General features: G+C 40.3%; 1 protein-coding gene across 6 annotated transcripts; it reads right to left on the reverse strand.

Annotated features, from left to right (window-relative positions):
* Positions 1-56,812: 56,812 nt before the first annotated feature.
* On the reverse strand, positions 56,813-112,129 carry LOC124787637. 6 transcript variants are annotated; one of them, XM_047254425.1, is made up of 3 exons: positions 112,013-112,129; positions 71,742-72,079; positions 56,813-59,417 (listed from the first exon to the last, which is right to left on the reverse strand). In XM_047254425.1, the coding sequence occupies exon 3, from the start codon at positions 59,366-59,368 to the stop codon at positions 57,386-57,388; it is 1,983 nt and encodes a 660-aa protein (XP_047110381.1). In that variant the 5' UTR covers positions 59,369-59,417; positions 71,742-72,079; positions 112,013-112,129; the 3' UTR covers positions 56,813-57,385. The 6 variants fall into 6 exon arrangements, with proteins under 6 accessions (XP_047110381.1, XP_047110391.1, XP_047110401.1 ...); XM_047254435.1 differs by lacking the exon at positions 112,013-112,129 and adding an exon at positions 111,769-111,883; XM_047254445.1 differs by lacking the exon at positions 71,742-72,079 and having other exon boundaries at positions 112,013-112,127.
* Between the last annotated feature and the right edge of the window lie 9,767 nt (positions 112,130-121,896).

Raw genomic sequence — 121,896 nt, forward strand, 5'->3', positions numbered from 1 at the left:
GGATCAAGTAGGTAAAAAGACGAGGGCTGGTAGAAACCGTTGGGTAACAGAAGAAATATTGAATTTAATTGATGAAAGGACAAAATATAAAAATGCAGTAAATGAAGCAGGCAAAAAGTAATACAAACGTCTCAAAAATGAGATCGACAGGAAGTGCAAAATAGCTAAGCAGGGATGGCTAGAGGACAAATGTAAGGATGTAGAAGCATATATCACTAGGGGTAAGATAGATACTGCCTACAGGAAAATTAAAGAGACCTTTGGAGAAAAGAGAACCACTTGTATGAGTGTCAAGAGCTCAGATGGAAACCCAGTTCTAAGCAAAGAAGGGAAAGCAGAAAGATGGAAGGAGTATATAGAGGGTCTAAACAAGGGCGATGTACTTGAGGACAATATTATAGAAATGGAAGAGAATGTAGATGAAGATGAAATGGGAGATGCGATACTGCATGAAGAGTTTGACAGAGCACTGAAAGACCTGAGCCGAAACAAGGCCCCGGTAGTAGACAACATTCCATTAGAACTACTGACGGCCTTGGGAGAGCCAGTCCTGACAAAACTCTACCATCTGGTGAGGAAGATGTATGAGACAGGCGAAGTACCCTCAGACTTCAAGAAGAATATAATAATTCCAATCCCAAAGAAAGCAGGTGAAAATTACCGAACTATCAGTTTAATAAGTCATAGCTGCAAAATACTAATGCGAATTCTGTACAGACGAATGGAAAAACTGGTAGAAGCGGACCTCGGGGAAGATCAGTTTGGATTCCGTAGAAATATTGGAACACGCGAGGCAATACTGACCTAATGACTTATCTTAGAAGAAAGATTAAGGAAAGGCAAACCTACGTTTCTAGCATTTGTAGACTTACAGAAAGCTTTTGACAATGTTGACTGGAATACTCTCTTTCAAATTCTGAAGGTGGCAGGGGTAAAATACAGGGAGTGAAAGGCTATTTACAATTTGTACAGAAACCAGATGGCAGTTATAAGAGTCGAGGGGCATGAAAGGGAAGCAGTGGTTGGGAAGGGAGTAAGACAGGGTTGTAGCCTCTTCCCAATGTTATTCAATCTGTATATTGAGCAAGCAGTAAAGAAAGCAAAAGAAAAATTCGGAGTAGGTATTAAAATCCATGGAGAAGAAATAAAAACTTCGAGGTTCGCCGATGACATTGTAATTCTGACAGAGACAGCAAAGGACTTGGAAGAGCAGTTGAACGGAATGGACAGTGTCTTGAAAGGAGGATGTAAGATGAACATCAACAAAAGCAAAACGAGGATAATGGAATGTAGTCGAATTAAGTAGGGCGATGCTGAGGGAATTAGATTAGGAAATGAGCCACTTAAAGGAGTTTTGCTATTTGGGGAGCAAAATAACTGATGATGGTCGAAGTAGAGAGGATATAAAATGTAGACTGGCAATGGCAAGGAAAGCTCGTCTGAAGAAGAGAAATTTGTTAACATCGAGTATAGATTTAAATGTGAGGAAGTCGTTTCTGGAAGTATTTGTATGGAGTGTAGCCATGTATGGAAGTGAAACATGGACGATAAATAGTTTGGACAGGAAGAGAATAGAAGCTTTCGAAATGTGGTGCTACAGAAGAATGCTGAAGATTAGATGGATAGATCACATAACTAATGAGGAGGTATTGAATAGAATTGGGGAGAAGAGGACTTTGTGGCACAACTTGACAAGAAGAAGGGACTGGTTGGTAGGACATGTTCTGAGGCATCAAGGGATCACCAATTTAGTATTGGAGGGCAGAGTGGAGGGTAAAAATCGTAGAGGGAGACCAAGAGATGAATACACTAAACAGATTCAGAAGGATGTAGGTTGCAGTAGGTACTGGGAGATGAAGAAACTTGCACAGGATGGGGTGGCATGGAGAGCTGCATCAAACCAGTCTCAGGACTAAAGACCACACCAACAACAACATGACAACTTGAAGCTCCTGCTGTCGGTCAAATTGCTACTGACTGTATTCTGCAGTTCTATGAGACAGACATGTGCAGGGACATGTCTCTAGTTGTGTGCAGAACGACGAGAGAATTAGTGGCCAACCTTTCAGATATTAGAAACATTTTAAGTAGAGAAAACTGTGGTCCCATCCGTGAAATGCTCATAGAATTTTGTGAAGTTTCAGCTATACCTGTTGCTTTTTTAACTCTGAACAGTCGTTTTCAGCAGTTAGACGACTGAAAATGTTTTTCCGGCAACAATGCTTGGAAAGTAAATGTCCAAGAAATGAGGAAGGCCCAAAAAGGATGAAAAGTCTCCTTTTCCAACTTCAAAGAGAATAACAACAGCATTTTTTGTAGCAAACAACGTATGTTTTCAGAATACAAGGCCCATTGGCCAATATTTGACAATTAGAGAGGCAGATGTAAAATCTGCTCATCTACAAAGGTGGAATCTAGGCCCCATTCAAAGTGTGATGAATTTAACATTTTTTGTGTGGTAATCAAAGAATGAACTGTTTTTGTATCACCAGAAGCAATAATTGTAGCTGAACGATTCTTTTCAAACTTCTCATTCACTTAATGAACTTCGCCTCTATAATCCTGCTGGAACATACGAGTCATCTGAATATTTTGCACACTTTTTTTGAAATGAAGTACTGTACTGTTAATTCAATAACAGTTCATCAAGTGTTAAGGTAAGAGTTTTGAACCTTGATTTAATATTTTTTAGAATACAATAAATAAAGGATTAAATCCCAAAATTTTATCATAAACATTACATTTGCAAAATTTTCCGTGCAGTCATCAGCTATAAACGTGCTAGTGCGTATTCAGGTAGTTTTGTTATATTCTATGAGGTTTTGGGGTTGGAGGCAGATCATATTGACTTCTAGCCTCAATATTTCGGCTGGCAACCATTCAGTCATCTTCAGGTGAGCGTCCGCCATTGGAGACACCCACCTGAAGATGGCTGAAGGGCTGCCAGCTGAAATATTGCGGCCAAAAGTCAACATGATCTGGCTGCAATCCCAAAACCACATAGAATATTCAGTACACCAGTAAAACTTCAAGAATCACACCAGTTTTATTATAGTTCTAATAACAATGAAATTTGACAAGCGTAGTCTTGCAAGATGTTATTTGTACATGGGTGATATCCTACATATCTTCAAATACTTGTTTTGTATTTTATTATGTGTCCGAGGTATGCCTTGGGTGGTAAAACACTGTGCCCATTGGTGGTGAAATACATACTGGTGTTTAATTTCAGCCTAGTCACTGCTCAACCAACGTGATTGTACTTGTATGTAACAAAAATAGTTTGTGAAACTGAAGAAGTGTTATAATCAGTGTACAGTAGAAGAATACGCCGTACTTAAATAACTGCCGATATGCATTCTAGTATAAAAACTGCTGTAATCAGACAAGAGATATGATGATCTAGGCTGTAAACAATAGTAATGAGCACACAATGAGAGACAGAATTATTGCATCTAAAACATTGTACAGAATGTGCTCTACTCATACTAGTTGACAGTTCTGTGGTAAATGGAGAAATGGCTGTCCACCTCTAATTTCAGATTCCCACTAATGACAACTTTGTCAGGATGTATGCACATAAACAGTGGTAAATGCCAAATACATGACTGTTAGTAGTAGTAATGTGTGTAGTTTTTGTGATAGAAGAGAAATACGTGAACTACAAGTTATTAGCCGTCACCACTTTATTTCTATGAAGACATTTCTAATAACGTGCTCGCTACGCCGACCCATCATAACTGTGTCTGACGTCCTACCGTGAACGAATATGGATATGTCAACACTCCATTGTGAATCGAAAAACGACATAATTCCGCGTTGGAACCACGCGTTGCGGCAACTGTTCTGCCTCTGCAGACAGCCAGCGACGCGACACGACTGCTGTGTGCGTGAAGAGCTCTGACACCACAGTTCCATCTCGTACTCGTATCTGCACATGACGTCTGCATCCAAACTGTTGCCCTTACACCATATCCCATCCAAAGAAGATGAGCTACCAATTGTGGCTGGGTGTCATGAATCTGTTTTGTCAGTTCTTGCATCAGAAGGCATTGCAACATTTATCTCATTTTCAGACACATTAACGACTGGTACCGATGAGTGGGCTTTCAAAGTCACAACTTAGTACTCGTACATGACATACGCTGTAGCCACAAGACACATTAATAAAAATAAGAAGAACACAATACTGACAATAGAGTGAGGATTAATAGTACTTGAAGATTCAAAAATACTTAATCCTATTTGCTGCTTGAATTAAATTCAACTCATCGTTAGTAGTCATTATATCTTCTTGGATATCCATAATTAAATCACTATCCTTGAGAAAACTAGGCAGGGAATGATTTGCATATGCTAGTATGGATGATACATTATAATAAACTGGTAACATTCCCGTTAATGGGAGCTTTTCAGCTGTATGAAAAGTATCTGGCAATACAGAAGGCATATCAAACAGATCACATGACAAATCACAATCGGTGTCATTTAAAATTAATCCACTACCGTTTAATTTGAGTGTGGAAGGTTGATCTGATGTATCGGAAATTGTACATCTAAATGTGACATCGAGAGTCGAATTGGAAGAGTAAATTATACCTTCAGAACATCATTCAAGAAATGGCTGATGCAAATGCATTAACTTCCTTGGTCTACCATCTCTCAGAGGATTAATCATAAACAATTCTTTCTCATCGCTAAACATTATAGTGTCTAAAAATACTGCCGAATCTGGGTAAATTAACTTACGACTACATTTACATATATATACAGATCATGATCGTTCAGAGATAAAAAATACCTTCGGTCCTTATGATCAGTAAATAGTCCTCTATCTGATACACGGCCTGAAAGTTCTTTGCATATTCCTTAATGCAATTATCTTATTATACATGTTAATTGAATTCATGCTAGACTGTTGCTCAAGGGCTACAATTTTGTCTTTAACATCCGGTTGATCTCAAGTTATTAAAGTGCCACATATAGTACGAAAGACATTTCCTCCAAAATCTACCCAGCCACATTTGCCCCTAATCAAGGTTTTGTGTGGCAAAAGGTTTAAGAAACAGTTAAGCTCATTTTCATAATTAGCAAATGTATACTCTACCTGCATTTTGGCGGTAATCCAATTGTTATACCAAGACATTCCCATTTCCAAAACTGTATCATTATCTTTGACTGCACAAATCAAATCAATTTGTTCTTAACAGAACTTAATTGTTGTTAAATCTCATTCAAGCTGTATTTAAGTACAAGCTTCGAATTATTTGTTGAAACTATCATGGCTGATTGTGGTTCTAACAAAACACCTGTTGTCTGTGATACTATTACAATAACATTAATGGAACGCATTGTCATAGAAAAAACATAATTACAATACATATGATAAATTATTTCTAAACACTAGAGTTAAACAATTAATACAATATAAATGTGTCTTTTATGGTAACTTGTGGAATAAGATTTAGTTACAGTTGAGCACTTCAGGTAATAGCTGGAATCTGTATTTGCACAACACATTCATGTATGCACATGACACATAAATAAACACACATTTTATGGTCACTCACACTACACACTACACACTAGGGGTTGTAACGTATTAATATCTTTATGACGTTTCTCATCGAGCCATATACGTTATCTCGCATTTCTAGCTGCTTCTCACACAAATAATGATATAAATTCAGAAATTCAGGGTCGCCACCAGCCCAAGCCATTTGTAACCATATAGAAAAAGACGCAGCTGGAAAATTATCAGTTTAATTACTTTAATAATTTAATTACCAGTATGCAAATTTCTTTAAGTAGCCAGATAAATAGCACTCCATGTCATGCATGAAGCAACTTGATTAATTCAGGACTGGAAATCTGAGTAAGTGGGTAAGATCAAATTGATCTTTCACGTAGATTATTTATTGTATCTAAGTGTTTGGTTGCACATCCTAACTACACATAACTGGTGCCTCACTAGAAATATTTAACTAAGAATTACTTGAGAATGTAACAGAGCACAGTTTTAACTACAGCAAGAAGAAACACAGAAAACGGGGGTGGGAGACAATGATACTATCATCTCCTTTGCATTCATACCATAAAAATATCTCAGTGAGATTCGCATTACGATTCTACGCCTGCACTATTCTGGACAGAGGTTTAACCAAAGCGCGAGGTTGTATGATAATTATTTAACATACTAACTGCGTCTGCTGCTTGCAAATGGCTGAACTAGAGCACGTGGTGCATTCTGAATCAAATTGTTGTGCTGTTTTGTAGAAAGAACATATATTCTTGCAGAAATTATAGCTCACTAAACAAGCAAACTGTTAAAATAAAGTCTATTGCAGTGCTGTGGTGGACCAGAAGGGTCATTGATTACCAAACACGTGGCACAAAATCGACACACAAAGACAAAAGCAACTTCCACAAAAATCAGAGTAAAGATAATTGAAAATCATACTCGCTTCGACACAGTATTACACCCATGCACGGTTAAAGTGAACCTAACCAGCGTTTCCAAATCAGATGTACCGTTTTAAATTCTACTTCAAAATGAACAAAGCAACTTTTAACTCAAACACCCAAAAATCGTCTATTTAAAGAAATATAATTATGTTACATTCGGAAAAATAACTCGCTTCACACACTTCAGTTAACCTCAAGTTCTTAAGTATTTCAACAATTAAATATAACGAAGTCCTAAGTCAACCTGCTTCCTATCACTTGAAACCCCCCTTAAGAGCTACGATCTGTAATCACCAAGCGTTCACCGAAGAGTGCCACTTTCTCTTTCGAGATTACCTAGCTTCCCGTGCAGCGGAAGCTACCATAGGGGTAGCCCTCAGTCACCAACCTCACACACAAAAACAACCTTCGACTAAGATGGGTAAACCAAGCTGTTCAGGTATTGGAAACCTAAGTTGGGCATCCTGTGCTTTTCTTCGAACGAGAAGCAACATCGTCTGCTCCTAGCAGATGATGACCAACTCAGCGTTTCCCACAAAACAAAACCGAAACCCCACATCAAAACACACATATAATAATCAATAGGCCTTATTTGAGGCTCAGTCTTTCTAGAAGAGTTCATGAATTGAGCTAAAATCAGGTAGTAAAGTGAATAAGTTGTACCGAATTCGACAAGCGTCTTATGAAACGGCTTCACAGAGACGTTTCAGAGCGCTTGGGACTGAATCGCCTCGAAGTCTGGACTATGACCTCGTGCTGCTCGTGTCCTGGGTTTAGGAACAGATCACCAGCCCCTAGGTCAGTCCTCGTCGTCGTCTAAGGAAGTGTACCCAGAAATGGCTTTACACGATTGAGATGAACGACAATCGAACGAAAAGGCAGTTTGAGCTTAAGAGTGACTGGCGACAGTACCTCCAAGATCCTTTCCAAAATTTCTTAAATTTTTTGATCTGATTCTTCTTTAACACCACGCTGCTCAGGTACACAAGATTTCCTACTCGGTACTATTGTGCAACTGCTTGGCGACTGTGTTGTTTCTCTTGCTGAAGAAAAGGTTGTTGATTCCACCATTTCACTCCCTTCCATGCCTCCTTTAGTTTGCGCGCTAGTTCCTTTATGTGTTCATTGCTGATTCCGGCTGTTGATCATGCAAAGTCCAAGGGTGAATGCATCCTTCTTTCATATACAATTTGGTATGTACTAAAACCAGGTGATGTGTGAATTTTTGTATTGCTCACAATTCCGGCTGTTGATCATGCAAAGTCCAAGGGTGAATGCATCCTTCTTTCATATACAATTTGGTATGTACTTGAACCAGGTGATGTGTGAATTTTTGTATTGCTCACAACGTACGGAAGACACACATCGCAATGCTTGCTACTTACATAGCGGCTAATCATCTTAATGATTGTTCTGTGAATTCGTTCAATGTGCCCATTTCCTTCTGGGTATGCAGGTGTAGTTCTAAGTTGCGTCCTTTGCATTAGCTTACAAGTCTGTTTAAGCAATTCACTCATGAAATTTGATCGTTGGTCACTGATTATGCTTAATGATGATCCAAACTTTAGGATCCACTCTTTTACAAAACCCAGAGCTACTGTCTCGGCACTCTGATCAGGTATTGGTATCATGAGAGGATATCTGCGAAAATGATCTAACGTGGTCAATATGTATTTACTCCCATCTTTAGTCTAAAGCAAAGGTCCAGTGACATTAAGTCAAACTCTTTCGAATGGTTCACTAGTCTGTTGCAATTCTTGTAATGGCGCCTTAGTTTTTTTCTGAATTATTCCGTCTCTTGCAGGAATCACATTGTGAAACAAACTCAAAAACGTCAGCTTTACGTCTTGGCCACGAATATACCTGAGCTGTTTTCATGCTTTCTTACGGCAGTGTCCAGATAATAAAGAATATGTTGTTCCATCATAATTTGGTCTCTCGTGCTTTCCAGAATAACTAGGTGGTTTCCTTTACTGGTGATCTTATACAGCAATCCATCTATTTCGACAAAACGTTGATCATTTTTCCATATTTTGCGTTGTGGATCCTCCTCCTAAGCTCCTTTTAACTCTTCTTGCGACTTACTTTAACACAAATACTTACCTTTGGCTCATTGCGTCAGCAAGTTTGGCAGGTCGATGTATAATTTTAAACTGAAACTCACTCAGTCTCAAATCCCACTTTATTAGTCTGGAACTTGGGTTCTTTAAGCTCAATAACCATGTAAGTGTGGCATGGTCTGTAATCACTGTGAATTCTCTTCCTGTCAAGAAAACATCTGTTATGTGTTATACCAAAACCCAAAACACAGAGCTCCTTTTCTGTTGTAGTATAATTACGTTCTGCTTTGCTTAACTGTCTGGGAGCAAATGATATTGGGTGTTCATCGTCATCAGTTTCTTGAGACAAAATAGCACTGACAGCGAAATTTGAAGTACCTATTGAAAGAATGAAGGGCTTGCTGGAATCTGGATGGACTAACATGGAGCTGTGGTTAAGGCACTGCAAAGTTCTTCCATTGCCTTTGTGCATTCTGTTAACCAATTGAATGTAGTTCCCTTTATCAGTCGCTGTGTCATTGGACGTGCTATAATTGTATAACTGGCTATGAAACGCCTATGGAAATTTGCTAATCCCAGGAAAGATTGTAATTCCTTTAAATTCTGTGGTTCCAGGAAATTATTGACAGCTTCAATTAATTTTGGAAAAGGACAGACGGCTTCACTACCTACAACATGACCAAGGTAGTTCACTTGATTTTGTGCAAAGTGACATTTATCAATTGACAAGGACAAATTTGCGTTTCTTGTACGCTCGAAAACTGCTTGAAGTCTCTCAGTATGTTGCTTCGGGTTTTCACTGAAAATTATTATGTCGTCGAGGTATACAAGAGCTTGTGAAGGAGTGAGCCCTCGTAAAACACAATCCATCAGGCTCTCAAAGGGGGCTGGCGCACTACAAAGTGTAAATGGCATACGCAAATATTTACGCTTTTGTAGCTGTAACAAACGAAGTCAGCTGATGGTATCTGCTTGTTAGATCACAAACCGAAAAAATTCGACATCTGCTCAAGTAATCCGGGGTTTCTACCAGATTTGGTAAGGGGTAAATGTCTGATGTGGTTACTGCATTCAGAGCACGATAATCCACGCGAAAATGGAAATGTGGTTCTCTGATGGTGTTCGGTTTGAGGGGCGCTCAACTGTATGGTCATCAGCGCCCATACAAAGTCCAAATTTTTACACTGTCCATTTTTTTCTCAATCCAATATAGCCACTGTCACGAATGATGATGATAATGAAATTATGTGAACAACACAAACACCCAGTCCCCAGGTTGAGAAAATCCCCAATCCAGCCAGGAATCGAACCTGAGACCCCACGATCCAGAGGCGGCAAAGCTAACCACATTAATTTTTTTTTTAAATATGGAAAATGGATCAGGTCGTGGGGTGGCGGAGGCAAGGTGGGCAGGGGTTACAACCCGAGGCCTGGCCGCAATGTCTCCTCCTTCCCATTCCCGGGGATGTGATACAAGGGATGCAATCGTTTTATTGTTTTGAATGTTTATTTTTTGGTTTGTTATTTCCTGTTATTTTTATTTGTTTGCTTGTTTCTTTATGAAATGAATTAATTTTTTTAAGCAGTATGTAACTGAAACTAGTAAAACACGTTGCGTCGAATTGGGGATGCACATAACTGTAAACATACTAATAGTTGTAGCAAAGGGCAAAAAGAAAGAGAGCAAAGTGTGAGGCTAAGGAAGCCATTAAATAAAACCTAAGGGAGGAATTCGTATCACCATTAACCGGTACTACATCTTGCACCAAATGGGAAACAAAAACTGCGAAGTACCTTTCCCACGGAGGACAAAAAGAGGAAAGGGGGCAAATACTGCTTCACAGTACGAGGGGTCACGACGAAACTCTCCTCCCGCTTTATCATCCAGGTATGGCTCTGAGCGCTAAGCGACTTTAACTTCTGAGGTCATCAGTCGCCTAGAACTTAGAACTAATTAAACCTAACTAACCTAAGGACATCACACACATCCATGCCCGAGGCAGGATTCGAACCTGCGACCGTAGCGGTCGCTCGGTTCCAGACTGTAGCGCCTAGAACCGCACGGCCACTCTGGCCGGCCATCCAGGTATGACTTCTCACAATGACCAAGGTAGATCCCACGTTGTACCGTGTAGTGTTCTATCATCTTCTTGTAATTTTAGCTTCTCTTACCCGTGATGATCCAGCTGTGTGGAGGGTCGTGGAATGCCCTCCATAAATAATTGGAAAAGTATTGTCGATACTTTGGGTGATGCAGGATCTTCCAGTGTCGTTCCTGCAAATAGTTCCAAAAGTGTTAAGTATCCTTAGTGCCATCTTGAAAGAAATAATGCAGTGCACGTCCATGAAGCCATGTCACAGGATTAGTTTTCGTGCATGGGTAATATGTCCCATCCGGGAATAATATAGCCTTGGGTTCGGTATAATTCGGCGTCATTCGAAGGAAATACGCTGACATTTGCTTCACTAAGTGCCACAGTGCCATAGACTCGCCACAGCTAAAACGATGTTCATCGTTGTCTTGAACGTCACAGCTCGCGCACATGGGTGAGTCCACCATATGGAGCGCATGTAGCCTTGCACTGGTCACTTGCTTACCGTTGCCAATGATATACTAAATCACTGTGACGGCAGTGTCCAGTGTTACGTGGTGAATCGTCCCCCGCACCACTCGTCAGTTGATGTTCGGGTGCTTCCTGTCCACGATGTTATCAGTTCATGCAAGCTGCAGGACACGACAAACCGTCTGTGCTGTCGCCAATCGAGTCGCTGCTAAGGCAAGCTGAACGCAACTGAGTTTGAGGTAAAAGACAGCGATGTAGAAGAGTGATGAGGGGGCGTGGTATATCGGCACAGGTGGAGCGAGGGAGGGCGGAGCTAGTTGTTCTAATACTAATCTCGTCAGACTGTCCAGACAGCGGTTCCATAGTTGGACTAACGTGCTCACAAATAAAGCGACAGCTCTGTCATGAACGTGATAAAGGCCTAGCCCTCCAAGATCTAGGAGAAAGGCCAGCCGTAGTGGCCGAGCGGTTCTAGGCTTGCTGTCTGGAACCGCGCGACCGCTACGGTCGCAGGTTCGAATCCTGATCGGGCATGGACGTGTGTGATGTCCTTAGGTTAGGTAGGTTTAAGTAGTTCTAAGTTCTAGGGGACTGATGACCTCAGAAGTTAAGTCCCATAGTGCTCAGAGCCATTTGAACCAATCTAGGAGAAGGGTGAGAAACTCATATTTGATCTTAAAAAGCATACCTGAACTCACGAAGGACCCAAAAGCCGCCAGTATACGGCGAGCTAACATCACCGTTATAGGTAATATCTGGGTGATGTGTGGAATTCGTGACGCTAAATGTGTGTTGACATACTGGGTCTGTTAGACGATATCCAGTGCTCGTAGGCGGTTGTTGGCTATCACAGTCCGAACATTTCGTGAAATTCGTCGAAAGTTGTGAGCAGTGGTTCGTCGTATATCATCTGTGAAATCAATGCCGAGGCGTTTCAAAGTATCTCTGAGCGGTAACTGGGTGGCGCTGTCCTCAGGCAGTCTGACCCCAATGTTCATTGCCACTGATTTTACGACGTTGATACGACTACCTGTGGCCATGTTATACGTAGCTATCCAATTCAGTGCGCTGGTGGCGTCAGCGTATGCTTTACACCAGAAAGTGTGGCCTCGTAACATCGTACCCATTAGTCGTTAGTGCAGGCTGCATAGGAGTGGTTCCATGGCCACTGCATACAGTAAAGTGGACAGAGGGCAGCCTTGGTGTATTGATCGAGAAATGGTGAGGGGCTGCATAGGCCGTTGACGATCACATTGGATGTCATGCCACAGAGTAGTCGCATGACGACAGTGACAAATGGCTGTGGGTATTGCTTATGTTGGAGGACCACTTCCAAATAGTTGTGGTCCATGCGATCAAAAGCTTGACTGAAACCGATACCGCCAGCGTAACCGTCAAACGATATGCCCTCGCCATTGAGATCAAGTCACGATATTCATGGAGTGCTGTTTGAATAATATTGTTTCCTCCTAATGACGATTGATCGGGTGAGATAACATGTTGTAAGGTCTGGTGTATCCACGTTGTCAACAGTCGAGAAAACTTCTTAAAGTCTCAATTCAATAGCGTCAGCGGGTGGTAGACCTGCATCCGTGATCCACCTGACACTTTGTGAATAGGAATAATCATCCCTTCTACAAGGGCCACAGGGAGCGGCTCTTCTGGGGATAATAGTTCACGACAGATGTCCACCCATCACGTGGCTAATAAATATTGAAAAGTCTGATAAAATTCGAAGGACCCAGATACCTGTTTACAGCTCCTTTTCTAATGGTGTCGATCACTTCTTATTCCGCAATTTCTTCCATCAAGGCCACTTCCATTGCCGTAAATCGTCTGAGAGACGTTATCCAGTATTGTCAGATCAGGAGTCTGAGCTGAATCGAGCTGGGAATAATGATCATAGAATGCTGTGCTTGTGTCTTGTTGTGTGGTGAGGCAACGATGTCTTCTGGGTCGACGAAGCTTATCAGCGTTCTTTGGCATCATTTACGTTCATGAAGTACGTGGAACATAGACGGGCGTTCGCTCAATATCCTATCCTGCATCCTCGAGTGGATGACCACCCCCTCCAGGTGGTGTCGCATATTAGCGATGATCTGAGCCTCAGCACAGTGGACCACTGTTTGTCGTTCTGGAGATGGCGCCATAGATCGCAGTCTCACTGTACGCTGAAGTACAAATTGAGTGTTTGTCTATGCCAAGCAGCGCAGTCGTGAGCATAGGTTATTAACATTCGCCTCAGTGCCAGTCTGGCGCAGTTCAACCACCAGCAGATTGTTGTGGGAAATGCTCAGAGGCGATTTCCACACAAACGCCAGGTATCATCAATGGCTTGGTGGCAATCCAGGTACGACAGGTGGGCGGCGTTTAATTTCCAGGGGCTACGGCTTCTCCACACATGTTGTCGCCGTAGGGTGATAGCGCGGATGTAAGCTGAGTGGTCTGAGAAAGCTGCAGGCCACAGTTCCCCATCCTGTATACCAGTGGCAAGAGAGCGTGAGACATAAATCTAATCGATTCGGTTGGAAGAGTGGTGAAGTGTGTGAATCCCAGTCAGTGGCAGTGAAGATGTTAGCAAGTGTCCATCATCTGCAGGTCTCGGATTAGTGTCTTGAGTTCTCGTCACAGATTAGGTCGTGAGAGTTGGTCTCTGGGTACGCAATTGTAGTCACACCTCCAAACACCAGATGATCGTGGCGGCCTTGGAAGAGTGGGGCGACGTCTTCTACAAAGAATCGTGAGCGTTCGCGACGCTTATCCTTCCCAGAAGGTGCGTAGATATTGATAAGATGGACACCCAGTATTGTGAGTGCCCTTCCTCTTGCTCCAGGTAGAAAGAGGATATCGTCCACCATTATCCCTTCCCAAAGAAGTACAGCGATGACGCTGACTGTGGGGGAAGCCAGAGAGACACCTGCATCATAATTGTATACCTCCTGGAGAAGGGTTATATCGATGGAAGCAGAATTCAACATTTCCTGAAGCAAGGATAACTTAGCACGTATCTGTATAGTGTTGATGTTTATTGTCGCAACATGATAAGTTTGAGGTCTATCCATAGCACCCATGTTGGCCATCAACACCCTTGTAAAGGGCGTGTGCATGTGACATCAGGCTGTCTCATCGTTGTCACTGATGGCGGAAAAGGATCAACACTGGTGGGGTGAATTCCCCTGTGTGTCATCTGACACGATGGACAACAAGTTTTCCTCACCGTCGTCCGCCCAGTAGCCATAAAATACCATTGGTTGTTGGTGGGTGTTGGTGACTGCTGCGGCACTCGGCACAGACCCCTACGGCGCTACTGGCTGATAATCGGCAGCAGTTGTCTGCATGTGATCCTGCTGTTCTGAGGGGTCAGAGAGACTGAAGCCATCCCCATGGTGATCTGTTGGATGGAATGTTACTGCAGCCTCTGTACCACTGGTACCATTGTCAGACATTCACTGCAAGCACCCATCTGATGGAGCATGCTGCCGTCTCTTGTGTTTCCGTGGGGAATGCTGTTTATGGACATGTGTTTCAGTATACAAATGTGGGTGGATTTCTTCAGCTGCTCCAATGTCTGGAAGAAAACTTGCTGTCAGCACAACTCGTGGGTCAATGTCCATCCTGTCATCTATGCTTTCTTGCAAGGTCGATAGGTGATTGTCTTCAGGAGGGGGCGCCATTGCAGTGGCTGGGTCCAGTACTGCAGATTCCATCGTGGCCTCACTATCGGAGGCGGCTATCGGGCGAATGTGGTCGGCATCGGAAAGGATGGCCACCCGTGCAACTCTGGCCTAATTGAGAGGAAGGGTCGTCACTATAAAAGGAGTCATAGATTCACATGTCGGGATTTGAGCAAGCCGTCGTCAGAGACAATCGGACCTGTCATGTCCTTCTTGGCCATAACTGGAGCAAGTGCATGGCTGTCCGTCATTCATAATAATCACCCTACGACGCCGATGACAAGATAGGATGGTAAAATGTTTTGTCAGTTCAATTTTGATCTGTCGTACCCTGTTAAGAACTGGGTATGTTGTAAAGAGACTGACCACTTTGCAGTAAGGCTGGAAAATCGCGGTGTTGTAAAGGTGGTCCATGTTTTGGCCATGTGGCTGACCACTCTGCAGTAAGGCTGGAAAGCCGTGGTGACTACATTCAGTGGCACTTCGAATGGGAGTTTGAAGACTCATATCGTACGAAGGTCAAGTCCCCCGCGATCGATAGAGTCTGCCCCAATGTGGAAATCAGAATGTTTGAATTTAATATCGTTCGCATGTGTGTGCACGATTCTGTTGCACGCCTCGTCACTTACTAACTTTATGTAGACAACACTGCTCATGATAGAGATGGATACTAATTATGTCCTGTGGATCAATTTTAACGTCACCACCTAGGAAACGTTCCACTTCAAAAGCTCGCGGCCATGCATGTTCGGGCTGAAACCTGATGTTGGTGGTGGTTTGTCTGTATGAATGTGCCATAGTCCGTCGGTAGTGGTGGACTCTAAACTAGCGGCGACGAAGTAGTAAACAACTACAGACACTCGCGACCGCGCGGATGGGACGTAAACGGGACGTCCCCGCCGCAGCGTTGCGCTAAGCAGACTGCCATTAGACCACGAGCTCTGGACTGTGGTTCTCTGGAAACAGATTTCTTCTTAACAATGACAACTGGTAAACACCATGGTGGATCCGCAGGTTCTCTTGGTTCTATAATCCCGGCTACCAGTTTTTCTGTAACCATTTCTTCTGCCAGCTCTGTCTGACTGATTGGTATTTTGTAAGGTCTCTGAGTGATCGGTGCTACGTTTCCAATACGTAGACGATGTTGAACCAGATGAATGACAGGTAAATTTGAATCTCCTCGGAAAAAATCTGCATACACTCCAATAAAACAGGAGCTAAAATCTTATGTTCTTCAACTGTCAAATGTTCTATCTTCTAACAAATCTTGCTCTTTATTTCATTATTAATTTCGACTCCTGGCTGCCATTTTTCGGTACCACTAGAAAAATCTGTCTTCTTAAATGCGACATTTCAAACTTCATATGGAATCTGTGTGACTTCACTTTTACCTATGCCCAACATTTCAGCAGCTTTTGTTCCTCATGGCAATAGAACGTCTTCGTTGCTCATGTTATTTTTTGTTATTGGGACTCCAGCTACATTCTGTCCAACCATTGTAGTTATGCCAACGCGTTTGGCAACACAACAATGTATTTTGTCCACTAACTCACATTTATCCGACCGCTCGCTCAATAACAAAGTTCCTTCCTTGCATCAAGTTGACTTGACTTCGACGTAGATGGTTTTTCTTGTTCTCTGGGGAATTTGCTGAGACTGTTCAATCTGTACATCGACTCAGAGGGTTTGAACAGATGCGTCGCTATGTTTAACCGATCCCACAACGTCAATGTTACCGCTCCTTTGAGTACAATCTGAAGAATGATTTCCTAGGTCTTAGTTTCTACGGCCTAGTCTGATCCTTCTATCTGCGACAAATATGTCTGACCCATTGGGGAACAATCCAAGTATACCGTCGTAGTGTGTTTCGTTATTTGTAACTACTTGCACTCTTGCTGCGTATTTTTATTGGCCTAAACATAACTCTACGTCAACCTCTCCTTACTTACGTAAATTCCCGCTGCTTAACACGCGCACCTTTAGCCTTGGCGGTCTTAACTCATCACTTTTGTAAATGTAACATCCCATTAGCGAGGTCTGCACTCCTATGTCAGTAAGTAGCTCGATCTGTCGTCCATGATATACAGCACCTATCACAAAGTCATTGTCGATCCGATTTTCGGTGGAGCTTACAGGAATCACTGTCTCGGGCAGGGGGCGGATGATGTTACGGCCCATGCATCACCGTACTCGTTTAACGATCTGCCAAGTTGCATGTTGCTCTCATTACTCTTTCTTCTATAGCGGGAATCTTACGATATGTGGCCCAGTATCCCACAGTTGTAACAAAGTCGTTTTTCCTTGCAGTCTTTACGTTTATGACCAGGCTTGTTATATCTGTAACATTCCACATTTGTGTTGAATACGCGACGCTGTTCTTTTCATATATCATTGAGCTGTCTTAATGCTTCCACGAAGCTAACAGCTGCTTCTAGTGCTTCCTGAAATGTCTTATATCGCGCCAGTATGACTGCTTTGCTTACTTCCTCACAATGAATGAATTTATCTAAAGCTCTCTGATCGCCTTTAAACAAATGAATGCGATTCTAATTCTAGTCTTCGAGCAGCTCGTATGTTTGGGCATTCATGTTTGAATTCTGTTAGCAAACTGCTCAACAGATCCGTCCATCGCATCTGCGGGCTATGGAGTTGCTCTCTGTAGAATCTGATAGCATTTTTGCGTTTGACTCTCTGAACAAATGTCGCCTTGAATTCATTATAATCTTCTGATTTCACACAAGTGGGCTCCGTGCTGATGAAATCTTGTGCGGCTCCCTGAATTCTTAATTTAGCAACTGCTAATTTATTTGAATCAGTCCACACAAACCCAACAAGGCAGCTCCTTCGAGTTTACAGAAGAATGCCTTTATGTCTTCCTCGGATTTACCGCTAAACACTGCTACTGATGGCAATAATGAGAAACTCTTTATCACACCAATGCTGCAAGAGCTATCATTTGACAAGTCAAGTGAAAGGCTGCACTCATTTTTGTCTGCTTTTAACCATTGAATCTCTTTCCGCATATCGTTTACAACAGATTGGAGATTGGCCATGTCACCTGCATAAGGTTTTGCCATATTGATTTCTGTACGCCAGAAAAATCACTTTATTACAGCAAACGTTTTATGGATCCATCACTGCCTTTCGTACTGTAGCCAAATTTGAGTAGACTAACTTGAATTCTAGCGATGGATGGCCCCGTGCTGGCGGATGACGTCCATGTTGCTGCTGCTGCTCATTCGCCATGGAGATATGCCAGGAACTTGGAAATTCACAGAAATTCACACAACTCTGCACCTCCTTAAGACTGTGGGATTTCCATAATCGACCTCCAGGCTGACACCACTTCTATAAGGCGTTTGTGAGATTTGTATCCTCCGCTGAGGCCTCTCTTCGTATTTGTCAGGATTATTGCGAACATTGGATCCATGAGGTATAACAACACGCAAACTGCGAGTTATTAGCTATCACCACTTTATTTCTATGAAGACATTTATAATAACATGCTTGCTATGCCGATCCCTCATAACTGTGTCTGACGTCCTACCCTGAACAAATATGGCTTTGACAATACTCCATTGTGAGTCGAAAAAGAAATAAGTCCGCATCGGAACCACATGAATTGGAAACTGTTCTCCCCATGCAGGCAGCCAATTAAGCGACACGACTACTGTTCGTGTGAGGCGCTCTGCAGCTGGCGTATACTGATACCGCATTCCAGAATAATGCCAGCTCACGTTGAAGGGGTGAGAATGATATAGTCCAAAGCCTCACTTTTCTCAAAATACTTTTTTATGTATTACTTCAACTTCTATTCAGCAGAGGAAGCTACTGCGAAAATATTTTAAGTTTCACTCACTAGATGCCAGAGCAGTTCACACTTGTTGTTCTCGGACAGAGAGGAAGTAGTCTTTTTCGTGTGTGACACAACCCACAGCCACAGTAAAATGGTGCTTGCAAAGAAGAGGTTACTTCCGTGCATAACCGAAAAAGATGATTCTGAGACAGAAATGGCCAGTTTTGAAGAAGATTATTTGTCCAGTGGAAACAGTTATTGTCACTCTGATGAATATTCATCCGAAAATGACATGGTAAGACGAAAATACTTACTTTTTTAAACATTTAAAACATTGAGGCTTAGGACTGTATCAGAGTAAAATATTATTGCATGATTATAACAATTATATATCCACTAATTAAAATACACTCCTGGAAAAGGAAAAAAGAACACATTGACACCGGTGTGTCAGACCCACCATACTTGCTCCGGACACTGCGAGAGGGCTGTACAAGCAATGATCACACGCACGGCACAGCGGACACACCAGGAACCACGGTGTTGGCCGTCAAATGGCGCTAGCTGCGCAGCATTTGTGCACCGCCGCCGTCAGTGTCAGCCAGTTTGCCGTGGCATACGGAGCTCCATCGCAGTCTTTAACACTGGTAGCATGCCGCGACAGCGTGGACGTGAACCGTATGTGCAGTTGACGGACTTTGAGCGAGGGCGTATAGTGGGCATGCGGGAGGCCGGGTGGACGTACCGCCGAATTGCTCAACACGTGGGGCGTGAGGTCTCCACAGTACATCAATGTTGTCGCCAGTGGTCGGCGGAAGGTGCACGTGCCCGTCGACCTGGGACCGGACCGCAGCGACGCACGGATGCACGCCAAGACCGTAGGATCCTACGCAGTGCCGTAGGGGACCGCACCGCCACTTCCCAGCAAATTAGGGACACTGTTGCTCCTGGGGTATCGGCGAGGACCATTCGCAACCGTCTCCATGAAGCTGGGCTACGGTCCCGCACACCGTTAGGCCGTCTTCCGCTCACGCCCCAACATGGTGCAGCCCGCCTCCAGTGGTGTCGCGACAGGCATGAATGGAGGGACGAATGGAGACGTGTCGTCTTCAGCGATGAGAGTCGCTTCTGCCTTGGTGCCAATGATGGTCGTATGCATGTTTGGCGCCGTGCAGGTGAGCGCCACAATCAGGACTGCATACGACCGAGGCACACAGGGCCAACACCCGGCATCATGGTGTGGGGAGCCATCTCCTACACTGGCCGTACACCACTGGTGATCGTCGAGGGGACACTGAATAGTGCACGGTACATCCAAACAGTCATCGAACCCATCGTTCTACCATTCTTAGACCGGCAAGGGAACTTGCTGTTCCAACAGGACAATGCACGTCTGCATGTATCCCGTGCCACCCAACGTGCTCTAGAAGGTGTAAGTCAACTACCCTGGCCAGCAAGATCTCCGGATCTGTCCCCCATTGAGCATGTTTGGGACTGGATGAAGCGTCGTCTCACGCGGTCTGCACGTCCAGCACGAACGCTGGTCCAACTGAGGCGCCAGGTGGAAATGGCATGGCAAGCCGTTCCACAGGACTACATCCAGCATCTCTACGATCGTCTCCATGGGAGAATAGCAGCCTGCATTGCTGCGAAAGGTGGATATACACTGTACTAGTGCCGACATTGTGCATGCTCTGTTGCCTGTGTCTATGTGCCTGTGGTTCTGTCAGTGTGATCATGTGATGTATCTGACCCCAGGAATGTGTCAATAAAGTTTCCCCTTCCTGGGACAATGAATTCACGGTGTTCTTATTTCAATTTCCAGGAGTGTATGTATGTGTGATTCATGAACAATTATACTTCTCCTTAGTAATCACCACATTATTGGTAATAATTTTAATATTATAAGGCTATTTGCATAATATGTTAGGGTATGTTGTATGTGTTAAAGTGGCTTTGGTCTTTCTCATTCTGAATACTTTGTCTGGCTTAGGATGCTGGAGAATGTAAAAGATCTCCTGAAGTATCCCCTGCTAATGAAACTGAAGGCAGAAAAAAAAGAAGAAATATGTGCAATTGGAAAGGGAAAAATGTAAACTTTATAGAAGTTCTGGTACAGAGTACATATCTGATAAAACAGGACAAACTGTTGGTGCTAAAATTCGTGGTCCTGGATATAAATGTAAAAACAAGTGTTGGAGCAAAATTCATGAATGTGTAGGGCAGATATTCCATTCTTTTTGGGGTATGGGTGATTTCAATTGCAAAAATAATTACCTTCTGAGCAATATTAAGATGAAACAAGTACAAAGGAGGCAATTATGATTAACGAAAATCTGAAATTAATTTTTATATCATGTACTTTTTATAAATAAAATATTATTGTTCTCAGTTTACTTTTTTAAGTACGCAAAGAAAAGGATAAGCACAGTTTTACCACGAATGGTTACTTTTTTGTAGCAGGTTAAGGTTAATGGCTGTAATATTTTGGTATGCAGAGAAGCATTGGTAAGTGTGAATGGGCTTCAGAACAATCAAGGACATCTTACGAATGTATAAAAACAACTGTGAGATGGACTCTCAACTTCTCCAAAAGACAGATGATGATGATGATGATGAGGTCCCATACCCTGAGGAGTGAAGGGGGACGATGTGGGAGACCAGCACCGCCGACTAGGCAAGGTCCAAGCAGAGATGATTTGAAAGTGCCTTCTTCCGACCATAATGGGGATGAATGATGATGATGATGAAGACGACACAACAACACCCAATCATCTCGAGGCAGGGAAAATCCCTGACCCTGGCGGGAATCAAACCAGGACCCCACATGCAGGGAGCAGGAACGGTACTGCAGGACCAAGAGCTGCAGAGCCAAAATACAGAAGAGGTATTTAAAGATTAAATTAATGTTTCTTCTCAGAAAAACTATAATTTTGTTCTGTTCTCCTTATTTATCCAGTGTTTATGTATCATATTCAGACATAAATTCACAAAACTTCTCTAACATGGGGGTTTACCTTTAAAATTAATTTCATTTTTTTTCTTTGTTTTCGGGACAAAAAGTGAATCCACCAAGGAAAGTAGTTCAGACAGTTCACAACTTCATAAACAATATATCTACCTAAATATGCTGGTCATTACAGTCGCTCACAGAACCCTAACACAGTGTACTTCGACAATGACATGTCGATTTCTTCATTATATCAAGAACATTATTTGAAATATTGGGAAGAAAATAATGCACCACAAGTAAAAGTTTCGAAATTTCGAGATATTTTTAAACACGATTTTAATATTGCTTTTAAATTGCCTCATTCAGACACGTCATGTATGTGACGAATTTAAAATTCAAATATAAAATGCAGAATGGACCAACTCTGAAGATATGATTAGAAGATTAAAAACTGAAAGGGACCTACATCATGCCAAAGCATCTGCCAGACAAAATATCATCACACAGCTTTCCAAGCTAGCTAGGGAAAATCCCGAGGAACACCTTTGATCTACAACAAACGATTAAACCACCAAGGCTGACTTCTTGGCGTGCATTCTATAAGAGGAAGTTGTTGATGTATAATTTTGGTAGTCATGATTGGGGTTCTGAATAGGGACATATGTTCCTGTGGAGTGAAGATGAGATAGGAAGCTGTCTGATGAAATAAAAAAGTCTCAAACAAACATTGTTTACATTATTAGTGATAACTGCAGAGACCAAGGCAAAAACTGGGGAATTGTTGCACTAGAGAGATCACTAGTGAGTTCAGGAAAATTAAAGGCTTTCACAAGTTGGACACACGTTTCCCTGTGACCGAGCTTTCGCTAGGATTGAGAAGCACGTTAAGAACAGAAACCCCACAGCGTACACCCCTGATGATTGGATTACAGTCATTAGAGAACCTTGCAAGAGGAAGCTGTTTTCAGTCGTTAAAATGAAGCAAGCAGACTTTATAGATCTGACATCTTTGCAGGTAAATATTGCAAAGAAGGACAAACATGATGATGGATCTCATTCCGATTTTCTGAAGGGACAGCTTTTCGTTTCGATGAAGGAATGCCATCACATTTAAAAGTGAAGTATCAGTACACTGATTTTGAAGAATTCAGAACTGTCAATATCACTAGAAAAGTACGAGCACATCAGGAGCTTAATCCATTCCAGCTATCAAGGATATACTTAAAACCCATTCCAATTTGCGACAAAAAACTCAAAGATGTTATGTCATTAAAGCCATATATACTAGATGTTTCGAAGGGATACATCAAGAGTCTGAATGAAACAAAGAAAGAAAGCGATGAAAATGACTCAGAAGTGATAGATTATGATCATATTGTGGTCACTACCATTGTAAGTCATGCTGTATGTTGATGTGTAAATGTTTGTAAACCTTGTATTCATTTAGTATGAGACAGGCCAAAGCCCAATGTTATGTCACCCAGGAAAAAATATTTTTTTATTAACAGTGTTTAACTTTGTTCATAATATAATTTTGCACACATTTATATTAACAAATTGGAGAAATAAATTACTTTTGTCAGATACCCAGAAACATTGAAATATGATTTATGGATTTATTCAAAGTTTTGAAATGCTCTCCTGTTAAAATTACATTTTGTGACTTTGGATTATATCATTCTCACCCCTTCAATTGCTTAAGCAAGCTGTGTCCCTTATCGTGAATTTACATGACAGTGCGATGGCAGAAATGTTACATCTACATCTACATACATACTCTGCAATCCACCATACGGTGCGTGGCGGAGGGTGGTGTTAAGACTAGACTAGCTAGCACCCAACATTGCCCATGATGTTTAATATCAGCCACACAGATTGTTGATATTCACAGTGAATACAAGCCACATGGGAAACTTCAATTGCTTAAATCGAAGGGCATATTTGAATTCCTGTGTGTCAATGGAATGCGACAAATGAATACATCTTCACCTGTGGCTTTCATAATAGTTCTAGGCTTCTGGTTCGGACTTCTGCAAATACATTAATTTTGGACCAAAAGTTTGGTAATAACAGTAACATAATAGATCATAATTTGATTCCTTTTAATTGCAGGTTAATGTAATGTATCTGTAATGCACAATGTACCTAAAATCTAATGGTAAAATACATACTTTTATCATTTTAATAGACTTAATTTTCTGTGAGAAATATTTTGGCTCTAAACATATGTGCATATACTTAATGCACAAATATTCCATACATTTATTAATATTTTACACAATTTTAATACTTATTTACAGTCAGCAGACATGAAAAACCGTTAGTTACTTAAAAAGACATACTGATTTAGAAATTTTTACATTGCAAGCTGCAAAACTTTCCTTTCACAAGAACATAATTAAAGTGTATTTGTAGGTAGAATAGGTATAATCTTACTAAGCTTGAATAAAACTGTAAAATAAAATCGTATCACAAAGCTTGATGATACACACTGTTCTTTGTTTATCTGTCTGAAGTGTAAACAAGCAGACTATCGGCATGGCAAAAAAATGGTTCAAATGGCTCTGAGCACTATGGGACCCAACTGCTGTGGTCATCAGTCCCCTAGAACTTAGAACTAGTTAAACGTAACTAACCTAAGGACATCATACACATCCATGCCCAAGGCAGGATTCGAACCTGCGACCGTAGCAGTCGCATCGTTCCGGACTGCGCGCCTAGAACCGCGAGACCACCACGGCCGGCTCGGCATGGCAACTCTTGAGTAAGTTAACTACAGTTGGCCATGTGTAAAACACTGCGTGTCCAATTTAATGCCTGCCACACAAAGTGATTGGCCCTGTGTCACATTGATAATCATAGCAAATGGAAGTCAAATGGGACACTGCAATTGCTTGGATTGACAGACATATTTAAATCACTGGGTATCAATGGAATGTGATAAATGAATATGTCCTCACCAGTGGCATACCCCTCTTTTATGTTCAGCAATAGGTTCTTCAGGGCCAGCCTTGTTCCGTTGCACAGGTGGATCAATGTTGCATAATAATATGATAGGGGATACTTTTTTTTAAAAATGAGCTTATGTGGCGGTAATTCTAGGGGCCCAAGAACATTTATAAATTCTGTTAGCTAAGCACAGCTTACTGTGTATCCATTACTGAAACAATGGACGTATTTGTGACAGAGTTACTGAGAAGAACTTCCTGGATAAGCTTACTATCAATTTAACACTATGCTTTTGTGGCACTAAAATGGACCTTTCACACATACATCGATGAGAGTTGTAATTTCCTCGTGTATCCACAAACAGATTAAGTATTTTGTCGCTGAGTGACTTGACCATATTGCAGAAATTTGGGGGAACCAAATTAATGTGGTAGAGGATTGACAGGAAATTATCCACCATCAACTGACAGAAATTACTGTGCACACTGCTCTGCATTCATTTCTCCTTGTAAGTGAACCCTTGTATTCGTCCTGAGATGCATTTTGAACACCTGTCTCCATAAGGCTGATAACTTGAGGTAGGCATTAAGTTCATGCTCTGGCGTAGAATGGGAATCAGAGGCATGGTCTGTCGATAATTTCCTGCCAGAAGAACAACAACAGTACTGCAAATGGGTTCAGATGGCTCTGAGCACTATGAGACTTAACTTCTGAGGTCATCAGTCCCCTAGAACTTAGAACTACTTTAACCTAACTAATCTAAGGACATCACACACATCCATGCCCAAGGCAGGATTGGAACCTGCGACAGCAGCGGCCGCGCGGTTCCAGACTGTAGTGCCTAGAACCGCTCGGCCACCCCGGCCGCCGTACCACAAATGAGCCAGCCATTTCGGTGTATGTCTTTCAAAGTGCAATCAAGCAGTCCTAGTGGCCTTTTTTCGGCCATAGCACATTCGTCCCAAACTACCAGCTTATATTGCTTGAGCACTTCAACTTGACTGGAACCTTTCCTTATGCTGCAAATAGCATGTCATGAAACCTGTAGATTCAAGTTTCAAAGCTGAATGTGCTATTCGACTGCCAACCAACAGTGTTGCTGCTGGCCCTGAAAACACCACAGCCAACGCAGTATCACTTTTTTGGCGAATCTCAGCCAGGAAAATATACAAACTCTTTCCAGCACCTCTGGGGTGCATCAATGAAATAAAAACCACCTGAATGAAACTTAAAATAACGTCATGGGCTTGCCTCAGGTCTGCGACGAATAAGGGCTTATTTGTTTTAATAAATATTTGGAGAGTATTAATGTCATAAATCTTTTAATTCAAAAGATCCCTATCTACCACCTTCTGACCATGTCAATATAGCGCTTCTAGTCCAAGCCGAAAGAGATCTTTGCTATTAATGGAGATACATTTGTCTTCATTAAGTATAAGCGACTGCTTAAGATTTACCACCATGTGACCAAATTTAAGGATTGATTTGACTCTTTGTGCATCCCTGAGAATGCCTTCACTTAAATGTCCTTTAAATTTACCCTTCGTCCGTTTGATGGAGCACAAGTCCTTATTGTAACAGCAAAAATATTCCCAAGTTGCTTTAGAAAATAGGTGCAAGATGCCTCAGATAATGCTGTGCCCCACTGTTGATCATTTTCAAGCAGTCCGTGTTTCTGAGATGCTTCTCGATAGCTTTCACACAGTAGTCCCTCGAAAGTTTTTAGAGCGTTGAATGATGTTAGTCCTTGCACAATGTGAAGGAATATTCTGAGATAGTAGCACTCAGCATTGATGGGATGAACAGTGTAGACATGATCAAGGGCTTCAGTAGTGCATACGTTGGTATGACCTGCAACTTGGGCTCTCTGCTTCCTCCTGCAGAATATTTTCATGGTGCTTTCCAAGTGTAGTACGTCGGAAATTCGATGTAGAGTAAGTACTTGGCAAATAGATCTTGCTGGCACAACTGGAAAAACGCTGCTAATGCTATGTTGGGAGGCATTTTTGCTCTTTCTTGATCATTCTCTTTAGTAAAGTATACACTCTAAGTGAACGCTTAAGTGGACGACCATTGGATATGTTGGTGGATAGGAAAATTTAAGAGGTGTCAAATAGCCTCATTACTGCTAATGCATCGTCCCAATTGATACTGAATCAGCTCAGCCACCACATTTTCATTAGCTAACCCAAAACCGTCATTTCACTGCCTTCGGTGTTGTATTTACAAACGTACGTAACAGACTTAATAGAATGGCGGTACTCAACATTGATGTGCGTGTGAAACAAGGCAATACGGCACAGCCCATCCGTTATCAGTTTCGATGCCTCTGTTTCGCTTGTTAACTTTAACTGGCGCTATGAAGCCCATATTTTCAGGTATCCGTTTTCTGTATAGCAGATAACCACTTTACCTTTTTGTGTTTCATTAATGAACTGAAATGGATAGTTCTTACCACGTTTGTCGTCTTTCGAACAAGGTGCCCTCCAGTTTAAAGGTACACGTGATCCATGAATTATATTCTTTGACCCAGCTTCGTATAGCAGTGAATCCTCTGCAGAAATTATGTTGTCTATTTCAGTCGGCCGGCACTAGTCATCCAACCAAGTAGATCCAACAACGGATCTCTCCAAATATATGGATTTTCGTAATAATGGCAATAAATTTGTAACTTCTTGCTTTTAAAAACAGGCGATCGATCTGTGTCTGGCCTTCCATAAGCTCAAAATAATCTCTGGCATTTAGGGTTACACGCAAAGGTGACAAAGAGATCCGGATCGCCATGATTGCAGGGACAGGACATTTCGTCTTGAGCTCATTTGTGCATGTGCCTCAGACTGCCAGTGAAGGTAGCTGATAATATAATCATCCTTCCTATATTGGCAACATTCTAGTCATTAGCCACAACACCCCGTAAGCTAATATAGCCATCAACATGCAGTTTTTGCTGAATTAGCGTTATAGAAAGAAGCTCTTCACTTTCGATCTCACATATCCACTGCATATTGATGAAAGAGCTGACGAAATCTTAAGGTATGATTTCACATTCCTCCCTCCCTCGCTCTCTGTGGTACGGTGAGCATAAAACTCCATAGAAGAAACTTTCTTTTGCACGCTGTTTTCTGTGCAGAGATCAATTTTCTTAATGTTAAAGTGATAACCGTCCTCACTACCCAAGAAGATTATAGGATACTGTAGAATGATGTATGAATGGCGTATTTCCGGAATGCTCATCAAATTATCGTTTTGTCTCTGAATAATTACGTCACAGGGAACGTATTATTCCATACTGTTGTTGTTGTGGTCATCAGTCCTGAGACTGGTTTGATGCAGCTCCCCATGCTACTCTATCCTGTGCAAGCTTCTTCATCTCCCAGTACCTACTGCAGCCTACATCCTTCTGAATCTGCTTAGTGTGCTCATCTCTTGGTCTCCCTCTACGATTTTTACCCTCCCCGTTGCCCTCCAATACTAAATTGGTGATCCCTCGATGTCTTCTTCTTCTAGTTAAGTTGTCCCACAAGCTCCTCTTCTCCCCAATTCTATTCAGTACCTCCTCATTAGTTATGTGATCTACCCATCTAATCTTCAGCAGTCTTCTGTAGCACCACATTTCGAAAGCTTCTATTCTCTTCTTGTCTAAACTATTTATTGTCCACGTTTCACTTCCATACATGGCTACACTCCATACAAATACTTTCAGAAACGACTTCCTGACATTTAAATCTATACTCGATGTTAACAAATTTCTCTTCTTCAGAAACGTTTTCCTTGCCATTGCCAGTCTACATTTTATACCCTCTCTACTTTGACCATCATCAGTTATTTTGCTCCCCAAATAGCAAAACTCCTTTACTACTTTTAAGTGTCTCATTTCCTAATCTAATTCCCTCAGCATCACCCGACTTAATTCGACTACATTCCATTATCCTCGTTTTGCTTTTGTTGATGTTCATCTTATACCCTCCTATCAAGACACTGTCCATTCTGTTCAACTGCTCTTCCAAGTCCTTTGCTGTCTCTGACAGAAATACAAAGTCATCGGCGAACCTCAAAGTTTTTATTTCTTCTCCATGGATTTTAATACCAACTCCGAACTTTTCTCAATGTCTATTGCTATATCATTAATGATTGGGGGTGTTAAAACCGTATTTTGTGATACGTATGTTACTGTCTTCTGTTGCTTCAGCACAGTTTTCGCTGTTTCCGGCAGGACTGTTTTTGAGCACGACTCGAACTATTCGAACAGCATACGTCACAGTTCAGCAAATCTTGGGTTCTGTTCGATATTCGTTGACGTTTCAAGCGGAAATTAAATCACTAGCTTTGACTTAACGTCACTAGCTTTGGCGTGCGCGTAGCGAACTGTCACTACAAGTTGGATGCTTAGGGCCACCAACTTGTTTCTATGAAACGGCGCCCCTAAACTGCAGAATACTGTAGCTGGAGAGTAAGGCTACAAAATTAGGTCTACTTAAGAAACTAAAGCGAAAAGAAATGTTGTGCATGAAATTTTCAGAGGGAGGAATCGCTATGTAGAATTTCATAAATATCATCAACTACGAAGATCACAAGACAAATTCTTCGAATACACGTGAATGAGCGGGAGAGCTTTCGACTATCTCATTAATAATTTGAAGACGAATGTTTTTTACATGATCAAGAACTTTTCACAGCCAATAAATGCGGAAGAATGACTATCCTAAATACACAAATAAACCCACAGATTGAATATCTTACCAGCCAAATCCGATTTTAGGATGAACTAGTATTGCCCAGGTCAAACTCGTTCATCCTGTTTCCGGTAGGATAAAGCAGTTTAGCCCAGGTCGAATCTGTTTATCCTAGTTATAATTTGTATGCTTTAGGATAAACTAGTATGTCCTAGTATGAACTAATTTCACCTAGTTTGTATCTTCTATAAGCTTTTCAAAGTAAAATGAATAAAGGAATAGAAGTAAAATAGTCAGTATGATTCATTAAAGTTATTTATTAACTAATCAGTAATTTCACATCCATCACTACATCTACTTATATATATCCATCCACAGACATCAACTTATATGCAATTTGCTTATTTTTGCAAGGTTTACTTTCGTTTTTCTTACAATTGCATTTGTTTGTTGTACAGGTTTTCATGCAACTGCATTTCAAAAAGCCTTGCCCTGATCCAACAGAATGTTTTGTGACTGCAGTCCTTAAAGATATTTCAATGTCCTGGTTGATTGTGGGTTCACATATAACATTGTTGACAAATTCTCTGCCATTATCAGATTGAAGAATGCACAGTGCCACTACAGTTAGGAATATGTCATTCAAAAGATAAGCCACTTCTTCAGCCCTCTTTGATGTTATCGCCGGAAGGAGAACAAATTTTGTGAAATGGTCTTGATAAACTAGAATGAATTTTGAATTCCTGTCTTGTTGTGTTTGGAAATCAATCAAATCGACTTGGCATCTGCTAGTCATTTCCAAATAGAGAATTGGCTTTGAACTAGCCCTCTTTTCCTTTTTGTCTTCTTTTGTTGACAATCATCACACATCGATAAATGGAGGCATATCATTTCCTTTGTGATATTGGCATATTTTTTTGATGTCTTGGCTAACATCCTATCATTATCACCATGACAGTATTGGGACAACACCGATTGTGGGACAAAGTACCGTTATCCAAGATGGCGGCTGTGACTTCACAGACACATCCCCAGTGATGTCAATCAAGATGGCGGATTTTGGTGGTAAGTTTGCAGTTTTGCGGGAAGGAGGTCAATTGAGCTACCTCCACTAACCCAACCCCCCTTCCCCCCAGAAAATGGCCGGAAGTTCAAATTACAACATGATAATGCGTCACACCTAGGAAAATGGTGGGAAAAATGGACTTTTCTTTACTATTTAACCAATTTCAATCATGTGTGTTCGCCACTGGGTCTGGGTTCCAACTGACATAGCTCATATCGCCACCACTGGAGAGCGCCACTGTGACGTCAGATCATGACGCAAGTACTGCTACTCAAGATGGCTGCACCCAGTGTATTCACCATGTGGCTTGGTACACAGAGGACTCTGTCATGACATCAGCTTATCATGCGAGTACAGTTATTCAAGATTGCTCTGACATACTGAACATGCCACGTCATCCGACATTACGTCAGCACGTTGGGGCTGTCGACAGCTGCCACGTCGTCTGACAATTAGCAAGCATGTGGGACTACCCAGTCGCCGCAGCCGGCGCATGGGCCCGCACTAATAGCGCGCCGCGGTTCTGCCTGCTGCAGCAACGTAACTGTACACCTTTATACTCGCGCCGTACATAGTCTTCTGTAAATATGCTAACTAAAGTAACACCCACATCGCGCATCTAACCTATCAATTACCTAAGTACTTAATTCCATTTCAATTTTAATCATATTCAATAAGTCACTTTACAATTTCAATATTCAATGATCAAATGAGAAGTTCCATGTTTTCCCACTATCAGCGCAGTGTTCATTCATGACCTAGCACCCCTCTACCCCTAGAATGCTGCACTCCTTTTGGCTACTGCATTAGTCACGTGATTCGACTTCATATAGGTAAGAATATGAGTTAACTATACTTTCAACTACTCCAGACTGCCGCCTCTTCCTAGGAACCGCCGCCAAATTTGAAATCTGGCAGTAAAGGAAGGTCACTTGCTCTTTTGCCACCAACCTAAGAAAATTGTTGCAAACGAAGCTCACCACCACTAACCTAAGCCTCCAGGGCGCAACCTCTTTGTACGGGTTGCTGGTAAAAGGACTCGGCCCACACTAGGCTGATGGAGAGACTAAGGAATGTACTTTATTTATTTGGGGGCAATCTATCTAGGGATGGAGTATATGTATCACCAAACACACACTCTGACATGCCCCACAGCATACAGACCTGCAAACTACTCCTACATAACTCATGTATAAGGCTCCACACACACGCTTGCTAATTGTAAACCGTCAAAAATAACGCATTGCACAGCCTACAGTCATGCGAACCACTCGTAAATAACGCAATACATTTACGTCCAGATAGCCAAACAACTCGTAAATTGTCAAAATAATAACCCATCTAAAACACTCCGCTTCCTAATTGTCAACTGTCTGAATCATACACCACTCTTTATTTGAACAATTAGAGACAGCACTACCACCACCAAGTGTATTCGCCACTGAGTCCATAGCTCAACTGACTTAGTTCATATCGATGCCACTAGAGGACGCTGTAGTGACACCAGCTGATGACGCAGGTACAGTTATCCATGATGGCGGCAAACTGTGTGTTCTCCATGAGGTCTAGTACTCAGTACCACCAGCAGAGGACGCTGTCGTCCTTTTCGTGACGTAAACCAAGATGGTGAGGGGAAAATGGTGGGAAAACGACTCAGCCTGCTCTGGGCTGCTGGGGAAAGTAAGGATGGAGTGCAATCTATTTATTTTCAAACAACTTATTTAACGATAGAGTATATCTATCACAGTGACGCAAAAGATCCACCCCGATGTGCCTGGGGTCATGATGCGCAACCCACAGACACGCAACCGACTTGTAATTTCAGTACACGATAGCAAACTGCTCCTAAATAATTCTTCACACTGATGTGCAGACACGCTCACTACTTGTAAACTGTCCAAATAGCGCAGAAAAGGGCTTAGAGAACTGCTCACCAAATAATGCAATCAGCGCGTGCAAGCACAGTCCTCCGCCCCCTGTCCAGTAGAGTACACAGGAGATAGCCATTAGTGATGCGTTCCTCAGATCTTAAACTGCCCACAGCCCCTGCTTGGCTTCCGCATGCATGAGGTGGTGGCATCCTCATTCATACCTAACACGAGAGATGCCAATCTGCTAGACACCGATCGCATGTATGGTCGACGCAGTCGTCAGCTATCAAAGCACTCACAGACCTCCATTTAGGGCCACGTGCGCCACAACTCCTGTGTTGTGAGGCAGCCACAGCTGGGGTCCCGCTCCCTCCGCCACAGTTCTCGAGCCAGCATTGTCGAACACTGGTGAAAGTTGCATGAGTCTATACAGTCACTGTTATACTGTCATTGCATTCCAAAGCACGTTCACGCCAGTCTCATATTCAAGGCATCTCCAGGCGCCACTTGTCTTTGCCATTGAAGGCAGACTAGCACAGAGCGTGTTGACACACGTGTTCAACTGCACGTACCCACCCCAGCGTGACTGACACATTGCCATCTAAAACATTCTCAATGTTATTCTTGCGTCACATGGCTTTGTGAAAAAAGAAAAAAAAATCAGCCAACTTCAGCTCTCCGTAATTTTATAGTGCCCCAGAAATAGTTAACGCTCGGATTCTTGTTGTCTCAGCTTGTATGCGCCAAAATTCCTACCCTAACAGAACCCGTTTACCAAAATATCGCCGAATCCAGTCTTCCTCCCAGACATAACGTGATAGTGTTCCTGCTCTCAACATACGCAAATGTTCTCGCCGCTCCTATATCCCACCACAATCAATCGAGCATTTTCTTTCTGGGCCTTTCTGTCGTTATTTTGCAAAGACTGCTAAATTGCACCGACAGTTCCCTCAAACTATACACCCCCACCCTGTTCTTTCCTTCTACAGACGCTACACTCAGTGGTAATAAACTATTTTACACTGATCACCATTTTGCACTGACAACTAAACATCGCAAAGTTGTCTACAGGTCATCAAATACATACGATACTCGCAAGAATATTGGAGCGTCAAACCAATCTCCAACCAGGGAATATATCACTGAGTACTGTCTCAACCTAGTAAACATGCAATTCATATCCTTCTCCATACCAAATCATCCCCTTTACATCAGCGAACCATAGTCACTCTCTCAGAACTGATGTTCAAAGACAGGCTTATTTCCCCTTGGCACAAACGCATTACTCTTTCTGCTTTCTTGCTCGCATTTCTACAGACATCTCCAGACTCGTCAATTAAAAGAACAACTATATTTTCGCCATAATATCATACAATTTTCGCTGTACTTCTCGATATCAAGCACACAGCAGTAGCCTCCCGATCGCTAAATCAATATTGTTTCCAAACCAACTAGGGTCTTTCCCACGTCTAGAGAACAGACAAACGTGTGTCCAACACACCACAATCGATCTTCCCTCAACTAAATAAAGGCACCAAATGTGCAGAAGCAGTCGACCGAACAATTTACGTGGGAGAGAATAGCGATCCACCGCAAATGCACCATCTTCTCAAAGTTACACTTGATCAGCACATACTAAGTATTAGTTCACTATTCGGTCGTCTAGAAGAGGGTAAAGTTATCTCTGATAGATTCCTACACTCCAACAGGCCCCTGCATTTGGAAGACTGCTACCATTAACATGGGAATCGAATCAATACCGCCATAGACTCTGCATACATGGACACATTCTAGAAAACCCATCACATATATCTTCTATCATTATACTTACAATTAAATCTTATGATTGCGTTCTCGACTGAACAGTATTCAGCAATGAGCGAAGTACCGGAAATACACTCTGTTGACCGCCATGGCTCTGGAAATACCTGCACCTTCCTTACCACTAGACATACTCTTCCCTTCGCTATCACAATACTCCAAGTCAAATCCATACCCTCCCTACAACAGCACATAGACATTTCTTTTACACAAACAGATACACCTTATACACCTGATACTCAAATGCGAAGATATCACACACCCAGCACTAATACTAACTATAATACTATCTCCTCAATAACTGGATGCATACAACACCAAATAATATTGACAAAAAATCAATGATGGGTGTACATGCCTCTTACGTTCTTCCTGAGAGTCATACTACCATGTCATAGACGTAATCGAGCACATGTTAAAGAAAAAATACCCATCCCAACAACTACTGCATGTTACTCTCACAAGCGCTCTTCGTTCTGCAGGTGAAGCCAAGTATCCATGTTAAAACCTATAACAGCTTTACGAATCGAGGTACAACATTACCTCTGAATGAGGTGGTGTTTTCCAGACAAACACCATGATTGTGATCGTAGAAATGTGTGTATTAAGAGTCAACTATGTGACCTCATGATAAACTCAATGAACTTCGAAAGTCATTCGGCCAAGGGACGTGGTATGCAAGCACTATTTGCCACTACATCACACTGCACGAAACTACATAATTCATTACTTTTTGCAACGAATTCTGCCTCGAGACCATATCAGACGTTCCGTGATTTATCCATTGAGTTATAGGCGATGACAGACAATAGTAGTAGATGATGTGCTGATCCTAAGAAGAAAGATATACGCTAACTTCTCAGATCTCTAGTCTTACACTATATATTAGAAATTACGTCTATTCAAACACAAACTTGCATAGGCTCACACTCACAAGTCAGTCATATTTCACGCACTCTCAGTTCTCTAAACGAGTCACCTCCTCGAATCTGTCTGCTACAGTAAAATTACAACATCCTTTTAATCACACCCTACACATCCACCAGTCGCAACCAATTCTACAGCTTTCCACAAGTACTAGTTGCAATTTAGGTCAGAGAAAGACATATCCAACACCTTCTGCAACCTGTGTAGAAACAGATCGAGCAGAGTTACTGCAACAGGACCATGTTTTGAGCATTCGGTTGAAATGCTTGCAGTGTGGTGCATACCCAAACTAGATACAAGTACTACAGACCCGCAACATACTATCTGTGGTGTCACCGCCAGACACCACACTTGCTAGGTGGTAGCCTTTAAATCGTCGGACCCGCGTGTCGCCACTATCAGGGATTGCAGACCGAGCGCCGCCACACGGCAGGTCTAGAGAGACTTCCTAGCACTCGCCCCAGTTGTACAGCCGACTTTGCTAGCAATGGTTCACTGACAAATTACGCTCTCATTTGCCGAGACGATAGTTAGCATAGCCTTCAGCTACGTCATTTGCTACGACCTAGCAAAGCGCCATTACCAGTTACTATTGATACTGTAAAACATGTACCGTCAAGAGCGATGTTCACCATTTACGGATTAAAGTTAAGTATTCCAACAGCTACGTCCTTTTTTGCTAAAGTCTAACTTCCTTGTCCTGTTCCAGACCTCACACCAGCCTGCGTGAGCTAAAACGCGTGCCTTCCGGCTTCCTCTCATAGTGGGTTGACTCTCTTGCCAATCCACAACACTATCTTCATTATTCTATACCAACCCCAACATAGAAAAATTACGAACTATAAAAGCTCATCCTATTTACAAGCCACATGCAGAAAACAGAGCAAACGCTCCCTGAATGTGGAGGTGACTGGATACATTCGAGTACAATGCTATATTACACCTCCCGATTAGTGCATTTGGACTAGGTGTTGTTTAGTGAAAGTGCAGCATTTTATAATGAGCACCTGGGTGTTGTATGAAGACATAACTGCTGTAATCTGATGGCAGTGCATGGACATACTTCAGTGAGTTGGCCTTGCATCGCATTTTGCAAGTAACTTGCAGGCACCTTGTTTACCAGATAGACCAGTCGTGTACCTGCCATCAGGGCATCAATGTACAACTGCTATTTTAATGCAAGCAGCTTGTTGTTTCAGCAACCCCCCCACCCCCTTTTCAATACTGGAACAGTGAATTATGCATGTGGCTATGTAATTTTGTTCTGCAAATTATCAACTGGTTTGGACCCGCACCTAGCAAACCAACCCAGTCATAGTACCCTCTAAGATCAAGACTGTGTGTCTTGTGTCCTACAAATTAAAACATGTGTCAGTGGTTTAAATATCTGTATGGAACTTAATTTTGTACTGTGACTGAAGAAATTAAGAACTCTACCAACATAGACCTGAAAAGTAGTAAACAGACAGCTAAACAATTTTATAAGTAGATTTTAATAGTTTGTAGTCTATGCGTCAATAAATTATTGTGTAGCTGAAATTCTAACCTCGTGCACTTTTCTAAGACATATGTCTCATTGCACTCCACTCCCACTTACTTTCCCTTTAAAATTTAGTGGCAATGCTTGGCATCAAGTGAGCACTGACAGCACAATGTGTGTACCCTCAAATGTGTCAGAAGTCTGAAGGAAGCAAAATAATAGGTGGAATGAGCCCTGCCATTATAATTGTTTGCGAAGGCTCAAATGGACAGTGTCGTGTGAAATATATTTCAACATATGCTGGTAATGGACTTGACATTGGTCACCTGAAGCTCTCTGCAGAAGATAGGGCTGATGTAGCAGCACTGCTGCAAGGAAGATACTTTCCAGGAAATAATTAATGAAATTTGACGGACACTGACTGACTCGGTACTTGAAACAATATATCTTTCAACCAGGCAAGATATGTGCATCAAACGATGTTATAATTTATATTCTGGGGCAGTACATAACCAGAATGATGCCATTAGTGTTGATGCCTGGGTGAGCAAAGTAAACAATAGTAATAATCCCTGTGTCTCGTTTTACAAGTCTCAAGCACAAACCTACCTAAGCGCCCATAAGCCCCCTAGTGAAACCTATCCACAACTGAAAACCACAGACTTTGTTTTAAATGGTAAAGGTCATTGGACAGACTGGAATTTTTTTTTTCTTTTTTTTAAATAATGGTAAGGATTGTATCTGTGTCGATAGTACGCATCGACTAACTAGGTCTGATTTTGAACATACTACTGTGTTGGTACTAAACAACTTTAGGCAAAGATTTCCATGTGCTTTCTTGATTTCAAACAGAACTGACTCTCAAGGACTACCTCTGTTCTTCAAGCACATTGAAAGAGAAGTAGGAAGGATATTCCCCAAAGTCTTCATGTCAGATCAAGCAGAGTCAGCTTTTATTGGATGGGGTGAGATAACAGGAGTCCCAGTGATGGCATATAATTAAAGCATGGGAGGATCAGATATGAAAGAAGATTCAAGGCCAAAAGAAGCAAGACGAGGTGTCTGATTCTCTGAACAAACCATACTCTATTAGCAGAATGCAAATAGATTTGAGCAGATGCTTCCTGGTGTGCACTGGTGGCTAAACAATGCTGCTGCATATCTTCATTTGCTTTGTCTTTAAGGAGCACTACTGAACACAAAGAATGTCAGAAATTAGGCTTACCATTACAGGCAAAATGCAGGTTGGAACACAAACATGCACCTTGAGATGATCCATTGGGCTAAAAAACATGCATATCGAGGCAAACGTCTTTATAAAGCTATATTTACCCTCATGACCTTTGTAAATGACAAAATGAGTGACGGGTTTTAATGGTTTTGTAAAAGCCAAAGTGACACCCAGGATAGGAGCATTTCAGCGAAGGGATATGTGGAGCTCACGAATTGACAAGGCTCTGACAGTCCATGAAGATTGTGTGTGGAAAGCACCTTCATCAACACTGGGAAATATGTTTTTTGTGAAACAATGACATAAACTGCAGCTGTAAAGTAGCCTGCAATAAGTGCAGGATGTGCATCGATAAGTACATATGTTATATTGATGCTACCATTAAGGAAAATATCGATGTTAGCCAACTGAAACCTTGTAACTTCATTTTGGTACATTTTGGAGATGAAGCAAAAATGGTTTCTCAAAAATGGTTTCTCAAAAAAAAATATAAAGTGATACAGAAAGTTGCTACATGTGTAACCGTATAGTAGAAGCCTATTTATTGACAGTTTACAGAAATTAATGCACTTTCAAACCTCTTGTTGTTTATGAAGTCACTGGTTTGTGGAATTATCAGTTTTCATTTCCTTCCGTCAATAAGTGTCTCCACATACATGGTGTGTGCCAGATGGAAGTCCAGCATGCAGATCGTGGTAAAAACATTGAAAAGAGAGAGAGAGAGAGAGAGAGAGAGAGAGAGAGAGAGAGAGAGAGAGAGAGAGAGAGAGAGAGAGGGGGAGGGTGTATTGGTGAGTGACATGGAAGATGGTGCCGACAGAGCAGAGAGGGAAGCAATATTGGCACAAATGAACAGAAGCAATAGTTCCAGCAAGAACATGATCTTTACAGAATGGAAGAGTAGAACAGCCACTGAGTTTTCAGTTACTTGACACAGTATCAAAACTAATGGGTGCAAAGTGGTTGATAAATTTATGTATCTTTAAAAGTGACATTATCAGCAACTGAGACTACGAAACTAGATCTGCTGATGACACACATTGAAAAGACACATAAAAGAACAATCAGCCAACAGAGAAAATTCTTTACGACGAAAAAAAAAGAAGTATCTCGCTGTGTCTCTCTGGAAATTCCAACTACACAAGAATCATAGCTAGTTAAAAAGTCTCTCTTAGAAATACTGCAAAATCTAGTTCCTTGCAATGTGAAAATACGTATGTTTCAGTAAAGCATTTTCACTTATATTTAGAGCAGTGCAAAGATTATTTACGCACACACAAGGACGTACCTTACAGATTTATACAGAAGGTGAATTGATCTGTGCGTGTTGTAAGAGGCAAGCAGAGACGACTTTGTGAGGAACGGAAAGGAGGGAGATCCCTCTTAGTTATTCACATCAAATTTGTCTCCTTTGTGAAGTGGCTGGATGAGTGTGCATTTCCAGTTGTCTGGGAGTTTTTCACTTTGCCATATGTCCTGAAATGATCTGTGTGATTTCCTGTAATGATTGTGTTCAGAGATTTTTAAGTAATTCTGTGGTGATTCCACTTTTTCCTGATGTCTTTCTGTGCTTCAGTTTTGTGATGTGGTGTAGGATTTCTTCTTGTGTTGGGGGATTGGTGTCGGGTTTTGTGAGACTTGGGGATGTGTGAGGGAACTGTTTGGATGCTTCAGGGGAATTAAGAAAGTTGGCAAAGTAGTGTGCCAGTTCTGTGCAGTTTTCTTGGTTGTTGAGTGCGAGTTTCCCACCTTTTCTTCTTGAAGGTCAAATTTTGTGGCCAGTAACCTTTACTTCTGTTAGCGAAAGCACTATAGAAATTAACAAACTTGTAATTTCTGAAGTTGTCCTCATCTGATTTGAGCTGTTTGGTGATGTAGTTGTGGGTTTCCCTGATGGTTCTGTTTGTCTCTTTGTGGATCTCAAGGAAGTGTTGTAGGGTTTCCGGCAATTTGTTGCTGTTGTAGTTTTGAAAGGAGATTCATCGATTCAAGATGGCTTGGTCGAACTTGGAATGCCACCATGGGTTTTTTGCCTATTCTTAAGTAGGATTACTTCTTTGGCTTTTCTGATTATTTTGCTACAGAAGTCAGTCCAGTTGTTTGTCGGTTCTTGTTCCCATTCTTCTGTAATTATTGTTTCTTGAATTCTAGATGTGTTGAACTTTTGGATATGCGGTTTTTTATGGTGTACTCTCTTCGGAGAGAATTTTACTTTAACTCAGGTGAGGTAGTGATCCAAGTTGATGTTCGCACCTCTTCCAACTTGAATGTCTAGGATTATTCTGTAGTGGGCGCAGAAAATGGTAATGTGGTCGATCTGATTTCACTAACCAGGAAAGTACTTGGGCTCGAACAAACACAAATACATCAAAATCATGTGAGAAATAATGTAAAGGTCTCTTATTGCACTAGTGATACTCCCGCATCTGCAAAACTCTGCAGTAGTCCGTTAGAGGCCTCTGCGTATGCCATGCCGCATTGCACACTGAGCTGCCGGTATGCCAGTCGGGACGGTCCCATCACAGGCATATCCATATGCTACTCCATCAGATGAAAGGCCACTAATGAAATCAGTTGTGTCACATATCAACTCCTGTGCAATTTGAGCACACCCTTGTAACTTGAAATGACCACTTCACAACCAATACCATCTAGGGCAGTGGTTCTCAAACTGTGGGGCGCAAATGCTTGCAAATAGAGATGCTGTTGATCTGGACAGAATTTTGCCCCATCATTTTACACCAGATGCAGTCAACGACAATGACACTGCGATCAAATTTTTAGCATTCTTTGAAATGACCAAACGTCAGCTGGAAGACATCAGCATCAGCGGAATTTCCTGTTGTCGGCTGCACTGTAGCTGTACTTTTAACTATTGCATGTGGTGCAAGCTTTGGCTTGTGTATCTCAGTGCCTTCTTAAAGGCTTTCAGACTTAATGAGGCTGACTTGATTGCTGTGTGAAACAGTTCCTGGTTAGTGACAGACAGGATACCAGTGGTCCATCACCTAGCAGAGGGGGCAGAGATACTTCAAAGGCAAAAACAAGGAGGTATATGAGAACTACTTATTGCCAGGCATCACAAAAATTCAATCAAGTGTGAAGAACATCCACAGTGTATTTAAAATACTGAATGTGACTCCTAAGGCCTTTTTAGCCTATTACCAGATTTGGTATAGTACTGCTAAATGCAAGAATCCACACACAATTGCAGAAACTCTGGTTTTATCAGCAGTGATTGATATAGTATCAGCAAAGTGTGGTGACTCATTTGCTCAATAGTTGAAATATATTTCTCTCTCCAATGACACAGTGCATAGAAGCATTTCAAACTTTCTGACGATTTACTTAACCAGTTAATCGATAAAATGAGCAACAACTGTTTTGCACTTTGAGTGGTGTAAGTGACTGATATTCATAAAGATGTGCATTTGAGTATTTATGTTTGTTTTATTGATAAGTTTAACATTTGAGAGGAATTGATTTTCTGAGAGTCGATACTGAAAACAGCTACAGGTCAAAGCCTTTTTGACATGATCAACTTATTTTTTTATTTAAATCAAAATGGGATAACACGGAACAGGTGCAATGGAGTAGGTCTGAAACTTATGGTGGATTGTAAGCAAAAGTTAAAGCTGTAGCTCCTGATGAAGTTCGGGCTCACTGCATGATACATTGAGAGGCTCTAGCCTCTAAAAGATCTTAGCCCTCTCCTTCATGACATGTTTGCTAACAGTTACGGAAAGAGTTGATATTATTTATATTATTACTCTTAAAGTAAAATCTATAAATTCAAGGCTTTTTAAAGTGCTAAGTGATGATATGTGTGCTTTTTTTTTGTAGTAATACTTGATGGCTTTCAATGGGTGAAGTACTAAAAAGAGTGTTTGAACTGAGGAATGACAGTCTGTTTCCTAACAGAGAAAAGTTACTCTTTGGCAGACTATTTCAGCAGCGGAGATTTTCTATTGAAAATGGCTTACCTCACTGACATTTTTGATAAACTAAATATCCTTAACACATCACTTAATCAGGTCAATGTACTACCTTGGAATGAAAACGTGAAGGCTTTCATAAAGAAATTAACAGCTGACCAAATGGAAAATGGCATGCCAGGTATCTTTTCCACTCTAGTGTCACTGTTGAGAGGACACAGATGATCCAATACTTCCAATGGAGATTAAATCCTCCCTTCGTCATGCAACACAAAGTTCACTGTAAAACGTATTTCAGTGATGATATTGATAAATTTAATTGGATTAAAAATCCATTCAAAAATGCTCCTCAACCATCATGTCTAAATATAAAAGACAACGAACAACTTATTCACCTCACTTGCGATACTTCAATGAAGAGTAAATTTAATGAAGTGCTTTTGTTGGAGTTTTTGGTACATAATAGCAATGAATTCCCAACATTAAGCCAAAATGCAGTGTACATGCCCATTCCTTTTACGACAACAGACTAGTGCAGGGCCAGCTTTTTAGCTTTGGCAGCTATGAAATTAAACAACTATTCAAAGCTAAATGTGAGAACTTTAGAGTGACTTTTTCTGCTAATACACCACAGCTTGAGAAAATTTCTTTCCAAAACCAAGCTCATCCGTCACAATGAACTTTGAATTTTAAATCATTAATGCTCTTGTGATTCTTGTTTGCTAACCTACAAATATTGTTTGTTTCTTAGTTTTTGAATAAATGAAAATGTGATAAAAGACAAATGATTTGTTCTAACAAAGAGATAGAGGGGCTGGCCAGTACTTACCTCAGCTCAGTACAGCCGATAGATACACATAAAACAGAACTGAAAATTTACATTCCTAGCTTTCGGAACTTTGTTCCTTCATCAGGGAGGAGAGAGGGGAAAAAAGGGAAGAAGGGAAAGTGGATTCAGTTACTCACAACCCAGGTTATGAAGCAACAGGGAAAGGTAAACAGGGAGGGTAGCAAGGATGGAGGCATGGTTGTCAGAGGGAAGCCCTAGCAAGGGTTTGAGAGGTGGAGGACTTTGAAGAGAGATAGGAGCTGTTGGGAGTGGTGGTTACATGAAGTAGTGTAGAGATTCAGGACAAGTTGGGTAAGGGCTAAGGATTGAAGGTTCTGGAAGTCCAGGAGAGACTGGTGGAAGGAGGAATTGCACCCGGAGATGGGAACTTTTAAGGTAAGCCCTTTAGGGGTAATTCCAAAGGTTAAGCAGGACTGGAGGAAAAGTATGTGGGATTGCAGTTTGGCTACGGTGAATGCATGTTTCCGGAATGAATGTAAATAATGTGGTATAGGATTAGGGTACATAGTGGGTAACTGGTGGGTAGGGAAATTAAATAACGAAAGTTGAAATAGTAATCATAAGAAGGAGTAAAACACGGAGGGAAGGACGAGAAGGAAAGAAATTGTGTTGGTAATGTTCAATACCAAAGGAAGACCACTAAATAAGAAAATACGGAAAAAGTTGACCAGACCAAGCAAGTATGTCCAGATCAGAGGGAAAAGAACACACGTAGCTCAAAAACTGAGGTAGCGAGTGGCGAAAAAAGATCGCGCGTGCCGCAAAAGCGATCGCGCGTGCCGCAAAAGCGATCGCGCGTGCCGCAAAAGCGATCGCGCGTGCCGCAAAAGCGATCGCGCGTGCCGCAAAAGCGATCGCGCGTGCCGCAAAAGCGATCGCGCGTGCCGCAAAAGCGATCGCGCGTGCCGCAAAAGCGATCGCGCGTGCCGCAAAAGCGATCGCGCGTGCCGCAAAAGCGATCGCGCGTGCCGCAAAAAAGATCGCGCGTGCCGCAAAAAAGATCGCGCGTGGGGCAGAAATGTCCCAAAAAATTTTTCTTGTGGCAGAGAAAGATAGCCAATGGCACAAAAATATCGCCAGCAACAAGAAATCGACGTAAATGGATGATACTGGTAGGTGTGGAAGAGATTGTTGGCAGTGATTGTTGGCAGGGAGACAGCGAATAACGAACGTTAAAACTATGGAATGTTGAATAAATAAATCAATAAATAAAAAAGAGAAGAGGACTATAAACGGAACAAGATAATAGGAGGAAGATGAAACTAGCACAGTTGGTGACGAAAATATTTATTTATGTATATATAAAACACTGAAGAAGAGAAAGTGTTAAGATGACAGACGTAAGTGATAGCTAACAAAAGGGACAAAACAATGAAGGATGTGGACCATATAGGTGATCTAAATGATTAATGGAAAATCTCATATAAGATATGAAACAAATACTAACAAAGAGATAGAGGGGCTGGCCAGTACTTACCTCAGCTCAGTACAGCCGATAGATACACATAAAACAGAACTGAAAATTTACATTCCTAGCTTTCGGAACTTTGTTCCTTCATCAGGGAGGAGAGAGGGGAAAAAAGGGAAGAAGGGAAAGTGGATTCAGTTACTCACAACCCAGGTTATGAAGCAACAGGGAAAGGTAAACAGGGAGGGTAGCAAGGATGGAGGCATGGTTGTCAGAGGGAAGCCCTAGCAAGGGTTTGAGAGGTGGAGGACTTTGAAGAGAGATAGGAGCTGTTGGGAGTGGTGGTTACATGAAGTAGTGTAGAGATTCAGGACAAGTTGGGTAAGGGCTAAGGATTGAAGGTTCTGGAAGTCCAGGAGAGACTGGTGGAAGGAGGAATTGCACCCGGAGATGGGAACTTTTAAGGTAAGCCCTTTAGGGGTAATTCCAAAGGTTAAGCAGGACTGGAGGAAAAGTATGTGGGATTGCAGTTTGGCTACGGTGAATGCATGTTTCCGGAATGAATGTAAATAATGTGGTATAGGATTAGGGTACATAGTGGGTAACTGGTGGGTAGGGAAATTAAATAACGAAAGTTGAAATAGTAATCATAAGAAGGAGTAAAACACGGAGGGAAGGACGAGAAGGAAAGAAATTGTGTTGGTAATGTTCAATACCAAAGGAAGACCACTAAATAAGAAAATACGGAAAAAGTTGACCAGACCAAGCAAGTATGTCCAGATCAGAGGGAAAAGAACACACGTAGCTCAAAAACTGAGGTAGCGAGTGGCGAAAAAAGATCGCGCGTGCCGCAAAAGCGATCGCGCGTGCCGCAAAAGCGATCGCGCGTGCCGCAAAAGCGATCGCGCGTGCCGCAAAAGCGATCGCGCGTGCCGCAAAAAAGATCGCGCGTGCCGCAAAAAAGATCGCGGGTGGGGCAGAAATGTCCCAAAAAATTTTTCTTGTGGCAGAGAAAGATAGCCAATGGCACAAAAATATCGCCAGCAACAAGAAATCGACGTAAATGGATGATACTGGTAGGTGTGGAAGAGATTGTTGGCAGTGATTGTTGGCAGGGAGACAGCGAATAACGAACGTTAAAACTATGGAATGTTGAATAAATAAATCAATAAATAAAAAAGAGAAGAGGACTATAAACGGAACAAGATAATAGGAGGAAGATGAAACTAGCACAGTTGGTGACGAAAATATTTATTTATGTATATATAAAACACTGAAGAAGAGAAAGTGTTAAGATGACAGACGTAAGTGATAGCTAACAAAAGGGACAAAACAATGAAGGATGTGGACCATATAGGTGATCTAAATGATTAATGGAAAATCTCATATAAGATATGAAACAAATACTAACAAAGAGATAGAGGGGCTGGCCAGTACTTACCTCAGCTCAGTACAGCCGATAGATACACATAAAACAGAACTGAAAATTTACATTCCTAGCTTTCGGAACTTTGTTCCTTCATCAGGGAGGGGAGAGGGGAAAAAACCATGCCTCCATCCTTGCTACCCTCCCTGTTTACCTTTCCCTGTTGCTTCATAACCTGGGTTGTGAGTAACTGAATCCACTTTCCCTTCTTCCCTTTTTTCCCCTCTCTCCTCCCTGATGAAGGAACAAACTTCCGAAAGCTAGGAATGTAAATTTTCAGTTCTGTTTTATGTGTATCTATCGGCTGTACTGAGCTGAGGTAAGTACTGGCCAGCCCCTCTATCTCTTTGTTAGTATTTGTTTCATATCTTATATGAGATTTTCCATTAATCATTTAAATGATTTGTTCTGTATTTTGGTTATAATAATAATTCATGTAGTTTTGGTTTCTGTTTTGTAAACTCCTACAGTGAATTTGGTAAAAAGAAAATAACTGAAAACATTTTATAAAAGACTATTTTCATAAATAAAATAGGCTGGGAGGGGATGGGTTGAAACTATTTTTCCTCAAGAATGTGGATCCCGAGAGAAAAAAGTTTGAGAATCAATGACCTTAGGTTTCTCCTGTAACAGCAGTCGTTCTGAATACATATCCTTTGGTTTGTACTATCTCCAGGGCTTTAATCTCTGCTAGCTCTGATGCACTGCCAACTGCCACCTCTGTTCTCAAGTTTGCCCCTCCTTGTTCCGTACTGTCCACCAACAGCTGCCGACACTCATTCTCTCCTTATCGTAGTTCTCCTCTTCCTTGTACTCATAGCTGCTTCCACTTAAAGTCATACCACAACACTGAGACAATATAGCTGCACATGTATTTTGTTAACTCTGAAGAATATTCTCCATAAAATAAATACAAAATTCTAAATCTCACTTATGGGCTTGTCTATTGCACAACATTTTAGCTATATGGTGAGTGATTTTCTTTATATTTTACATTGTTTGCATTTGATCCAATGCTTACCAGCACTGTACCCAAAGAAAGATTTGGCACATGTAACTAACTTACACCACATTGGTATTCTTCACAGCAGTACTGTCCCACAATATAATCTACAGAAGACTTCATGGTGTATTTTCAAATACTGCTATATGCTGTACAACATCCACCATGGTGTAGCAATTGTAGTCACTGATTGGCAACGTGCAAGCCACTGGAATCATTTCCTGTCTGAAATTATTTACGATGTGACATTTCTGATTTCTGCGCAACATTCTGGAACCTACACATTTATGAAATATTGTAGTTTGCTAAAACACTTCCTGCTGAGACAAGCAGTTCAGCTCTGTGTGTACTTTGCATGTTCAGTAAACATACTTTCAGTGTGAAGTGGTAGTTCATACTAACAACCCGACTCTCCTACCTGATACATGTGTGACAGTTTGCTGAATGTAATCCCCATCAACATTGCTTCCATACATATACACAAATGCCGACAACTCAATAGCCAGGAACGAAACATAAACTGTACATTCTTCTGTTTGTTTGCATTAACAAGATACAAATGAATAAAAAATATTGGTGAGTGAAACACACATCAGGCATCAGGCAGAATTTTTGGGAGACACTGGCCAAAATAAAACTAAATGCTTACATGGAATTGATGGTGTTGTCAAACAAAACATATTGGATGACATGATGTATGTTGCCAATATCTACTTTTACTTGGGTGGTTTGAGAACAATCAGGAAAATCTTAAGAAGTGAAAATCTTTATACCAGCGACAATCGTAACCATCAAAGGTGGAGAACAACTACTTTTGGTTACCCAATGTCATGGATGGCGAGAATGCACCCATATGGACATGTGCATAGGGACAGCTGAACCTGTCCTGGAAGCTCCACTTGGAGTCACTGATAGACACCCATGCTGTACTACCATTGCTAAATACACACCAGAGGAATCCCATTAGTGAGTGTTGGTATTTTGTAGTGAACCACTTCAAGCCTGCAGTGACCCATGTAACTTCTAGGATTCATTCTCCTGGTCAGCACTTGTATAAGGTGTCTCAGGTGAATGGCAAATAATTCAGAAGAAAATGGAGAAGGTGCAGTGAGACATCATCATTCAGGCACCTGAAAGTCCTTGCTCCTCTCCTACAGGCCTCATGAAGAATAACAGAAGGCACGTGACTTTTCTGGATCATTTATCTAGAGCTGAATAAAATCATCAAAAGGAATTATACCCATGCAACAAAATGATGACACTTTGGACAGTCTTAAGGGGAACAATTTTTTTTTTTTTTACAACAGAGTTCCAATGTTTATACATTGAAGAATTATTCCCAAAAATATTATGCACAAACTCCATAAAGTAATGATTCTGTGAGTGTTTGAAAAAGGGCATCCATGTCCACGCTCTGATACTGATTTGAGTAAACCTGATTTGCTGGAGCATTGTTTGGGTAGTTTTACAAAAAATGTGAATGCATGTTTCAACAGTATCATTTGGAGATATGCTCCAAAAATACCATCCAGCTGAAGCAAAATTGTCAACATTGCTTCAAATTTGGCTGTATGTTTATTGAGTGTAGCGATACTTGGTTAAAGCATGGAGCAAATGCCTTTCAAATCAAAGTCGGTAATGAAATACTCTGATTCTGTGAAGATAGAGATGCCAGTGGCAATCCACTCAGCAACAAAAACGGCTTTGAGCATGAAAATGAGGGCTTACAGTTCAAAGTAGCAGAAAGCAGCCATCCAGTATGGACCTGACATTGCAGACATCCCATAAATTTCAAGCTTTGTCCCTATTTTTATATGATAAACACTTATCAAACTTTAAATATGTTTTTCTCAAAACAATATTTTTCGACGTGGTTTTTTTTTTCAAATCTCTACAATGAACTAAAATTACATCTGTAAGGACCAGTGTGACATTAATTTCATGTTTCACATAACCACAACCAGAGTTACAGCGACAACTGTGAACCTACCTCCTTTCAGAGCTGCCTCGGGAAAATCCCAATCACAAAGTGAAGATATTGACTTTTTCAATTAAAAAAAAAAACAACTTCAATGCAAGCTTTATTTGTTGTAGCAAACCCCCATTTGTCTACTACATTCCAGTAAGGGAAAAAAAGTCCTGAATTTGAGTCATATTTTTGTTTGTAACTTTTGTCATTCCTCCTTAAGAAACCAAAGTATTTATCTACAATGGGTGTGTACACGACTGAATGGCAGGTTTAGGATGACCAAGAAAGAGACTGCTTTCAAAACACCTTATAGTATCAATGTTTGAAATTATGGCATTTGGTCTGTGCAAACCAGAAAAAGTGAGAACCATAACAGATTTCTCCAACTTTTTGGAATATTTGTGAAGTGAGAGGATTCGGAAGTGGCCTTATCATAGATACTTCATAAAGGATTTCAGTTGGAGGGATTGGCCACTACAAGAATTATAGGAATGCTATATTTTGTTGGAGCAAGGAGCATGACAAATGTTTCTGTATCTTTAAGGAGACACCAGTGGTGATTCTTGCTGATGAGAATGCTAAGATATAACTACTGTGATGCTAATGGTCATGAGACAGGTGTAGTTCTAGCACAAAGTCAGGAATGCAGTGAAAGAGTTGTTATTAAACTGCTAAGTCCGAGAAGAATTACTCTACAATTGATAAAGAACATCTAGCCTTTCTTTGAGCAATTAGTACATTTCAACACTATTTATACAACAGACAATTCTCTGTTGTGCCTCACCAGCATTATTTATGCTAACTTACAGGCTTGAAGAATCCATCAGAAAGATTGGAAATGTGCACTGCGCTTCAGCAGTATATCATCACAATAGTACACAAAATTGGACATAAACAATAAGACACTGACTGCCTATCACAGACTCCATTCAAGGAATATTACAGTGCTGGTGACGATATCCAAGTCAACGTTGCACTAACAAAACATGCAGCTGAATAAAAAGAAATCAAGCATAACTGAAAACCACAGAGAAAGAACTTGTCAAAGGAGACTATAAACTAACAAATTGAAATTGTATAAAAGAAATTATAACCAATGGGAAAGAAATCATTGCGTGTCATTCCGTCTGATTTACGGCCAGGCATACTGAAGTATTTTGACGGCAATCCAATATCAGGTCACCTGTGACTTTTGGAGACCCTTCATACAATCAGATGCATGGTATCATTGGTCAGGCCCCTACTGGTCTGTTAGATACTTTGTTGGAGATTTATGGATTTCTGCTCCTGAGCATAAGTTGGGCTATCAAAAATATATTAAGATGCTGGAGTTAGCAGTCATGTGTGCCATGAGGTATGCTTGCTTGTGCGTATGAATCATGTTTGCATCTCTTTTGCTGGTGAAGGCTGTGGCTGAAAGCTAATATAAGAGTCTTTTAATTGTGCCTGTATGGAATTTACCGTGTCTTCTTTATGGTCAGTAGCAATCTGTGCTTTCCTACATTGTTGGTATTCTTACCTGGAGTTTCCATTGTTTCATTTTAACCCACTAAACTGTCATCAAGGCTGTGCCAACATCTAAATGTCTGAAAATTGCAATGTTTCTTGTAGAAGATATAATTTTGAGGCAATCACGCTACATGTGTAATGATCTCTGTTGGTGGAAAAGTGTTTCAGTCAAGACTGGTGTCGGAAGTAATTTCGTCAGTAATGCCTAACACTGACCTACATGATACAACCCAGATCATCTACTGTGGACTTTTACATCTGTACAGAAGTTGGGCTACCAAAAATATATTAAAGTACTACTTTGACCTGTACCAAATCCTATGTCACTCATCCACTGTCACCCACTAAGTCAAAAATGGTGACCCTACATTGATAAGACGAAAGCACAGACGTCATCCATGTTCTTTTTATGAAGCACTATCATAGTCCTAAAATGCAAATCAACAATAACAGTTTCCCGTACAACAAACATGATAATCACTTTGACTCAATGAAATTAATTCAAATTGTAACTCCATTGTCACTGACCACGATGATATGACAACACTAGCAGCCGTGAGAATCAACCTATCAAATTGTATTAAAGATGACTAACTACACCCAGTTTTAGGGAGCCACTGTTGACTCCAAAGCAGCGCGTCACTGTTTTGTGAGGAGGGCGAGCTATGCGCATGTGCATCACCCATCGTGGTTTAGCAGTTATAGTCGCTGGCTGGTATAATTCACGAGTCTTGCCACAATTTATGATTCTATGTTTGTGATTTTTGTGGAATATTTTATTACTTTCTTATTTATGGAATTTCCTAGAACCTTCTACGTACATATAAAAAGGAGCACTCTTCATGGGGGCAGGCAGGTCAGTCATGTGCATACTTCGTATGTGTTCAACACACTTTTAATGAGAAGATATTGTTAGTTCTGTGGACTAGTCTGCTCTCTTAATTGGTACTTGATTTGGCATGTTGTATCAGAAAGGATAATGAACTGAGATGGCATCAGAAAGTGGATCAGTTAACAAAAAATTAAAATCTTCCCACTTTGCACTTAGAAATCACTGAGTGTTTATATTTCTGACATTGCCAGAATGGAGGCCATCTAAAATATAATAAGCTCTGGAAAAATTCCAAACAGCCAACACCACTAGAAAAGTATTTAATTAGAAGATTGGTTTTGAAAGACTATGTTACCATCTTTGGACTTTCAACTTTACAATTCATATAGTCTCCACCATTTACGTTCATTGTATCGCGTCTATTGCAAATGTATGTGTAAGTATTGTGGAAGACACTGGATGTCGCCATGTGTTAATTAAAAAAACTGTATATACAAAACATAAGATTAATCTGCAGACTGCCAGTGTTCATGCCCATACCACAGCTGAATAAAGAATGGCAACATATTCCTACTGAAATAGGTCATTTAAATAAATACTTTACTAGTGACCTTGGCTATTTGGAGTTTTCATCAGGGTGTATACGCGGACAAGGAAAAAAATATTCCCAGATTTTCCGATTAAAAACACACTTTCTCCCAGGTGAAAACACGCGTTTCCCGTGTTAAGCAATAGTATATTTTCCCTTATCAATCCCCTGAATGGTTATGGTTTTATACACGGGTGTAGAATTTCCTGGCACTTTAGAAAACGAAACTCAGGGAAAAAGACACGTTTTGGAAATACCTTTGATGTGCAGCAACATGTACGATGCGTATTTTCGTACTACGAAAGTATACATTGGAATTCCACCAAACACAGCATGTTACTTTCTGAATCAAGATAGCGATGTGCATTTGTAAGCCAGTCATAGCTCATGTCACGCGATCTCGCCAGCCAATGGCAGCGGATATTTAGAGCACAGTCGGCCAACAGCAACATCACTGTTAAATAGCACGAACACACAAACAGGGAAAGTTAATAGTTTAAATTAATATACATAGTGATGCTACAATAAAAGCAAAGCTTTCACATATAATATTGGTCTCTAAGGTTAATAAGCTGCAAGAGAAGCTAAGTTTTCGCACATAATGTTGATCTTTTTTGCACGTGTTACACTTAAGATATATCACACAAACGTGCCAGTAAAATTTTTAATAATGAGATAAATTTATGACCTGTACCAAATCCTATGTCACTCATCCACTGTCACCCACTAAGTCAAAAATGGTGACCCTACATTGATAAGACGAAAGCACAGACGTCATCCATGTTCTTTTTATGAAGCACTATCATAGTCCTAAAATGCAAATCAACAATAACAGTTTCCCGTACAACAAACATGATAATCACTTTGACTCAATGAAATTAATTCAAATTGTAACTCCATTGTCACTGACCACGATGATATGACAACACTAGCAGCCGTGAGAATCAACCTATCAAATTGTATTAAAGATGACTAACTACACCCAGTTTTAGGGAGCCACTGTTGACTCCAAAGCAGCGCGTCACTGTTTTGTGAGGAGGGCGAGCTATGCGCATGTGCATCACCCATCGTGGTTTAGCAGTTATAGTCGCTGGCTGGTATAATTCACGAGTCTTGCCACAATTTATGATTCTATGTTTGTGATTTTTGTGGAATATTTTATTACTTTCTTATTTATGGAATTTCCTAGAACCTTCTACGTACATATAAAAAGGAGCACTCTTCATGGGGGCAGGCAGGTCAGTCATGTGCATACTTCGTATGTGTTCAACACACTTTTAATGAGAAGATATTGTTAGTTCTGTGGACTAGTCTGCTCTCTTAATTGGTACTTGATTTGGCATGTTGTATCAGAAAGGATAATGAACTGAGATGGCATCAGAAAGTGGATCAGTTAACAAAAAATTAAAATCTTCCCACTTTGCACTTAGAAATCACTGAGTGTTTATATTTCTGACATTGCCAGAATGGAGGCCATCTAAAATATAATAAGCTCTGGAAAAATTCCAAACAGCCAACACCACTAGAAAAGTATTTAATTAGAAGATTGGTTTTGAAAGACTATGTTACCATCTTTGGACTTTCAACTTTACAATTCATATAGTCTCCACCATTTACGTTCATTGTATCGCGTCTATTGCAAATGTATGTGTAAGTATTGTGGAAGACACTGGATGTCGCCATGTGTTAATTAAAAAAACTGTATATACAAAACATAAGATTAATCTGCAGACTGCCAGTGTTCATGCCCATACCACAGCTGAATAAAGAATGGCAACATATTCCTACTGAAATAGGTCATTTAAATAAATACTTTACTAGTGACCTTGGCTATTTGGAGTTTTCATCAGGGTGTATACGCGGACAAGGAAAAAAATATTCCCAGATTTTCCGATTAAAAACACACTTTCTCCCAGGTGAAAACACGCGTTTCCCGTGTTAAGCAATAGTATATTTTCCCTTATCAATCCCCTGAATGGTTATGGTTTTATACACGGGTGTAGAATTTCCTGGCACTTTAGAAAACGAAACTCAGGGAAAAAGACACGTTTTGGAAATACCTTTGATGTGCAGCAACATGTACGATGCGTATTTTCGTACTACGAAAGTATACATTGGAATTCCACCAAACACAGCATGTTACTTTCTGAATCAAGATAGCGATGTGCATTTGTAAGCCAGTCATAGCTCATGTCACGCGATCTCGCCAGCCAATGGCAGCGGATATTTAGAGCACAGTCGGCCAACAGCAACATCACTGTTAAATAGCACGAACACACAAACAGGGAAAGTTAATAGTTTAAATTAATATACATAGTGATGCTACAATAAAAGCAAAGCTTTCACATATAATATTGGTCTCTAAGGTTAATAAGCTGCAAGAGAAGCTAAGTTTTCGCACATAATGTTGATCTTTTTTGCACGTGTTACACTTAAGATATATCACACAAACGTGCCAGTAAAATTTTTAATAATGAGATAAATTTATGATCTTCAGGGTTTGAAATTCTTCTAAATGGCTCGTCATCAAAAAGCTGATTTTTAAATGAGAGTCAAACGCTCTGTGAATTAATAAATTCATGGTACATTCTCGCGCATAGTTCAACTTACATAAAAAGGATATTTACTTTGAAAGTAACGCTTTTCAAACCACCATTCGTAATATTTTCCCACGACCTGTTAGAAATAGGTTCACTTCAGCAGTTGCCAGAGAGCACATATAACAGACAACACCGTGCTTGCGCAGCCATCATGATGTAGGAAGCCTGTATGTACGTACGTGTAAAATATTAAAAGATCATACATTATGTCATAAAAGAAACAAGACATCAGAGCATTGGAATTTCGTGAACCATGCTAAAATGTGTACATTTAAAGTGCATATTCGTATGTCCAGATTCCCAACGAACTATGTCTCGTCCTGATATTAAGCTTTTCAGTGTGGTTTTCGGGATGTAAATTTTCTTGGAGCACCAGTACTGTATTATATGATGTTTGGTTCTTTATTACGGCAAAATTCTATATATGCTAGAAGATGAAAATGTGCACCTGAAATGCAGTGAACAGTTGAAACTAGCCAGTACTGTGGAATTAAATATTGTGTTTCAAATACATTGACTGCATCTGCGGAAAAAGTTTATAAAAGTCAAATTTCTTTAGCAAACCGACAAAAATAACTTCATTGTTCTACAAGGCAATTAATGCTTGACTGTCAGAAAAGTGGAAATAAAATAAAATCCGAAACTAATGACATATTTTAGTCTTCCATAATTATATGAATACATTTTAATTCACTTGATAGGTCCCGGCCACAGATATCCGTTTTGTTTTCATTAGACGTGAGAGTAAACAAAGGGGGAAAACATCAAAATCACTAAATGTTAACACAGATCACGTGGAGACTACCCACTATAACTCAGACTGCTCTGCGCATCAGCCCTGGATCTACGTTATTTGCGAACTGGGTAAAAAAAAAAAAAAAAAAAAAAAAAAAAAAAAAAACGAATTTTCAAATATATGTTCATCTTGTGGCGCATATCTTTCTGAAAAGCCTGAAACATAAAACATGTGTTCGATGAAATGTTACGACATAATATTTGCTCTCAGGTGTGCCAAAGTGCACTGCCACGCCCCTTCATAAAGCATCCTTCTACTGAAAAAGCTGTTAACACAAATAATACCCAAGACTGGTGTGGTTTCTCGATCTGATTACGTCTATTTTGTCACTGTCTGCTAGATAAAACAAAATAGGCCTTTCTAATATTGCAGCAATTTTGTAACACACACCAAATAAATGAAACTATTTTGGCACAAATGGCCATTTTTAAAACAAGACAGAATATAATTCATGAAGTACCAATATCAAATGCCTATTAGGAGGCCTACTACAAGCAAAAAGCTTTATGTTAGGAAATAGTTTCACATTTCATTCATACGCATCAGTTTCTCAAGTACGAGATCGAAAAGTAGTATTACGAAATTTTTATATAAATTTGGAATAGTCTTATTCTTCCATAATTTGTGGGATGTCCCCATTTCTTCTCCTTCCTTGTTCTAACAAATAATCTTGTCATCAGCAATTCTGTAGCTATTCCTGCCATTGTCAAAATTTGTTTGACGATTACCCTCACTAACCCTGCCAGAATCATAAGTTTAGTTATCTTGCGATTATTTCCGGTTAGGCGCTATTACGTGTTCGTACAACACATATTCTGTGTTATTTCCAAAATAGAACTTAAGCGGCTGCTAGCTAGGGACTGTACATTTGATCCTTACTAGTATAGTGATCTGGCCAAAAATTTTCTATCAAAATTTCATTTTCTTGGATGCACCGAGAAGATAATATGTAATCTTTCTCACCTGTTATTCCTGTCAGTCATTTATTTCCATTCTGGTAGTCTGAATCTATAGATTTCGCTAGTAATTATAACTACGCTGATCATTCACAAACCCAATCAACCACATAATCAGACAGAGATTGGCATTCATCCGTTCGGCTTTACTCCACTCAGCTCATATAGCCCCGTCCCCTTTTGTCTGCAGAAAGTTTATTTCCAGATGCGACGAGGATTCTCCTGACAGAGACATCACGCATTCAAAAATCAACTTATGATTCATTCAGAAATCATCTTAAAATATGCTCAAAAATGTTCAAAAACCAACAGGGAAGCATTTCAAAATAATATGAATAATTGACAGACAAATGTGCACTGGATGCTAGGGGCTTTGTGAAACAAGTTCTTTTCCTCAAGAATATGAATTTGGCACCCCCTTTTCCCAGTAGCATCTAGCTGCTTGCTGCAACTGCTTGCACAGCCAACAGCCACATTCCTGCAGCCAGAAGCGGGAGGATCTCCAACTCAATTGCGACTCAACTGCGCATGCGTATGAGCCTGCTCGTAACTAAAACAAATCTATTGTAAACAGCCGTGACTTCATGCTCATTGGAGGCAATTTGTTGTTATGAAGCATTGCATGGTGTTCCTAAAGCCTTTGACACATTTTGCTGCTGGCAGACGCTTGCATGAACACTGTGTGTCGTCGTCGTATATGGCGCATTTCCTTTGCAATTTAAGTTATTTTCGTTTTTTTCTCTCATTTATGTTTTATTGCTGAAGTATTACTCTGCAGTAGCAGGATACAGTAACATCCTTTGTTAGAGTATCGGTTCCTACCAGTCAAAATTACGAAAATTTAACTGAAAACTAAAACAACGAAAAATTCCGGGTTTTTCCCGGTTTTCTCCCGGATGAAAAAATTCCCGGCTTTTCCCCAATCTCCCAGTTGTCCCGGGGTGTATACACCCTGTTTATGGAGTTCATTCTGTGTTTAACTGCAAACAGGATTGCCAACACACTTCCACTCAGTACTGTCCTGCTGCAAAAGCTGCTGGGGTAGTGTAGCTAAGATCAAAGAACTTTTTCTACAGAAGTGTGCAATAAGAACATTGCATGAAGTCTACAAACTTGCTAAGTCACAACCACAACACTAAGAGTGAGAAGAAGGGAAAAAATAATTAATTAATTTAAAGTTTGGAATGGAATATTGTATTCTGAAGGAACGGTTTTTTACTGACTGAAGGTACGAATAAGGCAGGAAATTGAAAATCCCAGCTAAGCAAACACAAAGTAAAGACCATCTGATTAGTCACTTCTCTTGCAATTAATGAGAATATTTGGATTAAAAGATTTAATTTTTCACAATTATAATGCGTGTATTAAACAGGTCTTTGCTTTGTAAGTCAACAGAAAACTGACATGGCTATCTAAAGCAAATGGTTTATTTTCAGTAATATATAAAAATGGCATTGAGTAGTGTGAGAGAACCAGAGCATTCTTTTCTAAAGTAGCTGGTTTTCTCATTGCGAAATTTTGAATGGATAACAACAGAATTATATGTACAAGACATATGAGTAAACAGCTGGCATGTAAATGTATAAGAAAGAGAAAATGTTACTACAACGAAATGAATGATGAATTCAGCTTTAAAGCTAAATCTTACATATGATAACAACAAAAACTAAAAACTAATATAAACAACAAAAAATAATATTTACTTTAAAAGTGTGTGGGAACAGGTAAATAAATATTATGTAAGGAAAAAGCACATAAAACTCTGTACATAAATCCAAAATGTACTGTCGAGACCTCCCAACAAGTTCAAAATTGCTCCTGCCAAAGCAACCTATTTGAAAACTTTATCCCAGTCCACCACTCTTCGTTAAATAGCTATTTATTCCATTTACTTTTTCCATATTTCACTTTGATGTTTTCACTTAATCTTAAACACTCATCACAATGCTAATTTTCGTTTCACTTTGCAACATGGTGTCCCTTTAAACATGTGCCTGTTGGCGACAGTTCTGTATAGCTCTTAAGTGATGTAATCCTCTCTTCCTTTTTTTCCTTGCCCGAGTTGCTTCCATTTTGCTTTCCATTGATTTTCTCATTTCCTCTAGCTTTTCGCCATGACTTGCACCTGTCATATGACTTAATACGGTTGTATTTCCACAGAAACATTTGCAAACACTACAAAAAAAACCATTGTCTGTCAAACTAAACTGAGTTCTAGGAATAATATTGTTTAGAATACCTGGTATATTCAACAGCCGTTTACTTGAGGACTTATTTGCCAGTTCTATGTTTTGTAATACAGTTATCCGATTTAGGTGACTTAATTTAGAAATGTGTGTCTTTACACCGAGTATGTATCTCTCTATCTTTTCATTACAAAGGGAGCAAACTACTTTCCCTGAATGAATCCTGAAGAATTTTTTGTTAATGTGAAATGGTGCACGAAAATATGTCCATATATCATCTAATCTGACTGCATGTTTTGTTGATATTATCTGGTGTGTGTTCTCTACAATAGTAGTAGTGTCAGCAAGTGAGCAGGAAACATCACAATACACAGAAACAGATTCTATGCTTTCACAACTGTTATTTGGAACAGTATTCAAAGGTGAGCAGGAAACAGCAGAATACACAGGAATAGATGCTGTACTTTCACAGTTGTTACTTGGAACAAAATCAGTATGTGAGCAGGCAACTGCAGAACACACTGAAACAGAAGCAGTACCGGTACTTTCTAAGCTGCTTTGTGAAATTCCAGACCCTTTAGCAGAACTGTTCTTTGCAGTTAGTAGTTTCTTTTTATGCTTCTTTCCTTTCAAATGATCATACAGTGCGTATTTACTACAAAGTACACAGTCGCACACTGTACACTTAAATTGCCTTTTCTTGTGCCTTATGACACCATATAGATCAAGTTCTGTATCACACAGTTCCTCTGCTCTCTGAACAGGTATATCAGCTCTTTCGTCTCTCCTAGGAGAATGAGGAGCTCCTTTCTCCCCCTTGTTACAACTGCTTTCTCTCTCTTTTACCAACATAGCAGATTCCATATCAGAAGTAGTGAAAGCAACAGGAGATTTTTTATCATCAAATGGTCTCTCTGCTTGGTAAGACACAGAAGTTGTACAACTAACTTCTCCTCGTAGTCCTCTGTGAATGCCGTAATCTTTACTACCACCACCACCACCACCACCACCACCACTGGATTCACATTCCTTTTGCTTGCTAGTCTCACTGTTGACATTTTGCAACCGAACACACTCTTCATTACTTTTATTCTGAGTAATTTCGTCAGCAGGTTTAGCACATGCATTACCTCCCACAAGTCTACCCAACACACATGCATTTTTCTCATCACCAGCAATATGTAATGTCATCCCATTATTTACAGTATCACATGCTGTCTGAACTGTTGGAGTGTAACTACTACCTGCAGTGAATTCAACTAAATCTACAACTTCATCTGAGTCACGTACTTCTGATTTTATATTTTTGGCACAGTGCACATCTGACTTCTGTACGTTTGTGTGTTTTGTTCCTTCAGTATCCACTGATACAAAATTCCCTGAGTGCTTACTGATTCCAGTCTCTGAAAATAACGTAACTGAAAACTCAGTATTACTGGAAACCGGTATTTCCGTCTTTATACTTTTGGCCCCGCTTCTGCTTACCTCAGAGCCTCTTCTCTTTCTAGTTCCCTCAGACAGAACAGGCTCCCCTTTTTGTTCATATGATGAAAGAGTTAAATAGTCAACTCTCAGTCCTACGAGTTCTTCATTTAACTTGTTCAACAATATATTAACATGCACTAATCTATGATATATTTTAGGTGTTGTATCATTTTTCTCAAGATAAGGCAGTAAAGCTTCATAGTTCCTCATGCAGCATGTGAAAGTATCATTCATCAAGTTGGCCAATTCACCAACTGATGTATTTAAATCTCCTGTTGTTTCCTCGTAACTCATTGTGTCGAACTGCAGAAGTTACTGGTCCTGAACACTACTGAGCCAAATCCTGAAATAAGAGAGAGACTTTTCAGACACGGTTCACTGGTACATAATTCAATACTAGTTCACTTGCAGCACTACGCTATATTTAATTTAACTAAGGTACTGTGATATGAAATCAGAAGGAATGTGTATATAAAAACTGATGTCTCTGAACATGAAAAATAAATTACAGATTAATATTATGTTGATGATGGATTTGGGCTGTTGAAAGCCAGTCATCAGCTCTCTTACTGCATACCACATGGTTTGAACTCTGTCAGTTCTCTTATGCACAGTTGCAGTGATCGTTCCTTAGGAAAACACATTAGCAGTTTTCTTCAGACTGTCTGCCTACTGTTGACATAAATACGTGGTTCAATACTGATGAGAACCAGTTTAATAGGTATTGTGTTATGTATTAAAACCAACAACCATTTGGAAACTTATTAAGCTATGATACTTGTAATATGACAGAATTTTCATGCACAGTACTGCCTTTGCTGGCTGAGTGAAGTACAGATATTTTTTAAAAATGCAATTAACAAGTTTTTCTCATTACTATGATGTGAGATAATTACAAAGTGTGTATTTCTTACGTTACATGTATGAATGGGGGTTGGAGCAATAAGGTCAAGTATACTTCACCATCACTGTGGCAGAGCGAAAGTGACATCATTAGGTGACAGTTAGGATTCAGACAGTGACAACTAAAAGATACCACCATTTTGCTCACAGTCACTGCACCAATTATCATTTTAATTGTATATAAAAAAAAAGACAAAACCTTTTTTGTATTTACCTTTGTAAATGTTCAGTTAGTATGTTGCACCTCAAAGAAAGGCTGTCTGTTAGACAGACTATATGACACTGTTTGCAAGACGCTTTTGTAATTGTGATGTTTTATTACTTACTGGAGAGGCAATAAATATTTCATTAAAACTAAACTATGCTGTCTGAAAAGTTTATTAGAAAAATCATTATCCTATCTTATTGGAAGATCTAGTGATGGTTTCATCAAGTGAACTGTTTCACATAATTTTAAGAATGCTCAGTGACCACATGAACAAATTTGACTTACACAAGAGTTTTTGAAATATTAAAAATTTGCTTAATGCAAAGACTTTTCTAGTATTACGAGTTACGAATACAAACATTACAGAATAAATGTACCGGATATCTAAAGGAAGAAAATTTTTTCTCCAGCTGATGCTATCGCAACAATGGAGTAAAGGGAAAAATTCTATATGCAAGTACTATAGCAATGAAAAGCAAATATGATTCTGAAGTGGTTATCTGGATATTAAGTACAGAATACTCTCGAAAGAACTTTCATACAAAGTGCAATAATACTGAATACAACTACATAATTAAAGATTTAAACAGAAAAAATATTAATGGACAGGAAGCACCAGTCCCACAGACATATAAATTAAGGGCACAATGAAAATATTCATCTTGTCATTTCCATAATGGGTCTTAAGTAGTGGAGAATTTAGTGCATGGAGGTATAATATGGGGCACTGCCATGACGTCACAACCTTGAAGCCGACATCTGTCATGTTAGCTGCCTGAAACATTAGCTTCTAGTGGAAGTGTTTTGATCAAAAATGACATTTCATTTGTCGGTGTACAGATCATTCTAATTATAGCCTGAAAGTGTATGGAAATCACATTTAATTCATAAGTGGACTCAGTCAAGCAATATTTTCTTTTATATATGGGCATTTTGGCTGTGCTTTTTACTCTTACTGTAATGGTTTTATTTCTGTCATTTGACTTTAGATTTCCTATCAATCCAACTCAAAAAGCTCCTTGGGTGAAAGATGTGATAAGGAAAGATTGGAAACTGACCAAACACTGCAAAATATGTTCTCAGTATTTTGGGAAGAGAACACAGACCAAACATCAGTTTTGTCTGTCTGTAGAAGGGAAACTGCTTAACTACAAAAGTAGCTTTTTCACATATTATACTTCTGATCTTGGTTATTCAAAACATACAACAAATACAAAGTTACATTAATAACGCAAAATTGTTCTTTTACTCAATCAAATATGCATTTAAGACAGAAAAATGTTTGGAAATGCCTCCCTGGTGTACTGTCATTCACAAAAGCACTGCAATTGTTTTCTATTTAAAACAAATGTTGCATTCACACGACAGAAATTAAGAAGAAGAAATCATAAGCAGTAGTCTGCTGAAGCTTTAGGGCACCAAACATGGCAACACCAGCTTCAAATCAACATACACCATTAGTCTGTAATGCCATCTCTCCTTATTATAGCTCCATGTTTTAGAATATGTCACTATGTTTAATGAAATTTGTCTTAACAAATGGGCCAGAGTGATTAAAAGGTTGCTACTCACTGTATAAATGATGAGGTTATAACAAAAATTCATGGGAATTTTAGCATCCCCTTTACAATGGTGTCTTCGTAGCTGAATAAAACCGCACTGTTTCTCTACTTGAGATACTACTTAATGGAACAAGAATCATCTGCATAAAACTGCTAGGACTGCCTGTTATATGTGAGTGGTTGACTACTTAATAAAGAACAGAGGGGTGCAATAACTCAGAGCACAATGACCCACACTACCCCACACTTTACCAGCTATTAAAATCTATCTTAAAATGTGGTTATTGTCACCTATTGTGGTGGACATATCTCCAACCAAGCACAGAGTTGTCCTTGTTTCAGTATATGAAACACAAGTAAGTAAAATAATCCACAAGTTTCACATACTGGTGCATCACACCTTCAGAGGAGGAAACTATCAACGGCAGTCTCTTAATCTTAACCCGAGGAGATCGAATTTATTAACTGCAGTGTCTTGTTTGCCATCTCCAAAAATTTGTCTTCCCAATTAAGTATGACTCTTCTGTCCAATATTGAGATGACAGAATGCTATGGAACATGTCCCAGAGAAAGTAGAATGGCTCTACAAGGCTAGAGAAAATATAACTACAACTACAGGAGTACTCAGTAAATGAAAATGGTTTGTATATTGCATAAATTTAGTGTCACTCCCTTTCTTCACACTGTGTCAGTAATCAGGGAAGTCAGGAGAACATTCATTCAGGGACTAATAAAAAATTTTGCTAGAAGTGATAGAGATAATCGTCATCTTTATTCAAGCTTTTGCCAATTCCTGTTATTTGGTTTTTCTAAAAGCTTCTCATGGCAACTCATCAAACTACTGACAATATGCTTTATCCCTATTCTACAAAGACCGGACTTCCCATTAGTTAAACTTAGATAAACAACCTTCAGTAAGTAATCACAATACATTCTAGGATAATATCTAGTTAACCTGTACATTACCAACAACTTGTCACAAATCAGAGTAGATTAGTTTTTTGTTCCATAGATCTGTGCTGAGGAGATCCTCGTGGATGTGGAACATGTCAATATTTTTTTAAGCTGAAATAACAATACTAATAGAATGAATATATACAACACATCATTTGTTTCTACTAAAAAATTCGTCAATGAAGGAGGAGGAGTTTGCCACTACTAAGTCTTTCAGGCTCCTTTTAAACTGATCTTTATTTGTAACTAAATTTTTTATGTTTGCTGGCCAATTATTGAAGATGAGTGTTCCTGAGTAGTGGACCCCTTTTTGAACTAAAGTAATTGCTTTTAAGTCCTTGTGCAGATCATTTTTGTTCCTGGTATTGTATGTATGAACTGAGCTGTTTGTTGGAAAAAGAGATATATTATCTAGGACAAATTTCATTAAGGAGTAAATATACTGAGAGGCAGTAGTTAGTATATCCAGTTCTTTGAAGAGGTTTCTACAGGACGTCCGTGAATTTACTCCACAAATAATACATATTACACGGTTTTGGACTCTGAAAACTTTTGCTTGACTTTAAGAGTTACCGCAAAATATCATACAATATGACATTATGGAATGAAAGTAGGCAAAGTATGCAAGCTTTTTCATTTTTATGTCGCCTATGTCAGCTAACAATCGAATTGCAAATACAGATTTGTTAAGGCGTTTCTGCAGTTCTGTGGTGTGCAGGTCAAACAGGATATGTAATTCTGGATTCCCATTTGTCACAGGAACTCAATCAATAATGTCTATTTATGAGACACACAAATGATAAGTATCCCCATACAATTGTACCTGATAAATGCTGCTGCTGTAATTTTTTGTACAAACTATATGATTTGCAGGAGGGTTTGTAGAAGGTCCATGGTTGGTGTTGTGACTGTCAACTCTTAACCTGCAAAGAAATCAGCACAACTAAACTACAGGGTGAACCAGAACTCTGAAAAACTTTTGAATGTTGTTCTGGGATATTTCCTGAGTATTTTAGTTTAGGGTACCCATGGTCTTCTGCAGCTCATTAAGGAATAACAATATAATTATGACTTACACAGTTTCTTACCACTGTCACCTTTGTTTCTTTTAAAATGCCTTCACAACAGAGAAAAAGCCTGTAATATGCAATCACTGAAACAAACTACACAGAACAGAGAGTAATGCAATGTTTTCCGATTTGACAGAACAGCTGAGCTTATGCTCTTCCAAGGTAATCAGTGAACCCATATAGATGCGAATCAGCTGTCTTTTCATCATTATCACTTACTGCAGAACTAACACGCTGAAAAAACAAACCCAAAACAGAACTGACCAGTACTGAATGTAAGCTCAAGAGCCAAGAATATAGTGGGTATTACGGTTGTCAGTGGCTTGTACTGTGAATGAATGGAACACATTTACTTTCAAAGAAGACATAGTGCATACAACTGACACTTGCACTATTGCGCAGAATTTTCACTGCAAAGCAAGTACAACCATAAGTTGGGGTAAAACATAAAATGAAATGCAATTGTTCTCAATGAGCCACCTGAGACCTAGAGTCTCTTCCACCAAAATACTCAGAAAACATCCCTGAACAACTACTGGAATTCTGTCAATAGAGTTCTGGTTAACCCTGTATCGTGATCACTAGTCAGAGACATCACATGGATAATTAGGAGTGATGGTTTTGTATGATGTAAAATAGAATGACACTGCAATTCTTACAACAATAAATGCAATGGGCAGAACACCACTAACAAGGGAACCTCCCCATCGCACCCCCCTCAGATTTAGTTATAAGTTGGCACAGTGGATAGGCCTTGAAAAACTGAACACAGATCAATTGAGAAAACAGGAAGAAGTTGTGTAGAGCTGTGAAAAAAATAAGCAAGAAGAGAGAGAGAGAGAGAGAGAGAGAGAGAGAGAGAGAGAGAGAGAGAGAGAGAGATGGCATGGGCTGTTAAGAGGATGCATGGGCAGAGACTCCCCAAAATTATGGAAGAACTAAAGATGGATGGGAAAAGACCTAGAGGGCACCCAAGAACACGGTGGAAAATGGGAGTGAGAATATCTGTGGAAAGGAGGAAAGGAGACGTGTGACTTGGCAGCAAGTGGAGGAAGAAAAGTGGTGGGAGGACCGAGCCAAATGGAAAGGACTCGTCAGCACCCAGACCCGGCAGTAGCTGGAGCGGGATCCAGATATAGATAAGTGTAGTGTATGGTCCTCATTTATCTGTTTTTGCAATATTATGTTGATACACCTACAACTAACATCATTTATCATTGTTGTTATGCCACATTCAAATGTATTTTCTGGTACGCCCATTTTTCTGCCATTTATGGGGGACACCTTCAGGGATGTTTTTGGGTCCTATTCACTGCACAGGTGCATTGTTGTGGACTTCAGTCAGCGTATTGCATTTTGTTTCAGTTAAACGTCCATTTGTTCCTTGTAACCCATAAGCAACTATAATGAATACAACCCGACTTAAAATTTGTACTAAGGCTGGGATTCAAATCCTGGCCTTGGTAAAAATTTTAATTAATTGCTTTGGTGTATTCATTATCATAGGTAAAGTTGGCAACTTAATATGTCTCTAGAACATATAATTTCATATGATTAATATACCATGAGCAACTGTTATCCACTGCTTTGTATGAAAAATAATTTACATGGCATTCCACATTCTTCACAGCGACAAGTACACTATCAGTACACACAAAAAATTTTCCATCACTTGTGGTGTTTCATGTCACACTACTGACATATTAAGAAAAGCATAGAATTCAGAAATAACCCTATGTGTACCTCACTTTACAACACCCCAATCAGATTCAAATCTGTTATCTGTTTGGAAAAATGAAGTGGACTCTTGTACTTTTTGGTTCCTAGATATTAACTGACCCAGTATTCAGATTTCTTCCTCATTCCGCTTTTCTGACTTACACAAATGCTTTTGATAAATCAAAGACGATACTCACTGTCCTCACCATTTAGCTCTATAAGTGCCTCACATGCAAAAGAAATTCCATTTTCTACAGACATCTTTTTTCTTAAAGATAAACTGTAAGTCTGACAACAAATTACCTGTACAGAGATGTGTTACTATTGTCTTATACAAGGCTTTCTCAAAAACCCTCAACAACACTGACAGCAAAGGATAGTGGCCTATAAGGGTAGGCATGCATGAACAAGTTTCTGGCCGATTTTACTTGGCCAATGGGTAGTATTGAGGTTTTTAAAGTCAGATGACAACCATTCCTGCACATGGACTCTGAAATGGTTGCAAGTGTTCGTGATCTTATAAAATCGAGACAGAAGAGACGGCGGCAAAATGTTGGGTACAGCCATAGTAAGTGCAAATACAGTAACAAGACAGTTCTGTAGATTGTAAGAAGAACTGAGGTCACAACCCTCAAAATTTTGGGAGTACACCAGAACGTCTATCAACAGTTTTGATACGTTAGTTGCAATTATTTCACCTCATAATAAGTGTCAGAATGTCATTCATGGGAGTATTTCAAGTACTGAAAGGTTTTTGGTTACTACAAGGTAAATATACTTAAGAAAGAAATAACAAGTGTGTATTAAAAAAAATTGATTTATTTAGAAGTTGACATATGTGCTGAAAATGTCATCTGATTGGCATACAAGGTGCTATCCAAAATTTTCGGGACTGGAGTTGCCATCTGATGAAAACCTTACCTTTGGACTATTGGTCACCATCACCCTCGAAGTAGTTCCCATTCGCAAGTACTCACTGGTCCCAGCACTTATGCCACTGGTCAAACGTTTTCTGAAGTCCTGTTCTTTGAGGGTGTTTATTACTGCCAGCGATGCTTCTTGAATTCTCTCTAGAGTGTTGAACCGACGGCCTTGAGTCATTCCATGTCAAATCAACACACCTATTTTACCTCACCCTCTTAGATTTTGCTGAAAGTTGGTATACTTATAGTGGGCACTGAGACTAAGAAAAATACCAAATTTCAATTTTTTATCTCAAACCATTCCTGAAATATGGCTATGTAAACTTTTCAAACACCAGCCAAAAATGTGTGAACGGACTTTTTTTAAATTGTCCTAGGAGCTGCCCTAATTGAGCTAGAGAACTGGAAAAGGTGCCATTTTGCAGCATTTTGCATGCTCTTTCCAGGGACATACAACAAAACATAGCTTCTAATTAATAACCTTTTTCAAAATACTAATTAATATTTTGATTTAATTTTATTTTTTTTTACAAAAAGTACATAATTGAAAATTTTCAAAATATTTCCATAACTACTCCATACTATTGTAAATCACATGGCAAAATATAAATCTGGGATGATGATGGGTTCATTGTAAAAAAAATTATTCCGGACTCTTGTTTTTCAGTAACAGCCCTAGTTTGACCAAATTGACCTTTAACAAACAGGAATTTCTTTAAAATATACTGAAAGGTAAGTAAAAAAAGTATTAGAAATATCAAAACATCACCTTATTAAACGAAAACTAATCAGCATATTTTATAATTAAGTTGATTGCTTATTTTTATTTCATAAAAATTATACTAACAGTATATTAACCGATATAACAAAAACAAGAAATTGAGCATTTAACTACAAACTGAAATAAAGTACGAATAAGTACAAGTATTTACATAACAGTTCTGGTCCATGATGTTTGAAATAGAACTATTAAACAAATTAAATACGTAATGCTTGTCTTTGAGTAACAGGTATCTGTACATAGCTAAATTTAACACAATAGGTACTAACAATAATTTTGAAACAACTTTCTATAAAATATACATTAACACTAACCTGAGACAAAAATTAAGTTTTGAGTTGAAAGCAGTTTCCCAATAAATTGTCTTGGAACCTCACATATTACATTTTAATAAAGCTGACTGGGTTTGGTTTGCATCATTTTCATTAAGAATGTATGTTCTCCCTGTTGGAGTAAATGGATTCACTTTTGTGAGAACATCCACAACTGACACCCACAGGACATCTGCATGTGCAGGATAAGAGAATTACTTAGCTGGTCCACATGGATGAAGAAAAGTTATTTTCACTTCATCAAGTTCTTCGTTTTTTTTCTAAACTGTACCCAAAGCCACCAGTTTCTGCCATATACAGTGGTGACATGGCCTGATACATCTTGTAACTTCAGTTTGTCTGGTAATGCAGTTACCTCACTCTCCCAACTCTACATATCACCTGAGAAGTATTTGACTATTAATTCTGATGTAGTGTTGGGAATGAAAGCGTGAAATTGCTGTGTTCCTTTGATTGTCAATGCCTCTTCAAGTCGGCTTTTTAAGAATATTTCTGAAGCAGCATAGTCTTCTTGAGTGGAATATGCAAAATCAACATTTGTGATATTATCTACTGCCCACTCAAATAGATCTCGTGCAGTTTGGATCTGATTTTGGTATGGCCTTTGCAAACTTGCACGAGCTGCCAGTCTCTTTACTGAACCTCCTACTCCATCACAAGGCCCTTTCCCATGTGCTGTGGCTGAAAGTGCCACTCAGCTTTTATGTTGAAGTCTTCCTCACAAAGGCAAAGGTTCAGGAACTTTTTCTTATTTTTATACTGAGTGGCAGAACCGTCAGAATAATAGTATATCTTTTTTGGAATCTTTTGAAATTTATTTGTTAGATATGAAATTAGTTTCTTTTGAAAGGTGTAAACCGCAGTTGTATTGTGCTCCAGGCAATCAGAAACAATGACAAAGCTTATATGCTCAATTTTGTCTTCCTGTTTGTAATATATAACAAAAGGATGAATGGTAATCTGTTGTCTTGTCCTGGTAATCTGTTGTCTTGTCCAGTGGAAACTCTGAGCTTCATCCTGTAGAACTATACTATAATTTTCTGAAAAATCACACATGACAACAAATTCAGATTACATAAGGTTTTCTCCTGTGGAGTTAAGGAATGTTCGTTGTTGCCTGGCAATGAAGTCATGCTGAATCAAAGTCGACATCTTACTACAAAATAAACCTATGAATTCTTCAGAAGTTTTCTGAACAATTTCCAGTAATTTCTGAACAATTTCCAGATTACATCGGTCAACTGACATCCACTGTCGGAACTGAAATTGTTCAATTAAGTTTTCAGGAAGAGTGTCTTAAAATTTTACGTATGACAGTTTCTCCTGGGCAGTATTCACAGTTTTCCAAATTGCAATCAACTGATGATGGGTTGCAAAGCATTTTTGCAATGCACTGCTTATAACTGTTTAAGCTTCTGTTTGTTACTGTATTTAGTTTGGCATTTTCTATCATTAATTTTATGTTTTGGTGAGTTGTGCACACGCAGACAGTGTGTGTGCCACTCCGGCCAGCTAATACACACTGTTTTGGTTTCAACTCAGCAAATATAGAGAAACCTATTTTTATGTTAGGAAACTTGTCTTTAAAATGCTTGTAAGCTTCTTCAAGGTTACACAAAATAAGTCTTTTTGATATTTTTATTTTATTTCCACTTTTTTCTGTAATTGTCACACAATCTTTAATACCTGGCATTGCTAACTTCATCATTTTCATAAAATGAATGTACAGTTTTGACAGTTTCTGTTGGTAAACAATTCCCTGGTTTTGGGTTTGGACCTTCCATGAAACCTCTCTCTTTCAAAATTTTTTTGGACTGCCGAACAATGTAATTAGGAGTATTAAATTCCCTCATTATTTTGCTGACACTCCACTTTTCAGGTAAACTTGTAAGAATCATTAGTTTTTTTGCGCTAGTTATAGAATTTTTAAAGTTTCTTTTAAGATTTTCAAGAACGGATTCATCAGTATCAGTATCTGATGATGAAGTTTCAGGTGCAACAAAAAGTTAACGTGTCATTGATGAGATTTTCTTCACTTTTGATTTGGCGTAATGCCTAGATGTTAATTTTCTCTTGTCAATTGGGGACTCACCTAGTTCTTGAAGTGTTGTGTTAAATGTTTTAACAGCTACTGAAGTTGGAGTGAAGTCAGGGTCTTGGTCTTGGATAATTATCTCTGATCCAGAAGATTCTTCTTCAACACTTTCGTCACTGAAGGGCTCTGGTGTATTTTTCAATTTGGTTACATCTTTCCTACATTTATCACAAATCTTGGCACCACTTGGTATTTGAGGAAATAATTTGGGCATCCATGTTGTGACATTTCTCAGTTTTTTTCTGTCTCTAATAAAATAATTTGACTTCTTCAATGGATTACAACACTGCACTCTTACATCACTGCACTTTTTACTTGGTTCCATATTTATACAAAAACCACTTATAAACTGTTCTTCAATGTATATATTTACTTGAAAATGAATTATTAAATATAATAAATACAAACTGGTCAACACAGAGGCAACAATTCATTTGCACTAAAACCACAGTGCACAATACTGCTGTAGGCACACTAAGCCTTAGAAGGTTATAATGCAGACTACATCATCTCAACAATGGTTCCCGTCTCTGAATTATTGTACAGACATCAAGCCCTATGTATACGGTCCTCTACTGACGTACTACCTTAAAGGTCAGTTTGGTCAAACTAGGGCTGTTAGTGAAAAACAAGAGTCCAGAATAATTTTTTTTTTAACAATAAACCCATCATCATCCCACATTTATATTTTGCCATGTGATTTACAACAGTATGAAGTAGTTATGGAAATATTTTGAAAATTTTCAATTATGTACTTTTTGTAAAAAATGAAATCAAAATATTAATTACCATTTTGAAAAAGGTTATTAATTAGAAGCTATGTTTTTTGTCTATCACTGGAAAGAGCATGAAAAATGCTGCAAAATGACACCTTTCCCAGTTCTCTAGCTCAATTAGGGCAGCTCCTAGGGCAATTTAACAAAAAAGTCCGCTCACACATTTTTGGCCAGTTTTTGAAAAGTTTACATGACCATATTTCAGGAATGGTTTGAGGTAAAAAATTGAAATTAGGCACAAAACATTGCAGTAGTATGCGGAATTCACTGTTTGGTTGGGTGGGACAAATTCTTTGTGCACAATTCCCTTGGTATGAAAGAAAACGATGATCATGTTCTTCACTTTGCTCTTCACCTTCTCGCTTTTTTGGGTCTTTGAGAGCCCAGACTCTTCAACTGGGACGATAGTTGCTTTGTCTCTGGGTCATAACCATAAATCCAGCTTTCGTTGCCAGTGAGAACATGTAATAAGAAGGTTGGATCATCAGATGCGGTCCAACGAAGGTCCGTGCACACTTCAACACACTGTGCCCTCTGATCGGCAGTCAAGATCCTCGGCACAAATTTTGCGGTGACACGATGCATGCCCAATTCATCAGTCAACATTAGTTGACATGTCCCATAACCAATACCCACTTCATCCGCAAGATTTTAAATAGTTCGACGTCGATCAGCATTAACCAGTTGTTGAAGTTTGGCAACAATGTCTGGTGTTGTGCAGCTAATGGGCCTTCCAGTCCTCAACGTCCGTACGGCCGGCCCTGAACCAAGCATGCTACTCAAACGCCGGTGTACGGCTCATGCTCTGCCCCCAAACATTTGTTGAATCATTGCAAGGGTCTCCATAGCACTTTTCCAGAGATTCGCACAGAATTTGATACACACGCGCTGCTCTGTTCGCGGATCCATTGTAAAATCACCACACACCAAACACAGAGTATCACGGAAATCACTGTGGATACGCAACACATCCTCCCAGTTGAATTCCACTCTGCACACTGACTCATCAGATATGCAACTCTCGCCATCTAGTGGTGCAAATATCTACTACTCCTACCTTCCAGATGGCAGCACCAGTTCCGAAAATTTTTGATTCCATCTCTTATTCTGATTCAAACAAATGGACCTCAACGATATCTCTTCTGCGACTGATGACTGAGATCCACTTGATCGTTCTGCATCAGCAACTGCCAGCAGGAATTTAATTCTAAATTTCAATTTTTTTCCTTGATTCAGCCTTTGTAATGAAGGCACTAAAGGTAGTATAAAATCCATGTCCTCGTCAACTGCTTCATTGGTTTTTTCTTTTTTCTGTAGAAGGTGTTCTTTGTAACAACTTCTTGCCTTCATTTTTTTTCCTGGGCACTGATGACACTGAAGACTGTAGACAAGTACTTGTGCTGGTTGTGGCTGATTCCTGTATCTTCATCAATGTTTAATAACTCAGAAGGTTCCTCTGAAGATTTTAAAATACTGGCAGTACACCTAATTGATAGTTCCAGCGGGGTTTTATAGTCTTCTGGACCACTGTTGCTATTTTGCCTTTTGTTCAAGAAAGGCAAAAGAACAGCAGCTGATCAGAGCAGTCATTCATATTTCTTGCATTTCTTCAACATTCGTCCAGGTCTTAGTCCTCCTTGAAACATGCCTTTAAATTTTGTCACCAACTCAATTTTATTTTCCTGGAATAAACAAAAACAAAATAAATATACTGTCTTCAACTGAAAACAATTTTGATATCTATCACAAATATTAAGTAGATATTTTAATCCATTCGCAGACATAAGGTTACAGGGAACAGCTTCCAACCATTACACTTTGAATATTTACTTAGGGATATGAGCAACAGAGAAAAATTGTAAAGAGATACGTGTGATAAGTTATGGAAATGTAAATCTTTAACATAATGCAGCGCTTCAGCAACCATGAATTGTTCAGACAATAAGAAATGAGCCTTCAGCTGCAAGGAAATTTTTGTTTTGTTTTAGTTTACCAAGGGGTCATTCCATGTCAGTTCAACCAGGGGCTCCAGCTTAGTCTCAGATTTGACTGAAATTCAGTATACTAATTCTACCATATGTGGAACACTCGTGTACAAAGTATTAGTTTCCCCTGTCAATTAGTTCCAGAATTATGGCTTGTGAAAGAAGGTGGTGTGACCTGGAAATTGCAACCCGCATCTGGAAATCTATGTTCAGACCCAACTTCAGATCTTAATAACTTTGAAACTATTATACACAGACCAATGAAATTTATACAGCCCAGTAACATCCATTTAGAGAACCCACTCCATGAATCGAAACACCAACAACATATTTCTGAGGGAAAATAAAAAATTCCAAAATGTGATTAAAAAATGTAATACGTTAAAAGGTACATGTAATACGTTAAAAGGTACATATTGTAGGTGCCCTCTATGCCAAATATAATTCACTCAAAAAGGGTATAAATTTTTTTGTGGTAAGCTTAATGTGGCCTAAACACACACAGAACTCATCATGCCCATATCAGTCACAAAAACTGAATTACATGCACCCTAAAATACATAAAATTGAAAAATTACCTGAAAAACATGGATTTTGTAAGTGAGGTAGCACAAATGGACAAGTGGTATCCAAGCCAAATTTCACACACTACATAATGATATATATCGCAAAATTTCAGCATGTTATTGCAAGACATTTGTGTAAAATGGAAGTTGACAGATGTTTTTGGTGATGTGGCCATTGCTCTACAACACAGTTTTGTAAAAACATATCATAAACTCCAGAATGAGATTTTCACTCTGCAGCAGAGTGTGCGCTGATATGAAACTTCCTGGCAGATTAAAACGGTGTGCCCGACCGAGACTCGAACTCGGGACCTTTGTCTAGGTCCCGAGTTCGAGTCTCAGTCGGGCACACCGTTTTAATGTGCCAGGAAGTTTCATATCATAAACTGTTCTGCCTATTCTTATCCTCTCCCACAAAAGTTTAATCACTAAGCAAGAACATATAGTCAGATTAACACAACGTATCATTAATGTTTACTGCACCTTAACTGCAAAAAACCAGTCGATTGTGCTTCGAACAGAAGTTCTCCCACACTTTAGCTACTGTACTCTGTATATTGAGTGGCAAATTATACTGTCTTCTTGACACTGTGTTAGGAACTGGAACTGTCATAAGAATATGTTCAAAAGGAAGCCAACACCTGTCTGCCAAACGTGGCCAATGAAATGGTCTTGCTGGTCCTGCTGGGGCCATGAAGTTCACAAATACATCACCTTCTGCTTCACAGCAGTCTGCAACACATCCTCCAAGTACCATTTGTCATCATAGACAGCAATAACATAGCAACCTGGTTGTACGTTGCTGCTTTTGCTTCTGAATTCTGAGTCAGACACACTGTGAAGACCCATGTTGTGCATGAACCTATAGTTATAACCGGATAGTCTGATCATCTGCACATTGGCATAGTCCACTGGAGAGAAGTGACGATGGCTCCTTGTGCCTGCAACAGTTTTAACATGTTCTAGTCCGCTTTTTAGCAACTCTTCGACTGATTTCACCTCATCTTTCGAAACACAGAAAGATTGTATGCCAGAGATATTTTTCTGTACCCAGGTAAATAATTGAAGAGGTGTTAGAATGTGACCTTCTGTAGGGTGCTGCAAACTAGCTCGTGATGCCATGCACTTAATGGTAGCACCAATACCATCACATACATTTTCACCATGACTTGTTGCGAAAAAATTCCATTCTGCGTGAATCTGAAAATCATGGTAAGGCATGCATAAATTTTTGAGATTTTTACAGTTTGTGAACTGACTAGCTGCCCCATCACTGAAGTATTTCGCAAAATGTATGTGAGGCAGCTTGTTTTTCACATATGCCATGACAGTGCGAATGTTGGCATGAACTGCAATGGCATCATGAATTAAACAGTCACTAAAAACGCACAGGTTCATGACCGACACATCACCTGATTCACTTCTATAGTAAATCACAAATGGCTGGAGAGTTGCTTGACTGTTGACCCAATGATATCCTTGGATGGCATCTTGAACTATAAATGCATAATTTTCAGAAAATTCTAGTATTACTATAATTTCATCTTTTTTCAAATTATCCTTACAAAACTGAAGATAAGCCGATTGTGCTGTTGCTATGAAGCTGTATGTGGTCAGTTTGTCCGTTTTTTTGACAACACAATTCAACAAAATCTTCCACTGTACTCTGCTTTGTTTCAAGACTTGTGCGATCCATGTGTGTCCATTGTTTATAAGAAACAAGTTCATCATCATCCATAAGGAGTTCACCATACAGTTTATTATTCATGTGCTCTGAAAGATTTGCCTTACCAGGAGTCTTTTTACACCTGTGTATCATGCACTGGTAGGAACTGATGTCACATACTAGCAGCTTCATTGCACCTTTGTAATCCAGACGAGAATCCTTTATAGCCATTCTATATTCATGAAGAGGCAAAGTTAGTTCTCTTTGCTGATGATACAAGTATAGTAATCACACCTGAGAAACAAGAATTAACTGATGAAATTGTCAATACTGTCTTTCAGAAAATTACTAAGTGGTTTCTTGTAAACGGACTCTCACTGAATTTTGATAAGACACAGTACATACAGTTCCGTACAGTGAATGGTATGACGCCATTAATAAATATAGACCTTAATCAGAAGCATATAGCTAAGGTAGAATATTCCAAATTTTTAGGTATGTCCACTGATGAGAGATTAAATTGGAAGAAACACATTGATGATCTGCTGAAACGTTTGAGTTCAGCTACTTATGCAATAAGGGTCATTGCAAATTTTGGTGATAAACATCTTAGTAAATTAGCTTACTACGCCTATTTTCACTCATTGCTTTCATATGGCATCATATTTTGGGGTAATTCATCACTGAGGAATAAAGTATTTATTGCACAGAAGCGTGTAATCAGAATAATAGCTGGAGTCCACCCAAGATCATCCTGCAGACATTTATTTAAGGATCTAGGGATATTCACAGTAGCTTCTCAGTATATATACTCTCTTATGAAATTTGTTATTAACAACCAAACCCAATTCAAAAGTAATAGCAGTGTGCATAACTACAATACTAGGAGAAAGGATGATCTTCACTATTCAAGATTAAATCTAACTTTGGCACAGAAAGGGGTAAATTATACTGGCACTAAAGTCTTTGGTCACTTACCAAATAGTATCAAAAGTCTGACAGATAACCAACAAGTATTTAAGAAGAAATTAAAAGAATTTCTGAATGACAACTCCTACTCCATAGATGAATTTTTAGATATAAATTAAGAAAAAAAATATATATATAAAAGAATAAAAATAAAAAAACACAAAAAAAGTAGTTATATTAACTCAAGTATGTTGTTAAATTATCATGTATTGGAAAATTCGACTCGTTCCACATCATTCCGAAATATCGTATTCATGATCCATGGAACTAGTATTAATCTAATCTAATCTAATCTAATAGCAGCAAACATCAGCTTAGCATTTTGATGGGTCTCACATACACAAACATTGTGTGTGCCCCTTGCACTTACAGGCACAACCCATTTTGGCCGAAGATTGAAAAAAGATGATAAACCTACTTTGGTATTGGGATACTTTTCCTTGAATTCAACATATAGTTCTGATATGTTGCATAGCAACAGTCTTTTTTGCATCTGTACATGTACATTTCCCATTTTCACCGTTACATAGCCTTTTTTCCAGGCATTATTTGGCTATAGTTGTTTTTTCATAAAACTCCGACACTAGCACCTATATTTCTGAACTCAATTGCTTACCCTGAGCCTGCTGAAGTTGTGGAAGCAATCCTTAGGTTGCTTTTATTTTCCTAGCTTGCTTCACCATATATGTAGAAACACTGAATTCCTTTGCAGAGTAGTCAATAGACCAGCTGGAAGGCGCAAGGATAAGAATAGCTACTTTTTTCTGGCGAGTGGATATGGCTCATTTTTCTTTCAAATCATGCACAAGTTTGTCCAAATCAGAGCATTTCTGGCATGATTTCTGTTCCTTTGGAGCAGATAGTTCTTCCCTCTTCCACCATTAGTGTGTCAGCTGTTTTGTGTTTTAATTCCATTTGAGCTTCTTGTAGTTTTCTTCTACCATAGCTGAGCCTGTCTCTTTTCCCAACTTTGTGTGTCTTCATGGGAGACAAACCAAGAGCAGTCACTGAAGTATTTAATTGCTCATCCGCTGTGGTTGTAGGTGGCTGATACCCTTCGTCACTGTCATGTAAATTATCAGAATATTCTTCATTTTTTAGCAGTGTAACACACCTGGAATATAACTTTTGTCCTGGTTTCATGTTAAATCCCATGCACTGGTTCACTTTCAATACTGATTTTATATCAATTTCTCTGAGGCTACACTTCACTGTCTTCTTATGAATCCGAAATGGATCAAAACAACTTCTTTGTAGGAAAGAATACATATCCAGAAACACTTTCATATGATGATAACATACACTAAAGTTTCCTGGAACTGTACTCCTTGTGCCCACAGGGTGTATCCCAGATCTCCATAGCAACAAATCTTGGTCCGATTCATCCAGATCATACAGTACAAAGTGAATGCCACATTTTGTTCCATATGTTGTTTTACGACATTCAGATGCTTGTGCTAGAACCAATACTGCAACTTGTTTGAACAAAAGCACAACTAGTACACTCTTCTACGTCCATACTGACTTTCCACGACAGTACTGAGCAGTCTGAACTAGAATCTTAGAAACATGAGTAACTTGTAATTGTTGCTTGTTTCCTTTGTTGTTCCTGCCTAACAATGACACATTCTGTCCCTGAAAACTACCATTGTTTAACTTTCTGTTGCCTAATGGTTCCCTACAATTGCTGCAGCTTTATCTGAAACAAGCTGTCTGCATCATCACTATTACTTGCTAAATCGTGTTAAAAGAAATGTAACCAAATACATCTGTGACAACTTTTATTGTACACAAATGCCTTGCAATAACAAGTTGAAATTCTGCCATATATTATATTATATTATGGTCTACTTATGCAGTGTTTGAAATTTGGCTTGGATATCACTTGTACCTTTTGTGCTACCACACAAAATCCATGTTTCTCAGGTAATTTTTCAAATTTTTGTATTTTCGGGTGCATGTAACTCTGTTTGTGTGACTGATATGGGCAAGATGAGTTCTGTGTGTGTTTAGGCCACATTAAGATTACCACAAAAATAATTTATACCCTTTTTGACTGAATTATATTTGGCATAGAGGGCACCTACAATATGTACCTTATAACTTATTATATTTTTTTAATCACTTTTTGGAATTTTTTATTTTCCCTCAGAAATATGTTGTTAGTGTTTTGATTCATAGAGTATGTTCTCTAAGTGGATGTTACTGGGTTGTAAAAATTTCACTGGACTGTGCGGAATAGTTCCAAACTTATTAAGACCTGAAGTTGGGTCTGCAGATAGATTGCCTGATGCGGGTTGCAATTTCCGGGTCACGCCACTTTCTTTCACAAGCCATAATTCTGAAACGAATTGGCAGGGGAACTTAAAATTTTGTATATGAGTGTTCCACACTTGGTAGCATTTGTGTGCTAAATTTCAGCCAAATCTAAGTCTATCGGCTGGAACATTTTCTCAAATTGGCTGAACTGAGATGCAATGGACCCCTAGGTTTTGGTGCCAATAATGGTATCTTCTTCAGAACCTACAAGTAAACCCATATGGACATATATTAAACACTGAAATACATCATCAATCTAATGATTTCATAATAAGGAAAATCGTGATACTTACAAAATTTAAATTATTTTGAGGGCCAAATGTTGGCCATGTCAGAGAATGAAACTAATACAGAATAAAGACACATAATCATAAGATTATGTCTGTCAACACTTAAAACAATAGGAAAAACGTAGACGGAGCTAGGTGGGGCCTGGAATAAGGGTCACACGTAAGCAACAAGGGAACTAGGCGTTGCGAGCAGTTCCATGGCGAGGCTAGGCCAGCGGCCAAGCACATGCGCTAGAGACAAGCTGTCTCAAAATTACTTAGAGCAGCATAAATCTTAAACAAAATGTGACAGGAAACAGTCCTGCAAATGGACAAATGCCTAACTATGGTACAGTACATTAAACAATTTTCCTAAGAACTAGCTACTACGTCAGGGCAAGAAAATTTACATTCAAATATTATGAGGGCAAAACCCCACTACAGGAACTAATAAATTAGCATGGGAGAGACAGGTGTGCGAAGCATGAAATATCGTGAACATGAAACAGGCAAATTAAGAAACACCTTTGGAACTGGTGTCATTACCAGTATAATACAAAATATATGGAGACACAACGTACAAACGCACTATAATAAAGGGGCAAAGCAGATAGGAAACAGCATCAGCCGTTCGAAGTGGACCGTCGGTCAACTCTACTGGAGTAAGGGTTGAAATCCTTCGAAATAATTTCAATTTTTTAGTTGCAGCTATTTTTCTCTAATTTTCTCTATCAATAATAAGATGTTTAAAAATTTGCAATTCTACAAGGTTGTCCAACTTACATCCTTTGACTTCATTATGGAAAAGTTCTGCATCCTTTAGAGGCTTGGGAGCATGGGCAAATTGGACAAGATGTTCAGCAAATGTAGATCCAGGTGTTCCACCATCGCTTTTAGTTAGCAGATGCTCTTTAAACCTAACAGACAGGGCTGTTCCTGTCTGGCCAATGTAATAACAGGGACATTCAGCACAAGTGATCTTATATACACCTTACAGGGATGATTTATCAGCACCTTTATTAAGAGAATGGACTACATTCTTTTAACGGTTGTTGGTGGTAGAGTAAGAAAATGTACACCCTAGGTTTTTTAATAAACAACCCACCTTGTAGGATACTGTAACACCATAATTAATTCCGTAAATATTTTGTACTGATTAATTCTGTTTAATGTCAAGTATGTAATTTTCACTATGTGATGTCTTTGACCTATTGTAATAAAGTGGAATGTTGTGTAAAATGTTTTCTCTTTACCATTTAAATTCTTTGCATTAATTGGAGGAAAATGTTATATAAATATGTGGTTTTTGTGTTGACACGTTAATGTATTTAAATATTAAGATTTTTTAAAAGATGTTTGTTTACAACTATTGACAAGCTGGATAGCATGAAAGGTTATCTTTTACTGACACCTTAATGGTTTAGTATTTACACGAGTTCATTGCTAGTTTCCAAAGATAATAGTTACAAAAACAATGAGCACTGCTACTTGCCTTCTAGCTAATAAGAGTTCAGTTATGTCAGAACAAGCTAAAGTTTTGATGGGGGCCATCTATAATCCCATCAAACACTTACGTACATAACTCGAGGCCACAGCCTTTACAGTATATACAAACCATAAGCCCCTAACATTTGCATTTTGGCAGAAAATGGTGAGTGTTCTGCACGAAAGTATAATTAGCTGGAGTTTATTCGACAGTTTGGCACATTTTGCGTCTGGATAATGTGGTCGTAGACTGTTTATCCAGCATCAGCACTGTTACAAAAATGGTTGATTTGACGCACCTGGCCAAAGCTCAAGGAGTCGGCATGGAGCTTCATGATTGCCTGGGTGACGTGTCAGACTTGCAGCTCAGGTTTGTTGAAGTTCCAGCCTCAGAAACTAGAGACTATTGTGATGTACCTCATAATAAAACCAGGCCATTCATTCCAGCAGCATTCTATACACAAAAATTTGCCTGTGCTACCTGAGAATTAAGTCGACAGTGAAATTAGTCTGCAGCCATTACATCTGACCAGGAGTGGAGAAGGATTGCCGACAGTGGGCCACGCAAGGTCAGCATAGTAAAGTAACACGGCACGTGCACTGACCTGTAGGTATCATCCCTGATCCGACAGACAAGATTTGCACATATACACACTGATGTAATCAGGCCATTGCTCCGCCACAATGATGGGTAGTATTCAGACGGCATAAGAAGGATGGATGTACAGATGCATAAACAAAACACTCATAGCCTAGTTTCAAATGGACAAGGGACCGGTATAAATGGAGGAGGGTGGTTCGATCTGCATCCCAGGCAGTACCATTGAAGACACGTAGGACTTTGAGGAACTGTGTACAGCAGGCTGCCAGGTAAGACACATGGGCATCAGCCCCAGTAATTTCGTAGTTTCAACGAATGGAAGAGCAACAGGCCCAAGATGTAAACATGGTGGAAGAAACCAACTCCACTGCCAGAGATTCATACAAACGGTGTTGTCAGTGGAAAAGCAAAAGCCATTATCAATGCTCCAGGAGTAAAGATGGTCGAGACACCGTTGAAGACACTGCTCAATGAGACAGGTCGTTGGAGAACTGCAATAGATGGCAAAACCATCAACAAAAAGGCAGCTGGAGGTGCCCAGCGGGAGACAGGCCATGATAGGATTAATGGCAATAGCAAAAAGGGTGACGCTCATGGCGGAACCGTGAGGAACACCGTTTTTCTGGAAAAAGGTGTCCAAGAAGGCTGAAGTCACATGTATCTTGAAAACTGAGTCTTTTTAAAAATTCCTGAAGGAAATGTGGCAGGCAGCCACGGAAGCCCCATGTGCAGAAAGTACGGAGGATACCAGTTCTCCAGCAGCTGTTATAGGCTTTCTCCAAAGCGAGAAACACTGCCACAGTCTGGGATTTCCACAGAAAACCATTCATGGCATGGGTGGACAAAGTGACAAGATGGTCAACTGCAGAACGGCGCACTCAAAATCTACACTGTGCAGTGGTTAGTAAATGGCAAGACTCGGGCCACCATACCAGCCAGGCACGAATCATATGTTCATCACTTTGCAAACACAGCTGGTGAGACAAATAGAGCAGTAGCTAGAAGGAAGGTTTTTGTCCTTACTGGGCTTATGTATGGGTATGACAGCGGCTTCACGCCAGTGTCTGGGAAACTTGGCCTCTGCCTGGATGTGGTTGTACATGTGAAACAGAAAGTGCTTGCCCGCAACAGAAAGATGCTGCAACATCTGAATGTGAATATTATCTGGTTCTGTAGGGGAGGATTGGGATGGAGTGAGCTGCCTCAGAGTAAAGGCGGTATTGTAGCACCCACAATTCTGAGAAGAGAAGAGTATCACCCGAGCCTTCTCTGCTTGTTTCCAATGGAGAAAGGCAGGGTGATAGTGGGAGGAGCTTGAAATCTCCACAAAATGGCAGCCCAAGGTGTTGGAGATAGCAATAAGGTTCACAATGACAACATCTGCTACTGTCAGGTCAGAAATTTGGGACTGGATCTTGGTCCCAGAGAGCTATCGAAGGTTGGCCCACATGATGCAAGAGGGAGTGGAACTATTAAAAGAACTGGTGAATTAAATCCAACTAACTTTTTTGCTATCTCAAGGAACACGACACTTGTGCACCCAACAGTTTATAATGAATGCAGTTTGTCATTGTAGGATGATGGTTAAAAATATGGAGAGTATGTCTTTGTTCACGAATTGCATTGCGGCACATCTCAGTCCATCAAGGGCCCACAACATGGTGTGCTAAAGAGGAAGTGTGAGGAATGGAATGTTCTATTTGTAAGATATTCTACCTGGTCATCACAACTGGGGAAATGTTGTTCGTCAAACGTTGCCAGGGAGGAGTAAGGCCTCCAGTCGGCCTTAGTGAGCTGTCATTTGGGTGTGCACAAAGGTGGTGTAGGAATTAGCAAACAGATGGCACACAGGAAGTGGTCGCTCGAGTATGTGTCAGAGAGAATGGATCACTTGAAACAGTGGGCATGCTGGGCAGGTGCAGAAGGATAGGTCCAAATGGGAATAGGTGTATATGGAGTCTGAAAGAAACATGGGTGCTACTGTGTTAAGGCAGAGGAGGTTAAGTTGATTAAGAAAGTCAGCCAAGAGGGCACCTCTCCGACAGGTTCTGGGAGAACCCCAAAGGGGATGGTGTACATTAAAGTCACCAAGAAGTAGAAAGGAGTGAGGTAGTTGCCCAATAAACTGGTGGAAGTCTGCCCTGGTGACATCAAATGACAGAGGGACATAAACAGTACAAAGGGAAAGAGCTAGTGAGGAAGAAAAATGCGAAATGCAACAGCTTGAAGGTGGGTAGTCAGGAGATGAGTCGACTATGAATGTCATCCCATTTTAGCAGCATGACTCCCCCAAGAGATGGAATGCAGGCCTCAGGAAGGAAGGTCAAAACGGACCGGGAAGACATGTGAGAGCTCAAAGCAGTCATGAGGACACAATTTTGCTTCCTGAGGGTAGAGAACAAGTGGACGCTGAAATTCTAAGAGCAGCCCCAAATCCTCTTTGTTGGACGAAAGACAGCGAATGATCCATTGGAGGAGAGTCATGACAAAGAAAAAATGAAGGGATGTCACCTCGGCAGCTGCCGAGTGCCAGCCTTTGAAGACTTGCTGCTACAGGGCACCAAGACAGGAGGATCATGCTCCATGAGGTCTACCAAAGCAAGGGCATTCTCCTTCTGTCAGCCTACAGAGTCCAGGGCAGAAAATGGGTGGTGGTGTGCACCAGCAACATGGAGGTCAGCTGGGTGAGTGTACCTCATGGCAATACCATTAAAGAGGCGCTTCGAGTCGGTGAAGGAGAGGAAGACTCAGATGTTGGTTGGCTGACAGGACTATTCCTTCGGTCCTTTCTGGCCTGCTGGTTGTGTAGCTGATGATTTTGCCCCATGAGGCGAAAGGAGGGTGGAATGTTGCATAGCGATGCTACCATGATGCTGGGCAATTTCACAATCACGGTGTTAAATTTAAGGTCACATGTCCGCATGGCCATGTTCCTCAAGGAGCGAGATGTAGCAAGAAGAGTACTGCATGTGCCAGAGGGTAGAATGCAGGGTTTTTGACTAGGCAACAACTTGTGGGCGACTAGGTAAGGTACTTTTTCCTTTGCCAGGATCTCCTGGACAGCCCACTCAACAAGATACACAGGAGTATCATGGGAGGAGGCACCATGGTCACCATTGCAGTTGAGGCTCCCTGCCGCCATTGGATAAGCAGCTGCCAGCAGCAAGTCGTATACTCTTACCTCACTTATTTGTTACATAGTTTAATTCTTAATTTCTTTGCGTGTTTTAGGGTACTTGCACTGTTTAATTCACAAATTTCGGGTGTATTATAGTATTTGAGAGTTGTAGCATCGCATTTTAGTACCTGAATAGTGTAAAATCGCGTAGTCGCCTTCTGCTGCAGAGCAGTGTGTCAACAGTGTGCAAGTAGCAGCATTACTGCATTTACTAGGCAATCTAGTATTTTAATAACTGTTTAAATTTTGTGTCGAATTGTTTGTGCTCTCTGTAGATTAGTTCAGACGTTCTGTGCACAACAGTATTTAGCATGGATAGGGACTGCAACTGCTGTGTTCGGATGCGGGCTGAGTTGGCATCCCTTCGCTCCCAGCTTCAGGTAGTGTTGGCTTTTCGGTCACACAGCTTGAGGCTGTTGCCAATGGGCATCGCTGTGGGAGTCTGGACGGGGGTTTGTCGGGGACGGCCAGCTCGTCCCACGCATCCCCTGATCGGACTACGGCTGTGGCTGCCCGGGATACTGCCCACATTGAGGCTGATCCCTCACCCGTGGTAGAGTGGGAGGTCGTCTCTAGGTGTGGCAGGGGGCGAAAGACATTCTGGAGGGCTGAACGGAAGGCCTCTCCAGTTTGTCTGACGAAGAGGTTTCAGGCTCTGTCTCCAGCTGATACTGATCTTTGGTCAGACGTGGCTGCTTGTCCTGTTCCAGAGCTTGTCCCTCAGTCTGCAAGATCTGGGCGATCGCAGAGGGTGGGCTTACTGGTAGTTGGGAGCTCCAATGTCAGGCGCATAATGGTGCCCCTTAGGGATATGGCTGTAAGGGAGGGGAAGAAAACCAATGTGCACTCCGTGTGCATACCGGGGGGAGTAATTCCAGTTGTGGAAAGGGTTCTTCCGGATGCCATGAAGGATACAGGGTGTCCCCATACGCAGGTGGTCGCTCATGTCAGCACCAATGATGTATGTCGCTGTGGATCAGAGGAAATCCTCTCTGGCTTCCGGCAGCAATCTGATTCGGTGAAGACCATCAGTCTCGCTAGCAGGATGAAAGCAGAGCTCACCATCTGCAGCATCGTTGACAGGACTGACTGTGGACCTTTGGTACAGAGCCGAGTGGAGGGTCTGAATCAGAGGCTGTGACAGTTCTGCGGGGCTGCAGATTCCTCGACTTTCGCCATAGGTTGGTGGGGTTTCGGGTTCCGCTGGATAGGTCAGAAGTCCACTACACACAGTAGGCGGCTACACGGGTAACGGGGGTTGTGTGGCTTGGACTGGGCAGGGCAAAGTCAGGACATCCGGGGATCAAGCAGCAATCGGTATTGTAATTGTAAACAGTTGAAGCTGCGTTGGTAAAGTACCGGAACTTCAAGCATTGATAGAAAGCACTGATGCTAAAATCGTTACAGGTACGGAAAGCTGGCTGAAGCCAGAGATAATTTCTGCCGAAATTTTTACAAAGGCACAGATGGTGTTTAGAAAGGATAGATTGCATGCAACCAGTGGTGGCGTGTTTGTCGCTTTTATTAGTAGTTTATCCTGTAGTTAAATAGAAGTGGATAGTTCCTGTGAATTATTATGGGTGGAGGTTATACTCAACAACCGAGCTAGGTTAATAATTGGCTCCTTTTACCGACCTCCCAACTCAGCAGCATTGGTGGCAGAACAACTGAGAGAAAATCTGGAAAACATTTCACATAAATTTCTGCAGCATGTTATAGCCTTAGGTGGAGATTTCAATTTACCAGATATCAACTGGGACACTCAGATGTTTAGGACGGGTGGTAGGGACAGAGCATCGAGTGACATTATACCAAGTGCACTATCAAGAGTAATAGGAGGCCGAATTCAGACTACCTAACAGATCAAAATGAAAATTTCTGTTCCGACACTGACAATGTTGAGTGTTTATGGAAAAAGTTCAAGGCAATCGTAAAATGCGTTTTAGACAGGTACGTGCCGAGTAAAACTGTGAGGGACAGGAAAAACCCACTGTGGTTCAACAACAAAGTTAGGAAACTACTGCAAAAGCAAAGAGAGCTTCACTGCAAATTTAAACGCAGCCAAAACCTCTCAGACAGACAGAAGCTAAACGATGTCAAAGTTAGCATAAGGAGGGCTATGCATGAAGCGTTCAGTGAATTCGAAAGTAAAATTCTATGTACCGACTTGACAGAAAATCCTAGGAAGTTCTGGTCTTACTTTAAATCAGTAAGTGGATCAAAACAGCATATCCAGACACTCTGGGATGATGATGGCATTGAAACAGAGGATGACACACTTAAAGCTGAAATACTAAACATCTTTTTCCAAAGCTGTTTCACAGACGAAGACCGCACTGCAGTTCCTTCTCTAAATCTTCGCTCAAACGAAAAAATGGCTGACATCGAAATAAGTGTCCAACGAATAGAAAAGCAACTGAAATCACTCAACAGAAGAAAGTCCACTGGACCTGACGGGATACCAATTCGATTCTACACAGAGTACGCGAAAGAATTTGCCCTCTTCTAACAGCCGTGTATCACAAGTCTCTAGAGGAACAGAAGATTCCAAATGATTGGAAAAGAGCACAAGTAGCCCAATTTTCAAGAAGGTCGTCGAGCAGATGCGCAAACCTATAGGCCTGTATCTCTGACATCGATCTGTTATAGAATTTTAGAACATGTTTTTTGCTCACATATCATGTCATTTATGGAAACCCAGAATCTACACTGTAGGAATCAACATGGATTCCAGAAACAGCGATCGTGTGAGACCCAACTTGCTTTATTTGTTCACGAGACCCAGAAAATATTAGATACAGGCTCCCAGGTAGATGCCATTTTCCTTGACTTCCGGAAGGCGTTCGATACACTTCCGCACTGTCGCCTGATAAACAAAATAAGAGCCTACGGAATATCAGACCAGCTGTGTGGCTAGATTGAAGAGTTTTTAGCAAACAGAACACAGCATGTTCTCAACGGAGAGACGTCTACAGATGTTAAAGTAACCTCTGGCATGCCACAGGGGTGTGTTATGGGACCATTGCCTTTCACAATATATATAAATGACCTAGTAGATAGTGTCGGAAGTTCCATGCGGCTTTTTGTGGATGATGCTGTAGTATAAAGAGAAGTTGCAGCATTAGAAAATTGCAGCGAAATGCGGGAAGATCTGCAGCGGATAGGCACTTGGTGCAGGGAGTGGCAACTGACCCTTAACATAGACAAATGTAATGTATTGCGAATACATAGAAAGAAGGATCCTTTATTGTATGATTATATGATAGTGGAACAAACGCTGGTAGCAGTTACTTCTGTAAAATATCTGGGAGTATGCGTATGGAACGATTTGAAGTGGAATGATCATATACAATTAATTGTTGGTAAGGCTGGTGCCAGGTTGAGATTCATTGGGAGAGTCCTTCGAAAATGTAGTCCATCAACAAAGGAGGTGGCTTACAAAACACTCGTTCGACCTATACTTGAGTACTGCTCATCAGTGTGGGATCCGTACCAGGTCGGGTTGACAGAGGAGATAGAGAAGATCCAAAGAAGAGTGGCACGTTTTGTCACAGGGTTATTTGGTAAGCGTGATAGTGTTACAGAGATGTTTTCAGCAAACTCAAGTGGCAGACTCTGCAAGAGAGGCACTCTGCAACGCAGTGTAGCTTGCTGTCCAGGTTTCGAGAGGGTGCATTTCTGGATGAGGTATTGAATATATTGCTTCCCCCTACTTATACCTCCCGAGGAGATCACAAATGTAAAATTAGAGAGATTCGAGAGTGCACAGAGGCTTTCCGGCAGTCGTTCTTCCCGCGAACCATACGCGTCTGCTGGAACAGGAAAGGGAGTTAATGACAGTGGCACGTAAAGTGCCCTCTGGCACACACCACTGGGTGGCTTGCAGAGTATAAATGTAGATGCAGATGTAGATGTAGGCAGACAATCGCACTCGTGAGTATCCCTACCACAGGTTACACACTTGGCTCGGTGGTGACAGGACTCTCGAGTGTGGTTGTAACGATAACACTGGTAGCAGCGCATCGGGTTCAGAATATACAGTCTGACTGTGATAACTTCATAGCCTGCTTTGATCTTTGATGGAAGAACCATTCTATTAACTGAACACAGGTCGGTTGCAGAGAAGCCGATCTCCATAAATGATTTCCGTGTAGCCTGTTTGGCCAGCCTGTCGGCAAGTTCGTTTCCTGGGATTCCGATGTGACCTGGGGTCCAGACAAACCCCACTGACAACCAGACCATTCCAGGGCATAGATGGACTATTGGATGGTCACTACCGTAGGATGACGAGGGTAGCACTGGTCAACAGCTTGCAGACTACTCAAAGAGTCAGTACACAGAAGAAACGACTCCCAGGGCATACGAGGTGTGGCTAGAAAAAAACCGGACTAGTACTGGTGAAACAATAAAACGAATGCAATAAGGCTGAAAGCCGCGTGGCCTGTCACGTGACTCTCGCTCCGTCTACTGCTCGAGTTTCATCTGCCTCCAGCACTCAGTCTGCCCGTGGCGTCTGTTTTAATCAGTTGACGTTTTGTCTGCGCGTCGGAAAATGTTGAGTGTACAGAAAGAACAGCGTGTTAACATCAAATTTTGTTTCAAACTAGGAAAATCTGCAAGTGAAACGTTTGTAATTTTACAACAAGTGTACGGCGATGATTGTTTATCGCGAACACAAGTGTTTGAGTGGTTTAAACGATTTAAAGATGGCCGCGAAGACACCAGTGATGACACTCGCACTGGCAGACCATTGTCAGCAAAAACTGATGCAAACATTGAAAAAATTGGTAAACTTGTTCGACAAGATCGCCGTTTGACAATCAGAGCAGTGTCTGAGTTAACAGGAGTTGACAAGGAAAGTGTTAGGCAGATTCTTCATGAAAGTTTCAACATGAACAAAATGTGTTCAAAAATGGTTCCAAAGTGTCTCACAATTGAACAGAAGGAACGCCGAAGAATGATTTGTTCTGACATCCTGGAAAACATTGAAAGTGATCCCACCTTCTTACAAAATGTTATTACTTGCGATGAATCGTGGTTTTTTACTTACGATCCCGAAACTAAACGCCAATCGATGCATTGGAAAACTCCTGGTTCTCCACCACAAAAAAAAAAAAAAAGCACGAATGTCAAAATCGAAATTCAAGGCAATGATGATTGTTTTTTTTGACATCAAAGGGATTGTGCACATTGATTGGGTACCAGAGGGACAAACAGTGAATCAGCATTACTACATTAGCGTCCTGGCTACCCTACATGAGCGAGTACGGAGAAAACGGAACGATTTGTTGAGAAAAAAGTCATGGATTCTTCACCAAGACAATGCCCCAGCTCACAGTGCGTTGTCAGTGAAGACGTTATTGGCAAAACACAACATTCCCATCTTAGATCATCCACCCTACTCACCTGATTTGGCCCCCTGTGACTTTTTTCTTTTCCCTAAAGTCAAGTCAGCTTTGAAAGGAACTAGATTTGAGACTGTTGAAGCAGTAAAAGAAAAAGCGACGGAAGTAATGTATGGACTTACCGAAAATGATCTGCAGCATTGCTATGAACAGTGGAAAATTCGTATGGAGCGGTGTAGAGACCGAGGAGGAGAGTACATTGAAGGAGATAACATGAAATTGTAAATAATTGTAAATAAATGTTTTTTCCAGCATCAGTCCGGTTTTTTTCTAGCCGCACCTCGTAAATGTATATAGCCAGCAATTTGGCAGTGGAAACACTGCAGCCATCGGGCCAGGAATGCTGTTCAGTATGCCCTCCACGGACATACACGAAGCCGACGTGACCAACAACCATCCAGCCATCAGTGTAAACCACTTCATGGCCTTGGTACATGTCAAGTATCAAGAGGAAGTGGTAGCGAAGAGCCGCAAAGTTAACTGAGTCCTTAGGGTCGTGTGAAAGGTCCAAGCAAAGCTGCGGCCTTGGTGTACACCATTGAGATGTACGTGAATGGACCTCGAGTGTAGGTGGTAAAGGCAAGGACTCCAGTTCGGAAAGCAGGGATCGGACACGAATTGCAATTGGAAGCCCTAACCAGGGGCCACCGATGCGGGAGACGTACCTCCATGAGTGGGAAAAGGAGACGGTGATTCAGTTGAGCAGAAGAACTACAAACATGTGCAATGTAACTGGCCAGCAGTTGTGCACGCCTAACCTGCAATGGAGGGACTCCGGCCTCCATAAGGATGCTGGTCACCCGACTCGTCCTAAAAGCTCCTGTTGTTAGGTGAACATCACAGTGGTGCACTGGGTCGAGTGAACGCAACACTGAGGGTGCCGGCAAACCATAAACCAAACTCCCATAGTCAAGGTCGGATTGAACAAGGGCTCTGTAGAGCTGCAGCAGCGTAGAGCGAACTGCACCCCAGTTGGTGTTCCTCAGGCAGCGGAGGGCATTGAGGTGCTGCCAGCACTTCCACATAAGCTGACGAAGGTGAGGAAGCAAAGTCAATTGGGCATCAAAAAACAGTCCTAAGAATCACTACAGTGAGTGGATTGTCGTTTAGGTAAAGTTCTGGTTACAGATTAATGGTACAACACCAACAGAAGTGCATAAAACACGACTTTGTGGTCAAAACTGGAAACTGTGGGCTAGAGCCCATGACTGCGCCTTGTGGATGGCTCCCTGTAGGTGCCGCTGAGCAACACCAGTACTGGTGGAGCAGTACGAAATGCAGAAGTTGTCTGCATACAGAGAAGGTGAGACGGACGGCCCTACAGCTGCTGCTATACCATTAATGGCCACTAAAAATAGAGACACACTCAATACAGAGCCCTGCAGGACCGCATTCTCCTGGATATGGGAGGAACTATGGGAGGCACCACCTTGGACACAGAAAGTACGAAGCGACAGGAAATTTTGGATAAAAATCGGGAGCGGGCCTCAGACACCCTACTCGTATAATGTGGCAAGGATATGATGTTGCCAGGTCGTGTCATACGCTTTTCGTAAATAAAAAAAAAAAAAAAAAAAAATAAAAAAAAAAAAAAAAAAAAAAAAAAAAAATGGCAACCAGGTGTAGCCGTCTGGAAAAGGCTGTTCGGATGGCAGACTCTAAGGACGCAAGATTATCAGTGGTAGAGCGAGCCTGGCGGAAGCTGCCCTGATGTGAAGCCAGTAGGCCACGTGACTCCAGGACTCAACCCAACTGCCGACACACCATACGTTCCAGCAGCTTACAAAGAACATTGGTGAGGCTGATGGGCCGATAGCTATCCATATCAAGCGGATTTTTACTAGGTTTGAGCACCGGAATGGTGGTGCTCTCCCATCATTGCGATGGAAAGATGCCATCGCACCAGATCCGGTTGAAGATGATGAGGAGGTGTATCTTGTAGCCAGATGAAAGATGTTTACTCATCTGGCTGTGGATCCGATCTGGCCCAGGAGCTGTGTCAGGGAAATGTGCAAGGGCACTGAGGAGCTCCCACTCTGTAAATTGGGCGTTATAGGATTTACTGTGGCGTGTAGTGAATGAGAGGACTTTCCCTTCCATCCGCCATTTGAGAGTGCGAAAGGCTGGAGCGTAATTCTCCAATGCAGAGACTCGGGCATACTGCTCAGCAGTGCTCGGCAATTGCATTTGCGTCGGTAGATAACACGTCATTTATGTTAACACTGGGAACATCTGTTGGGGTCTGGTAACCGAAAACATGTTTGATCTTTGTCCAGACTTGGGAAGGTATATGTATGGCACCCAATGGTCGAGACATCTCTCTCCCAACACTCCTGCTTCCGTCGTTTGATAAATTGGCGAACACAGGCACAGAGCCGTTTAAAGGCTATGAGGTGCTCCAGGGAAGGGTGCCACTTATGCCACTGTAGAGCTCACCAATGCTCCTTAATTGCTTCAGCGACTTCTGGCGACCACCAAGGAACTGCCTTTCGCCGGGGGCACCCTAAAGAGCGTGGGATCACATTTTCTGCCATAGAAATTATTGTTGTAGCCACCTGCTCAACCATCACATCGATGTTACATGTGGGGGAGATTCAACGGTGACAGCAGAGGTGAAAGTTTCCCAGTCTGCCTTGTTTAATGCCCATCTGGGCAGGCGTTCATGGGTCTGACACCGGGGCAGTGACCACACAGGTTGTCATGTGCTCTTCAGTGGATAGATGGGAGACATCCTGGGCTGCTAACTGATAAATCAATGGCCGAGTAACTACCATGAGCCACACTGAAATGTGTGGTGGCCCCAGTATTTAAGAGACAGAGGTTGAACTGAGACAGTAAAGTTTCGACATGTCTGCCTCGGCCAGTAAGCATGGTGCCACCCCACAAGAGGTTATGGACATTAAAATCTCCCAAAAGTGGGAAAGGTTTAGGGAGTTGGTCAATCAGCGCAGTCAATACGTTCAGGGATACTGCACCATCTGGAGGAAGATATACATTGCAGACAGTTATTTCCTGCGTCAAGGGGGATTTGAAAGGGCACAGGTTCACTACAGACCGAGTTTAAGACATAAACGCAAACTCCACTTGACACTCGATTACAGTCACTACGGTTCCTGTAGTATCCCTTATGCCCGCGGAGTGTAGGGGTCCGCATTGCCGGGCACCAGGTTTCCTGGAGGGCAATGCAGAAAGCGGGTGTAAAGCTTAACAGTTGCTGTAGCTCAGCCAGGCGGTGGAAAAAACCACCGCAATTCCACTGGAGGATAATGTCATTAGACTGGGAAGGCATGGAACATTCAGTGAGGTAGTTTATGCCTCAGGGTCACCTGCTACCACCAACTTATTGCCTGAGCAGTCTATATCCATTGTGTCTGAGGGTCCGGCGAGATCTAGATCCTCAGCGGATGCCAGAATCTCCACCTCATCGGCAGATGCAGTGCTTGCAGGTAGCGGTGGTGTGGGTGCCACTGCAATTCCCTTGGTCTTGGGGATCTTCTTTTTGGATTTCTCTCACTGCTCCTTGGGTTTCCCTGGCTGAGAGGACTTCACTGATTCAGTCTCTGAGACTGAGGATGAGCGTGAAGCCCTACAACCCGCTGTTTTTGGGCTCTTCAGCCACTGGTGGGTGCCCTCTTTCCCACTAGCAGAAACCTTTGATGGAATGATCCGAGGGACGCCTTCCTAGCGAGAGGAGCTGAAGAAGACTTACGCTTCTCAGGCTCAGAAGTTTGGACTGATATCCCAGATGGTTGGGGGGGGGGGGGGGGGGCGGTGTGGGAGGGGGCTGTTGCTCCTGAAGTAGGTGGTGTGGGAGCAACAGGGAGAAAAGTGCCCCACACCATCAAGGGGGCAGGTGTAGTCTTCTGGTTCTGAGAGACGACAGGAATGCGAGGAACTTATGGGGTCAAACCCGACAGGGGACCATCACATAAAGGCTGAAACGTGTGAGACTCCTTTTAGTCGCCTCTTATGAGAGGCAGAAATACCTCGGGCCTATTCTAACTCCTGGACTCACAGGGGGGTCAGACACATGGGCCGGCCTTCAGGAGCGCACAGGGAGAAAGAAGAAAAAAAGGAACCTCAAACGATAAAGCAGAGGAACAATAGGAGAAGGTAAACAAAGGAAGAAGAAGAAAAGAAAAAGGGAATGAAAATGCAGAATACATTTCCAAAAACAGCACCGACTTGTTCCCAAGGAACAGCAAGAGGACAGACATGCAGCATGGACGGGAAAAGATGCAGCAAAGGCTGGGGCCTCGTGGTAGACAAGCATGAACCAGTCAAAGAGCATCGAGCCCCCTGGGGGGAGCTAAATTAGTGTCCAGTGAAACACTATTCCTACCTGGCGCGTTTGTTACTTTGAGCACTGTATCCAGACATGGTGAACACAAAACTTTTGTACATAAGGAATTATGCAGGGATGGAGTTAAACCAGGATTAACACCGCCGTATACAGGCCCACACCAAGTTATCAGAGATCATGGTCAATGGAAAATGAAATACAATCTCTATTGACAGAGTCAAGCCTGCGTTTGTCATATAAGAACCTGCCGGTATCCACCACCATCCTACCAAGCCACACCCCTTGGCTGTTGCAGAGCAACCTGCCCCAGTACCCTTGACGACGATGCCTGCTCACGAGACACACACTGACTGCAGTGTGTGATTCCAAGAGAAGTGTATGGACAACGCATAGGGCAACACAGATGACAACGCTGTGCTCTCTCCAGGGGGACTGTGTACAGATTGTTGGAGTTTGTGATCAGCTCGCATCTGACAGCAATCGGCTGATTTCAAAATGTCAGCTTCGATCGTGCACTGGCTGCAAGGAGTGCTGGCAGTTAGCTGCTCTTTGCTGAGATGCATACATTTTATGCAGTGAATGTTTCTGTGCTTCTTATTTTTTTACTTTTGCTTGTTTGTTAATAATGACTGTATGTTTAACATTGATTGCACTTAATTGAAAATATTATTTTTCTTTTACTGTGTTAGATTTATGCCACACTATGTGCAATTAAAATAAAGTGTCGAGTTTGATTGTGCACACAGTCTTCTTCCATGTATGGACACTATACTGTGGTCCGCTGGTCTCGCACTTAAAACTGATGCCAGTGATTAACTCATTATGTGAAGTTTATGCAGACTTATTCTCACAACATACAGTAGAAGCCCGATGTAATGCAGTTGTTGCGAGACAAGCTTTACTCATGCATTATAATGTACCAACAGTACATTGACAACGATCTGTGTAGTGACAAACTACGCATAGGAAGCTAAGAAGAACAAATAATGCAATATTATACACACTGTACTCTATTGCATTAAATTTAAAGAACATTAGAAGTAAAACATTTCAGGAACTAACCAAATAAGGTACAGCAATTAGACAAACTTCACTCAAAAACGGTCCAAACGATAAGATGAGTTTCAATACAGTAACTAAAGTACACCATCAAATACAGTATGATATTTACAACACTGCCTGTAAATTACAATAGGTCATTATTGCACTGCTTTAAACTAGTCAGTTAACTTTCTTTGAAAGGTCATTTCACGCAGTTTCTTTACAGTGTGTTGTTTTATGCTTGTAAGGTGCAACAACTCAACTGGTTGGTTTACTCTGTCGCTCCATTCACATAATAACTTTATTTATATTATCCAAGGTTTCATGTATACTGAGAAAGTCATCTGTACTTTCTTCTTCAGCTTCATCATCATACTCATCCTCTACTGCTTCACTACTCTCATTTCAAACAGCATCAGCATCTATGATTTCCAAAGTCAGTTCTTCATCGTTGACGACTACCCAACGGCTCTAATCTTCAAGATTAATACTGCACTACATAATATCATATGTGGTCTGGATCTCACTACTGTTGAAATCTATGTTACTACAGCATTCATCTCTTGCATCTTCTTGTTCCAGCAATTCCTAATAGTGGTTTGCTCAATGCTTTGCCACACCAGGTCAGTTTTCAAGAGCAATGCTGTTTTCTCATCTGAATTTACTGTTGGTGTGAGCAATTAATGGCAATAATGAGTCTTAAATGCCTGTATCGTGCACTGCACCAGCCACTGAATTAATGCTGTTGCGTTTCTTTTTTTTCCATTTTCTAATTTCAATAAATCAGGAGATGGATGAGCTGGACAGTGATCCAACAATTAGAAGAGCTGCTTCTCTCAGCTTGAGTAACCATGGGTGCTTTCTCACTGATGGAACAAACTTCTTGAAATTAACTGGTGAACATGTGTCACGTCGTCCAAGAGTTCTGTGAATGCTTGTAAGTGAATTGTTGGGCTTTTACTTTTACCTATTCAAAGAGGTTTCAGTTTAGGACTGCGCAATTTATTTGTGGCGAAGAGGAGGGTTATTCTGTATTTACTCATTTTCAATCCTGTCCTCTTTTTCCTTTCTTTTTCTTTTATTTTTTTTTTATTTTTTTAAGAATTATTGTTGGAAGCAATTGATAATAAAATGCTGTTTCACCATAACTTACCAAAAGAATGCAAATTACAGACTCAGAACACAGTGCATACGTTTGGATAATTAACCCTGGACTGACTGCTAACAACACAGACTTGTTGCTATTTTGATGGCTAAACAAAGACTCTATATACTTTAACGGGAAACCAAACACATGATGTTGACATTGTGAATGACTACCACAGACTCATTCACACAATGAAGCACACATTTTAAATGCTAACCCCATTAATAATAATAATAATAATAATAATATCTTATCTGAAACCTAAAGATCAAGCAGACACAGCAAACCCAGCTAAATATCGCCCCATAACATGCCTACCAACAATATACAAAATATTAACTTCAGTCATTACACAGAAATTAATGACACGTACAACACAGAACAAAATTATAAATGAAGAACAAAAAGGCTGTTGCAAAGGAGCACGAGGATGTAAAGAGCAACTGATAATAGACGCAGAGGTGACATATCAAGCTAAAACTAAACAAAGGTTCCTACACTACGCATACATTGATTACCAAAAAGCTTTTGATAGTGTACCCCACTCATGGTTACTACAAATATTGGAAATATACAAAGTAGATCCTAAATTGATACAGTTCCTAAACATAGTAATGAAAAATTTGAAAACCACACTTAATATCCAAACAAATTCAAATAATATCATATCACAGCCAATACAGATTAAGTGTGGAATATACCAAGGAGACTCATTAAGTCCTTTCTGGTTCTGCCTTGCTCTGAACCCACTATCCAAGATGCTAAATAATACAAATTATGGATACAATATTACTGGAACATACCAACACAAAATCACACATTTGCTATACATGGGTGATCTAAAACTACTGGCAGCAACAAATCAACAACTCAACCAATTACTAAAGATAACAGACGTATTCAGCAATGATATAAATATGGCTTTTGGAACAGACAAACTTAAGAAAAATAGCATAGTCAAGGGAAAACACACTAAACAAGAAGATTACATATTGGATAACCACAGCGACTGCATAGAAGCGATGGAAAAAACAAATGCCTATAAATATCTAGGATACAGACGAAAAATAGGAATAGATAATACAAATATTAAAGAAGAACTAAAAGAAAAATATAGACAAAGACTAACAAAAATACTGAAAACAGAACTGACAGCAAGAAACAAGACAAAAGCTATAAATACTTATGCTATACCAATATTGACCTACTCATTTCATCATCATCTTGGACAGTTTCCAGCCACTGGCTGGGTCTGTCGGGAACACAAGCCTCTCCACCGTGTTCTGTTTTTCCACCATTCCCCCTCTTCCACCTTCGTCCAGTTCTCTCCTCTTCTCATCACACATTCCTTCACTCCCTTCACCCATCTATCTCTTGGTCTTCCTCTGGGCCTCTTCCCCTCCAGTTGCAGATCAAACATCCTCTTTGGAATTCGTCCCTCATCCATTCTCTTCATGTGTCCATACCACTGCAGTCTTGATTTTTCTATCCTGTACTGTACTGGTTCCTCCTTTAGTCTTTCCCTCACATACAAATTTCGCAATCTGTCTCGTCTTGTTACACCCAACCTGCTCCTCTGGAACTTCATTTCACTAGCCTGTATTCTACTTTTGTCGCTTTTGTGCATTACCCATGTCTCACTTCCGTATGTCAATATGGGGACAAAGTAGGTTCGGTATATAATTCCCTTGGATTTCTGTGGCACCTCCTTGCTCCAAATAAGCCCCCTAATGCATTTGTAGAACTGCCCTGCTTTTCTGCATCTTTCATTTATTTCCATTGCGTTTCCCCCCTTACTTTCAATCACGCTTCCCAGGTACTTGAAGTTCTCTACCACTTGTAGTTTTTCCCCTCCACAAGTTATATCCACATTTGGCCTATTCTTCTTCCTTGTTGTGACGATTATTTCACTTTTCTTTGCAGAGAAATGCATTCCATATTGTGCTGCCGTTGCCTCCCATGCATCTAACTGCTCTTGCACCTCCTTCACGCAATTTCCCCATAACATCAGGTCATCGGCAAAAAGCACCGCTTTCATTTTATGATCTCCAATTGCATCTGATACTTGCTGTAGGATTTCATCCATAACAATAATAAACAATAAAGGCGAAAGTGCACTTCCCTGTCGCAGCCCATTTTCCAGCTTGAACCATGCAGTACGTTCCCTCCCCACTTTCACACAACTCTCACTTCCCTCATACATTTTTCTGACTTTTCGTGTAATCTCTTCATCTATCCCTTTTGCGTTCAGCACATCCCAGAGCTTGTCCCTACAGATACTAGGAGTAGTGAAATGGAGTAACAGACTTAGAAGCACTCAATACACTTACACGATCACAATGCCACAAATATAGAATACATCACTTACATTCAGCAACAGAAAGATTCACATTAAGCAGGAAGGAAGGAGGAAGCCGATTTATCGACATAAAAAACCTGCATTATGGACAGGTAGACAATTTAAGAAAATTCTTTCTAGAACAAGCAGAAACTAGCAAAATACACAAAGCAATCACTCATATAAATACATCGGCTACACCACTGCAATTTCATAACCACATCTACAACCCTTTAGATCACATAACATCAACAGATACGAAGAAAGTAAATTGGAAAAAGAAAACACTACATGGCAAGCACCCGTATCATCTAACACAGCCACACATCGATCAAGATGCATCCAACACATGGCTAAGAAAAGGCAATATATACAGTGAGACGGAAGGATTCATGATTGCAATACAGGATCAAACAATAAACACCAGATATTACAACAAGCACATTATTAAAGATCCCAATACCACAACAGATAAATGCAGACTTTGCAAACAAATAGAAACAGTAGATCACATCACAAGCGGATGTACAATACTAGCAAATACAGAATACCCCAGAAGACATGACAATGTAGCAAAAATAATACATCAACAACTTGCCATACAACATAAACTAATAAAACAACACGTTCCCACATACAAGTATGCACCACAAAATGTACTGGAGAATGATGAATACAAATTATACTGGAACAGAACCATTATAACAGATAAAACAACACCACACAACAAACCTGACATCATACTCACCAATAAAAAGAAGAAATTAACACAACTAATCGAAATATCCATACCAAATACAACAAATATACAGAAGAAAACAGGAGAAAAAATTGAAAAATACATCCAACTGGCTGAGGAAGTCAAGGACATGTGACATCAGGATAAAGTTAACATTACACCAATTGTACTATCAACTACAAGAGTCATACCACGCAATATCCACCAGTACATCAACGCAATACAGCTACATCCATATATACACACACAACTACAGAAATCTGTAATTATTGATACATGTTCAATGCCCTGAAAGTTCCTAAATGCAATGTAACATATACCGTACAGTTAGAAGGAAGTGACACTTGATCAAGGTCCGCGTCACTTTCCATTTTTAACCAGACATAACATCTGAGAAAGGAAAATAATAATAATAATAATAACATTTCGGCGACTTGCGTGTCGATGAGGATGAAATGATGATGATTAGGACAACACAACTACCAGTCCCTGAGTGGAGAAAATCTCCGACCCAGCTGGGAAGCGAACCTAACCCCGCTGACAAGCATTGTTCTGCAAGCTACTTATAACAATAAAAATCAAAATTTGTTATTATATATTAATTTATAACGTGGAAGAAAGCAAAATCAGAGGGCCCAAAATTAGAGTAAGCTGAACAGATAGTCTGTTTAACTATAACCAGGATGAACAGAAAATAATTCAAAACTATAACTATGGATATTATTTCTATTTACACAGGGACTCATAGTGGCCACCAAAAGTTTCTAAAAAATGAGATTTTCTAAATCGAATAATAGGTTGTTGTTGTTGTGGTCTTCAGTCCGGAGACTGGTTTGATGCAGCTCTCCATGCTACTCTATCCTGTGCAAGCTTCTTCATCTCCCAGTACGTACTGCAACCTACATCCTTCTGAATCTGTTTAGTGTATTCATCTCTTGGTCTCCCTCTACGATTTTTACCCTCCACTCTGCCCTCCAATACTAAATTGGTGATCCCTTGATGCCTCAGAACATGTCCTGCCAACTGATCCCTTCTTCTAGTCAAGTTGTGCCACAAACTCCTCTTCTCCCCAATTCTATTCAATACCTCCTCATTAGTTATGTGATCTATCCATCTAATCTTCAGCATTCTTCTGTAGCACCACATTTCGAAAGCTTCTATTCTCTTCTTGTCCAAACTATTTATTGTCCATGTTTCACTTCCATACATGGCTACACTCCATATAAATACTTTCAGAAACGACTTCCTGACACTTAAATCTGTACTTGATGTTAACAAATTTCTCTTCTTCAGAAACGTTTTCCTTGCCATTGCCAGTCTACATTTTATATCCTCTCTACTTCGACCATCATCAGTTATTTTGCTCCCCAAACAGCAAAACTCCTTTACTACTTTAAGTGTCTCATTTCCTAATCTAATTCCCTCAGCATCACACGACTTAATTCGACTACATTCCATTATCCTCATTTTGCTTTTGTTGATGTTCATCTTATACCCTCCTTTCAAGACACTGTCCATTCCATTCAACTGCTCTTCCAAGTCCTTTGCTGTCTCTGACAGAATTACAATGTCATCGGCGAACCTCAGAGCTTTTATTTCTTCGCCATGCATTTTAATTCCTACTCCAAATTTTTCTTTTGTTTCCTTTACTGCTTGCTCAATATACAGATTGAAGAACATCAGGGATACGCTACAACCTTGCCTCACTCCCTTCCCAACCACCGTTTCCCTTCCTTGCCCCTCAACTCATAACTGTCATCTAGTTTCTGTGCAAATTGTAAATAGCCTTTTGCTCCCTGTATTTGAACCCTGCCACCTTCCGAATTTGAAAGAGAGTATTTATTAACCTGATAGTTTGGTAATTTTCACATCTGTCAACACCTGCTTTCTTTGGGATTGGAATTATTATATTCTTCTTGAAGACTGATGGTATTTTGCCTGTCCCATACATCTTGCTCACCAGATGGTAGAATTTCATTAGGGTTGGTTCTCGCAAGTCTATCAGTAGTTCTAATGGAATGTTGTCTCCACCCGGGGCTGTGTTTCAACTTACGTCTTTCAGTGCTCTGCCAAACTCTTCACGCAGTATGATATCTCCCATTTCGTCTTCATCTACATGCTCTTCAATTTCTATGATATTGTCCTCAAGTACTTCGCCAATGTATGACCCTCTATACACTCCTTCCACCTTTCTGCTTTCCCTTCTTTGCTTAGAACTGAGTTTCCATCTGAGCTCTTGATATTCATACAACTGGTTCTCTTTCATATTCCTGTAGACAGTATCTATCTTACCCCTAGTGATATGTGCCTCTACATCCTTACATCTGTCCTCTAGCCACCCCTGCTTACCCATTTTGCACTTTCTGTCGGTCTCATTTTTGAGACATTTGTATTGATTTTTGTCTGCTTCATTTACTGCATTTTTTTATATTTTCTCTTTTGGTCAGTTGAATTCAATATTTCTTCTGTTACCCAAGGATTTCCACTAGCCCTTGTCTTTTTACCGACTTGATCCTCTGCTGCCTTCACTATTTCATCTCTCATAGCTACCCATTGTTCTTATTGCTTTCCCCCCTCTTTACAATCGTTCCCTAATGCTCTCTCTGAAACACTGTACGACTTCTGGTTCTTTCAGTTTAACCAGGTCCATCTACTTAAATTTCCACGTTTTTGCAGTTTCTTCGGTTTTAATCTACAGATCATAACCAACAGATTGTCGTCAGAGTCCACATCTGCCCCCTAGAAATGTCTTACAATTTAAAACCTGGGTCCTAATTCTATGTCTTACCATTATATCATCTGACACCTTCCAGTGCCTTCAGGCCTCTTCCATGAATACAACCTTCTTTCATGATTCTTGAACCAAGTGTTAGTTATGATTTAGTTATGCTCTGTGCAAAATTCTACCAGGCAGCTTCCTCTTTCTTTCCTTACCCCCATTACATATTCACCTACCACTTTTCCTTCTCTTCCTTTTCCTACTATCGAATTCCAGTCACCCATGATTATTAGATTTTCGTCTCCCTTCACTATCTGAATAATTTCTTTTATCTCCTCATACATTTCTTCAATCTCTTCGTTATCTGCAAAGCTAGTTGGCATATAAACTTGTACTACTGTGGTAGCTGTGGGCTTCGTGTCTATCTTGACTACAATAATGTGTTCACTATGCTGTTCATAGCAGCATACCCGCGCTCCTATTTTTTTTTTTATTCATTATGAAACCTACTCTCGCATTACCCCTATTTGATTTTGTATTTATAACCCTATAGTCACCGGACCAGAAGTCTTGTTCCTCCTGCCACCGAGCTTTGCTAATTCCCACTATATCTAACTTTAACCTATCTATTTCCTCTTTAAATTTTCTAACCTACCTGTCCGATTAAGGGATCGGACATTCGACGCTCCGATACGTAGAACGCCAGTTTTCTTTCTCCTGATAACGACGTCCTCCTGAGTGGTCCCCACCCAGAGATCCGAATGGGAGACTATTTTACCCAAGTGGACAGCATCATCATTGAACCATATAGTAAAGCTGCATGCCCTTGGGAAAAATTATGGCTGTAGTTCCCTCTTGCTTTCAGCTGTTCGCAGTACCAGCACAGCAAGGCCATCTTGGTTAATGTTACAAGGCCAGATCAGTCAGTCATCCAGGCCAGAGGACAAATGAAAAGATTTAGAAGCATATCTCACTTTGGGAAAGATAGATACTACCTATAGGAAAATAAAAGGGGCTTCTCCAGAAAACAGAAGCAGATGTATATCAAGAGCTCAGATTGAAAACCAGTCCTAAGCAAAGAAGGGAAAACTAAAAAGTGGAAGGAATATACAAAGCGTCTATACAAGGGAGATGAACTTTAAGGCAATGTTATAGAAATGCAAGAGGAAATAGATGAAGACGAGATAGAAGATATGACACTGCAAGAAGAATTTGATACAGCACTGAACAACTTAAGCCAAAACAAGGCTATGGCAAGAGATGACATTCCGTCGGAACTACTGATAGCCTTGGGAGAGCCAGCCATGGCTAAACTCTTCCATTTGGCATGCAAGTGTGCGACAGGTGAAATACCCTCAAACTTCAACAAGAATGTAAAACTCCAATTACAAAAAAAGCAGCTGCTGACAGGCATGAATATTACTAAACTGTCAGTTGAATAAGCCAGTCACAAGATACTAAGATGAATTCTTTACGGAAGAAGAATGGAAAGTCTGGCAGGAACTGACCTTGGGAAAGGTCAGTTTGGATTCCGGGGAAATGTAGGAATACCTGAGACAGTACTAACCTAACAACTTATGTTAGAAGATAGATTAAGGAAAGGCAAACCTACATTTACAGGATTTGTAGATTTATAGAAAGCTTTTTACAGTGTTGACCGGACTATTCTCTTTGAAATTCTGCAGGTAGCAAGGGCAAAACACTGAGAAAGAATGGCGATATACAATTTGTACAGTAACGAGATGGTAGTTCTAAAGGGTCAAGAGGGCTGAAAGAGAAGCAGTGGTTGAGAAGGGAGTGAGACAAAAAGCAAAACAATGATAATGGAATGTAGTCAAATTAAATCATGTTATGGAATTAGATTAGGAAACAAGACTCTGAAAGTACTAGATGACTTTTGTTATTTGGGCAGCAGAATAACTGATGATAGCCAAATCAGGTAGATTGACAATGGCAGGAAAAGCCCTTATGAAGAAACATCAAATACAGATTTAAGTGTTAGGAAGTCTTTTCTGAAAGTATTTGTATGAAGTGTAGGCATGTATGGAAACGAAACATTGATGATAAACAGTTTCAACAAGAACAGAATGGAAGTTTTTGAAATGTGGTGCTACAAAAGAATGCTACAGATTTAATGGGTAGGACACGTAACTTTTAGGGAGGTACTGAATAGAACTGGGGATAAAACAAATTTGCAGCACAACTAGAAGAAGGGATCAGTTGATAGGACACTTTCCGAGACATCAAGGGATCATCAATTTAGTTCTGGAGGGACATGGGGGCAGCTGTACCAGGAGACCAAGAGATAAATACAGGAAAGATGTAAGTTGCAGTACTTATATGGAGATGAGGAGGCTTGCACAGAATAGAGTAGCAAGGAGGACTGCGTCAAACCAATCTTTGGACTGAAGACCACCAGAATGACTTATTATAATTTAATGTATATGGGAATAACTTGCACTTTTTTTAGTTGCTTGGGAATTTACACTGGGGGTGATATTCACAATAAATGCAAGCTAAGTAAAGGCCAATGCCGATGACTATTCTCTGTGAAACCGAATTTGTATTTCATGTCTGTGTCTCTGGTGATAATTTTATTTTAGTGTTGGTGTAAGTGTTCTGCAAAAGTCGAATGATTTGTCCTCTAATTCCATGCTCTTACATGTTCTTTACATTCAGTGCCACATGTTCTCCTGGTTTGACCCATGTATCTTCCATCACATGTATTACATTTCAGTTGGTATATTCTTGACTTCCCATGTAGAACAGTTTGTCCTACTGCTTTTTGAAAACACTTTTGAACTGAATTATTGGTTTGGTCAGCTATTTTTATGACTTGCTCGGAAAAAAAAAATAATAAAATAAAAATATGGATGTTTTGTGTGTGTGTGTGTGTGTGTGTGTGTGTGTGTGTGTGTTTGTGGCTGCATGTCATTGGGCACCACCTTGGGTTTTTTGTTTCTTTCTCAGTTTGTGTTGCTCCTGTTTCTTGTGTTTTGTGTGTGTGTCTGTGTGTGGTTCTGTCCTTGTATTGGTGATAGCTGGGAGTTTGGTCATTTCTTTCTTGATTTTGTTATTGGTGCATACCATACATAATGATGTACAACCACAAACACACCAATAGAATGTCCAATACTTTTTAAAAACAAGATATAAAAATAGCTGACCAAACCAACAATTCAATTCAAAAGTACTTTCCAGAAATAATACAAAAAATTGCTCTCTATCACAAATCAGAATTATTCCAACTGAAATGTAATACATGTGACAAAAGACGAATAGGTCAAACCAGGAGAACATTTAACACTAGATACAAAGGAAATGTAAGAGCATGGAAGCGGAGAGCAAATCATTCGAATTTTGCAGAACACTTACACCAATGCCAACATAAAATTACCACCAGGAACACTCACATGGAAATCATATGGTCAAACAACAAAAAAAACCACCTCACCGTAAAAGAAAATTACCACACTCAGAAAACCACAACAGAAAAGAAATAACTCATAAATGATCAAATAAACATAGCAAACTATACACTCTTAAATGACCACTTATTATTATAACTTAAAATATACACATATGACCACACAGGTTGGCAACATTCACAAACTACAGGAAAAACGAACAAACAAACAAACACAAACACTGTAATATTATGCTGAGTATGAAAAGATGCAACTGCAGTTCTAGTTCTAGAGTGAGGTGAAGTGTACATAACACCAATGTAGTGTAAGAGAAAAGTGTAAAAGGCCAAAAACTAGGTCTATATGTACAACTAAATTTTCTTTCTTCCTCAACCTTCAATAACAAAAGGGAAAAGCAGTGGTATGCAGAATGTATGAACAAGAGGCAGAAGCATTATAAGAAAATTGCACACCAACGTCATAAAGAAATACAACAACCAAAATGTACAAACATATGAATCCATATTTAAAGAATGAGCACAGACAGTGCTTTGTAAATAAAAGCCAAACACATATGGTGTATAATTTCCTTTCATTAATTGCAGTAAGCTTAAAATGGAGAAATGAATAATATTCATACTAAATTAATGTACTTTAAGATCAATGACTTTGACCAAGCTGCAGTAATTTAATTTGCTAGAATTTTTTTATCTTAAAACTATATTCCATCTTCAGGCAAAAAAAAAAAAGGGAAAGAAAGGACTAGGGAACACACTGAAAATCACTTGGAGAGGGTGAACTGAATATTACTTCAATCAGACTGCTTGGTTCTACTAATCAGTCTTGCGTAAGTATCCTCTTACCACAAACATTCACGTTCAAACCACGCCATGTACAAACACCCCTCTCTCCCTTGCAATTCTTCAATATCTGCATTCCACGGAATGCTCCATCCAAGGTTTATCATACTGCCAAACAAGTGACTTTCTCACTATTTTGAGAAATGAAATTTGTGCGTGAAAGGTAATGGAAGTTATTCAAATATGGTAATATTCCAATAGTTTGTCAGAGCAACTTGTTCACTTCAAACAGTTGATTAATAGAGATTATTTATAGATGAAAATGAATAGAGGGCAGCTTAGTTTATAGTCATTACCTAAGTGACATAAATCAGTTATCTAATCATACAGAACTGACTGCTTTAAGCATACTTAAGTAACTCAAAGCTAATAGAAACAAAAATATATTAAAATTTTCATAAAGTAAAAACCAAAAACTTATACCTTTTTGGAGTTGCTTGTTGCAATTACTTCCTCGCTGCAATATATTAAAGTATCTCCCATATATAGACACACTAATTCTGCTATAGCTGCAAATGCATTAAACTTAAGCATCTGCAGCTATGAAATTGTAAACAGCAACATGAAACTATCAATTTAACTTATCAGAACAACACTGCAATAGTACGACATTTTGTTTGGTAAGCAACTGTCATTACATGAATGTACCTTCTCCCCTGATTGAAATGTGGCTGGAAGATACTGGCAGATGGCAGCTTAGAGGCAGTGTACGAACTGTTTCTGGGTACGTCAACAGGGAAAAGAGGTTACCAAAAAGCTAAGGACCTCGGTTTGAGTCCCAGTCTATTAATCTCTCAAAAAGTTTAATAGCCACTATGTAACTGAAGAATACTGATAGATTCTGCTCAGAAAAGAAGTGTCCCTTAATTTTTTTTAGTCAGGTTTTAACAAAGTAATAAGCATGCTTTGAGAGTGGGTCTGTCAATTAAGGTTTTTCAGAATTTCTGTTGTAGCCTCCCACCTGGGGAATACAGAAACATTTTTATACCACAAGGTTTCCTCTTTATCAAATGAAACAGGGAATTTGTATTGCAGTGTTCCAGTAATTGTGATACAAGATTATAGGTGATGAAATGGAAACAAGTGTTTGGCATCATTTCCCCTTGCGGAGCAGGTCCAGCCACTTTAGTGCAGGTCTTATTACATTCGACACCACATTGGGTGACTTGCACACCGGATAGGGATGAAATAATGATGAAGACAACAACACCCAGTCCCTGAGCGCAGAAAATCTCCGACCCAGCCAGGAATCGAACCCGGGCCCATAGGATGCCAATCTGTCACATTGACCACTCAGCTATCGGGGCAGACACTTTATAGGTGATGACAGCCAATGACCCTTCAGTGCAGGAACATACCACACTTGAAAACTTACAGGAATTGATGGATGCTGCAAGTAATGAGCCTAATGGGTAGGGGAACTGTAACAACAGTGTGCTGTATAAAGTTAAGACTTTCGGTCAGACAGTAGGCACGATTGGATAGACTGTGAAGCTGTGGTGACCACTGTGACCAGATGGCATTGCGGTCAGTGCATTAGCCTAGTAAGCAGGAGACCCAGGTTCTAATCCCAGTTCAGCAAAGATTTTCAACTTGCCCCGTTGATACAAATCAATGCCCACTGGCAGCTAATGTCTAATTCTTTTGTGTCTTGTGATCCAAGTGTTTGACAATCAGGATCATTTTAGAGGTAAGTGTGGCTAATTTTGAAGTTTTATACCAAGGCTGGAAAAGATCTCCACCATATCTTCCCAGGAGGTTCAGAATTATCTTAGACATGACAAATTTTAAGAAAGACTACATTCCAGATTTAACCTTTAAATCTTTGTTTTACAATATTTTAGAGAGTTATCATGATTTCAAAATATGTACACTGAGGCAAGGAGATTCCCCTGAACTGTTCAATTATGTTCCCAGATCATGTATTCAAGGTTTGCCTTCTCAATGGGTACATCATATTTACTGCAGAGTTATATGGAATCTTAAAGACAATAGAGCAGATGAGGCATTTGCAAAGCAAAACTTCATTTGCTCCAATTCCATTGGTGCCATACTAACATTGCAACAAATGGACCCATGGGAAGGGGAGACAAAACAAATTGGACACCCACCATCCTGCTGGTTACCAAGGCACAAGGGAATCTGGGAAAATGAGCAAGGAAACTAAGCAGCCAAGGAGACCTGCTGCAAACATGGCATGAAACAATGTGCCATTCAACTGCATGCTATCATTTTGCTGGTAAGTTTTGTAACTGTGGGGTGGGGAGTGGCTGGCGGTGAGGGACAATAAACTGACTTGATTAAGACAATTATTTGGTTGTTTTATACATCTTACCAGCCAGTCTGACAGGATGAAGTACACCTGAGCTGCCTCCAAATGGAGCACTGTCCCCTAATACATGGCTTCAGACACAGGTAAGATCACCTAGTTTGCAATGTCTGTGGCACACAAATCACTATACTGCACATTTTAACCGAGTGCATTTTATACTGCGATGAGTGCGTAGAAGCAAATTTAAGTGGGGATCTGCCCTCTATTTTGGCAAATGATGAGATTAGTATGGTGAAGTTTTTGATGATGATGATTTCAGGGCACTCAATGAAATAGTTATGAGCACCTTTGCAGAATATAAATTAAATACTAAGCAAAAATAAAGTTGTTCCTCATAATCAATCTTACTGGGGGCACAAGATCACAGCAGTTTTCCCTAAGTTTACTACACACAGCAGATACACACAACAGAGACTTTAGTCACCAATAATATATTATCCTTCACTGCTTAGAACAGACTGCCAAGGTTGGGGTAACTTTTCGATTGCGCAGCTGTAGAAATCGTGTGGTTTAGAAGCAAAGGAGTCATCAACCCATGTTCACAGCGCATTTTCATCCATAAAGGAAGTTCCCAGAAGGTTGTTTGAAAGAAAGTGGAAAAGGTGAAATCTGAAGGCACACAATCAGGTGAATAAAGTAAGTGCAGGCCGACTTTCCAAACGAACTTCTATATAGCGCTTTTTGTCAGTCTAACAGAATGCGGGCAGGCATTAGTATAGAGTAGGATCACTTCACACAGTCTTTCTGGTCATTGTTCTTGGACTGCAACTTCAAGACGACTCAGTTGTTGATAATAAATGAGAGCAGTGATGGTTACATCTCAGGGAAACAACTCATAGTATACCAAACAGTCACTGTTCTGTCAAATGCATTTCATTATCTTTTGTGGATGCACGCATATCTTTATAGGGGAAGTTGCTGCATCATTTGGGTTCAACCATTCCTTTCTTTTTCTTATGTTAGCATAAAGAGACACTTTCTCATCACTAGTGATGATACAGGATGTGAATGGTCAGCGTTGTTCATGAGCCAATTGCAGACATGCACATATGGCAACTGCTGGTTTTTGTGATTTTGGCTTGGAGCACGCGGTACCCGTAAGCCCGACTTTTGAACCTTCCCTATTGCATGCAAATGTTGCACGGTGGTCGAATGACCACAGTTCTTCACATCTGCCAGTTCTTGAGTACACTGGTGTGGATAATTGGGACTAATGTGTTTACACAATCTTCATCAAACCCTAAAGGTCTTCCTGAAAGTGGAGAGTCAATCTCAAAATGATCCTACTGCAAATGAGAAAACCATTTTCTTGCCATGCTCTGTCCCATGGCATTATCCCCATAACGACGCAAATGCCTCTGCTGCTGTCACCCCTCTACTGAACTCTAGGAGAATAATATGTCAGAAATGTTCCGATTTCTCCACTTGACACTCATTTTTCTGGTGTCCACCCCATTCACTGTTTCCAAAAGACAAAATGAGAATATGTAAACTCAAATAGCAACAGTAAACTGCAAATAAAAAATGACAATCAATAAATAACCCACAGCAACTGGAATATCAACATTCAAAACAAAACCACTATGAACTTATGCACCAACCTAATACAAACTTGAAAGATTGTTTGCAGTCAGAAAGGAGACCATGGTTTCTTATCAACACATTAAAACAGGTAGTAAAAATGTGCAAGGAAGAATATGTCTACATGCGCATTCATGCCCTTTCCTCACACTGAAACAAAATTAGAATACCGCCATGATATGAAATACTAAATAAAATGAGAATTACCTTATGGAAGTGCTAAAAATTATTCCCTCGTACATGTGGCTCATTGACCGCATATAAAATCAGGAAGGAACAAACCACTGTGAGAAGAAGTAAATGTTGGGTAGCAGTACTATTCACGGAAATTAGGACTGCTTAAATAAAAACCCAAGTCTCAGTTTAACAATATGTATTAAAGAAGACATGGCCACAGTCAAAATTGTAAAACTGATTCAGATAATGGCTCGATCGCTGACAAACGAAGTGAACCAGCCACTCCGAGATACATTAAAATAACTTGCCTTATAGTTTGAGAAGGGGTCCTGAGAAAACAAACAAGTTGCCTCATTGTTACTTAAAACAGTGGACAAATCATTACCAAGAACAATTGCTGTCCTGTTCTCAGAATGTTAAATGCAAACAAGACATGGTGTTCTGACATAGGTACACTGTAAGCACTACACACTGGTGGAGGACACTGCTGGAAAAGGTCTTTTGTGTCTTAGGGTGATGTCCTTTTCTGTCATGTTGCAGTCACTTCTTCCTATCCGTGAGCCTGGAATGATGTTTTCCATGGCAAAACAGTGGGCTTCAGCAGCCTTAATTTGATATCTTCTACCTCAAGTCACACATTCTCCTTGCACCTAACTTTTCTCCTCGACAACACAATAGCACTTGTGGGTACAGCACAGGGAAGTACTTTACTTCACTTGCATGCATCCCTTGTTGTATCTGCTTGCTCATTTCCCAGTATCTTCACATGGCAAGATACTCAGCAGAATATTACTTCCTTACCCTGATGTTAGAGTACATTACGTGTGTCCTGTATGTTTTGTACTGCCTTACCTGCTTGGGTGTATTTGGTGAATGGTCTGTAGGGCATCCAGGGAATCTTAGTAGATAAAGTTATTGTGTCAATTGCACCTCATCTGCTACAATGCCTTTAGGACTGCATATAACTCAGTGCACCTTGAAAAGGAGTATAATCATGAGGACACTGGGAAACAACAGCACAGCTGATGAGAGAATAGCATGGAGAGTCGCATGAAATCAGTCTTCAACACAACAAACAACTTCCTATTAAGGAAAACTTTTTAACAAATTTATTCCTGAATAACAGTAACTGACAGTTTATGTGTCAATTGAATTCACTATAGATTAGTGACAGTTTGATTTAGAGAAGGAAACATTTGTGAATAACCAAATACAGCTGGTTTTGTATGAACTTGATATGTAGCATTGCTGGACACCTGTTTTAGTCACTGGCAACATCTGTTCCATATTTAAGGCTATCATACATTATCATTACTGTAAGGTAAATTAAGATACGTTGTTATTGGTACATATAATGTACCAAAACATGTATGTATGTTCTGTAGAAAGTAAAAACAAGTGAGGAGGCATAACGTAACTAGGCCCTATTACCAGTTGCAGTCATGTTGACATTCAAAGAGAATTCTCTATGAGGAAAACAATACACGTTCTCATAAATAAAGTCCTGGCAGACCTTACCATGTAAAATTCTTTTGTGCCCTTGTCTAGATATTCTGATGTACAAGAGCGTAAAATTCGACTTGGGAAACCAAGATAAGTGTCCTGCTGATTGCACCAGTCTAGTGCATAGACAGTCTTGCCGTCATAACAAAATACTTGTCACTTTTTAGGAAACAACACTTCATGAAAATCCACAGAAACAGCATAAAGGATGGAAAATAAATGTTACAGTTTCACCTACACAACGGAATCCTAAGAGATAAGAATGGTAACAGGGGTAGAAGACGAAACCGCCTATAGTTGCTTTCGGAATCGTACTACGCGCCAGTAATTGACGTAAAAATCGCATACACACACGTGGAAGACACGAGTGCTGTCCTGAAACCGTAAAACATTGTTCGAGATCCATTACGGAAACTTGGTAATAAGACAATGCAGTTAGTAAATAAGAATCTGTACGATGACGATATCTACACGTCAACATTATGTAAAACGCTACAGGTACACAACATAACGTGTGTTCGCAATCAATGAGTACCTCTTCAAAAACAGTCGACATATTTTCGTGTGAAGAAGCAAATTACACTGCAGATGTACTTGAGAACTGGCAGTGTCCAAAACTGATTGATATTTTGCTGTTTTCATATCATAAGGTGTCCTACAGGAAAAGCAACTATTTGCATATTCATTAATTTTCATACAGCCATAACCAGTCCTCTACTGGAGCTCCTCACAATCTGACATGCCAAATTTCTCAACTAGAAAAGATACGGAAGGTACTTACCTTTGTAAAGGAACTCAAACTGACGTAACGGCTTATAACTACTTCACAGTAGCAAATTATTATTGTCACATGCCCAAAACATCACCACGCCACATTTTCAAAATTTCTTATCGAACGACAATACGACACATACATCGATAGCCAATGCGTTCTCCGAACAGAAGTGTTCCACCTCTTCAAAAACGAAAATGTTTCTACAAGAAAAATTCCAAAAATCTGATATAAAACAAGGTGTGTTACTCACGTTCCACTCACAGCATAGTGACGTCATAGTGTACCGTATTCCATATTGTGGATGGTCTTGTGTATTCACTATTCACTAGGGCTGGAAAAACGATATCCGCATTCGAACAGGCTCGATATTTCCCGATTCGCCGCAGTGCTCGATAGTCGATACAGTATCGAGCTTGTTCGAACACAAGACGTCTGACTCAAGGGATACGCAAGAAACTACGAAGTAGCTGAAACAATAAGCCATGGCCGTGCATTAATTTCACATTTTCGTGAAACAGTGGAGGAAACAGAATTAAATCCTACCTACTGCGTTTGAACAAATTTACAACACAACAGTACGTATGGATGTAAGGAATATATATGTCAGTTTTTAAGTAAACACCCAACGGTGTGTGGCGGGGGGCACTTTACGTGCCACTGTCATTACCTCCCTTCCCTGTTACAGTCGCGTATGCTTCGCGGGAAGAACGACTGCCGGAAAGCCTCCGTGCGATCTCGAATCTCTCTAATTTTACATTCGTGATCTCCTCGGGAGTTATAAGTAGGGGGTTCAAATGGTTCAAATGGCTCTGAGCACTATGGGACTTAACATCTGTGGTCATCAGTCCCCTAGAACTTAGAACTACTTAAACCTAACTAACCTAAGGACATCACACACATCCATGCCCGAGGCAGGATTCGAACCTGCGACCGTAGCAGTATAAGTAGGGGGAAGCAATATATTCGATACCTCATCCAGAAACGCACCCTCTCGAAACTTCCTGGCAGATTAAAACTGTGTGCCCGACCGAGACTCGAACTCGGGACCTTTGCCTTTCGCGGGCAAGTGCTCTACCATCTGAGCTACCGAAACACGACTTACGCCCGGTACTCACAGTTTTACTTCTGCCAGTATCTCGTCTCCTACCTTCCAAACTTTACAGAAGCTAGTTCTAGCAGGAGTGGTAGTTCTGCAAGGTTCGCAGGAGAGCTTCTGTAAAGTTTGGAAGGTAGGAGACGAGATACTGGCAGAAGTAAAGCTGTGAGTACCGGACGTGAGCCTTGCACTTAGAGGAACAGGACAGGTAGGGCAGGTTACACGTATTACATGAGGGAGGGGAAGCAAGATTAGGGCACTGCCTGCCGAAATGACAGGATTTACAATGGAGGCAGGTGGAAGGGTGTTCACAGTCAGTGTTCAGGTGGTCCTTATACATGAGGCATCTTTGACAGTGGTAGGACTGACAACATGATCTGGATAGTTCAGCTGTGTGTTGTCGTTTGTAGATCTGAGCCCTATGGTGGAGAGGATGGTCGATTGTGGATGAGGATTCAGTCAAGATGTGGACTTTGAAGGTCAGGTCAGAATTGTCAAAGATACGGAGCCAAACTTTCAGATCAGGATGGCAGTTGAGCTCAGACGCCACCTCCTCCATTGTGGTCTCAGGGTTGATCCCTTTGATCACTGTGATGTGGGTGAGGGGATGGCAAAGAGGTTGCGATTACTTAGGCTGGGTGGTTGTGGGAAAAGGTGTGAGGCTTGCATGGGGACCGAAAATGACATGGGGAATCTTCTGGATGAGTCTGGTGTGGAATTCTGGATCTGGGGTTTGATGAGGATGGAGTTTCTTCTACGGATGATCTGAGTGGTAGGCAAGGAAAGCATATATTTTCTGATTTCAATGAGGAGGGTTTCCGATTTGAGGAAGCTGGAGTCAGGATGGGAGAGAAGGAAGATATGCAGTTCGGTAGATGTGGTGGCAGATGGGATGGCCTGGCAGTCCACATAGTCTGGGCTTTCCATGTGTTAGGCTTTCTTTTTGGTGTCAGAAGTGGCAGCAGATCAGTGCTGAGGCATTTGGCAGTCTTCCTGATAGCTGTAGGTAAGGAGGGTGTGGTGCACACAATTGAGAGTAACAGGTGACAGGGTTGTTTGGAAGGAGGCTTGGGTGAAGGAACCTGGCCAAGTCAATGGAGATGGTGCAGGTGGACTGACATATGGTAGTGGTAGTTTTGGTGTTGTTACTGTACTGGATGATGTTGGTCCTTATGCTGGATCTGAAGAGGGTGCTACTGAGGATGACATGGCTGGAGAAGAGACAACTGGGAGAGGAGGATAGGCCTGATGAAAGTGCTCCAAGTGATAGTAGGACAGGATTGGGAGGGGCAGTTACAATGGTGGTGGTTGGAGAAGGCATGGTGGCGGCAAAGTTACCAGTTGATTGATGATGACGAAGTTGGCAGTAGTGGTATCGGTGATGAAGGCGGTGGTGGTTGTGCTGGCAGTGGCACTGATGGTTGTGGCAGAAGCAGCAGCAGTGGCGGCGATGGTGGAACAGCAACAAGATATTGGCGAGATGGAGATGGTGACAGTGATGATGGACAGGCACACGCGCATGCGTGCATCGTGTGCGTGTGTACACACACACACACACACACACACACACACACACACACACACACACTCGCACACGCACACAAAGTCTTGGAGGCAGAATAAAAGAATGATGAATAAGCACAATCACAGAAGAAGTCAAAGGCACAAAAAACTTCACAGACAAACAGACGCAAAGGAGAGGGGAGTTGCCCTATCAGTCTGTGGTATAAGTAGAGTAACAAGAAGTAAACTAGTTGTAGCTACACTAGCCAGTTGATGCTAGTCAAAGGATGCACACTGATAACGTTGATTCAAAGCTATATATCATTTACAGTGGAACACTAGAACGAGTAGATAGCGAGCTTTTCTATAAACAACTAAAAACCAATATTTGCTTATAAAAGGCAGGGTGTCTCAAAAAATTTACTAACACTTTGAATCAATATAAAAACTTTATTTATAATCGTAGAAATAAGTTTAAAGGCTTGAATTACAGAAGACAAATGTACTTAAAGAGTCATGTTCAAATTGATGACCATCATTGTCCAGACAAACCCGATAACACCAACCAATGGATTCACAAATGTCACTATACAGTTCCCTTGGCAATTTCGCGACATTATCGCTAAGTTTACAATTTCAGTTTATCAATTGTTCTATTTTGTGCGATAAATTCTGTCCTAGAGGTATCCCCAGCTAAAGAAGTTCATTGGCATGAGGTCTGGAGAACACGCAGGGTATTCAGGGGTAACCCTCCGTCCAGTTCAGATGTTTCAGATTGCTGCATCAAGGTGAGCTCTTACATTGTAATGATAGTGGAGAGGTGCTCCATCTTGATGAAAGTAAAGCTCATCATCATCAAACATCAAAGTGGACTGATTGACTCATCAGTAGGGTTAGGTTCCTGCCACCAGCAACAATTCTGTTAAAAAAATGGTCCTATGGTGCCCATTGCTGATATACCACACTACACTGTTACCCCTGGTCATTTTAAATGTTGTTCAGCTGTAACATGGGGATTTACAACACTGTACTAGGTAAATTATTGCCATTAGTTGTGCCATTTAATTTAAAGGTAGCCTCACCACTCCAGGCAATTTTGTATGGACGCCCTGCATTTTCTGCACATTTCACCACGTACCGGTCACAGAATTGAGCCCTCCAGTCTGGATTGTCTTCATTGAGACCGTGAAGTAGTGTTAGTATGTAGCATTTCCGGAGCAAATGCTTCATGATGCGATGAACACTATCTTTTGAGACGCGTATCTCCAAGCTGTTTGTCATAGAGATTTCTGTGGGGATTGAATGAGGGTTTCTCCCACCTGCTTTTATTTTCTAGGGCTGGTGGATGTCTGTGGCCGTCCAGAACGTTTCTTGTTAACGTTGTGAGCGCTTCCACCTGCTTCAAATTCATCTCTGATGCGAGAAATGGTCTAGTGCATTGATGGCAGCTTATCGAACTCCCTTCTGAACCGTCTTTGCAATTCTATGTAGCGTTTTCGGTTTTCCAGTAATATTTAAGGACGAACTTTCTCTCTTCAAAGCTAAGTTGTTCTACTGCCATTCTGTTCCATTAGTTACACTTGGAAAAACAAAAATGTCAGCACGATATGGGCAGTCAAAGTGTTAACACATTTTTTGAGACAGCCTGAATAAATAATTCTCATTTGTTGAAAATGAGTTGCTTACCTTAAGTATTACCCCAAAAGCTCTGAAAATGTAAATAAAGGCAACTTTGCTGTCATGTCCTAGTCGTTGCCATCACCAGCAGACGGCTACACTGAAAAAACGATATTTTTCCACAAATAATTAAAAATTAATACTTGCTTATAAAATACAAATAACGAGTTAGGAATTTGTATTTGCTGAACATACGTTTTACCTAAAATACCATTCCACAAACCCAGAAAATGCGAAATATTACCAAATCCAGTTTCACATCGCAGTTCCTTCTGTCTCTAGTAGATGTCTGCACTGAAAAATCGCGATCGAAGTTCCATGGTCGCATCACACCATTAGATGGCTCCACTGTTAAAAATCGTCCTTAGACCATCGGTTATACCATCCCAGATCACGTAAGAAACAGATTGACCGTCCTTACGGCGGAACAGGCAACCGTAAAAATAGTTTTCCCGTCGGTCAACAGATGTCGCAGGCGACGCTACAATGCTAACTGACCTGTCCATGTCGCGGAATTGGCAACGCTGTATCTTCGGTGACGTGAATGACGCTGATTTGCGTTCGGCTAGAGCGCTGCGCGCGAAATGCATTCGTCACACTGCTGACTGTAGCTCATGATCGGCTGTCGTTTTTCCCGAGTTTTCAATCTAAGAATGTAGATTAGCTCCTGTAATTCTACAAACCAAGTTCATTTCTCACAATCATATGCGAAATGAAATAAAAGAAAAGTAACACACAAACATATTTTATCGCGAGTTACTGTTTAAATGCAGACTTTATTGCAGTCGCAAGGGTTTTACACTCGCCTTCCATGCCGTCTATTTCCTCTTTGCTATATAGCTCTACTGATACGGATTATGGTGGTAAAAAAGATCTCCACGTGCAGGTTAACACTAGAAAGTTTTTCAAAATACGCACTCGGTTATGATGCGAATTAAGGCTGGACATATTTCAGTGACAGTCATTTCAAATTTAAATTCTTTTACTTTGCATGTAACTTACCGCAAATTATATAAGAGTGGCACAAAACGATTAATTTTGCATTGTTGTTGAAAGGGGGCTGCAAACGCGGTAATATACAAGTGAAAGCGTGTTTTTCGAGCATATTTTGGCGGTTCAACTTTGAAGAGCCACAGACGGCAAACCATAATTATGTTAAAAATTGACTTTGTACAGTTTAAAGATAACCCGCAAATATTCGCAACAGACCTACGCCTTTATCTGCAACACAGATATTACTGGGGATATCTGCACTCGCGCAGACCTGTTACTATAAGCAGTGTTGTTTTCGAGTGAAAGCTGTGTGAGGATTATTGGCGCACAGATAAAAAAAAAAAAATAAAAATAGGCAGCGTCTATAGTTTGCATGTTATGCTCGTTCTCTTTTATTCTCCTCCCTTCATTCCAGTATAAACGCTTGTTCACAAGTGTAAACGAATGGCAGTGAACATTGGCGAATTATCTATGAATACTCGTTTTCAGCAGTGTAAACGAGCTTTTACAGTCGTTCACTTCGTTCGCTCTAGTATATACCAGGATTTTTCAGTTAGATGACGACTATTGTTCATTTATTTCACTGTTGCGATTTCAGCTCTAGAGCTATTTTCAAGTACCAAGGGAAAGGTCTTGTAAGGTAATGCTTCTTAAATTGTTTACCAAATGTTACCACACTATGCTTTGCATTTTGTTATCCATATGTTATATTGGTTTCAGTTTTCACATTGCACACAAAAATGCCTCTACACCCAAAATTAACGATAGTGAAGTGAATAAACAGTTTTAAAAAGTACAAATGGCAGCAAAGATTTCATTAAAAAATTATATGATATGATTCTTGTACAGGAAGGACTGCCACGTTATATCGAATACAACATCGAGAAAATTTAAATAGGATCGAATGCTTATGGCTCTTTATTAATTCTTACTCGTAACTAATTTATTGATTTACCTGAATTTAAAATCCACTCGCATAACCTTTCTTTATCTTTGACCAGAAATCTGAACATTTTTAGTTCAGGATTTGTTCGTCTACCCCTTCCACAGTTGATATACTCGTAGGTCCTCGGTATGACGACTCGATCCTCTACCACCAGTATGTCAGAAACAGCTGTACTTCACAGACGCTTAATAGTGGAAAGCTGCAAACGTTCGGCCGTTGTTGCCACATATTTCACAGAACGGAGTGTCATCTAGTGGTTGATTCCACAAGTAAGGGTGTGACGCTGTTGCCGCCTGGTGGCCGTTCCCTGACAAGGGTTGCCTGCTAGACCAAGCGATCGGGCAATCTGTTTCTTAGGTGATCTGGGATACCATGAATAAAGTAGTTCTCATTCTTACCAACAGATGGCTCTCAGTAAAAAACAGACCTGAGTCGTAAATTATTTTCCTCAGCTAAGAAGTTGGAGTATTCTAACATACCTGCATAATACATAAGCAGTGCAAAAGTACAATGTTTACCCCTGTAAGACTCAAATCAGTTCATGATATGTCACCATACTGTGATTTAAAAAGGCAAAAAAGTTGTCAATTAATTTTTTTTATTTATTGATCCATTTTCATCTACAGCTGCACAATGTGCAAGAGATATTCGGATTTTTTTGTTAATATTAACAGTTTTACATATAATATACCATTGTACATAATAACACACATTAATATATCAATTAATGATGAATACTTAAATAAGTTACGCTATATACAGAGAGATAAAATGCAAATATTCTTCTGAATGAGACTACACAGGGTAACCAAACAAAAATTTAGTTTTATAGGTATTCATTTACTGTGTAAAAGCAGTGATCAACCAAGTACGACTCCAGTTTAGCTTTGAAGTGACCAATGTTTTGTATGTGTTTAATGGTATCTGGTAAGGCATTGTATAGTTTGGTACTAGGATGGATAAGGCTCTTTTGAAATAACTTTGTGTTGGTGCTTTGAACATGTACATCCAATTTTTGTCTTGCATCATAGCTGTGTATTGTGTGATTTTTAGTGATGAGTGGTCTTCATGTATGTAGGTTTTGCTTTATAAATGTTATATTTTCAAGTACATATATGCAAGGAAGTGGCAGGATCATCCTTTTTTGAAACAATGGTCTACATGATTTGCGATTATCTACCCCTTCAATTATTCTTATAATTTTTTTTTGAATTTTGAATGTTTTGATGGCATCTCCAGAATTTCCCCAGAACATAATCCCATACCTGAGGTGAGAGTGTACAACTGCATAATATACACACTGAAGGGTGTGGTAGCTTGTACAATTTTTAATGTACGCAGCACAAAACAAGAAGTACTTAATTTTTTGTTCATCTGCTCAGTATGTGCGTTCCATTTCAAGTTGTCTTGTAGATGATGTCGAAGAAGTTTGGTACAGGCTGTTTTGGCAATTGTCTGTCTGTATAGCTCTAGATTTGGTGATATCAGATTTTTTGTTTGTGCTGTGTTTATTATTAATGCATTGTCATCAAAGTAACATGTTAGCCTGTCAGTGGTTTCTTTTATGTTTTTTACAAGAGTTTCTTCTGAGTTTCCTGTAATTAGAACACCCGTATCATCAGCAAATTGAAATATTTTACTGCTGTCATTGCTTATGTTTAGGTCATTTACATAGAGTAAGAACAGAACAGTACCCATTACTGATCCTCGTGGCACTCCATATTTAAGAGTCAGTAGCTTGGAATTATATTTCCACATATTGTTCCCTGTTTTTAAGATAAGGGCTGAGCCAGTTGTTAGCTGTTCCCCTAATGCCAAGATTTTCTAGCTTGTGTAGCAATTTGTCATGATTTATGGTGTCAAATGCCTTTGACAAATCTAAAAATATGCCCATGGTAAGTTTTTTGTTGTCTAATGCTATCAGTGCCTCTAATAGAAAGAAGTGAACAGCAGATTCGGTTGAGCGGTTTGCTCTAAATCCATGTTGAGATTCTGACAGAATGCCATTTACCTCTAAGAAGTCTGTTAGGCTCTTATTGAAAAGTCTTTCTAATATTTTTGAGAAAACAGAAAGAAGTGCCAGTGGTCTGCAGTTGGAAACGTCATCTTTGTTTCCTCTCTTGTATAATGGCTTTAATTTTGCTATTTTCAAACATGAAAGAAAAGTTCCTGTAGCAGAAGATAGGTTACATAGGTGGGTTAAGGTCTCAGTAATCAAGTCCCCACACTTCTTTATAATGAAATTAGGTATATCATCTACACCTGCAGAGTGTTTCATTTTGAGACTTTTTATTGTAACCTGTATTTCTTCTACATTTGTTGGGTACAGAAACATTGATCTGCTTGAGATTTTTTCCCCGTTTCTTTATTGTTTTCTATTAGAAGTCTGTTGTAGTAGTTTTCTGTTACATTTGTAAAATAATTATTAAACATATTAGCTACTTCCTGTGGGTTATTAATGTTTTCCAAGCCAGCCTTTAATACTATATTATTAACTCTACTTTTGTAAGATTTGGTTCCTGTTTTTACAACTTGCCAGATTGCTTTGGTTCTGTTTGAAGCATCTTCTATGTATTTGTCATTGTCTCGTTTCTTTGCCTCCTTTATTGTTTTATTTAACATAGATTTATATGTTTTAAAGTAACTATCGCCGGCCGGTGTGGCCGTGTGGTTCTAGGCGCTTCAGTGTGGAACAGCATGACCGCTACGATCGCAGTTTCGAATCCTGCCTCGGGCATGGATGTGTGTGATGTCCTTAGGTTAGTTAGGTTTAAGTAGTTCTAAGTTCTAGAGGACTGATGACCACAGATGTTAAGTCCCATAGTGCTCAGAGCCATTTGAACCATTTGAAGTAACTATCAAACTCCTGAGTTGTGTTGTAGCTTCTTGCAATATTGTGAAGGTACCATTTTCTAGCACAAGATTTCCTTATACCACTAGAAATCCACTTGTTGCTTTTAGTGGTTTGCGTTGTTTTGGCTTTCACTGGAAAAGCAAGATTAAAATAATATTTAAAAATATTCATGAATGTCTGAAACTTATCAGAAATATTTTCTGTACTGTACGCTATCTCCCATGATTCTTGTTGGAGATAATTCTGGAATGTTTGTACTGCAGTATTACTGAAAGTTCTGCCCAAGTGTGTAGTCTTCCTCATATAATTATAGGATGGATTAGTGCTTACACAAAAGCTTATAGCCTGTGCATGATAGTCTACCAGTCCAGCTTTTATTACAACTGATTTATATTTTGTTTTGGAGATTATTATTATTTGGTCTATGGTAGTGCTGGAATGATTCGTTTTACTTGTAGGGGAGTGGATTCTAATCTCCAAATTATTGGCTGTCAATATGTTCATCAGCTCAGATTTTGAATTGCTTTGCTTTTTAAAGTCTCCATTTAGGTCTCCACATATAAGAACTGTTTTTCGATTTGTTACTACTTTATTTAGTAAAGTATCAAGCCGATTACTGAATTTTTTTAGGTGGGTATCTGGAGATCTGTATAAACATATTACAATTAACTTGAATGCTGGAATTTCTACACCTGATATTTCAAAATTTTTCTCAGTGTTTAAGGATTCAACATTGTATAAGTTATTGAATTCAATATCTTTCTTTATGTATATGCAGTTCCCTCCACATGTAAACTGATTTCTACAAGTTTGTGCTGCTAACACATAATCCGTTATTTTCACTATCTTTAACTCATTTTCTTCCAGCCAGTGTTCAGTTAAGCACAGTATATTAATGTATCTGAGTTCACGTGATAGCAAGATTTCAAGCTCTCTTACTTTATTCCTAAGTGACTGTATATTCTGATGAAGAAGAGTGACCTGGTGAAATTTTAGGTTTGTTCTCATTGTACTTGGTTGACCACTTACCTTTATTCCTGAATTTAAATTGTGTGAGAAATCTTC

Source organism: Schistocerca piceifrons, chromosome 1 (genome assembly GCF_021461385.2).
Source record: "Schistocerca piceifrons isolate TAMUIC-IGC-003096 chromosome 1, iqSchPice1.1, whole genome shotgun sequence".
In the NCBI taxonomy this organism is placed as follows: Eukaryota; Metazoa; Arthropoda; class Insecta; order Orthoptera; family Acrididae; genus Schistocerca; species Schistocerca piceifrons.

What these genes read in the sequence shown, in the direction of transcription:
- LOC124787637 (XM_047254425.1), bottom strand. Translation starts at nt 59,368, where the DNA reads ATGAGTTACGAGGAAACAACAGGAGATTTAAATACATCAGTTGGTGAA.